Source organism: Larus michahellis, chromosome 3 (genome assembly GCF_964199755.1).
Source record: "Larus michahellis chromosome 3, bLarMic1.1, whole genome shotgun sequence".
Taxonomy (NCBI): domain Eukaryota; kingdom Metazoa; phylum Chordata; class Aves; order Charadriiformes; family Laridae; genus Larus; species Larus michahellis.
Window position 1 is genome coordinate 81321365 of NC_133898.1, and position 103774 is coordinate 81425138.

Here is a 103774-nt window from a genome sequence, read left to right on the forward strand (position 1 = left end):
GTAGTGGCCTTCCAGTATCTGAAGGGGGCCTATAGGAGAGATGGGGAGGGACTCTTTATGAGGGAGTGGAGCGATAGGACAAGGGGTAATGGTTTTAAATTGAAAGAGGGTAGATTTAGATTAGATATTAGGAAGAAATTCTTTACTGTCAGGGTGGTGGGGCACTGGAACAAGTTGCCCAGAGAAGCTGTGGATGCCCCATCCCTGGAGGTGTTCAAGACCAGGCTGGATGGGGCTTTGAGCAGCCTGGTCTAGTGGGAGGTGTCCCTGCCCATGGCAGGGGGGGTGGAACTGGGTGATCTTTAAGGTCCCTTCCAACCCAAACCATTCTGTGATTCTCTGATTCACATTTATACTTCTTCAGATCCAAGTTCAAGTCTCTGTTGTTCACCTGTGTAGAAAGCATGGTGTTAGTTTCAATCAGAACAGACTGAAAGCAGACTTCCTAAGTTTAGAAACAAATTCAGTTCAAATACATGCAGATAATCAGGGTCTAAGAGCTGGGTTTGGTCCAAAATTTCTGTACTTGGAGCATAAACACACAGGCAAAAATGATTGATTCATGACAGCCTGACAAAAGAGTAGCTATTAACAGAGTCTAGTAATGGACCACCTCCATGCTCTTCACTTAACCAATGTCCCAGATAGAATGCAATAATTTGAGACATCTTCAGCAAGCTTAACCAGGATATTATCCTTGTGTTCAGTTACTGAGACACATATGTATTTCCTTACTTTAAACAAATGTTCTTTCAAGTCACCATTATTTTTAGTGGAGCCAAAATTTTTCTTCAGATCAATCATATTGTCAGCTCCTTCTCTTCTCACTTCACTGATGATTTCAAACACTCGTTGCTCAATGCTAAGGCGATAGACATCCAACTTTCCCTGCAGTTACAAACAGAACCCATAAGAGATGGAGTGTGCACATATGGGGTGACAACGTTCATATTTCAGAAGTCTTTCAACTACAACCAGATGGTCTTTCTTCATAATTATTTCCCAAGATTCGATGTATCGGGAAGTTAGAGCAATATTCTTCTTGCATCCAGGCACTACTAGAAGTGGAATTTCAGTTGCATCATTTGCAGGCAACTTATTGACAATCCTGGGATGTATGTATCTAATGGAAGCAGCAGCACCATGGTGAAAAAAAAGGCTTTCAGTTGAAAACTGGACTCACCCTCAGGATTGGAAAAGATATCACAGTATTCGTCAAGTAACTATTGCTCTGGCCACAGACATTAATGGGCTTGTGGACCATCAATCAAAACCTTGGGGATCCAATGCAGGTAGTTGCTCTATAATACACGTGGTCACAATCAGCTCAGTTTTTTTTCAGGCTAGGTTGGGGTATCTTATTTTTGTAAGTAATGAAATATGTCACCCAAAAGAAATCAGTGGACTACTTGAAAACAAAGGCATTGTTAGAGTGAGCAATACAATTACACAGTGGACATAAAGTTTCCAAGAAAAATAATGCAGAATATTACAAACTGAAGTATTATATCCAAAAAGTTCCCTCCACTGTAACTAAAAAGAGCTTCCATCACTCTCTCTAATGTGGTAGCTGTTCCATAGAGAATACGCCTCCTCTCTTGGAAAAGGTACACTATTTTTCTACCAGACATTTTTACAAGATGCTTCTAGCAGCAGGAGATAAATGATTCACTCATTCATCCACCTGGCACACTGCAGCAATTTATTCCTTTGAGTGCTACTCTTGTTGGCAAATTATACAGCAGCACAAAAGAGACCGATCAAGTACCCCCTCTTATTCTGTACCTACTTTTAGACGGACACAAGTCACAAATAGGTTCCGCGCTAATGATTCATATTCATCCTGTACTTATTTTCCAATCTTCTCTTTGAGACCAAGATTTTCTTCCTCTAAGTCAGCGAGCTGGGATCTGAGAGCAGTTATTTCCATAATCATCCCATGGCACTGCCCCACAATCTGTCACAGCAGAGAAAGTGAATGAGCAAAGCTAGGGACGAGCAAACACCATAGCCTAGGAGCAAATGATCCAGAGCTCTGAATATGTTGCATGATACCTAATTATACAGAGCAAGAATATCTTCCTAACTGAGTGGCCTGATGAAAATAATCCATTGATGATAGGGAATAATTCACTTTGTACATCTCTGTTGGTTTTAGAAACACTTGTTCCCTGGAAACACTAGGAACAATTGTGGCAGTTCACAACCAATATTTGAAAGTTTCATATATGACCTTAAACAGACTGGTTTTGGTCATCAGGAAAGAAACATCTTCTCACCAGTAGGTGTGAGAACTGACAGAAGGAAGTACGTGCAGAGGGCAGAGGAGCAGAAGGATTAGGGAGCAGGATTAGGGAATCTGATTTTAGGAGAAGATCCCGTGCATGGCTCTGCTATGTCGGTGAGCCTGACACAGCATGATCTCCCCTGCCTCCAGAGAGAAAGTCAGAAGAATCGTGACCAGGCTTTGTTCAGTAAGCTGTGAGGTAATGCATTTATCAGAGCAAATATGCTGTCCGCTGATAAGGTTGTACATACAGACCATTTAATATATGATAAAAACAATTATATGTTCCATTTCTTGATATTTGACAATTAACATACCCTCAGAAAGGGCACGCAGGTTAGCACAAACAGGAAGGTATATGGTAGAAGTTAAAAAGATTTAAATGACAGAATTTAAATTTCACATAGGTAGGTCATTGCTAGATATAAATGTTTGGTCATTTTCATACCACTAAACAGCATTTGCAACGAGATGAACACAACGGAGAAAAGCTAAAAATCATTCTCCGCGTATTACGTTATTCAGAGAAGAAATAGGCACAACTGCAGACTGTAGGCACAGCCAACAGCACAATCTGCTTTCAAGGTTGCCTCGCACCTCCGCATGCCAGATCCAAGTAGTAAATGCTAATAATGTCAATGGATTCTTGCTTAAATTTTCAGTGTCAATTTTTTTTTTTCTTACAGCAAACATTACTGAGACGCTTCTGAAAATGAATGCTGGGGAAAAACACATGTATTTTAGCCCTGCTGAAAAATTCTGGTGATATTCATTCAGAGAAGTACTAGTTTTCCTCTGTTTTGTGTGTCTTTTTAGTAAAATCAGCAAAAAGTTTGTCAAATCCTAAGACTTCATTGGAGAAAAAGAAACATCATTCATGTACATTCCTTACAGACCTTTTCGTTTTCAAACTACCTGCCATCCCATTTTGGTTGATCATGCCTGAACCTTTCCCATGGTTTCTAACACCTCCACTGAGCAACTGAGCTTGCTCTTCAGACTTGCAGTAGCCTCTGTTAATTGCTTTAGGCCAGTGAGAAGTGGAACTGGGAGGAACTTCTGAGGTTAAAGCAGAGCCCAGAGACAGCAGGCAGCTGCCTGGGGTGGTTGATCACAAGGGATGAGCTCTGTTGTACTCAAGGGAAGTGGCAGAAGAGACAGGGATTTGGTGGCAATGGGCTAGCAAGGTGGAGGTGGGGAGAGACTCCACTGCCCATAGGCTCCAGGAAAGTCCTACTGACTCCTCCTGTATCTTTCCACACAGCTGAAACCTTACACGTGTTTCTCATTGTCTCTCTTACTCCAGTCTTCCCAAACATATGGACAGGACAGTGAAATCAGGGAAGAAGGGAGGTTCCTGACAAGACACTGTACAGAAAAGGATATAGGGGCAAAAAAATGGAGAGAGCATGAGAAAGTGGGGCAAGAAACTGATAAGAAGCCCAGAGAAGAACTCAAATCTTGTAGTCAGTGATGAGGACAGATGAGAAAGGGAGCTCAGGAATGAAATCCAAAATGCAGGTGTTCCAACACTGCTATACAAACATCCCTGAAACCCAAGCAGTCTTCTCCGTAGTGTGGGTTTCTGTAGAAGCTGACAAGCCTCTAGCAGTGGAGTTTGTGTTGATGGTGCCAAGCCTTCAAGTCAGCTGATAGATGACATGGATATCACATGATTTCACAAGATGGCATTTCTGATTTATTGGCTGGGTTTACTTCTTTAAAAAATTCCACCCACACATACCAGCTATCCTAAAGAACGCAGCGGAAGCTGCAAAGTCAAATACTCAGAACTTAAGAAGAGTTGGTTATGCAGCCACGACGTAGCATAGCTGGTACCTACATGGCAGTATGGCCTCCATGCCTGACGCACTTCTATTTCCTATCTCAATGGTTGAATTGCCCTGGGAAAATGTCGTGTAGGAGGAGAGATCCATCAGTAGGAGTTTAAGTTAGAAAGTTACCAGTACGTCATCCATTGTGAACATGAACCACAGAACAGCAGGCCGCTACATTTGCCTTCAGGTTATCTTTGTTTTACAAGTCCTTCTGGCATGACTCCTGGCATTGAGTGCAGAAACAACAGCCCCAGAGCCACCCTGCCTTTCTTCTCAAAGACTATCACCATGTGTCTGCACAGTGGGACTCTGTCCCAAATGAGACCACTAAGTACTACCAATCGATAGACCCTCATCACCAACCTGTGTCAGGGCCACATCGCTTTGGTTGCCACCTCCTTCCACTGCGCGCAGCTCCTGAAGCAAAGCACAAAGATGCACGGTGACTATGCTTGTGTAGCCCAACTCTACTTCAACAACTTCCCAGCCTGACAGCTTGACTTTATTTTTCATTTAGCAACTGCCTCCCATCCAGAGAAACCACCTTCCCCTCTTCTTGAAGAGCAGAATCAACGTTCTGAGCATACTTGTTCTTTTTGGTAAAGTAGACGGTGCTGTTGGCGCAGGATATTTACATAAAACATGGAGCAGGTCTCAAAGTTGCTGCGCTCTCTGGCAAAGATGTCACAGCCCGGTATGGTGAGACAATGTTGTAAATGGCTTTTTTTAAAAGTAACCTAGAAAAAAAAACAAAATAAAAAACTTTGCAGGTCGCCTGAGTCATAACCGCTGCTATATACAGCATACATCAAAATGAAACATGGTCACCTTATTGTAAATTAAATACTTCTGCAATTTCAAAATGAAGCAAAACCAAAATTATTCAATGTAACCGTTTTTGCCCAATCTGCAGTTTCACTGAACTGATGGAAAACAGATTTGTCATTTTTTTGACTGGTTCTAGCTGCAACTACATAAAGTACTTTTTTTCCATCTGAAGCTGAAAGAGAATTTTCAGCAGAGAAATGAAATCACCAGCTCAGCAACTGCCTGGATTGCAGTTGGGCCCCAACATCTCTTCTCTCAAAAAAACATGTTTTGTGTTTTTTAACCAGAAGTGGTCATATTTTCATAAATATTTTCTTTAAATTTCAGTGGAAAAAAAAGCCCTAAAAGTACTTCCTAACATGGTGGTGGACATTTGATTTAGCAATGACTCAGGAAGAAGAGCTCCCACTCCTGAATCCGTGAATAAAGTCCTGCAATCCTGCATTGCAGTTGCAGGTAAACCTCCCGCCCTAACTCATCTTCGCATTATTACAGTCCTGAGAGCTGACATAAACCTGTCAGAAGGCAGTAGGGCAATACACAAGTTTGCTGCCAACACTGCTGTTACAAACCAACATAATCTGAATCTAAGCTCTAAGCTTAAGAAATGTGTTTCTCTTTCAGGTCACTGATTAACAAGAGCCTTAATAAATAAAGCTGTAAACATGATTTAGCTGTTGCTTAGATAGAAATGCAGAATATCTACCTCTGTATCTGATTCTTGGTAGTTTTCCATCAGCCTTTGAACAAATATTTCAACTATCTGTGGTCGTACAACTGAGAAATTTTCTTGCATTACCCTGTGTTTTCAGAGCTCTGCAGGAACAGAGGGAGGAAAAAAAAGGGGGAAAAAAAAACCCAACAGAATAAAACCACACATCAGTGGGTATCGCTGCCACAAAATATTGATCCTTCAGCAATCCCTGGCATTTGACACTGGGTATGCTTTATAGCTTAGGGTTTCTCAGCTTTCCTAAAATGTTTACAACAAAAAGTAAATGTCACTGCAAATAGACTGCAAAGCCTGTGTTGAGCAGCAATATCAAATTCGTTCTGGTATCAAAACCAAAATGCAATTTCATTACAGACCAGTTCTGTCAATAATGACCTGGCCCACAATTGTGTATTAGAGTTTTCTGTAAATAATGAGTAAAGAATATGGCTTTTGTGTGAAATTTAACATTTCTGTGCATTAATTATTGCTGCCTGCAACCACAACCAGTGGCAGAAGGGCACATTTTTCTTCCCTTTTATTTCCACTTTTTCTTTGTTTTACTATTTGTGCCTGTGAATACCCAAATTGCCCAGATCCGTGCAGTAATTGTACCAAGTAACATCTAACATAGTAAAAAGTCTGACATTTAAATTGCACTGCTAGGCCTAAAATATTAACACTGCAACACAGAGGAGCAGAGAAGTAATTTCCTATAGTTTTTTTCAGGCTGGCTGAAAACTCCAGAATAATTAGTGTTCACCCTTGTTTGCACAATTGTTTTTGCAATGATTATGGCTAAACACTCACTTTGTAAAGAGAAAGGGAACTCTTAGATTTAGGGAATTTGAATCTGTTGAACAGACGGAATAAACAGGTCAATGCAGGAAGGCATATGGAGTGTCGGGACACAATTCTTCACGGCTTCCAGCTAGGTGTATTTCTGGAATTTCTCACAATGGGGTCTCCAAAGCAGATGAGAGTTTCCCGAGGGTAAGCTATTTTTCATCAGTGACACCTTCCCCACGATTCAGCTGATCCCTGGCCTCCAAAAGGATGCACAGGGCAGTGGGGAGCTGAGGGCAAATGTGCTGTCCTCTTCACATGCAGGACAAGTCTTTGCTGCCTTTAGGCACCGAGGCTACTTTTCCCACTCAAGACTGGGGCTCCCATATTTCTCAGGAAGGGTATTTTAATTCTCCTTACCAGTAGGGAGACTGCTCTCTTGTCTGGCTCTTTCTGATGTCACTAGAGTCGTCTCCTGGTTAATTTTCTTCTGCACATCATGGATCATGTGAATTTCTAGGCTTTCCAGAAGCTTTTGAAGCTAGAATCAAGTTTAATACTCAGCTCTTACTAAATCTCTATACTGCTTATAAAGCAACTCGCCAAATAGCAAAAGCTAGCAGACTAAACCAAAGCAATTCTCTTTCCCTTCTTCCCTAAAATACAGCACTTTTAGATACAGTACCAAGGTTAATATCATTTGGGGGTGACTGTGAGCCAAGTGCTGTGCCACAAATAGTCCGGATAGAAGCAGGTTCCCTTGCTGCTTTGGGCTGTCCCAGGACCCAAGCCGGCTCCACGCAGCAGAGGTGCCACTGCAGAGCCTCACAGGTCACCCACATCTGCCCAACTTCCCCCCACAACAGCCCCCACAAGCCTCCGCTGGGACTTCTTTTATCAGAAATTGCAGGAAAAAAAGACATTGTGTGGTCCCCCGCAAGGCCCCATAATTGGCCTCTCCTTACATGCTCCTCTGGGGGGGAGTACATGCCGAGTGCTCTAACGGGCTCTCCAAACTCCTCCTCTGTGCCCGCTTGTCTGACTATGGCTTTCATGGCTGGGTACAGGATATCTGCACTAGAATCACCAAGACATGGGTATTTCAGACATTCTCTCACAAAATCACTGTGTTTGCATTCGCTGACCTTGGACCTTAACTTTCCTTTTTCTTTTTCTTCCCCTGCCCCTGTTCCTAACTCATGTAGAATATGATTAAGTCTCAGCTCATTGCATCAGCTGCACTTGACCTATAAGCGGGGCAGGGCAGTCTCTTCTTCACTGGTCCTGCCTTGTTACATAGTTCGGTAATTTCTCCAAGTTCATAATAATATAGAACTAAAACCGAGGGGAAGGAACAAGGGGTTGACCAGACAAAGCAGGGAAATCTGGTCACTGGAAAGAACTTGTCTATGACAGTCACTCATAGACAATAGACCAAGAAACTCTCTCCACCTCCTCCCTCCGCTCTCCTTCCTATCTGATCATGGGTTTGCTAAGTGCCTCTGAGTGCTAAGTGCCAAGGCAGACACGCACTTTGCTCTTAGAAGCAGAGGAGCCATTAGCAAAGCTTATATACCTCGTTACATTTTATTGCTTTAATCACGCTGCCTTTTAAACCCTTGGTGGTGTGACACAAAGGTTAGGACAGAGCTCAGAGAGGGAAGCAGGGAGCTCTCAGCTGTGGAAGGGGAAGGGTGGAGATGTGGGAGAGGGAGACACGGTGGGATTTTTGGGTACGGTACGTCCCAGGTGCTTTAAAACAGCCCCCTCCTTACTGCAGGCAGATCTCCTGCTACGAAAGAGCTGTTACAGGTGCCACTAGAGAATCTTCTCCCGCTCAAAGGCCAGAGTAAGCAAAGCCAGGGAGCTCACCTCTCCTCCCAGGAAGCAGTAACTGCTAAGCCCGATCTCAGGCACCACCACAAGAAAGCTCGGGGTGCAGAAGGGCCGGGAGATGCTGAGGCCAGGGATCTCCAGCAGCTGCCCAGCCCCGTGGGTAGAAGCACAAGCTGTTGTTCGCTCTGCACAGAGAACTTGCGCCCCTGGCTCCCAGCCCTCCTGCAACCCAGTCCTGCTCTGCCCCGGGGCTGCTCCTTCGGCAGAGTTTATAAATTAGTTAGAGGCAAAGACAGTGTGCCCCCAGCATTGGACTGTGCCCCTTCCCTATCTGGTGGTAATGCATGGGAGGTAACACTGGATGGATAAATGGAGACCAGAATGGAGTAAATCTGATACCAACTCTTTACACACACATAAATTTTCTGTGATGGACTCCGATTTGTCGATCTAAAATGCCTTGGCCTTGTAGGGACAGGCCCACTGAGCAATTGCTCCCTCCGCACTCCATTGCACAACAGTGTTTTCCAGTGCCTTCATGCACGGATTTCACCCTTACTGCATCATCTTGCTCCTTTCACTTCCTTTCTTGTGGTTTCCGGGGACAAGGCTTTTTAAAAAGCGATGTTCCATTTTCTGCTTTCAGAAGGGCCTCTCTGATGGAAATCTTCCAATATTTTATTCTTGACTGCTCAAAGTTGAGCCAAGTAGGAGGGTTAGGAAGAATTCTGCTACAATTCATCTAACAGGCTTCCAAAATTTCCATTTATTCAAGTACCGTATTTAACATTGTTTATGGAGCCTGAAATACAGAGGAAGGTCACACGACTGAGAAGAATGCACTTGGAAAACATCATCAGCAAACAGTCTGAATAGAAATCGAAAGAGGGGAAAAAAAAACTGTACTGAAACAAAGAAGCAAAAGGTAGCTCTCAAGCCGTTCGAGAAAAGCAAAAATGCTAGGTTAATTATAAGCAAAAATAAAGAAAGGTAGAAATTAAAAAAAAAAAAAAGGAAAGTGAAAGAGGGGGACAGGAGGAAAATGGATGGAGAAGGCAGAGACTTTTCTAATTTTTCCTCTTTTCAGTTACTCTGAGTATTCTTGCATCCAAGGTAACTTACCCATATTGCTCACAAAACTCTTTGTAGAGAGGAACTGTATTGATATCCTCAGTCCTCAGTTTGAGATGGCCCCATTCTGCCTTTAATATTTCTAGTTGCTTACATGGTATCAGAAAAGATCTCAGCAAGTTATGTGATATGACTGGATCATGATGCCTTAGCAAAAGTTTGCACATCTTTTTGCTGTTCTGCAACCAGTTAGCACTTGAGTCGACCATTTCTGCCAAATTCTGCTGGAGGTCACAGGGAAATGTTTTGCTTCAAAAAGCTATGACAAGCTTTTCACATGCTTTTCTTTGCTTAATTCAATATACAGTGGGACAAGACGCGTGACAGGCTATTGCACAATCAGAACTTGCAATGGGTCCTTACACCAGTGTTCTTCAGAGCATGGTGCAGGGAAACCCTGGGCTAGTTTTTGATTGCGGTGAGTACTCGCACACAGCAGAGATGGGGATAAAATCACACAGAAGTTAAATCCCTTTTTTTTTGTTGCTGCTTTCCTCAAGTGAATCGCTTTCAACAGCAACACACGCTGCTTGGTCTCTAACTAAAGTACTGTTACAGAAATCAAACCCTCAACTCAGATCTTGAGGGAAGCAGACCTTAAAATTACTAAATTTGTCCTTTCCATCCATTTGACCTTGCAAATCAATCAGTGTATCTGTTTTCCATCACAAACAGTTTGAAACTCTCCCCATTCCTTGAACCAAATCTTTGTGTAGTTTCTGGCAGGCTTTAGGAGCCCCCAGCAACCATTCCACACAAACACAGCCACAATGCAAGTACTTGGAGAAGTACAGCCTGGAAGTACCTTGCCTCTCCTTGACTAGATTCAGTTTTAGACAGTGGCCAGGCTGTTCCTTTCCCCTTTGTACTGAGGAGCTCTTGATAAAGGAAGAGCTGGACGTTCAGTGGGGTGTAGGGAGACGTCAGGACAGTCTCTGTTTTCTCCAGAAGTCTGGTGCACAGGCCCACAAGGGGCATCACTCTCTAGGGATCTTGGGATCTATCTAGGGCTTCTCTCAAGAGCACACAGGATTTATAGGAGATGTTTTCCCCTTTGCTTCTCACCAGATGGACAGGAGTAGGTGAGGTTATTACAGCGTACCTCAGGTCTAGGTTGCTTATATGCACAGAGATTTGGTTGCAAAAACTAACGGGAGTCCTACACAGAAGCCAGTACAGTCCCAAACAAACTGAGTCGTCAGCGGTACCTGCTTGCTCTTAGCTAACGAAGCTTGACAGTCAGCGTGATCTTCCACAGCAGAGCTGTAGCTGCTCTGCCGTACATCCTCCATTAGAAACTGCATTGCCACCAGCTCCCCATGCGTAACTCTTCAGTCTGCATCACTCAGGCTGCACAGGCACAGCTGGAGAGGGAGGGAGAGTCTCTGAAGGTCTGCTGCGCGGAGCTCAACCAGTAACAGCAAATCTCAGATGACTGTCAGCACAGGGGGGTTTGTGTCATAAACACAAATAGATTTCAAACTTTTAGCACCATGGTCCTAAAGCACATATGCCCGTGCATAAAAATTATTTGATTCTCTAGTTCTAGCACACTAGGAAAATGATAAGCTTAGGTTCATTATCAATAAAAATGCTCTGCTCTCCTTGAAGAAAGATCAAATGTGAATTAATTGGTAAAATGGGCTTTTGGACAGAAAAGGGGAAGATGTTTTTTTTTCAATTCTATTCTTTACAAAACAAAGACAGGAAACAAGATAGTATTTGTTTTCCTCCTGCATCACAGATTCATCTTGTCTTTATTTCTTTGGACATAAGCACAAGGCTGCTGTCTCACTGTACCTGCATGTTGTAATTTATATTAATTGTGTTGTTGATAGTGACTGGAAACAATCCTCCATCCATTAGGAATGTCCTCCAAGGAAAATGCATGAGTGTCTGAAAGAATAGAGATGACTGTTCATAAATAAGAACAACATTCAATTAGTTATGAGAGTCCCATCTAATTTGATCAGGAAAAGGCAACTCAGAGGCCAAGCTGCTATTTGATATGTGATACACTCGGCTCTGACTTTGAAAATAGGCCGTGTGCTGGAAAAGAGAGAAGCATCTATTATCACTCCTTGGGAAAGAAGCAATAAGTTTCATTCCAGAATACATTTCCCACAAAGATGCTCTGCTACTTCTGCCTCCACAGAATAGCTCCCACGTCCTTACCTACTTACTGTCAGTCATTTATTGCTGGTCCTATCTCAGAGGCATCAGGACATCTTATTCATCAAAGACATCTAGATTTTGCGTGCCAGTACAAATCCTGTTTCTCAGTTATGCTAAGGAGGTCCTATGTGTCGTTGTCACCTAAATCAAGGCAGGGGGAGCAAAAAATTGTATTCCTGTAACTCATTGCTTGGGAAAGGCATTATTAAAGGTGAAACAGTAGTATCTGATATTGGATAATTAGCAGGATGGAAGAAAATGAGCAAACATGAAGTTAGAATGATTATTTTAAACTGCTTATTACCTTGGAATATGCTAATATCATCAGCAAGACTCATCTTTACTTCCTTTACCATTACGCCAGCTTTCTTTGCCCGCGTCATTCAAGGTGCCTCTTTAGCACATGTGTATCTCATTCGACATTATTTAGCTCCATGTGACCCTATAGCTAAGAAACCACTAGACCTAAATATCATGCACACAACCATGACAGACACCTTGGGCAACTAAAACTGCTGCCAGGTGATGAGAGAACTCAGAAGGGTAATTGCCAAAACTGAAAGTTAGTAGAAACAGCAACATCTGTTATACAGAAGAATTCCATTTTGGTGACATGAGTGTGATTACATTCCATCTCAAATTTTTATTACTCACTCCTGTAGAGAACGTTTTGTAGAATTCCTAATGGTGAATCAAGTTAATAAGCTGTGATCATGGGATTCTTTTTTTAATTAGCTATTAGTGGTTCTTTACACTATGGTAGGGAAGGAGTAAGCACACCAGCAAGAACCACAGAGGACTTTGTTCTCCAAGGAGCTTGGTGCAAACAGAGGAAGAGTGCCTCGGGGGGGTGAGCTTTACTCACCCGGCAGCTTTGCCGGTCCAGAAGCTGTGGGAGCCTTAGCTGTGAAGCAAATGCACTCTGAATCGTAGAGTTACTCAACGGAGGCAGCGCATGGTGTATCCTGTCTGTAACACTCTGGTAGGCTGAAACATTCCCCGAGGACAAAAATCTCTCTCTGTAAAGGCAAAAAAAAATGTTTGTATTAAAAAAAAAGTAAGATGACTTCAAAATTCCCCAAATGGTTGATAACAAAATTAACTGCTCCTCATTATAATCCAACATGGGAGCGAGTGATAAGGATAGCAGCAGATATGGCAATTAAAACAAACAGACACAGGTGCATCTGACGGGGGACGTTTACAGCAAAACATATGCCTGTGCTAATGGAGAGGGATGCTCAGGTCGCTAATAGACTGGATAGTAATCCAGGAGCTCTGCTACTTCCTATTCCAGATATTAGGATAATTTCCTATACAAAGTGGGAGAACCACTAAAGATTTTCCAAGTTTTCAAAAGTGCTTGTGAAGCTTTGGAACCTAAATTACAGGATGCTTGAAGTCCAGAGCTAGGTCTAGCAACAACGCTCCCCGCTGATTTTCATGAGACCTGTTCTCACCCAGCGAAGGCTGGGCCACACAGACACACCAGAGCCCGGCTGAGCAGCAGGAGCTGCTAAACCAGCAGAGTGCTCTTCCAACCAGAGGTGTATGGCGCTTCTGGGGCCCAGCTGGCTCCTCACGCTTGGATTGCATTATGCTCTGCAACCCCACACATAAAACTACTTTTACTGCACTGTATTCATCATGTAAATACGTTACTCAACCAAGCTTAGCTATGACTTTGTCATTTCATTGCAGTCTCTTTTTCACCCTCCATTCTCCTGTACTTCATTCACATGCTTTTAAAACAAAGAGCCCCTGATCAACTGGTTCTTGCAATATAAGAAGCAATCTAGGCTGCAGCTCTTTCTGTAGTTGAATGGCAACTCAAAGGCGGGGATCTTGTTCTTTTGTTTTCGTCAAACACTCACAAGCACTTCAAAAAATGACGCGCGGGTTCTGTTGGTTGCAGGACTAACAAAGGGATTACAGGGACAAATAACAGCTTCTGGGATCAAACTTGGCAGAGAAGTTCAGAAGAGATTAAATGTGATTTAGTGTCACAGTGGAAGCCCTGGTGTGGAGAAAATGGAAACTAATTGCACTGGCAATAAGGAAAAAGAAAGATGAAGATGAAAGAAAGATGAAAGATACAGCATTTCTCCTTACTTCCTGTTAACGCACAATTCCTTATCTGAGGAAAAATTTGCCCTCGCCAGTTGTCCCTATAGTATTTTAATCATGAAAACACAGAAATAAAAGCACAAGGTAGTTTGATCTTCTTGCGAGTCTCCAGAAGAATCTTCAGTCTACAAATCTGTACAATCACAGCTCCACTGGGTAGCCCAAGAGTGGTCATACTGGGTCAGGGCAAAGGTCCATCCAGCTCAGAGTCCTGTCTCCCACAGTGACCAAAAGTGGATTCATTAGAAGATTACAAAAATCTCCAGAACAAGCATGTGCTGATATTTCCCACAGATATTCTCATGGCCTCCAAGAATTTGTAGCTCAGGAATTTGCTCAGCCAGAGGTGATTGTAAATGTTTAATAATCCTTGGTAGATTTGTCTGCCACGAGCCTGTGCAGTCTCCCTCTGAGTCCTATGAACTTCTACCACACACCACATCCCTCAGCAAGAAATCCCACAGCCTAATTACAAACCATGTGCAAGAATGCAAGAACAACCTTTTTTCTTTTTTGTTCAGAGATGGCTCCCTGCTGTTCACCTGGGATGCACCTTGTGCTCAAAAAAAACACGAGAAGACACTCCTTGTTTATCCCCTGCCGCTGACTGATGGTTTTACAGAGCTCTTCCCCAGCTGTTCCACCCAGCAGCCTTTCATCATCCCTGTGACTCCTTTGGGAACCTTTCTGAGTTCTGTCCTTTCTCAGCTGGGGACCAGAACACAGATTTATTCAGCAGTGTAGTAGTGGTTTTATTTTTGTTCTCCTAAAAGGAATCAATTTGAGTTTTTTTTTTTTTTATTTTTTATCTCTACTGAGCTGAAATTTTGACAGAATTATCAGTCATAACTCTGATATTTCATTACTGCATGGTAATGGTGAAGTCAAAGGCTGTCATTTTATACATTGGGATTGGTTTTTTTTTACCAACACAGTGAACTCCATCTGCTGTTTTATTTTGCAGTCACTCTGTTTTGTAAGGTCCTTCTCCAGCCAGCCCCATCCTTGGTATGCCCACACCCTGGGTGTCTCAGTATCACGTACACACTGTACCGCCTCAGCTTCAGTCCCTTTTCAATGTCACCTATGAGCACCTGAACAGCCCAGGAGAAAGTTCAAACTTTTGTGAGAAGCCACCGGTAACCTCCCTTATCCACCACAAAAGCTGCCCATTTACAGTCTTCTCCTTCCTAAATTATTTACAAATGTGACCACCTCCTCGCATATCCAGCGGCTGCTCAGACTCCTTAAGTGCCTCTGTTGCAGCTATTAAAGCTTTCAGGGAATCCAGACAAACTGTATCAACCCCTTACCCATGTTTGTTAACACCTTCAGAGAACCCCAATATCTATGTAAGGCATGACTGCACTTCCCAAAGGCAGTGTTGACTCTTCCCAAATACATCACGTTTGTCCGTGCATCCACTTCACTGCAGTTTCTGCTAATTTGAACACTATGGATATCGGGTTAATCAACGTGTGATTAGCCAGATCACCCTTGCGGTCCTTTTTAACAACTGCAACACATCAGACACTTCCAGTCTTCAGGTATCAAGGTTAAGCAAGAAGCTTAACCTTGCTTCCGTTGAGCAAGAAACTACACACCATAGCTAATGCTTTGGCTTTTTTGCAGAAAAAAAAAATAATTAAAAATTCTTGAGTTCTCACAGAATTCTTGAACATTGTCTGGTCTTGACAACTTGTTCATCTTCGTTTCAGTCTGCTTGTCCCATCACTTTCCCTGGCAACACTTCCACTTGCAGCAGCTCCTCTGATTCATCTCCCATAAAGAAACGTTTTGGTGTGGGAACCTCCTCAAGTTTTTCCACAGGGAATGAAGAAACAAACAGATCACTTTTAAAAACGTGTGCTGTCAACTTACCTTCACTGAACGCTCCTGATCACCTACTGGCCCTACGGACTCTCTGGCAGGTTTCCTGCTCCTGGTATATTTGAAACAAGTTTTATGATTAGTGTTGATGCCTTCAGCAAAATTGTTCCTCAAAATATTTGCTGGGCTGTCTTGAATCCTTTTACATTTATCCTGTCACGGTTCATGGTCTTTTCTATTTTCTTCATTTGCATGAATGTTCAGCTTTTTGAAGGATGCCTTCTTGCTTTAATAATCTGTTTAATCCTGCTGTTTATCCATGCCAGCAACCTCTTACCCTTTCTTAAGTCTTTCTTCACATGTGGTATGAATTTCTTGAGTGCCTCCAGTATGTCCCCAAAGAGTCTCTATGCCATCTGCAAGGATTTAACTCCCCTAGCTAATCCTTCTAGTTTGTTTTCAGTAAGTATTCTCATTTTTATGTAGTTTCCCATTTTGAAGCTGAGCTCAGCTATGGTGATATTTACTCGGCTTTCACTGTTCCTTCAAGGATGTTTTATGCAAGCACATCATGGCTGCTTTTAGATAACAGCTCTTTAACTGCAGCATTTTGAACTTGGTCCTGAGTGTTACTCAAAAGCAAGTCCAGGAGTTGTCTCTCTTCTGGTGAGGCATCTACAGAGAGGGGGAGAGTCGAAATTTACTTTACTTTTGCATGTCCTGCCCTTGTTTTGGTTCTGCCAAGGTTATTCCACTGGGTACATTCAAACCATGCTGTGACTACTATTGACAGACAACATATGGGAGAAGATGGGGAGAAAAGGGAGACAGTTATTTTTCAGAAAGTCCTGAAAAGTAGATCTTAGTTGGTTTTCTGTGGTGGGGTAAACAACATTTTACAGGAGGGTAAACCTAGTAAGTCCTGTACCTGCTTATTAAATAGTCTTTGATAGAGGAAAATATAAAATTAAATGTAGATCCTTCAGGAAAATAAGAACATGAACTTCTAAGTCTACCTCTGTAGCAGCTACCAGCCTCCCTGATTTAGTAAACTACGAATCACAATAAAAGGGTGATATAATGCTCAGATAATAGGACAGCTGTACTCTGACATGATGTGTTGAGATCCCTCAATGAAGCATGTAAGGACTCTCACCACTTTTAGGTAAAGGAAAATTGGTACTTTTTTAGTGAAAGGAAAATTTCTACACTTATAGGACACATTTCATGGTCTTGGAACAGATACCATAGACAAAATTTAAATTAATCTTTCTTACATTTTTTTCTGTTTTTTTGAATAAAAAAGCCTCTTTATGAATAAAAAAAAAGCCTCTTTATAAAAAAAGATGCCAGCCCCATCCCTAAAAGGCTCTAATTCCTACCGTAGTTGATGTCTGATTGCTGCATCAAACTGTAGAAAGATCACTTCTCTATGAGCAGCTAGCAGCTGGCTACTTCACTGGGATCCAGTGGATTATGGAGGCTGTCAATCATTTTCTGTATCTCTTGAAGTTCAGTCCCTGGAGTCCCAAGAACAGTAAGTTTATCAGACAAGGTTTCAGGAGATACACATAAAAATCTCTCAGTTCAGTAAACTCTTTTTTCCTCCAAGAGTTTTGTACTTCATGACTTTCTTCATTTTTCCTCTTTCCCCTCGGAGGCAGAAGAAGAATGCATTTATATCCCCTTCAACACTACAAAAACAGGCTTTAAGAAAAGAGATTACAGCAGGTGGGGAATTATGAGGATGCAGTAAGGTCAGGGAGGAAAAGGCATAGGAATGAAAAGTTACAAGCATTTCAAAAGAATGGTTCTTTTATTATCCTTTCCCATTAAAATATCAATTATTATAAAAGATGAACAAGGACTGTCTTTCCATTATCATATCTGGTTGGACTAGATGATCGTTGTAGGTCCCTTCCAACTGAAAATATAGAGATTAAATTTGTGAGACAGGAGCAGAATCAGGTCCTGAGATGGCATTGTACTTACTTCAAAGACCTAAACTAGTTATTGCGTGGTAGGGAATGACAGGGACAACTTAATCATAAAATGTGTTGGGTTGGAAGGGACCTTTAAAGGTCACCTAGTCCAACCCCCCTGCAGTAAGCAGGGACATCTTCAACTAGATCAGGTTGCTCAGAGCCTCATCCAGCCTGGCCATGAATGTCTCCAGGGATGGGGCCTCCACCACCACTCTGGGCAACACATTCCATTGTTTCACCACCCTCATTGTAAAGAACTTCTTCCTTAATGCCTAATGTAAACCTGCCGTGCTCTAGTTTAAAACCATTGCCCCTTGTCCTATCGCTACATGCCCTTGCAAACAGCCCCTCCCCATCTCTCCTGTAGGCCCCCTTCAGGTACTGGAAGGCCGCTATAAGGTCTCCCTGGAGCCTTCTCTTCTCCAGGCTGAACAACCCCAGCTCTCTCAGCCTGTCTTCACAGGAGAGGTGCTTCAGCCCTCTGATCATCTTTGGGGCCCTCGTCTGGACCTGCTCCAACAGGTCCATGTCCTTCTTACACTGAGGGCTCCAGAGGGCTCCAGAGCTGGACACTTCTCCAACTGCTTTCAATAAAATACTACTGGGGGTCGATTTTGCAAGTTAATGGATGTTTTTCTGCAGAAGCCCTAAAGTTTTTTTATTCCCTTTAAGCCTAGCCAAAAACTTCCTGGAGCAATGGGTCCCTACAAGTCATTACCCTTACAAAAGCACCTGCTCTTACTTGGTGTTTGTAGGAAATGCATGCACAGGGCTTGACTGCCTCCCAGGGCATGGCCACTGCAGACGTGATTTAACTTGAAAGCACCTGTTATAGAAACCCAATGTTCTCTCTGTCAGGCTGCAGGGGCTGCCATCTTTTAAGGAAGTTAAATGGTCTGATGTGGGGGAGAAGGAAATTATTCCACGTCAGCAGCAACAAAAATGATCCTTTGGTCAGGAGCAATGGTGTTAAAATGTCTGTGCAAAATGCGTTACAGAGGCAGCAGAGTACTGAGGACTCCATCTTGTTTTATTTTCTGTTTTAAAAGCGTGGTAGCCAGGCACACATTAGACATGTCTGAAATTGAAATACATCGTACATAATATTCCTCCTACATCTGGTTATGTGGATTCTCACTGATCACTGAGCTGAGTCTTCTTGATTGTTTCAAAGCTCATTAAACATGCTAATCTACATGGGCTTTCTCAGCCATATACAAATGAAGTTACTAATATGCACTACAATGAGCGCGTACCACAGAACAGGGAGTGCCTTTTGTTAGAGAAAATAAGCCCACTTCAAAATCAAACGTTCACAAGCACAGTATTAAAATAAAAGCTATAACAAGTATTTATGATTCACTGAGTCCTTTCTTCCCTTCCAAAATTAAATTTCAAGAAGATAAATTCAGAACCAACAATAAAAATCTTACTCACATAAAAAGAAAAATACATAAGGGATAAAATCTGGAGACATTAAAAGACAAAGCTAGTCTTTTATATATTTTTCTCAATTCTTGAAGAATTTAATATTTTTATGCAATTGTCATAATCAATTTTTCATTTTTAAGAGATGCCAGGACAGAAGTGAAGCTGTGCAGGTAAAGTTTTTACTCCTGAGTTGCGTCTGAGCAGTGCCAAATGTACAGATATAGAATCATAGAATAGTTCGGGTTGGAAGGGACCTTAAAGATCACACAGTTCCAACCCCCCTGCCATGGGCAGGGACACCTCCCACTAGATCAGGTTGCTCAAAGCCCCATCCAGCCTGGCCTTGAACACTGACAGGGATGGGGCTTCCACCACCTCTCTGGGCAACCTGTTCCAGTGCCTCACCACCCTCATGGTGAAGAACTTCTTCCTAACATCCAGTCTGAATCGTCCCATCTCTAGTTTTGATCCATTCCCTCTAGTCCTACCATTACCCAACATCCTAAAAAGTCCCTCACCGGCTTTCTTGTAGGCCCCCTTAAGATGCTGGTAGGCCAATATATAAACGTGGGCATGAGAACAGTCCAGCCATGCAGCACATACCTCCACAGAGGAGAACGTGTGCATAACATGCCAAGTTTTGAAACCCCAGCTCACTATACTGTGGGAATAATCCAGTGGCTGAAAAGCCAAATGCCAAGAACACTTCAACACTTGGGACAGGATTAGCTCATCTGACTTTAGTTGCCTAATTATCAGGCGCTAAGGTTAATTGTGCTCCTGCAATCTTGGGCACCTCTAAAGAGGGTTTCATCCCACTTTGAACACATTTTAGCTTGGGATGAGCAGCTCCTCTGGAGATGTCTTTGTAACGGTGTCCAGAGAAGGCATCCAGTCACAGCAGAGGTACCTACCCAGTTGTTAGATACCAGTAGCTATGTACCTAACTGGTAGCCACTACAGGTAGACACATCCCACTCCTGCAGTACAGTTTAACATTAACATTAACATTAACATTAACAGCAGGTCAAAGCCATTAGGCGAACCAGTACCATTTCTGTAAAAATACATGTTCATGCAGGATGACACACACCTCAGCTATTTGATCCTTTGGAAAGAGAACCAAGCAACAGATTTACTAGAGGAACCAAAGCCTGCCTTTTTTAATCTTCTGGCAAAGACAAAATCATCATGGGCTGACAGATGGCTTAACAGACACTTGCTAGATGCGGAAGAGCAATTTTTGGACTATGTTCTCTGTTCTCTGCCAGAGCAGACCTCCCGAGCCTTGTAGGTATGTTGCTTTTCTGTGAGTTTGTGACAGATCTGTGATGCTGTGGACATGCTACCAAAACCCAACAGTCTTCCAACAACAGAATGGAGCAGGAAAAAGAAAAAAATAAGACTGGAATTTAATCTTGATTTTATTCTTCAGTTAACATCAATCGCATGTTCATGCTCCTTTTGTCCCTTTCTCACCATCAGCATTTCATACTTTTTTGCACCTGGAACCATCTATCTTAAGCACACAGTACTTGTTATGTACCAATCCTGTCAGTCCCTCCCCAGTCTGGGGTCAGAGGCTCTGGGTTTAAGGCACAAAAGCAGTTTGGGGAATTTCCTAACTGAGCAAAAGCCAGGAAATACGAAACCACATCATGAAATGCGCCAACAATTTCTAGGCTTAGGTGGAGAGCTCTGAGATCAGTCTGCAGACAAGACAAATGCACAAAGTAAACGATCCAGATGCTCGTCTCTAAGCAAACACGCCAAAGTAGCAAATACTTTTGCTTCCCGGGCCACAACCACTCCTGGGCACCAAATGAGACCTCCCTGGGATGCCACCAGGGCTCCCAGAGCAAGGTCAAGCCCTGGATTTTGTTCAGGCTCAGCATATCACTCCCAGCTGTCACCATCCCACCTGGTGTTACAGCTTCTGGTTCAGAAACTGCTTCCCCAGTGTCTCCTACAACCCCTTTTTTCAGTGTTTATATCTACCCAAATAGATAGTCATGGCCAGGCAGTCCTTCCCCCCTGCGCTGCAACACCTCCAGCTCCTGCACCGCCAGGGCCGGCCCAGGTACCTCCTCCCTCCTGTCTCCTCTCCTTATTTCAGCAGAAATAAGTCAGAGGACATAAAGGTCCCAGCCTGCCACTTCTGTGTACGCGGGGACAGGGACAAACCTTGATAAACTGGTGGGATGGGGAATGCTTTCACAAATAGGAAGAGGCAGCACAAATGGCTGGGTTTTAATTACTTTTGATCATTAAAGACCTTTAGATATTTAACTAGAGGATCCTTCCTTTGCTTTTACTGTTGTTTCTACCTCTGAACCCAGAGGACCAAAGGTCTCTCCTCCCTGACAGACACTCCGCCACCACCCTTCATCAGTGGCAAATGCTAGCTGCATCCAGATTAAAATCACTGATGTTTATTTCTGCATCTCCAATGACAAGAAAAACTGTAATGTACATGAAAAAATGTGCGTGGCCTGCCACCCAGAACAAAATCTCTTTTAGCATTAGCAAATACTGACCTTCTCTGGAAGCATTTTGAACATGATCAGCACTTCAGTGGGCTGAGGGATGAACCACAAGTTCAGGAAGGTGTGTCCATCTGGAGACAGCAAAGAGCGTGGTTGAGGATGGAAGGATCTGAATTATTGCAAAAAAGTGAGAGGTGTTTAGCATTTTGAGGATTCCTTCTGCCTGTCACTTCCCAGAAATATATATGTTTTTAAGTTTGATAAAACTGTTCCTTGGACATAAGATTCGCCTTTATGATTTGGAGCAAGTGTATTTTAGACCTAACGTGATTTAGCTTTGATGTGTAGAATACCGGGTAAAGGTTTGACCTCCAAAACCTGCTGAATGTGAGAGAAATTTGAAAGAAACTTTCTTAAAGCACCTGATCTATAAAGCAGGGATGTGAGCTGCTGTGCTGAGGGCATTCAGCGTCCCTTCCTCTGGGAATACGCTTTTGCTGGCTAGAACAGGAGACAGGCAGGGCAAAGCAGCAGGCAGGTATTAAAAATCTATACCATTATTTTAAAATAGGATATGCAATTACTAGTAGGCAGCCCACTTTTTTTTTGCCAGAAGATATGAAAATACAACATTTATTACATGAATAATGTATTTTCCTGTTTTTATATACAATGTGCCATTTCTTGTCTTCACATACATGAAGATGAAGTATAATACGCAGCTAGTACATTCTGAAATAAAAGATAAATATTCAGCTTGGAGATTAAGTTCAGCTCTTTCTGAAGTAAGTTTTGCAGGGCTTTTAATTTATTTTTTTTTCCTTTTGTCTGAAAAAAATCCCCACAAGGCTGAATGCAAAAAATAGACCTTTGGTTTGGGTGGGATGGAGTAATGAAAGGTTAAATACTCTGTGTTGTATGCACGGAAATTATATTTGGGCAGGGTTTGTTTAACCAGCTGTGCCCTACTAACTTTTGCACTAGAATGATAAGCACTAATTGTACCTAAAGAAACCATATAAGTGACGCTTTTTCAGGGTGAGATTAGTATTCACACTCTCCATTTCCTCCCCTTTACATCACAGTTCGTAAACAATACCAGCGGGGAGAGAGCAACCAGGGTTTCCTCCAAAGGCAGAAGCACACACACTTTCCAGATGTGCTTCATCTTTACAGGCTTCAGCGGAAGAGGACTGTGGGCAGCCTGCCACAGAGGCTCTATTTCCCCACCTCACCACAGGACGTTAAGGGTGGCTTCTCCGTAGCTGCGTTTGCGAAGGAGTCACACGCTGTGTCACCCTGCTATGATGTGGCACCTACCTTCTTCGGCCAGAAAATGAGGACAGTCCACTGCATCCAGATAAGCTGCTGCCTACCCTGGCAACACATGAACGATTTGCAGTGCCGTCTCCCAAGAAAACACAGTTTAATCCCAAATAAAACAGATTTTCTACATTGTGTAAAAAAAAAAAACCTAAACCCCCCCCAAACATCCCAGAGATGCTATGTCATGCCCACAGAGTGACTGCTGCTTTTAAAACATGTATGGCTAAGAGCTATGACCTAGTTTCATACGCCAAGTCCAGGAACAAAGAAAAAGGCTGGGGGAAGGGAAGAACAGGATGGCACCACCACACAGAAACCACAGCCCTACATTTTCCTTTCTTCCTGCTTCTAACATTTACTTTTAAGACAGCAGTCACTGCAGGAATCTTTTATACTGCTACGGCTTAGGTAAGGCAGCAAGGGTGGGTGCAGGGTTTGTATCCACAGCCTTTCCTGCTGCAGCTGGACTCTATATAACATAAAGACAGCAAAATGAGGAAGGGCAGGGGGTTCGTCTGACAAAATGCGGATGTTGACAATACGAGCACCCCCCTTGAGTTGCCAGAGAGAGAAAGAGGCACTTCCAGGACACGACCCATCTCATCCTAAAGCAGGAGTCTGAAATGGGTCATTCCTTTGAAGCACCTGCTGATTATCAGGGGAGCCTAGTCAGATACAGGCATCTCAAGTTAGGTGGGCTGTTCTCAAACTTTTCCCATCGATGTTAATGAATTATAGGCTTATGGAAATACATACATATATTTGCAGAAAGCTCTTCATTATAACTATTCCAATTATCGTTTCTTCCACTCCTCCCCAAGAGTCTCTTCTTTCCTTTCTTCCTTTCTTCTTTATTCCATTTGTTTTTTCTCTTTTTCCCCCTCTTCACTCCAAACTATCTTTTTCCCTCCCTGTATTTCCTCTGCTGTAACCAGCCACCTTTCCCCCCCACACGCACTGTTTGTTCCAGCCAGATGCAGGTCCTTCTCAGAGGAAGAGAGAGGGAAAGCAGGACCTGCTCACCCCCGAAACCCTTGGCAGCCACAAATGCGTACTACAAGATTAGTTCAGAAGATAAGAAAGCAATTGAATTAGTGTCCCGCTACAACCCTCTAAATGCAGGCAAGATGGAAGCTAAATTTCTGCTTTCATCATAACTAATTGACAGTTGCTGTCTACAAGGTGCTTCTTAGCTTCAATTGAACAACAACAGAAAATGAAACATTAACTGGTAATAACTGATAAAGCGGGGACAAAAAAAGGGCATAGGGGCTGAAAGGGCAGGGGCCATTTTTAATTAAAGCCTTTTCTCCAGCTCCCTGCAGCTCCCTTTCTGGCGTGAACGTCAAGGGGCAGGTCGATGCAGGTGCAAAGGGCGTGCTGCAGCCATCCCCACAGTTGCTGCTGGCCGGACACCTTCACGTCTGCCTCCCTCCGTCAGATAAGGATTTGCTCCTGGTTTCCTTTCTACATCAAATGCAGAAAAGCAGCATGGTATAGTGAGTGATATGAGTGTGGATGGGCCGCAAGCTGCTGGACACAGGCAAGTGGTGAAGCACAGAAGGAGAAAAGGCAACCTCAGAAAATTCGGGGCTACTTAAAGAACAAAAGGGCATATATTTTCTAGGCTGTTTCATTGTTTCAGATGTTCCATTTTAAAGAGTAAAAGGACAACCTGTAACTGCTTATAAGTTACTATGCTTATATTAGCATTTTGGAAGTGTAATAGTATAACCCTATACAGTATTATAGGGTATTGAAATATTTTCTTGCTGTTGAAAAGTTACAGGTCCAAAAGGCACGAACCAATATCTGATTAGGGTGCACAATGCTAGGACTTGCTGCTTTCTGTGTTGAACGTTCCAACAGAGGCAATGCTCTTCAAGACCTTCTCTGTCACAAGATGGATGCTCCTGAAACACACCACGGCTTTATTCTTTGCTTGACGTCCCCATGACACCAAGAGTAGGAGGTAGCGCATAGCATGAACTGCAGAAGCATAGGTTCTGCAGCTGAACTCAGTTTCTCTGGGCAAATAAATCATATTTGACCTAGTCCTTGCTAACAAGCTAGGATGGCAACCAAAGCAGTTGCTATGACATGTAACCATGCTTGGTCCTAACTCCCAAATGAGTTCAGGGCAGAAGATGGACACTGTGTGACCCACAAACCCCCAGACTGAAACAATCTGGCATGGGGGGTAGCTTCAGCTTGAAACCTAAGTATACTAAAACATTTTGCTCTAGGATTACTAGTATCTCTTCTGTTACTGTGTCCAGAGAAGGCTCCTTCTAAAGCAAAGAGCAAATGTGTTATGTATGGCCTGTGTACAACTTTTTATGATAATATGCAAAATACTATAGAACTAAAGCATCTCAGGGCATCCGAGACAGCAGTACCTTAGACAACATCCAATAAAAGCAGGTAGATAAAGGAAGAAAAATGGCCCATGCCATGGGCCTGTGATGGGGTAACTCCCCAGCAATTACTAGCAAGACAAAAGGTAGCCCAAGACTGGCGTAGCTCCACAGGCCTGCAGCTGGCATGCAGTTAAAAAACAGGGAAGGGGTGATGATGATAACCTGCTCAAGTATCTTGTTGAGTCACATTTTATGACTTGTTGTGCTTGTAACTACGCTCCCAACCTTTGTAATCGGAACTAAAGCTTTTGACTGAACTTTAACAAGTGGGGGCTTTTATGTTTACCTCTGAGCCTCTCTGTTGCTGGGAACAAGGTGACCAAGAGCAAAACCAGTGTCCTGGGTGACTGCTTTCACATCTAAAACCATCTGCCTGCTGGTGCTAACATGGGGAGTCCAGACGCTTATGGAGAGTCAGCAGAAGGGCTCACCTTCCTAGTCACAAGTTTTGAGGAAGGAGATCCTTGTGACATGGCCAAAAAAATGTCCCTTCTGAAAGGAGAAGATGACACAGGGTCATCCCCTAGTCTGTCGTGTGCTCTTCCTCTCCTTTCTTAACTTCTGACAAGTCACAACCCTACAACTTATTAGCAGGTTTTGTTTAAATCTTAAATAAATAAAATTTAAGGGTAAGACAACCCTCACTGCCTAGGCTGTTATTAAAGCAGAAGATTTACATCCTGAAAATGAGATTATCCATTTCTTTCCCCCTTACATGCGGTGTTGGGAGTAGAAGCAAGCACACTTCTAAAGTTTTCCTTCTTTGTATGCCAGCTTTTGCAGGCAGCTCTGACTATGCACATTCTACATCCACCAGCATTGCCTGAAAAATGGCAGAACACACTGCTCGGGGCACTTTCAGACTATCATTCCCCTTACAAACATGTATTCACCTTTGCTTCGTAATACACTCTGACTGAAGATGCTGGCCCCCAGGAACACGCTTGCAAACATGAAACAAACCTGGGATCAGGTGCAAGGTTTTTCTTTAAATCTTGCTCCTCTTTTTTTCCTTGAGGTAGTCTAATTATGAAGTACTTGTCTCTGATGACAGGGAAATCACCTAAAAGGCTTCTTAGGCTATTGTAGTACCCAATGAGCTGAGCTCTCAGGGCATGCTGGGACACACGCTGATTCAGCCTGAAAAAGAATAATTAAAATCTGTAGTGTTGTGCAGAGCGTCATCTGTCCAGATACACTCTACCTTTGTTGAGGTTAATCTCCTTCTGTATGGACAACTTTGGCACCTTCTACAGCAAAATTTACAAGCTACGATTCTTCTGTAGCGTGACAACCAGCAGGATAAAAATCATGAAAGTGGCATTTAAGAACCAAGGTAAACTTTAGATTTAGTGCTTTTCATCACACAGATGTCTTTACAATGCCTTGGAAATATCTGCAAGCTAATACAGCAGCCGCTTTGTGGGAGCTGTTGATGCTTACGTTATGATAAGGAAGCAGAAGCAGGAAGGAGGTAAGTGAGATCATGAGTTAACTGCAGAACTGGTAATGAGACGGTGTGACCCTGAGTCAGATTCCATCGTCACTGAGCTGCACTGAAACTCTGCTCCAGCCCCTGGCCGCAAGCTGCCTCCAGACCCATGGGTCTGGCCTTACCTACTCACTTGATAAGCTGTACCTGGGCTGAACGCAGTCTCCATCTGCAGCGTGACACAAATCTACGTCATTTGTGAAACATGGCTTACTGAAACAGCCGCCCTACTTGCAGCTTGCTCCTTGCCACGCTCTTTCCCAAGGCTGCTCGAAGGCACCTCTGCACAGCTGGGCATACGAGGAGAAGACAGACCTGGATGCTGGCCACGTGCCAGGTTTTCGTCCAGGCTTTCGACAGAGTGGATTTAGAACATCCAGCTCTTAGGTGGCTTCAGAACAGGCTACACACTCCAGTAGAAAGGTAACACATAAACCAGTCTAGTGCGACATACCAAGTACGGTCTGTTTCTCAGTGAAAGCAGACAAGAAATAGCTCATTTCCCCTTTTTTTTTTTTCTTTCTTTATTGGCACATGTGCCCAATCTCAATATATTGTGTGCAAGACAAAGGTCCCAGAAACGTAAACTTACCTGGGAATAAAAACCGTAAAATACTGGACAATGACATAGGAACACAGGATTAAAAAAAAAAAAAAATCAACTCCCCCTCTGTTTGAACTTCTCTTTTTTCCCAAGTTGTCGTACAAACTAGATGGAATTCACAGGCTAGTACATCCCACTCGTTCATTCTCTGATCTACTGCACGTTATTTCCACTGCAATTTATCACTCATGTCAACGATGTTTATCTGGTATTTCTGATGAAATACCAAAAAAGCATTGGTGTTGTGCGCCTTTACTTAGCATCCCATCATCAATCCTTTCTCCTCATAAAGAAACCAAATAGTTTCTTTGTGGTTTTACTCATCCAGCAACATGGTTTGTACTGCCTGTAATGTTATCGTGCTAAACCACTGAAAATGTTTTTCTTTTCTCAGCTTGCAAAATGGCTTACAGGTATAGTCATAATATTCTGAATAAGGAAGTACGTAAATTCATGTTATCAACATGAAAAAGATGCCCTCAGAACAAGAGTCATGTTTAAAACATGATGTGCTTGTATGGAAATGTCTACACTAGATCTATATTAAACATCTATTAGACATACAGTAAATGTCTATGTCAGATATACTTACTTATGGCAATATTCAACAATAACATCTCTTTTCAGTTTCAGCACTTCATCCTATAATGAGACAATATTTTCTTCTTATTATCATGCATATAGGACTTATATGTACTGTGAATCTAACAAAACCAAAACACTTGTAACATTTCCTATTAATATAATTTTAAAAACCCTACAAGATTATGTATAGTATTACAGACATCTAAACTATGAAATTCCAAAACTTGAAGGAGGATAAACATCAAAGATTTCAACGAGTATGTCAGACCCAGTAGACAGTTAATGCAATCTTGTAAATAAATTCAGAATTATTTTATTCAAGTATGGTTGATGTAATTTTGTTCACAAATTCTGTAATATTTCCTAAAAGAGTCTGCAGCTAGGAGTTATTCCTTCATACACTCAGCCTACTGAGCTGTCAAGAAGCTTATGAGTACATTAAACTAAATAATTTATGCTATTTCAAAAAGAGAATAGCCATTAAGGATTTGTGTAGAAAGAGTTTGATTTTACGACCTGGTAAATTCTTGAAGGCCATGCCTAACCTATAATGTATTCAGCATAAGATACAGAAGTTTAATACAGGATCCATGTTCTGACCTTTAGGCACTGGATAAAGAGGAATTTGCAAAAGGCAAAATTTATACCCATCATGGTATCTTTACAATTATTACCTTTTAAAATTAAAAAAGTAATAAAACTGCTGGAAATGTTTATTAAAGGAGCCAGCCTTCCTCATATAGTGTCCATCTCTAGCTACCACCACTGTTGGATGCTTCATATGTAAAAGCCCAGAACAGTTCTGCACCTATCAGCGTAACTATAGCCAGAATTTACCTCCTTACCTAGGCTGGAAACGGTTTAGGATGCCCGTTAGCATCCACAACCTTTACTTAGCCACATGTCTGCAGATTGCTGCTGCTTTCCATGCACTTCAGGGCCACGAGCCTTGCACATGGGGGATGGCGCAACGGGAGAAGGTTCCCTTGAGTCTCCTACTGCTGCTGGTGGAGCTGGGCCACCATCTGCGGCCCCGCGCCTGACCTGCACGCCCTGGCCACGTCCCAGCCTCCTTCCCTCCACCAAGGTTTCCACACCTGCCACCAGCTTACCTTTCTCCCTAAAGTAACCACAGAGTAACTACAATGCTAACTTAAAGCTACCACTTCGCCTGTGTGCCAAAACCCAACAGTCTCTCTTGAAAAGGCTAAGGAGCCTCCTGACGTACTTACAGGGCTTTGCAGCCCGCTGCCCAGTGCTTCTCTCTTTTGAGTGAAAGTGTTCAGCATCCTGTCTCGGGGTCCCCGTTTCTCCAGCTGAACGGAAATGAAAGCTTCTGGAGGCCTAATGAGGGAAAAAAAGCATGGAAGCTAGGAAGAGTCACCTCTGAAGAGGTAAGCTGATAACTTCCTTCTGAGCCACTCAAATAACGTCTTTAGATTAGACATACCCTCTGCAACAATGTTCATTTTACTCATTCCTTATCTACAACAGGTAAAAATACGCTGGATCTTGTGGATCAGCTACCAGAGATGAGGTGAGCTCTGGGCAAAGTCTCCCAGTCTCCATATTTTTAATTTCAGTGGAAGCAAAATAAATGATGAAAGAAATAGTGACAAATTAAAAAAAATTAAAATGTACCTCCTCATACTGGCATTAAGGTAGTAACAGGAATGGTGAGGCTGCCTGGGCTAAGCTGGACATGTTGAATGCCTTTTTATTTATACTTTCAAATCGCAGGTTTTTCAATTGTCACAGAGTTTTCAGTGCTCGTATTCCAGCTGATCAGCACTGAATAATATACAAAATTGCTCTAACTGCGCCTTGCCAGTACCTGGCTAGTACACAGTACCCCATGTAAAAGCCAGGAAATCAGGCTGGGGAGATAGTAAGTGGGCGTACAAGCACTGAGATCAAGTTTTGTTCTACAGGAAGAGCAAAGTCATATTTAATGGCCTTATCCTGGCCTACTTGTTATTCGTTAGAATTTTGCAATGTTTTCAACTGTAAACTCACTGATACTTAGAAAGTGCTATGAGGTATCTGGATTTCCTCCTTTAATGAACAGGTTATCTCCATGGGGTTTGATGGGAAGCCAGAGTCCCATCGACAGGGTACGGCGAGACAACCCTAGAGCTCAGACCACCAGTTCACACTGAGAAACAGGGCATCTGGGAACATGCCCTTAGGATCGAGACCCCATCACTATGGTTTTTCAATGCACAATGTAAAGCAGGTAGTGCTCGGGATTTGCACGTGCACCAGACTGACCCCTACCCAGTGGAGGGGGCTTGGCCAGTCTGTAATAAATACTTTTTGATGGTACAGAGTAAACCTGGAGAACGTCCAGGAGAAAATGAAGCGGCCGGTGTGGTTGGTTGCAGCAGCTGGTCCTCTGTTTCACTCCCCCAACACTGAATTTCTTCCACTTGCTGAACCGCTCTGACTTGTTAGACTTGCATTTCCTTCCTAAAATATCATGAATATCAATTCTGTGCTTGCTCTCATAAAGACTGGCAGCTCTTCCTACTAAATCAGTGCAGATTTGCAATTCTGTGTGCTTTCATTTACCCTAGCTTTATGATATAATAATTCACTGGGATCATTGAAAGTCACAGAAAAAAAACATTTCTCATTGAGCACAGGCATAATGAAACTGTAGCAGCAGCAGAGTCAGACAACATTCTCGACATTCAATCATCTGCAAATAAAATATGAATATTCCCAGATATTCACACTTTCAAATATGTATAAATAATTGTATATCTAGATCACTTGTCTGGAAAATCAGTTTTCTTCCCCACAAACACAGAATACTACACTCGTGCCTCCACGTTGCCTATTTAAGTGGCTCCTGGTATGAAGGAACCTCAGAAATTTCTGCATATTGATATAAAAATTATCCTAATTTCCAAGTAGGAACAAACGGTTCTTTTCCAAGTTCTTGAAGTCATATTTCAAAAGTGGCACAGGCACTTTGAAGGCCAGAGGAGCTAAAAAAGCGTACTAATTCCCCTGCAAATCAAGGAGAGCTACTGTCCTTTGCATATAGTCGGAAAGAGAAAGACTAAAATGGGAAAAAAAAGTCAAGTTTTGAGAGCTGAGTTCCTTCCCAAGTACTAGCTTCGCTTGAGTTTAATGCCACCTTGCAGATCTATCTACCGAAAAACACCTTTCCTCTGTTGTAGTGGAAAATGGACTTCTTGCCCGGAGAACGATTCTTCCTGCTCAGCTGAGCACAGGGAACATAACAACATGCATTAAAAAACAGTGGTCACCAACTGCCTTAGAAGTAAACGGGCAGACATGAGCAGTGTCTTTGTTCCTGAGAAATGTTTCAGCCTATAAACAAAGTCAGTATAGAAAGGTTGGGCACTGAGGTTACAAATACATGGGAGTTTGCCATTCTGAAGGTCCTAGACCGGTATCAAACAGGATGGTCTGCATGAGGGCTCATTGCATGGTGAGACTGGGTTGGTTAAGCCTGTGCCCTTCATGGCACAGCCCACGGGTCTTGGCTATCAACCAACCAGACCATGGCGAGTGTTGCAGAGCATACAGCTCCCTTGGCATCACGCAACCAGCTCTCCTCCACATGGGGTGAAGGGAGATGCCACAGGCCTTGGCCTGTGTCGGGTGGGCAACCATACCACCCACAGCACTTATGAGTCCCTCAGTACAGACACAGTCTGTGACATCCTGCAACCATCTCCCTTTCCTGTGTAAGGAGGTAAGATTTTTTCCAATTTTATATGTTAATCTGGAATAACCACATGCATAACCTCCTTATCACGGCCTCTGTTGGTTGTATTAATGGTCCTCTGTGTGTGAATTTGATTAGTTAGCTAATACCCACTGGCTGTAAATCAGCAAAAACTGATCCAGAATGGATGCAGCAGCCATTAAATGATTAACAGAGCAGAGGAGACATCTGAAAATGAAAAATACAGTTGCTGCCATTCTGTGGAAAAGAAACCATTCAGCATATAGACAGTAGAAGAAATTCAAATGTTTGGAAGATCAATCCTTTTCAACTGGGGGATGAAGAGCTATTTCCAGAGTAAGACTACTCATGGTTATCAGCAGAGACACACAACTGCAGCACTTTGTATGGCAGCGCAGAGGATCAGTTTGGGAAAGATACAGAGGTTGCTCAGTTCCACTGATTTCAGCGCTGCAGGATCTGATTAGAAATGAAGACGGGGAATCTCAGACTTCTCTGTGACAGGGAATGGAAACCAGCCTCTGGGATGCACTAAACCAGCTCTGGGAGGCTGCACAGCTGGCCATCCAGCTGCCAACACCTGGGTGCCCACCAAGTGGATGCCGAGTGCAGCAGCTCCCTGGGACACGGCCCGTGTGCTGCCAAAAGTCGCATGAGATCAGTGCTGCGAAGGACTCCTGCTCAGCAGCAAGCAGACAGCTCTGACCGCACAGTACTAAGCCTTTTTTCTGGTGGGCCATCAGGATATCAGTTTGTTTGGGCCAATGGATCTCAGCTGTACAGTGCAGATTCACTGTCCTGCTCATGTTGGGACAGGATGCAAAGCATGCAGTGGTGAAGCAAGCTTGTTCTGGTGCAGCTGGCAGTCTCTAAGGTGAGTGTTGGCCCTAGGACCTCCCTTACATTCACCTCTGGTGTAAGGAAAGAGAGCGTATAGGACACTGCTCTAGGAACGGCAATTCATGCTCAGAAGCTTGAATTGCATAAGGCGTCTTTCCCTCTCCTCCTCACACTGCAGCTCTGAGTGACCCAAAATGAGACAACGGGGAGTCATGACAACATCTATTTTTCATTTTTAAACTCAGAAAGAAAATTGGTGTCACACAGGAAACGTTTCAGTCTCATTCCCTTACCTGGTTCAACCCATCTCTAACAACTTTTGAACCCTCTGACTAATTTTAAATACATTTGACGTAAGAACAGAGGTCTCAAGGGTAAAAAGCTCCTTCTGTTTTTGCAAAATCAGCATCCAGCTAGTGAGGAGAACCCCCTGCTCAGGGAAAAGGCAAGGAGAGTTGACCCCTAGCCATTTTGCTTGGCTTGCTTAGCTCCCAGGAGGCAGTGGCCAGCTGGGTTCCCAGCGTGACAGCCAGGCAGTCAGCACGCACAGGGCTATGAACCGGCCGCAAAACCGAGTGCTTCTTGCCCAGCCAGACAGCAAAACACAGGCACTTCCCACACTCAGGAATGAGGTGAGGATACTGCCTGGTGGCAAGGGACTGAGCGTGGGGAGCATCAGGGATGCAAGAGGGGCTGAGGGGGGATGGATGTGGTGTGCTAAGGAACATGGAAAGAGATGTCAATATAAGCACAGAGAAGGCAAGACAAGCCCTAAAGAGTCTCTATTTGCTTATAAATTCAAAATCGCTTACGAGGTCACTTAGCTCATTACTGTAGTGCAGCTGTCTCTGGAAGAGACACAACAGCTGCATAAGAAAATGCAATATGGAGCCCTACAACAATTTAGCATATATGAAGCAAGGGCAGCTCCTGAGCACCATATCTTAAACACAGGATGAAGAAAAAAAAAAAAAAAAGGCCAAATATAAGATGAGGAACAGTAATGGCTTGGTGACCAAGCCGGTAGCTTTTGGACCAACACTGTGGCATCAGGCTAACATGAATGTTTCCCATTGGAAATAGTGTTGACCTTACTTCTGTTTTCAGAAGACAGGGCAAATGAAAGCAGCAGGAACTGATGGTTTCGCCATCCCAGAAGAATGCATGTTTCAAGGTCAGGTTGTGATTGCTAGCCTTACTGCATACCACAGGCTATAAGATTTCACCCATGCCTTTTGAATCCAATTCATCTCCAACCTCCTTCAGTCCTGTCTTGAGGTATATTTTTAGCTATGTTTCATCACTTACACAACTAACAGACTTTAAATAAATCACCGATGTGACACCATTTATTTTTATGTCATATGCTAATACACAATCACTGCAGTTCCTGCAGTCATCGGTGATGCTGTTCCAAGTGTTGCGCAGGACTGCCATCCAATTGATTATAAGCAGAATTAACAGATGCCCTCTTTGGGCTAAGTCTGACAAAACCCATTATTACTAGTGCAATGTGAGGAAGAAGATGCTGCTAACCTTCATGCCCAGGGTATGGGGAGGCTGGACCAAGTAACAAAAGGAGGCCTGCTGAACAGCCGCCAAAAGAGCATTTTTCTGAACGACCTGACAGGCCAGGATAAGTTGCACGTTCCTTATTCCAGACCGACACAAGAGCTAAGAAGAGGGAAAACAATGTGTTAGGCATTTCCCCTGCCATTTAAAAGACGGGTTACTTCACAGACATTGCTCTCTGTCTTGTAGCACTTCCACAGCTTAATTTAATGAAGGGGAGAGTATTCCATTATATTTGTACACGTTGTTATCATCGAAACATGACTAAATGTAGAGATCAAGGAAACATTTAATTAATTTGTATTTAGTGAGTTGTATTCTCAGCTCTACTCTGTAGAGCAGGACGGTGCCAGCCCGTGCAGCCAAGTGCAAACAGGCTGGGAAAAGAGTAGACACCAAATAAAACATATTCGTTTCCCCTTGGCAAATTTTTAATTACGTGCCACCCTGCTGCAGAATACAGGTTATGACTGAGTTAATGGCAAGAAGGAGACTTTGTGGAGAGCTTTAAAGAAGGAATCTTCATGGCCTGGCAGTTTATGGTACTGTTTTTATACACTTGTACAAAGAAGAAAGGACTAAGTATGCAAAATAGCATTGAAGACTAAGGTTGTTTTCTTTCATTAGAGAACTCTCTACGCCAAATGTTGTTACTATGTGTGAATACAGCCACACACAGGCATCCTGCTTTATTTAACAAAGTTCCTCAGACTAAACTCTGCTGACTTAAAGGGTTTCACCCCAGTAAGGATTCCTGGATTAGGCCACATTAGCAATCAAATTTTCAGTGCAATTTTATGAAGTTAATTATAAAACAGTAGACTAAATCATATTAACACTCAGAGAAAGACAAACAGTAGAGAAGTTTATAGCACCCAGCAAACACATGACTGATGCCCTTACATACTCTGGCAAATAAATAATAACGTAATACACAGTTTTTGCTTATTCTGCAAATTAAATCATTCACCTAGATAACACCATCTCTTGTATGGAAACTAAACTTTCCAACATGACTGTCGATTTCTTGAATGCTTAATGTAAGCTAGATGGAATATATCTGCAATAAAAGCAAAATTATCTATAAACATGGAGTATGACACAGAAATAAGCCAAACTGAGGATGAAAGGAAAATAGTGATAAATTCAGAAATATTTCTCGTTTCTTTCCACCTTTAAATGTAGAACACATAATTCAAGTCCCTAATTTAGTGATATTAGGATGTTGCTTTAGTTTTCAGAAGTAGTTTTGTAAGAAAAAAAATATATTCCGTGATGTTTTGTGGCTGACTTCACAATGACTCATTAGCTCCTCCTAGATGAGCTTGGTCTCATCAGTGAAAAATCTGCTTGTTCGGTTTAATCATGCCTTGTTTCAAGTATTGGTTCCTAATTTGCTTTTATTTGTGCTGCTGGACTGTCTTCTGGGCTTTGATATCCATCATTGCCCTGATTAAATTAGGAGCTGAAGTTTCATTCCAGGTTGCTTGCAATTGCTAAACTTGTTTGGAACAGCCCAATTTTCACATCAGGCTAGAACGTATGCAAGGGAATAGGAAGCAAACAACAGCATGGGACTGCAGATGGTATATGTACAAGTCGGACGGGAGCCCTACCACCTGTGTTAGCCATAGGGAGCGACTGACAGGATGCCCTCCCTGAATATAGTAGGATAATTCACAGGTTATTTCCTTTCTTCCTCCTACACCTTAATCTAAACTACGCACAAACACACACACAAAGTGGTGTATTTAGGAGTGTGTACGTATACGCACATATTTACCAACTCTTAAAAGAGTAAATCAAGACAACTGTAAAATCTACTTGTTCCAGACATTTTGCCCAGGGGAAAAGGGAAGATCATAAATAGCCTTTTCCTTGTGCAGAGATTAGGTCTAGTAGTCAATGAGTTGAAAAAAAATAGACCACAGATGTCCCTTCATGAAGTGCAGTGTAACTCTAGGAGAATAAGCTTTCTTCTTGTTCAGAATAAGGACTTTATTCACAACAGTTTTTGAGGTCCTGTTTTGCAACCTATGGGGTTTGGGACAATCACTTTCAGGCCAGCCCTGTTAGGCAACCCTCACTTTGAAAGAAAATGCACTTTAGCTCCAAAATTGCCCGTGTTCCACACAAGTTTGGTGTCTCCTCACTTTCACTGCTCAACAGCTTTAAATTAGCATTATTCAATCCCAGGCTCTACACAAAATCATGCAGAATTTCACATTTTCTGCCTGAATAATTTTATGTATTTTACGCACTGAAGTTTTTGTGGCTTCTATGTGAGCCTAAGCAGACGAAAGGCTTGATCCCATCCAATCTAAAGAGATTATGCCCCGTGAAACTCAAAAAAAGTTCATTCTACCTTTCAACACAGCTGTCATCTTCCAGGAGAGATGTAATGAATAGTGGTGGGAGGTGATCTGCTTTCTCCTTGTGAGATGCAGATTCAAAGAGCACGGGCTTCAGGTACAAATGGAACTCCCCAAATCCTGCTTCCATTGCAAAAGCCTTATATAACCTAGAAACAAAAACACAGGGATGCATTTGAAAAATTAACTTTCTTCCTGCTGTAAGCAATGCAGAAACCCACATCCATCAGGTTGATTTCAATGAGACATCTGCATTCAACTTAAAGCACTTCTTGGCATCTGAAATAGTATGATGGATATGAAGCAAACAAGTATTGTACCCAGATAGCTGATGGTTGCTCAGTATCACCCATCTGATTGACACAGGCAGCACTTACAAACAAAGGACAATAAGTTGTGAGTCTACAATGTCATAAGGGCAAATCAAGCAAAATATGTTAACTGTTCCTATTTAGAAAGGACTGCATTTGGCAGAGACATGAAGAGTATTATTTTAGACTAGAAATTGGGAAGAGGACTGACTGCCAGAGAGAAAGCTTCAATAGATAAGCAGAGCTCATACACATTATTAATATTAAAATGATGAGTTGATAGCTTAAGAAACATTTATTCTAGAAGCCCCCAGTATGACACAACCCCAGTACAACCCCCCTAATATAACAAATTATGAGGGCAGTCCATCAGCAGACAGTAAACACATGGTCTAGATGCAACCACTAGCTCAGGAAATCTTTAAAGCACCTAGTGTCAGAAGTTGGGCACTATCCTGCTTTTTGTATTCCCTCCCTATGCATCCATCCCTGCACTCCTTCAAATGCACGACCACAGAAACACTGATCTGGCCTGCGATGCCTCTTCTCATGTAGTATAAGAAGATAGTAAAAAGAAAGACTTTGACTTTTTGATACTGACTGCAAAGGAATAAGATACTCCCTTGCTTCCACCTAATATCTAAGGCAGGTGTTTTATCAGTCAAGAAATCAGTCAAGGTCACAGAGAAGCCATGTTGTGAGAATGTGATAAAGACACAAATAGGACCTAAAAGACTTAGTTCTTTAAAATCAGGGAGCGTTCCCTGCCTGTGAAGTAAGGGAAAGAAAAGGGGAGGAGACAAAATAATATATGACAGACACCGTGAGCATCAATCAATAATCATATGGAACACAGCCAAAATCAACTCTAAGGTCTTAAAACAAAGAGCTCTGGGTAATTATTATAAATGTTGCTCTGTTAGTTGACCGGTACAGACATATGAATAGTCTGTACAGAACAAACATCAGCAAACAAATCAGCTTATTAGTACTGTGCAAAGGGGAAAAAATAGAGAAAAAGGAAAGATATTTAAAAGGTGACTATGTCAAACAAAAACAGAAAGAGGCAAAATTCATACTAAAGCTGCACTGTCTAGCTCTACTATTCTACCAAAGGATGTCCCTTTTCATGAGATGGTAGAAGACAAACACTGAGGAACAAAGACAAGCAACAAGGGCTGTGAGGAACAGTACACACAACATAATTGTGGACTGTTAGATGTAAATGGCCTGTCACCCTGGGAATGGAGAGATAGGCAAGCAGTGAGAATAATTCTGGCAGGTCTCCCCCAAAAGTCTGATAGAAGCTACGGTATCAGGTAGAGGAATCCTCAAAAGTAGTTGCACTCACTCCATTTTACTCTGCATAGCAGGAGAAAAGATTACTAACCTTTCTGATGTTTCAGTCTGAATCTGAGTCTCTAACAGTTCATGAACTTTGAACTTCATCACATCTAAAGAAGATAGATATAAAAATAGCCCCTCAAAATGTCACATTGAATAAACTATATATGTTTATACTGGTATTTAGACTGACTTAACCATCTTCTATTAAATGAAGATAATGTTATGGCGAATGGCCTTATACACATATCATGAAGTCTTACTTTATGTCATCACTTTCCTCAGAATTCCCATCCTTTACTGGAAAAATGACAATTTATTGTTACTTTTCAGGGATTTCTAAGTACGTCACCTCAGATGAGTATGTCCTTTTAGCCGTGTTCCCAAAAGAAATGCAACCATGTGACCATCTGGTCTGCTCAGCTGTCTCCTCTGGGTAACTTTTAAATCAGTTGGTGAAAATTAATGAAATCTGACACAGAGACAGGACTTTCAAGATACTAAGTTCCTACAGGTTTCATGAAAAACGCTGATTGGATATTGATTTTTCAGCTAAGTGAAAAGTTGCAGTGTAACCTTTCTCCTTATAAATTACTAGAAAAATGTATGTGCATGTATGTATGTATGTGTATGAGTGAAGGAATACAGAGATAATTCAAACAGCAGAAAAAGTTTAACTAGGATCTGTATTTCAGTAGAGAGCTGAGTATCCAAACAAGGAACACAAATTGCCAAGAAATAAGACCTCCTTGCTTCCTGGAATTGCTTGGGTTGAAATAAATTAACTTCTCTGTTAGTTTGCCCAAGAAAGTTCCAGATGTCAAATTATAGCTGTTCAAGAAGTTCTTCTTTTAATGGAAAAGAGTTGTGACAGAAAATTAGGTTTTCCACCAAACTCAGTTTGAATGGTCCTAGCTCACGTATCTTAAAGGCGGCTAGGTTTACAGCTGCTGAAAATAAATGCTGCTGACTTTTTGATACGGAGTCTCAATTTTCAAGAAGAAAGCTAGAGAAAGGGTTAAGAAGAAGAAAAAATAACCACGACTGGAATGTCATCTATCCAGCACACACAACTTTGCTATTGCAAGCAATCACGTCCCACATATCCTTTTCATAAATGAATCAAGCTCCATTTTTAAACTTAGTTTTCTACCCTTTGCTCTTTCCCTTCCAGAACTTTGTTGTCTGATTCTTAGAAACCCCCTTTTAATTTCCAGCTTAAACTTATTCACAGTGATTAGATCCATTTGTTCTGCTGCCAAAATTGGCCTTTAGCTTAAATAGCTCCTCTCCATTCCCAGTCCTTATCTTCCTGCTGTATTTATAGAGAACAATCTTATCTTCTCCCAGCCTTCATTTTGCTAGGATAAACAAGCCAAGATATTTCATTTGCTTTTGTAAAATGCATTCTCTATTTCCCCTCAGCATGCTATTAGATCATCTTTGCTCCCATTCCAATCTGAATTTATCTTGCCTGAACACAAATCTCTAAATTATACTTAATAATCCAGGTGAGGCCTCACCAGAATCATGTACACGGCATCAATACTCCCTCTCTTTCTACTGTTAATAAAACTCTTTGCCTGATTCAGAGTGAGATACTACAGCTTTTCCCCCCAACGGTTACAATATGTTGGCAGCTTACAATCATCCAATGCCCAGCTATACACCCAGTTCTTTCTCCTCCTCTGTTGCTTCCAACTAATAAGCTCAAAGTTCACAGGAGAATTTCCTATTATTATGTGTAACCTTAAGCTTTGTGTTATTGATGCTTATCTCCTTTCTACTACTCCAGTCCTTAGAAACGTGAGGTCTTCCTGTAAGATATTCCATTTATTTTCCATATCAGTTTTATCTGCCAGCATTACAATGTCCTGAATTTAATAACACCCTCTTATGTTTTTTACTCAGATCATTAATAAAAACGTCAAGTAATATGCAGCTGAACAATAGGAACTTCACCAATAACCTGCCTCCAAGCCAGCAGTTCAACACTATCCTTTGTAGTTTCCCCATTAGCTCAGTCCTTATCTTCTTCGTCTTCCTGTACAGATTGTCATGTTCTCCAGCTGATAACTCCCTAAATGCATGACACTGACTTCCTTTGTGTAGATTATTTCATTATCATTGTAAGGATCAGCATAGCCAGAACAATTTTTATGCTTTCCTACCTCTGGTGGTGAACAAAGCTTGTACTTCTTATGTGCCTTTTCTTATATTCCACTAACCTTCATAAGAAGGCAGTTAAAATAATCGTCTGTGTAAAACTCTGCAGAAGGCGGCATCTTTGTGTTCTTTTGATCAGTGAACTCCTCCTGCTCCTCCTCCATTTGACAAAATTTCACTATTTTCACTGGGCCTCTCCTGTTAAGCGTTGAGGACCAGCGTGGCCTCAACTTTCGAAGCTAAAGAACATCTGAAACCCCAGGTAGACTCCATCTCCACATAACCAGAAAACATATCTCCCACAACAAAAATGGAGGCATTCTTCCTCTCTCTGTGTTTTTTTTTCACCTATAGTAGGTGGTCGATTAAAAAGAAGTTACTTTTTCCCTACAAACCACACCTCTCTGAGGTCACCATCGCTAAACCAGCAGTACTGACCCACTAACCTGGCTAACCGCGCACTCTCTGTCGCCACCTCTATCAGCCGATGGTGGAGCGTGGCAAGCTCCAGGAACGTGGAGAAGGAATCCAGGATAAAGAGCTGGTTTTCTCTGACTATCTTTTTTTCTTCATCTGCGCCCACCTCTAATTGTGACAGAGCAATCTCTTGCACCAGCACAGGGTCTTCTATCAGTACCTCGGCAAATAACTGCAAGGAAAGGGGAAAAAAATTAAAAAGGAAACGCAGAATCATTTATTTATCAATGACAAAGGTTCTTTAAAGACTTTAGGAGGCCATTCTCCTTTTTGTTTTTCTGGAATAAATCATGACTGGAGTTGCTTCTGACTTCTAACCCATGCAAAGTCAGAATTGTGCCCACCCTGACCTATTCGTTTTGCCCGTTGCTTCAAAGGTAAAGACACTGAATCTATAAACCTGGATTTACTCAACAAAGTTTATTTTATTTATTTTTGATATCTAACACAAGATATTCACCTTTTTTATTATAATCAAAATTCAGAAGGCTTTTGGATGTATACACCTCTCTAAAGCAGGGGCTCTGTAACTTGCTTCACTTATTACTAGCTGAGGCCATTCCTCCTCTAAAGAGCGTGCAGATCCCAGCACACGTGCCACTATACATATGATGCTTCCAAAATGGGGACAGCAAACTCATGTGGTCACCTAACTCAGCAGAACTGGACCCCTTTTCTACTGGGATGGTGGAAGCCTCCAAAAAAGCAGATATCCCACGAAAGGAAAATGATCAAAAGCTGCAGCTTGGTAACATGGAGAGCTGGAAAGACTACAGTCCGTTGACTGTTGTGCTGTGGAAGTGGTGGCAGGGACAGTTCCTGGATCTGTGTGCAGGAGAAGATGCTCCTTGTCTCTAGCTGTCACAACTTGTACAACTGTGCCACCCTGCTCGTGTCAGATGGGATAGATGTGGCCACTGCTGTAGCTGTGAAGCTGACTGACTGGCTTCACACTTCACTGCTTATGACCAATGAGACACAGATCATGAGGGTCATGATTTCAACACTTGCTATTTGCTACACCTTCACAGCTACACTGAAAAAAAAAATTTGAAAAGACAACACCCCAAAGTTAAGTGTCAGAAGTTGTGCAACTTTATTTTGTCCCTCTTCCCCAAAGTTTTACAATGTGCTTTTGTAATTCTATGACTCTGAATGGGTGGGACAGGACAACCCATCTTTATGTGCTTCTTCACAGAGCTGCTACAAGGAGAATAGCACCTTCCCTGTTTCCAAAGAGGGCAAGAAAAGAGGTAATAAGCTTAGACTGTAGCAAGGTATATCTGTGCTAGACTTTAAGGAGAACTTGCTAAAGGTGAAGCTGGTGAAGCTGGTGAAGCACTACAACAGACTGCTTGAAAAAGTCTATCACATGATAAGTTTAAGAACAGGACAGCTATTTATCTTACGGGAATAACATAAGTATAGCTGATCCTAGCTTGGGGTCAGCAAGAAAGATCTCACATTTTCCCAGAGATCATTTAGTTTTGTAATCCCAGAACTCACTTTTCTTTTTATACGGCCTCTCTGATATTTCTACATAGGAAAAGCACCTGTTCCCAGGCTGGCAGCATCTGTATCTCACCCCTGGGTAATTTTTTTATTACGAAGATGAAAGATGCTTAGGAAGTCAGATGAGGAATAAAAATCAGATCTTGTAAAACCATCCTTAGTGAAGGGTCGGAAAAACATGAAAGAATGGGGTCCTGGGTCACAAAAGAAGCAGTCCGGGAAGGACAGAAATGTTGATTTTAGCACACCAAGTCATAACAAAAAACAATATGTGATCATGTAAAGACTGCATCATCATGCCTATGCAAAAGGAAACCAAATTAAATCTGCTTTGTCAAAGGCAAATTTCCTAAAATTTAAATGCTAGACTTTTATAGCCTTAGTGTCTTCTAAACATTGCCTGCTTGCATGTGTTTGTCTCATTTGCAGTTTCTGTTGGAGGAAGAGGAATCCCCTGAGATCTGCTCAAGCAGCTTCCTCTGCTGCCTCCAGTGAAGGCAACACGAGTGACAGTGCAGGCTAACTGCTCCTCGTACTCACTTTCAATGCTCACACCCAAATCAAACATAGATCACCTAGACCAGAGATGTTATTGCAGGGACAGTGGGAAGTCCTAATTTTCCTCAGGTTATAGATATACCAGGACACACAGAAACTTCAGATAATGCCTTCCTACTGAACATAGAATCATAGAATTATTTAGGTTGGAAAAGACCTTTAAGACCATCAAGTCCAACCGTTAACCTAACACTGCCAAGTCCACCATCAAACCGTGTCCCTAAGCACCACACCAAACATTTTTTAAATACCTGCAATAACTTAGTTTATATTAGTCTACGCTGGCCAAACTTGTCAGGAAAGCATAGCGTATCACTACCTAATGAATGTTCCCAAACTTGAAATGTATGCTCTAAAGCATAGCTGTAACACAATCTTGTAGAGAAAACAGATAAATCTTTTCTTTTCCATTTCTTGCTCTCAGCAACAACTAAGCTGACTAATTAAAAAAAAAATCAACCTAATAGAGATATCCAGCAACAATAATTTCATTCACAATAATTAGCATTTATCAAAATTATAACCAACTAAATTCAGAGTCCTACACCAGGAAATTGTGGACATTAGAGTCCATATTGTGGACATAGAGTAATAACCGGCTCCACTTATAACAATATTTGCTTCAATTTCCAGTCTTCTCTTTTTTGCAGATTGTACACACACACAAACACAAAATCTGGAGACTCACTATGATTTCATGGCAGTTTAAGTCTGTATGTTTTCCTTCTCATTAAGCTGATTGTTCCTACTTTATGAGATCAAGAGTTCTATCTTTCTGTGATCATTTACAGAAAAAAATCTCGTTTTAAAGGTGGATGGAATGCATCTTCATCAATCATAAGCAAAGAATTGCATCAAGAATCACATAGCTAGAAAGTTATCCAGCAAGTATAAATGAACGAGCAAGATGACATTCTTGGGCATTCTGCTTTAAAGAGTCATTACAAACATAAAAATGGAACTTACATCCTTTTGAATCTGAGAGTTGTAAAAAGTTTCTGGGTTTTCCATAGTTAGCCACTCATCAACTACTGGCTGAAGTACTCATTTTTCTAGATTACTTGCTTTACTGGCTGGTTTTGGTCTGCAGATGCTGTAGAATTCCTGGTAGATATGCTCAAGGGCTTTGGGGATCAAGCACACCAGACCAAGAGAAGGTTGAAACTCCAGCAGATAAATGTTCTTCGAAGTAGAACTTAAAAACAACAAAGAAAGAACAAATAGCTCTCAAATAAGGCTTTTATAAATTGTGTGTATGAAGAAACCTTGCAATTCCTTAATTTGCAAGAATAAATTGCAATGGCTTTAGTGCACATCAGAAATCAATCATCAAATCTGAAAATAGAACTGAAGCCTTAATAAACGTAATTATGTTGGAACACATCTAAGAAGTCTCATTTGCTAATGAAAACAGAAGATGTTTAAAATTATCTTTCATTATCTGACATGTCTTATTAACTGAATTTTCATGCCTATTATGCCCGCCCATTAAAACTGCACTTGAAAATAAGCCCTCAGATAACCAACACAAAATCAGAATGTGTGTCGGGTTAGGAACATAAACCCTTGGCATAACCCGCAGTGCCGCACAGCTGCAGGATGGGGAACATGTGGCAGGTCTGTACTGCAGGTAATATGTGGATTCCACGTGTGAACACAGAGCACAGGTGCATCCAACCTGACAGTTGTGCTGTAAAGAGTAATCGGCTGTGGCCAAAGGGCAGTGAAAGTTGTGAAGCCAGGTCAGGCTACTGATGCAGCGAGTCTAAAGCGAGGCTAACCTCAGCACCCACTTTCATCATGACTGTCACATAAATAATCTGTACCCATGGGAATATTAATATCCCAGTGCACTGCAAGATGTAATTTTCAAATCCATTGTCATGAAAGGGCAGTGTAAAGGCGGTGGAGGAGGAATCAGTTTTCTTCTTTAAATGTTTTTCTGGCTAGCTAAATAGCATGAGACTAAATAACACGAGGCACTCATCTATTGCTTGATTCACCTTACGACTGTCATTTTTTCAAATAGTCTTATTTTCAGGTGCTGAGTCCCAAATTTTTACAATCAATCACAGAAACTAGAACAGAAAGAGGTACTCTCCAGAAAAATAAAACTGTACAATTACTCACCGGCTAGTGATAAGAGAGATAAGCTGCTTAGTAACTACATTATAAGGAAGTCCAGATTCACTGATGCCACCTCTCTGACCTTCCCGCCAAATCTTGTGGATGTATTCCCTCTGGGCATCTATCTAAAAGTCAGCAATAAACACAAGTGACATTAGACAATAAAATTCACACATATCCAGAAATCAAGGCAAAACCAACTATTCTTCATCTAAATATGAGCTGCAAAATTTTCCATTTTTATATATATAAAAATTTTCAAGTCAATTATATATGTACCCACTCTAGATTAATTATTCCTGCTAAAAGGATTCTGAATCTTTTATATTCCTTCAGAGCTATATTTAAACTCCAGTGGTGCTGACAAGGCTCTGTTTTTATTGCTAGCAATATGGCAACATTAGTGGCAAGAGCAGCACAGCAGTAGCCTCTTGTACCAAAACCCAAACTTCCATTTGTGGACTAAAAGAAAAGTTACAAAGGTTAGCTAATCAAACTTCCCAACTTGCAGCCTGTGAAATAAAAGCTCAGAGAAAGGAAATAGCTTGTGGTGGAGGAAAGATGAGGCAGATTTTTAAAAAATTTTTTGAAATGTGAGAATTTCAAATGTAGGGCTTTAATTATTAGCACAGGAATTCACCGCTATCTAGCTGAAGTATACTGCTTTTCAAAGTGCACTTCAGAGTACAAGCTTTATTTATATTCTTTTTAAAGTATCTTCTCTCTTACTATAAACAGAACTAGTTCCTTATCCACTGCATTACAGAACAAATATAGATTATAATTTTATTTAGCTCCCACACCTCTCAACTACTATTTTTAATTGTCTCAAATGGTAGCAGAGGTGGCTTTAACATGACATATGTTTCCAGCAATCTTTCCAAGATTTTCTTTCTGACATTGATGAAATGATCACGGAATCATGCAATCACGGAATTTTTCAGAGTTGGAAGGGACCTCTAGAGATCGTCTGGTCCAACTCCCCTGCCAAAGTAGGATTGCCTAGCGCACATTACTCGGGACTGCATCCAGGCAGGTCTTGAAAGTCTCCAGAGAAGGGGACTCCACAGCCTCCCTGGGCAGCCTGTTCCAGTGCTCTGTCACCCTCACTGTAAAGAAGTTTCTCCGTGTATTTGAACGGAACTTCCTATGTTCTAGCTTGTGCCCATTACCCATCGTCCTGTTACTGGGAACCACTGAAAAGAGTCTGGCTCCATCCTCCTTCAACCCACCCTTTAGATACTTGTAAACATTAATAAGGTCTCCCCTCAGCCTTCTCTTCTCCAGGCTAAAGAGTCCCAGCTCTCTCAGCCTTTCCTCATAATGGAGATGCTCCAGTCCCTCAATCATCTTTGTTGCCCTTCGCTGGACTCGCTCCAGCAGTTCCCAGTCTCTCTTGAACTGGGGAGCCCAGAGCTGGACACAGTATTCCAGTTGTGGCCTCACCAGTGCAGAGTAGAGGGGGAGAATGACCCCCCTTGACCTGCTGGCCACACTCTTCCCTATGCAGCCCAGGATGCCATTGGCCTTCTTGGCAACAAGGGCACATTGCTTGCTCATGGATAATTTACTGTCTACCAAGATCCCCAGATCCTTTTCTTCAGAGCTGCTTTCCAGCAGGTCCACCTCTAACCTATACTGGTGCCTGACATTCTTCCTCCCCAGGTGCGAGACCCTACACTTGTCCTTGTTGAACCTCATTATGTTCTTCTCTGCCCAGCTCTCCAGCCTGCCTAGGTCATGCTGGATGGCAGCACAGCCCTCTGGGGTGTCAGCCACCCCACCCAGTTTGGTATCATCAGCGAACTTGCTGAGCATACACTCTGTCCCCTCATCCAGGTCATTGAATACGTTAAACAATACTGGTCCAAGTATTGACCCCTGGGGGACACCACTGGTTACAGGCCTCCAACTCGACCCTGCTCCATTAATCACAACCCTCTGAGTCCTGTCACACAGCCAGCTCTCAATCCACCTCACTGTCTCCTCGTCTAGTCCACACTTCCTCAGTTTCCTAAGGAGGATGTTATGAGAGACAGTGTCAAAAGCCTTGATAAAGTCAAGGTAGATGACATCTGCTGCTCTGCCCTCATCTAGCCAACCAGTTATAACATCATAGAAGGCTATGAGATTGGTCAAGCATGATTTACCCTTGGTAAATCCATGTTGACCACTTCCAATAACTTCCTGCTCCTGAACGTGCTTGCATATGACATCCAGAACGAGTCGCTCCGTTACCTTCCCAGGGACGGAGGAGAGACTAACTGGTCTGTAGTTCGCTGGGTCCTCCTTCCTGCCCTTTTTGAAGACTGCAGTGATATTGGCCTTCCTCCAGTCCTCAGGCACCTCTCCTGTCCTCCATGACCTTTCAAAGATGATGGAGAGTAGCCAAGCAATAACATCTGCCAGCTCTCTCAGCACTTGTGGGTGCATCTTGTCAGGGCCCATGGACTTATGGATGTCCAGTTTGGCCAAGTGGTCTCTAACCTGAACTTCCTCTACTGGGGAAAACTCTTCCTCTCTCCAGACCTTCCCCCTTGCCTCCAGGGCCTGGTATTCATGAGGGACAGCTTTAACAGTGAAGACTGAAGCAAAGAAGGTATTCAGTAGTTCTCCCTTCTCTGTGTCTTCCACCACTACGGCGCCCGTCTCATTCGTTAGTGGGCCTACATTTTCCCTAGTCTTCCTTTTTCTATTGATATACTGAAAGAACCTCTTTGTGTTATCTTTAACCATGGTGGCCAAGATGAGTTCTGCTTGAGCTTTGGCCCTTCTAATTTTCGCTCTGCATAGCTTCGCTACATCTTGGTATTTTTCATAAGTAGCCAACGCCCTTTTCCAAAGATCATAAACTTTCTTTTTATTCCTGAGGCTTTTTTTTTCCTGATAGCTTTCTGTTCTTGTGCTTCAGGCCTTCAATTTACACAGCATCCATAGACTTCATTGTTAAATTAGTATTGACCCATTTTAACACTTTAAACCCATGCAGGCTATAATCAAAGCTTCCCATTCTGAATTTCACTTCTTACTTTCCCAAGATGGATATACTGTAAATTCAACGTACTTGTTGGTTTACTATGTCCCTCAGCAGTTGGAGATGAAGTTGTAAACAGATGCATTCATCTTTGTAGGTGTTGACAAAATATTCAAGCTTGAGATCAAACTGTGGATGTTTATGCATGATGTCAATTATTGCTTGAGCCAAAGCAAATCTTTCCTCTGGGTCCAGAGCATGTTGGTAAGCTTCAAAGTAAACATCTAGAAGCTGAAGAGATATTCAGAGATTTAGAAATGTTTATTCACCCAAATATTCATTCTTTGTTGGGGAGAGATTTCTGCACACAGAGTTTGCCACCTGTATCAAACCAACAGTGACCCTGGATGGCATCTTATTTCTGCCACAGGATATTACTCAGCACTTCATCAGAAGGCTCAAGAACAGAACATAGAATAAACTGGCCATACAAGAAATTTCTTCCAAATCTTGCATAGTTAACATGTTTGGTCTTTTCCACTGGAGCATGAGGATTTTTATTCTGCGCATTTTTCCCTTCAAAAAGTAACAAGACAATGTATTTACTGCTTTAAAAACACCTACTTCTTTCCACTCTAATCCGTTCTCTGTTTCTTTTCCAGCACACACACTGGTTTTGTATCTTTGAAAAACTCAATTTCCCCCAACCTGAAACCTGCAGACTCATCCAAGACTCTCTGTTATCTCATTTGGCAATGACTGTCAGAGTTACTTTATATTTTTTGGAGAAACTCCAAATTAATTGAAGATGTAATTAAAGATGTACAAAGGTGCATGCCCTCTTCAGGCTCCTCCACTGAGAATAGCTGTAAAGTTTTATTTAAATAAAAATTTTCATTACACATACCCACAGCTTAGGACAGAAAAAGAAATGTGCCAAGCATGACAGCACGTGAACTCTTGAGATGACATTGTAGTACTTTTTGGTCAGACGGCAATCAGGGGATTGAAAATATGAACATCCAGTGCTCTTGCTTCTGGACAAATCGGTCATGTTAATGGTTATGTCAATATGAAATGATCTAGATCTGGCTGTTTTGCATTGACATGGAAGTAGAAAAGCATCCATGTTACTTTCCATACTGAGACCAGAAGACTGTGAAGAAGAAGATGTAGAAGGGCTTAGAGATTCAGATTTCAATGGAAACAGTCAAGTTCTCTGATTTACACCTGCCTGACCTGAACTGTCCTGGAGGAAGCTAAAACAGTGCTTGTGCAACAAGCCATAAGCAAATTTTATATTGGCTAAGCTAAGCTGTATCAGCTGCTGGACAAAGGGCTACTATTTTCTCATTCAGAAAGAACTCTGTCCCAGCTGGAAATAAAGCTAGTGAGACCCGCTTCCATTTCATTTCAGCTAAAAGCAAAAGACCTCCAGCAGCAGCACATCTGTACATCTAATCCTGCCTAGAGTGTTGGGTTGTAAGAGTGGTTCAAGAGTATATTCTTTGATGGTTTTGGAAGAGAATTAGTGCATTGTTGCTGTAGAGGTTTCATTCTTCTCTACTGGGAGTTTTTATTCCAAAAAGAAAGCAATTTTCCTTAAATGGAAGGCCCGTGATAAAAATAAAAGGTAGATTCACAGAGGTAGCATGACAGTACAGTAATGGAAAGCAAAGTGTATTGGGATGAGAACAGAAACTTAGTGAACTAGGCAATTAGAGAGTATTTTATATAGCTCTGTAACACAAAGCCCCTCTATGAAAACGGGAGAGTGGCCTTAGGAGATTTCCTAAACTACATACAACTATTTTAGTTTAAAAGGTTTTCTATTTAAAGCCTCTTCAGTGGTACACAGGAGATGCCCTAACACCCTCCAGCATTCCTATTTTGAGACCTGCCCTGTGTTACTCCAGGACTGAGAACAAAACATTTCAAGTGTGTGAAGGTGACCTCAGTTAGTGCCATTTCTCCCTGCTTCTGAAGTGGACTATCTGCTCCTTTCCATTTCCTGACACTTATAGCATTGGCCTTGGGACTGGTGAGTCCCATAGGCAGAAATACGCCTCCAAGCTCCTCTGGGTCCCTTCCTTCTGGGTCCCTTCCTCTGGGTCGTCTGCTCTTCACCATTCAAGACTGAAGTCTTTGAGCAGAAAGCCTGTATACTTTCATGTCCCAAGGCAAAATAAAGACATACGACTGGATTCAGAGAGAAGAAGGAGAAAGCCCACCAGATATGTGGCAGCCCTTATGAATGGCAAAGCTAAGGATCTTATAATACGCATTGTTAGTGTTGGGTTTTATTAACTCCATGCTAAATCATGGATTTTTTTGCTCAAATAGAACCATTTGGGTTGGAAGGGACGTTAAGGATCATCTAGTTCCAAACCCCCTGTCATGGGCAGGGACACCTTCCACTAGACCAGGCTGCTCAGAGCCCCATCCAAGCCGGCCTTGAACATCTCCAGGGATGGGGCATTCACAGCTTCTCTGGGCAACCTGTTCCAGTGTCTCACCACCCTCACACTAAAGAATTTCTTCCTAATAGCTAATCTAAATCTACCCTCTTTCAGTTTGAAGCCATTACCCCTTGTCCTATCACTATAATCCCTGATAAAGAGTCCCTCCCCATCTTTCCTGTAGGCCCCATTTAGGTACTGGAAGTCTGCTTAAGGTCTCCATGGAGCCTTCTCTTCTCCAGGCTGAACAACCCCAACTCTCTCAGTCTGTCTCCACAGGAGAGGTGCCTCCAGCCCTCTGATCATCTTTGTGGCCCTCCTCTGGACTCACTCCAACAGGTCCATGTCCTTCTTATGTTGGGGGCCCTAGAGCTGGATGCAGTTCTCCAGGCGGGGTCTCACAAGAGTGGAGTAGAGTTAAACAGATTAACTAACAAGGAAGAAATAAATTTATCACAGAATCATAGAATTGTCTAGGTTGGAAGGGACCTTTCAGATCATTGAGTCCAACCATCAACCTAACACTGACAAAACCACCAGTAAACCATCTTGCTTAGCACCATGTCTACCTGTCTTTTAAATACCTCCAGGGATGGCAATTCCACCAGTTCCCTGGGCAGCCTGTTCCAATGTTTGATAACCCTTTCGGTGCAGAAATTTTTCCAAATACAGAGTCACATATATAGGTTTTATTAATAAATGGATTATTTTTTTATGCTGTAACATACAAAATATCACTCTGGTTCCCTCTGAGAAAGGATAATCCAAATGATGGGCCTAGCCAGCTGCAGACTGAGTCTCTCCTCCCTGGGCTTCACAAAGATGCAATGATTACAATTCTAGTGACAGCCATAAAAAGCTCCCTGCACCAGCCCCAGAAAGCAGGGGCAGCCAGGACTGCAGGGAAATTTTGCATCTTGGACTTCCTGGTGGCCCAGGCTCCTCCGGGTTGGACCTTGTTCTTCCTAGTCTGCATGTGCTCCATTCCCTGGCACGCAAGCAGGGGCAAAAAACGCTCTGCAGTTTTGCTTTGGAGATGGCCTTGTCCTTCCCAATTATCTTTTCCAGTGGTGGATGGCTCTCCCTAAGGCCTTGCAGAAGTGCTTCCAGCAGCTACAGCGGCTGCTGTCTGACAGTAAGAACATGGCTCTCCCCTGTTGCAAAAGCCATTACATGCGGTCCTTTAGACCCAACTCACAGTACCCAGCAGCTCCAACCCCCTGCACCCAGCCCAGCACCAGGCTCACAAAGCTTCTGAAACCCACACCACCACCCACGGCTGCTGGGCTCTGGCATCCATGTGTATACACAATGGGAAATGCAGTTGAAAGGGAACCTTACACAACCTGAAGTGAACTGATTGCAAATCACTGTTTTCAAGACCAAGAAAAGTTTCTGTACCTGGCATTTTTTTTCCCAGAGAGCAGTTTCACAGGTCCAGAGGTCAAGCAGTGCAGCACATCGATCCACGGAGGCGTGCGCCCAGCCAAGGATGTCCCTGCCAGTGAATTGCTCACAACTTACATTGCCTAAGACAAAAAAAAAAAAGTAGAAAACAAGCAGATGCCAATCAGAGGAATTTCCACATGCCTAGAGTCCCAGAGCTTGCGGTAATTCTTTTTATTTACAGCACAGGGTTCCGTTTTTTGCTTGCCAGGGAACCCCAGGCCAGGAAAAGATTTCAAGTCCCTTAAGCTTTGGAGGGCCCAGAGTATTCTGCAAGGCAAAGAACAAGCGCACCAGGCATTTGGTTTAAACACATCTCTTCCATCATCTTTTAACAAAGATTGCTTGAGAGGCTGGAGTTCAAAAGGCCCACATCGAGAGATAAAGCCAGAGAAAGCACAAGAAAACTAGGGGACGTAAGTAAAGAGAAGCTTAATTTTTCACAGCACCAAATTGTGTTGGGATCATCTTCACCTCCTCACCTTCACTCTCAGATCAAAGGAAAGCAGCACAGACTACTCAAAGATAAATTTTTACAAAGAGGTGTAGTAGAGCAGAGCGCTGACCCAGGGGAGGGCTTTCTTTTCAAATGGCTTGCTATTAGAAAAGACAGTCTTCATACTTCAAAAATGACTTTGAAGGAAGGAAAAAAAAAATCACTACAAATGTTTCTATACTAGCAACCCATTAGAAACCCTTAAAGAAATGATGCTTTTGGTTTCTTGGTTGTGATGCTATCTAAATTAGAGCTAATTTTGACAATGAATGATAAATCAAGTGGAGTGAGTCTGAATTGTTTAGAGCTGCAGAGTTAAAAATCAGCCACGGGGTAAATAGGAGAGGCTTCAGCAGCTACTTTTCAGCTCCAGACTTTAAGTGTATTATTTTTCAAAAGCTGAACAAAAGAGTTATTTGAAGTCCACAATCACTGGAGAAGTCAGCATTAAAAGTGTTTGGGTCCATCACACACAGAAAGAGACCATAACAAGAAGGAGCATAAGGAACTAGGACAGGTTGTACATGATCAGTCCTCAAGTGCTGTGTGAGGGTGATAAGTGATCTTCATTATCTAAATGAAGATATCTAAATGATCGAAACATAAGAACTGCTATACCAGACTCATTCAGTAGTCTGCCTCCTGTAATGACAACATCACAGTATGGCTGAGGTTGAAAGGGATCTCTGGAGGTCATCTAGCCAAACCTCCTGCTCCCAAGCAGGGTCACATAGGGTGGGCTGCCCAGGACTGTGTCCAGTCAGATTTTTATTATCTCCACAGACCTCTCAGCAACCTGTGCCAGTGTTTGACCACCTTCACAGTAAAAAAAGTGTTTTCTTGTGTTCAGATGGAATTTCATGTGTTTCAACTTGTGCCCAGTGCCTCTGGTCCTGTCAGCAGGGACCGCTGAGAAGAGTCTGTCTCCCTCTTCTTCGTTCCCTCCCACAAGGTATTTATACACACTGATTAGGTCCTTCCTGAGCCTTCTCCAGGCAGAACAGTCACAGCTCTCTCAGCCTCTACTCATATGAAAGATGCCACAGAAAAAGGTCCACAATGAAGACCTTCAGGTGACTTCAAAGGAGGTCCTAGCAGGCATTTAGGCATTCACAAGTTTGTAAAGGTTTTTGGTCATCTTAATCCTCCTCTCTGCCCTGCATTCTGTATCAGAACGTTAAATTTTAGGGAAGCACACTAAACATCAAAAATATCCTATCAATACAGAAAGTAGTTCCAGTGATTTAAGAGATATTTTGTGCAATTTTCTGAATATCATATGTGTTTGTGCCATTTACTCACTGTTTTCTAAGGGCCCCCCCCCGTACTTTTTACAATTACAAGCTGCTTCTTCCTCACTATTCCAGAAGTACAGCTGCTCTTTTTAGAAATCTGCCTCGACTCAGTTCTTACTATAAAAAAAGGAGCAGAAAAAAAGGAAGTCTAGAATATCGAATACTTTGCAACTTATTTACAACTGAGAAAAGTTTAGAAGTGGTGGGAGGTAAATCTAGTTCTGCAGAAAAGCAATCTAATACATTAATTAAAAGACGTTCAGAAACAATTAACATTTTTCTTTTCTGACTCTCTCTCTCCGTGCCTTGAAGATGTGCTTGCTCATTATATTACTTAACTATATCAGTAAACGTCCCTTCTGTGTTATTTTCCCCTCCAGGATGACTTTGATGTCTATGACCCTGAATAAGTGCAAAACTGTGACATTAACAACATATGACAAGCAATTCCACATGCCCAGTTAGGTCTGTGTAACACATTCATCACTTAGCTAACTAGGAGGATAAAGAAAGGTCCAAAAAATCCAGTCAGCACTTGGTCTTGCAGAAGTACAGCAATGATTCAAGAAGTCATAGGATCAGCCTACCTTGAAAATGGCAAACCAAATTATCACAGGTCTTTTGGACCTGTAGACAGACCTGTAGATATCTTACTTCTATCTTTCTCAATGTACCGGCTGGCCACAAGCAGCAGCTGGTTCTCAAGCTCCTTCAGGTCCTCTAAAGCCACATCATATACTATGTAAACCCCTCGCTTGTCCTGTGTGTGAATATAACCTTCTTCACTACTGTGAAAGTCGTCATGGTTTTCCACCTCTGCAAATTCCATGAACTGAGCCCTGTGGACCTATGCCATGAAAAAGAGACACAGAGATACAAGCAGTCAGGTCTGCAAGGATCGCAATTCTGTATAATCAATATACCTAAGGGTGGACCTGGCCAAGGAACGTGGTATTTTGGTACAAGCAAAGAACAATATAATAAAATATTGCCAAAATATTATTTTTTACAGGTAACACCTACACTGTGGCTTCATTTATAATATCATGGAGTAAGACAAACTGTATGAAATTACTATTGTGCCTCGTTTTTCCTTCAGGCATATAAATTCACAAAAGGCACCAAGAAGCATCAAAATGAGAAGATTGGCTCTTGAACTAAGGTAAAACTTTTTTCCCTGTTTCCAATTTAGCTCAAATTCTGATATTCAAATATGAAGTCAACATTTTTTAAAAACTTCTTGGGTAAGTTACACTTGCAAGATTTGGAGATAAGTTCGCACACACAAAGACTTTAGCACTAATTAAAAGGAACGCCTATTGACTGATGTCCCAAATTGCTGTGACATCAGCACTTGTTCAATAGAATAGTTTAACAATTACCTTATCTTTCTAAAAAAACATCAGCATCTATAAAAGAGAATCATCTACCTTGGCAGTGAGTCACTAGTTAACACCCCAGGCAAGAATCCAGTACCGCAGTCAGCAGAATTTTCCTTAGCTTTCAAAATATTCTGTTTCTTGACTAGGGGTGTCACAAAGGGAATTACGTACATCCATCTCTTGGTGTATAATTACAGAAGTTAATCTCCCAGTGTAAATAAGTACTTGGTACAGGGGTATAGCCATAGAAGCCTTTAAAAATGGTTCTTCTTGTAAGAAGCTAGCAAGCAAATACAAGCTCCTCATTTTCCACTGTTTGTTTTTACTATTTCCTGGTATGCAATGCACCTTTGTTCTCACTTCAGTGCCAAATAATGATGCACAAGGTGTTGGGACTTCCTCCTTTCACTTGCTCTTCTAATATCTGCCTTTACAAGATGACTTCACCACACTAGGTAGAAAGGGGGTTTAGTTCTGTTTTTTAAAAATCCTTACAGAGAACATTCATTGAAATATCTCCACTTTCAAGCTCTTGATTTTTTTCAGGTGATTTCTGGTCTGTCCCACTCCTAAAAATCTCAGTCAAGACTCCTGCATTGTGCAGAAGGGGCATGTGACTACAAAACAAAACCAAAAGAAATTAAGACTTTCTCCTTGTTGTGTTTGTTTTGGGAGTCATATTTTAAAGAGACTGCCCAAGCCTTCTAAACACTACTTATGCCTATAAAAAACATTAATACCCAGTTATATGTCTATAGCAACAAATCAAGTAACTGCATATTTATGCGTGATGGTTTTTGCCTGCAGGTTTTGTATTTCCTCTTCTAGCTCTGCTCAGGTTTACTGGGGCTTAACAAATTCCTTTTGGGTTATAAAGCAAAATTTATTCACCTACATATATTCTATTTACTTTCTTCCAAGCTGAATCTCAACAGGGGACAGAAAAGAGTTTTATTTAATTCTTTCCTTTGAGGGTGGCAGAGCACTGGAACAGGCTGCCCAGAGAGGTGGTGGAGTCTCCGTCTCTGGAGACATTCCAAACCCGCCTGGACGCGTTCCTGTGCAACCTGCTCTGGGTGACCCTGCTCTGGCAGGGGGGTTGGACTAGATGATCTCCAGAGGTCCCTTCCAACCCCTACCATTCTGTGATTCTGTGATTCTGTGATGTAATGCATTGTTTTGCAGGGCCTTCTGTTATTGGAACTCACGCCTCTGATGATCTCCATCCCAAGCAGTCTGCTAGGGAGAGTGCAACGCTGCCTCAGAATCTCAGTTTCAGATACATGGTGAGCTGAGCCTTCACACGGGCTCACAGCTTACAATGTGGAGAGATTCATAACATGGGTACACCTCCAATTTTGGGCATAGATTGGATGCTAAAAGTATTTTTTTAAAAATGCCATATGCTTTGGGTTTATAGCACTAGCCAGAGAGTATGTTAGATAGGTCTCAATTAGTTTGCCAGTAAAATGGCTTTATTATTGTTTCAGTTCTTGAGAGACAGTCTGTGCAATATATTAAAAAAAAAACCACCACCACATTAGAAATTGTTGTTAAGGAAATACTGTTGCCCCTACTCCTAAATTTCTTGCCAATTAAACTGTAATGGGATTAGTAAATATTTATCTAAGCTTTAGTTGAAGTTCAAGTGTATATATCCATGTCCATGTATTAGTCCAGGGGAAGGAGTGGCCACTGTTAAATAGCATCTCTCTCATTGCTTAGGGGTCTCTGAAGTATTTCACAGTTAATCGTCAGAACAGAGAGTGCTTAGATGGAAGGTCAGGATTGATCTTTGCATCATTTCTTCTACAACAGAAAAAAAGGGAATGAAAATAAATGTATATTTTGCATAGTTCAGAAAGAGAGTTCGTCACAATGCCTGCTTGCTGCAAAACTGACGCCTCCCATTGGAAAACATAAGCTTTTAAATTACTTTTTCTGACTTAAAAATTTGAAGATGCTGGACCACTCAGTTCCACATCTCTTAAGTGGAAAAATCACAGTTTTCTAGTTCCAAGTAGATTTTCATTTTGGAATTTTAATTGATTAGATTTTTAAAGGATAAATGTGTCCATATCAGAAATAAAAGTAAAGATACCTTAAAAATATCATCAACTCCGTGTCCTCCCCACACATTTCACATTTCAAAGAGGTTTAGATTTTTTTATGTTTAGAGACATAAAAATTTTTTCTGGTTTTGGTTTTTTTTTGGGGGGGGAGGAGTTGAAATCTTCACATAAGCAACAAATGGGGGCAGGAAGCCTACTTCCTTTTTGGTTCTAGCAACAAGTCTTCCATGAAGTGGCTTCCGCGTTTGGTTCTGTACTTTTTTTCAGAAAAAGAAACACCAAACAAACAAGTTTTTAGTAAATGACAAATAAATGTGAACTCAAAATGTCAGAAAAACTATTAAAATACTATCGTGCTTCTTCAGGCTTTCTACATGAGAACTTTGAGATGAGTGTTAGGTAGCAGAACTGCAAGGAAATTCTACAGCTCAAAAGACAAAATGCTATATAATATCAAACCACTAATCTCAGCCTGATGTATTGATTCTGTTCAGTATTTTTTACCAAAAAAAAAGTTGGGGAAACCAAAGTTTGATAGGCCTTAGGAATTTAATTTGAATTATTATTTTTCCAATCTGTGAACTTAAGCGTAATAATTATACCACTTCAGACACATGCCCTCATACAAGGTCAAAAACCAGTAAGTCCTAAACTAAATCTAAATAATACATTTTAGAATTCATTAGTCGTTACTTAAACAAGAATTTTCATAAATTGCAAAATGCCTCAGATATCTCAGGAACATCTACTCTGTGTGATAACCCTACACTTACAAAGGTCCTAGTTTAAGCACAGCCAGCAGCATCAGTCTAAGTAAATGTTTATCTGGCAGGCAGTATTGACATTATACTTCTATGTGTCTGAAGTTTCTCAGAGGTTTGCTACAGACGACTGGTAAACACAGGTATTTCGTCTGTTAAGGTGAGACACGTGGTTCTCTGGGGTTCCTCAGAGACATCTGAGGAACAAGCTACACTGAATCCCTCAGATGATTCAGCAATTGATCACAACATAGCTTGCATGGAAGAGAGAACTGGAGTAGGTAGTCCTGTCGAAGCACACATTTTGGGAGACTAAAGGCTGGGTGGTACCTCACCTTGTAGACCGCTGGCGTGTAGTGAATATACAGCTGTGAACTCAAGCCACCAAAAGCACCAGTTCCTCCTTTGGCAGCACTGACCCAGGAGGTGTCTTCTGCACTGGGAATTAGGTGGCCAGCCTTGAAGGAGAGGCCGGCGGTACTGATGGTCAGGCTTCTCTCCGCAGACCTGAAGTAGTTAAGGATTTCCAGGCACACTTGCTGAAACAAACCGGAGCAAATGCACAGTTGCGTTTTCAGTTGGATGACAGCTCCCCTCTTAAAAAAAAAATGAACTGTCATCTCTGCAGATTTTACGTTGAGGTTTTTTACCTTTAGCTCACGGAGTCCCAGGTGACGTAAGAAAAGAAGGGACAAGTAGGCTCCTCTCCTCACCACGTGCTCCTGATAGGCAGTCGATACGCCCTCTTCTAATCCTAGCAGCTGCAAGCTGCCCGTATAACTATACCTGTTTTCCAGACAGGAAAAATGTAATCAGATTTTTGCAACTCAAGGAGATTTCTAAACCTTTCCAAAGTAGGCAGTTCTGCTATGTCTGTTGTCTAAGAGAAGGCTGCTGCTGCCTATGGGACTGACTGTCATGGAAACCTGTGGTATGGAATAATGAAAAAGGATAGTGCTACTGCTTCTGTCAGAGAGAAACAGTAGCTTGATATGATTATTCTTCCTTCTTTCAGGTTTTATTAAATATATACATACATATATATACATATAAACAATTTTTTACCCGCTTTCATTCTTCTTTCTGAAGGATGCCAGAGGCTTACTGGAGCTGAGATTTCCTACATCCTCCCCATTGTAAGCCACAGCTGTGTTATTATCCTCGGTAGTTAGTTCCTATTTCCAACACACATAGTTAAAAATTGGTGTGGTAAGTATGCACACGATTCTTATTTGACAGCTTTATGCATAGGCTTTATCAAAAGAAAAGGAAAAGAAAAAGAAAGGAAGTGCCATACTGGATGAGATTCATAATCCAGCCAGCAGTGAAATTATCATGGCATATAGCTCCACAGTATTTGATTGCTTCCAGTCTTTAGTGTTTTATCCTCATAGAGTGAGTCCCTGTGCTGTATGAAAGAGCTATCCCCATTCCAAAGACAAGACCGCAGCAAGGGTCAAATCAAGGAATTTTCCAAAGAAATTCAGAACACCTGGTTCATCAGAACTTGAACCCAGCTATGGCTAGTGACATGTCTGACCTCCTAGTCCATCCTTTTTCCTCCTGCCACAAAAGAAAAACTGATTTCTGGGCTCTGGCAGCTCATAGGCTAAGCATGGGGCAAAATCATAGTGTGGCAACAAAGAAGTAACATCAGGCTAGGCTGCAGAAAAATTTTACTGTGATGTATACACAACACCCCCAACACAAGCATATATTAAATGGTTTAGCTAACATTCTGTAAATTAAATTCAATTATTAAATTCAATACCTGTTTTTTTTTTTCCTCACTTCTTTCCAGCACACTCATCAATGTATTACGAAGAGTAGCAGAAGAGTAGCAAGCAGGAAAACAGCTCTACCTGCCTTGTTATCAGCTCCATCGAGGCCTTCTCATGTGCATCAGGAGTTAGTCCAACAACATCAGTGAAATTAAACTCGCATTAGTACCAGCGTAAATGAGAGGATCACTATGAGTCACACAGTATTTATTAATTGTGGAACATCATGGACAGTGATTTACCAGGCGTTATCCAATTAATTTCCTCAGACAATCAAGTACATAAGAAAAATTTGCCCTCTTAACCCACTTCTCTATCCCAATTGATTTTAACACTTCATTTGAACTTGGATGGTGTAAGTTGTAACCCTTTTCAGTGTGTTAAGGGGTTTATAGCATTGATTTTGGCATAGTTTTTTCTGATTAGAGAAAATTGTATAAATGTATCTTCACAAATTGGTGCTTGTCAAATTCACCCTGCTCAACATAAGACATCCTAACAAAGTTATTCATAGAAGTGACACAGATAACCTCAGGACTACATTGGCTATTCTATAAATTTGCAATTTGACCTGAGTGTTGTTGTCTCCAAAAATTCCTTCAAGACGTACAAACCTTGATATCAAACTGTCAAACAAGGAATTTTTTACATAATTGTTGCAATGATAGATTGTATGTGTTAACTGATTTCTCTATCCTTACTAAGCATGATGGTCCTCACTCCTCCTGCCCTCATTGACTCCAAAGGTCTAATTTCTAATATTTTAGGAAAGCTAGGTCCTTCAATCTCTATTACTTAAAATAATGTGAGGTCAAATAGAATGAAGATATATTTTCCTGAATCAACAGCATTTGTTGTACATCTCTTAAATATCACAATACTTATATGGACTAAGCATGGGATGAAGCATTTCCACTAAAAATTTCCACTTTAAAAAGCTACAGACAATGCTGTCTGAAAAATGCCAGCAAAATGAGAGAAAAAGGTAGCAACTGAATTTTTATTTTAAAAACACAGGGATTTCTTTTGTGAAGGATCTAATTCTAGCTTTGTTATACCATCATGACTAGACTGTTTCAAATTTAGGTTTTTAATTAACCTAATGCTGCTGAGATCAGTCATGTCCCTTGCCTTGCCCCCAGACAGGTAGTCTTTCCCAACCTGGTCGTGGACTTAGTGCACTTGAGAGAAGATGTAGAGTGCAATCATGTTTTCTTTCCTTTTTTTCATTAATCATCATGTAGCTTGCATGAGTCAACCCAATGGTTTTTTTTCCTGAAGTTTTCATTAAGTAATCAAATATTTCCTGGGCAGTGTCAGCCTGAGGCAGGAAGAACTGTATGTTTTCACACGTGGGAGCTTTTCCTGACAGAAAAATGTGGGTTTATTTTTGAACACGGAGTTGGTATCAGCCTTGGGGCCAATTAATCAGCAGGAAAGAGGGAATGGGGAGAGACTAAATGCTGTCCCTCTCCCTCTGTTCCCTTTCCCCTGCTCCTTTATCACTCGCTGCCCTGCTTGGTCCTGGCCAAGAGCAGGGGTGCAAGAACTTCTCATTAACATTGGGGCTGCACCCAGCTCCACTAGCTGAGGCCTTTCCCCTTTAAAAAAACAACAGCGGGGCAAGGACATTGTTGAGTCCTTTCTTAACTTGCCACCAGGGCCCACTGCTGCGGTCGGGCAGGCAGGCAGGCAGCGGTAGAGTGAACCAAATGAAACACGGGGCTGCAGATACAGGAACTTCTGGGATGTAACAGTTCTGTGTGTAATGCTTTTATACTTGTGAAAGCAGCAGCTGTGAACAACTTCTGAGTCAGAAGGCCAATAAAGAACTAGGGAATCAAAGCCATCTTCCTCAAAGGGATACCTTCAAATTCAGAGGATTAGTCACAGAGCTCGCCACATAAGGCACAGCACAGTTACTACAAATTCCCCAGATACCAGCGAGGCAGGTCCTATTTCTCATTCACTACCTTGCCAGTTAGGCCATTTGTGTTTGGTTTTTTTTCTCCTCTACAAAACTTGAAGATCTCTCACAGCTTCTGCTCTCACAGCTTCTGAACATCCGTGAGGCCATGCCCACAAATGCCGCTTCCTCCCCGAGAGGAGGAACTTGCTATCACACCTGCCCCTGCACAGAGCAGGCATCTGCTGTCAGGTCCACAGGTGTTCGGCTGCTGGACAGCCTCCAATAACCAAGACATGCCACCGACCTTCCTCCCCTGTCCTCCATACCCACATGCTAACCCATTCCCTAATACCACACTCTCCAGTAAACATTTGGGCGCGCTTCTATCTCTTGTGGCCAAATTTGCACCCCAGCTCTGCTACAAGCACATACGCATGTTATTTTTAGGTCGGTGCAACCTCACGCTGCTTGTGCTATGACTGGACTGGTGGCTGCACAGCAGCTAGTGAGCCCCAAGCAGGAGAAGACATCATGTATGCAGCTTGGGCATGCAACCGTACGTTGCAGCTGGGCAGGTCCTGCAGCAGCAGCAGGAGACTGAATTGTGAAAAAGGGGAACGTTGGTATCCAAACTGAAATCTGTTAGAGGAGCCCTCTGTCAGAGCTGACAATGGTCTGCTAGACATGTGAATTCACTTTTGTTCATCATTTCCCCTTCTAAGTACCTGGTGGAGCTTATAGATCTCCTTCCAGACGTGATTGTAGCTCTGCTGTCCTGAAGCATGAGTAGAAACATCAGAACTTGACCGCGCAGGATGTGGTTTGAACAACACTGCCACGTGTTCCTGCAGACCCTCCATCACCCTCTCCATGTCAGAGACCTTGTTTCAAACCACACGAAATACAGACAAAAGATTCACAAGGCAAATGAGTCAGCGTGCCAGCCCCCATCCCGCAGGGAGTCTGGGTCAATTCAGGGCACCTAGTGAGGGAGCCTCTGCAGCACCACTCGTTACTGCTTCTCCTTTATTTGGGAAAGTTGTCTGCTGCACCTTCTCCAAGGTGAAAATGCAGAAACAGATTTGCCTGTCACAGCATATGGAGGGAATGCACCAGGTAAGAAAGAACGCAAAAGAAGTTTTTTTCTAACTGAGATTTATGGAGGGGAGGGACTACTGGATAATCCCTCTTTCCTTTCCTGTTACCCTTCACCCTTAAGGAGGTGTACATGTTTCTTGACCAAAACCCAAACATATCATATTTGGTGAGCAAGCCACTATGGATAAAACAAGGGGAATTATCTTTTCTTCATTGTCTCAGTGAGCTGCAGAGCCATTTTTACTTTCGTTAGCGGTGATGACAGCTTTTGCTCGAGCTTTCCAGAAAAATTACATGCTGTGGCAAGATTTGAAAGAATGGTTTCTTTGTGAAATATCTGGCATGGGTAAAAGTTCTGAAAACAGGGATCATAAAAGAAAGCTTATTTCAGTCCTAAATAAAAAAAGGAGACTGTAAATGGCAAACCTCTCTACGAGTATCCTCAAAATCAAATCCATTCAATTATTTAAAATATTGTAAAGCCAACTTCCACTGCAAAGTCTACAAATCCACTTTCTGGTTTCTGCAATTTAAAACAGTTCTCTCTCCAATGCTTTGTGAGATCCATGAAAGTAAATAATGAATGTTAAATGGGAACCAGGGAGACCAAATATATACAGACTACTATACAAATATATACAGCCAAAAAACCAGGTTAAACGAAATTATTAGTAGTAAAAAAGTAATTTTAAAAATACATATCTAATGTTGCAGTACTTTTTTTAATTGCCACTTGTATCAGAAGTAGAATTTGAAGAACATGGTCATGCTTTAGCAATTATTGGCATCAGTAAAATTCCGTTGCTATGAATTCTAGCAAAGCATTGACAGGAATTCTAAGGGGATTAAAATCAGGAGCTTTATAGGACTCATCTTTATCATCTTTTTTGAACAAAGATGCTGAAAAGTCAAAACAAATGGACCCTTGCTTAACACAGGAGGAAAAAAAAAAACCATTAAAAGGGGAGCAGGGGCAGGGAGAAAGCAGCCTTTAATAAAAATGTAAATTAAATATAAAACCCTATTGAAATTATTTTTCTATTCATTTCCCAAGCATTTCCTTCATTCACTTTCTTACTGGATGGATGTCAACGCCTTCTGATCCGCTACTGCTTCTCTACTAAACACCATTACCATCCCGTGTTCCATTGCCAAGCACCTTTGTTCCCTTAGAGTTAAATTTCTTTTCAGGCTTGTTAGATACTGAAACACAAAATCAGAAGCCAGGCAGTGGGAAGAGGCTTGGAGAAGGCTTGAGCAGGTTGGGAAGCCAGGAGCCTCCATTTTCCCTTTCCCAAGCCACAGGGCAGTTTGCTCCAGCACAGCCTTATCATCTTCCTGCCTTCAGCCCAACAGAAGCTGCTTACTAGGGCTCCCTGTCGCCGTTTCACACAGGTCGGCTTCAAGTGTAGGCAAAGCAAGTAGCCACCTAAAGAGTATACAGGAGGCTGATGGGATCCTAAGCAATCCTGGGACAGCTGGAGAGAAGAGCAGCCACCATCCCCACATGCAGTCCATGGCTACAACAGAGCACCGAGGGCTCTACCCTGCTGAACTGGCACTGTCTGCTTCTGCCTGTTTCTGGGTGATTTCATGTTGTTTTGGTTGCTTTTTTAACACCCTCCCCCCTGTTCTGCCCCATGCCATCCACAGTCCCCATGCAGATGGAAAGCCTCCTCCTACCCTCTCCAGCTAGCATCCCCGAGGAAGGCAGCAGCCCCCACAAGGCTGTCAAATCAAGGCTTTCCCACAACTTGAGCCATACACATCATCATTTGGGGCTCTGCGACAGCCCATTACCCGCTTTCTAGACAGCAGGGGACCTCCAAGCCTAAGGACACTGCTATTTGGATGGACTGCAGCAGTGGTTCCTTGGTGAGAGAAGACCAAGGAACCTGGTGACACATAAGCTGGACACATGGCTTAGGCTGCTCTGGTGTACCCAACACCACTCGGTACTAAAGGAAGAAAGAGACAGCTCACCAAGGACTTTCCATTTGGCAGGAATGAGATTATTGACAGAAGAGGGCACATAGGGGTACGACGACTCCATAGCTTCAGAGAAGGGAATTATTTTCTGGATCCTGCGTAAAACTGGGAGCTGAACTACAAAGTGTCCTTATTGTTCATAGTGCTTCAGGCTCTGCTGGGGGATAAGAGGCAGCAATCTCACCCTCTGATAACCAGAGCAGTTTTGGTGTCTGAGATACTTACACAGATCCAGTCCTATAGGAGCAGTTCACCATCTCAATTAGTTGCATTAGTTCTCCTCATCCTTGAGAAGCAGAGAACTGTTAGACCAGTTTTACAGATGAGGATACCAGACCTGCTAAAATTTCACTGGAAAAATGTGGCAAGACCCCAGTACACCTGACCAGCCTATCATGCCCTGCAGCTCATCCACACATTTGCAGGTGGCATGAATGAGCAGAGCTTACTGGGAATACGCAAGTCAGACCTGCAAAGTACATTCAGTGAATGAGATGCAATTAGGACAAAGGAATACTACTCTTCACAGATGACCACTATTTGCAAGACAATGATGTGAGGACTTAGGGGTGCCTCAGGCTCATTGTGGATGCAAAGCAGGCCTGATCTGTGAATGCACGTTGCCATTTCTCCAGGGAGGCTGGATGGCAGAGTTTCTCCTGCAGGACATCCTCAAAACGGCCAAAAATGGCAATGTATCACCAGAATCAAGAGAACCTGTGAAGCTAGAACCAAAATAGAGAAATATTCAGTAACCTCACACTGGGGCACAGACAGTCTGTACATTGTGCCCTAGCAAGTTTGAGACTTGTACTTCTCTATAGGAGTCTTTTGACTTGGTTTTTGAGCACAGGTCTGAACCTTGGTCACATTAAAAGAAAGCTGTTCTGAGCAATCCCTTTGACACAAATTCCAGGGCTGATTTTGACCTGACTTAGGTGAACTTCAGAGCTTTTGAATATTTATGCAAGTGTTCAAGCTGCCTTTTGAAACCACTGAACTGAAAAAGAGGTGGAAAAATATTTCTATCGCACCTTAGTAATGAGTCTTTAATGAATTCTGGCATATACACATGATACATAAACCTGAAGCAACCTTTCTCTAGACATTTCAATTTCCCTGGAAGTGTCCGATAAAGAAATTAAAATCCTTTAAATTAATTAACTTTAAATTATATTACCTTTACACATTTTAAATGAAGGTCCATCAGTTTATCCACTTTTTTCCATTGTTTCAGTTTTATCAAAAGCTTTTGCTGCCAGGGATCCACTTTAGGCTTAATCTGGTCAACATAAAAGTAACCACAAAATTTATGAATGCTTTTGGTATAGAAGGCAATATTTAGTAAGAAAAGTGCAATACATTCACTTTTTATTTTCAACAGATACGAAAAGGTGCTCTTGACTATACAGAAATATAGTAGTTTGATAAGGCCTGAATTATGAAAAAAAATCACCCCTCTATTTGTCAAAAGAAACATTTTAGACTTTAATTGCTGAAATGTATCCTGCTACATCCTGAAGACTGGTAGGACTAACAGAAGTGAAAAAGCAAAGTTCCTCATAATTACCTTTAAAAAAGGGATCCAGTTGGCTCTTTTTTTCAAAGCCCTGGCCAAATCTAGCATGCCCCAGTTCTCTGACCTAGAAACCTCTGCGTCATAAACTGGAAACGTTCTCATTGTCTGCTCTTTGCAGAAGACGCTTCTAAATTTTCGGACAACCTAAAGCATAAGAGGAGATGGTGCTGTTATAAATTGCCCAAGCTGGATATTAAATCCTACAGCAAGGTAATACTGCATATTATCACCCAAAATAAATAAATAAATGGGGTGATAAAGTGGCAAAGGAGACATTCTGATCCTGTGTTTTCTGTCCTTTCCAACAGCCACAATGAAACTCTCTGCTGTTAACTCTGGAGCCTCCAAAAAGAAGACCAGGATTTTCAAAAGCACTTACTGTCTTTCAGTCAAAATCAATGGCAAATTTATTATCACTGGCTTCAGTAGGAATAGCATTAGCCTAGAAGGTGTACTTTGAAAATCCTGTTCAAAAATGAGTAAGCTACTGGCAGCCTACAATGAAGGTAATTTACATCATTGCCTAGTTGTGTAAACATGTCTGCTTGTGCTTATCTCGGATATTTCAGTGAGTTCAGCTGGACTAGTCAAATGTTAATTTGATGAGAGACTTACAGACCAGTTTATGCAACCCAACCTTTGTCCTTTTCAGCTATACCACCTGTTCTCATACAAGGTGCCATTTGTAAGGCAAGCCATGTATTTAAAAGCAGTATGTTATTTCTGTTTAACAGCTATGCAGCTCTTTTTGACCTTGGACACATGGTGGAGATTTTCATTTGGTTTTGCCTTTTCAATGTCAGAAAAGACGAAAACCAGCGTTTTTCTGCTGGTAACCCCTGAGCTGGGGAGGCTCGGTGAGGTCCTGGGTGATGGTGTGTCACAGCCGACCTCTAGTGGAAGTACCACAGCTCGGGGAGGCACCAAACAAGGGCAGGAAAACTCGAGGAAAACGCACAAAAAGCACGAGCGAGAGTTGGGAGAAAAAAGGTATGGACTCGGGGCCATGATACTGAAAACAGAAATGTCAGCAATTACTATAGCTTAGTGAGAGTGAGCCGGGCCTTCCTGCTGCTTCCTGTCAAGATCAAAAACACCCACAATCTTTTTTTTCCGTGATGCAAAACACTGACTTATAATAAATGGAACTTCCTTCCACACTTTAAAAGACTCTTTTTTTTTTTTTTTTAATATTTAGAAGTACGTTTCGGTTACCAGGGAAAAGAGTTCCATCTCATCAGTGGAGTTCTTGAGATCCTTAAGGTTGTAGCCAATACCAAATTGAGAAAGTAGAAGCTGGAGCTGAGGTTTCAGCTCCTCGGTTTTAGTGCTGTGCTGGGGCAAAGTGAATCCACTGTCCTTGTGGCAGGATTCTGCAAAAAGCCATAATCAGACCAGCTGGAGAACATCAACACTTAAAGTGACATGACTGTAAGATGACTGTAAGCAATGCTGTCCATGTCCTTTGCTTTGCATCCACACAATGATGTAATTCCCCTTTTTTTTGTCCTGAATCAGAAATACGTCAGAAAATGGAATGTGGTGGGAGGGGGGAATCCACACCTTACAGATTTTTATTATTTTCATTTTTCTTTTAAGAAAAGGCCTTCTGCCAGATGCGGAAAGACTAACAGCTATTGCAGGTCAGAGTACCTCCATGGTCCTTGGAGGAGTGCCTATCTTCTAGCATGAACAGGATGCCAACTAACAAATCCTACTGCCTGAACAGAGTCCTGGTTCAGGGGTGTACAACATTCTTCTCACACACACTCCTCCCAAATCTTCACATGCCACAAGAACTTCGAGTATGTTACTATTTCAGGGTTATCACTCCTCCAGTATCTGATTCTGGCCTGATGCTGCTATCACAAACTTCTGAAACAAGGGTGTATTGGGAATGGCTGATTTTGGCCTGGTAGCAGTGTTGAGCAACATAGTGCCCATTTTTAGAAGAACTGAAATGTTTTCTCCTCCTTCTTTACCTCATCTCAAGCTTGCTCAAGGCTTTGAAGGATATCAGTATTCCTTCATCCTTGAAGAGCCAAAACTACTGTGTTCCTGTAAGTTTTGTTATATTTTCTTCTCTTTTTTCAGCTCTTTGACAGATATATTTAACACTGGGGGTTTGTTTGTTTGGTTGGTTCGTTTTTGCCTTAGGCCAAGCCATAACAAACATCAGCACTTTTTCTGCTACTACTTTCCCAAAGTGTCAACTGATTCTCCTTTACCCAGTACTGGTGGGTACTGCTGATACACACAAATATCCTAATAGGCAAGTTACAGGTTGCTAAAGTTCAGCAGAACTCTTGGGGTTTAGTGGAACTACATCTAATCTAATTTATTATCTCACTGTCTCAGCAATAAAGGGCCATCTGCGTCTCTATTCCATGCTTTACTTCAGCTTTGGTTTTAATGTCTTGTTTAATCATTCTGTTTTTTCATCTATGATCTAGACAGCAGATGAATGAAGCTTATGATGGTAATATGATACTGTTCCTCAAATATTAGATAACTAGATATTGAAGATCAAAACGAGCTAGAGCACTTCTGAGTTGCTTTTTAATACCAATAAGTGTCTACCACATGGCAAAATGAATGGCTCAGGTGAACTCTATAACATATTGGGGGTCTTGTGCCCTTCTCCATACATTATTAGTCCACTGTATGGGAGATCATGGATCATTCCTCCTTCTCCTATCCCACTCATGTGAGAGAAACATGGCCTGCTCAAGGGGCTCCATTTGGAGAGAAGAGTTTAACCCTCCTCTCCCCACTCCTTAACACTGGTAGTGTTGTACTCCTGGGGCAAGTCTGACACGCCTCCCCGCCATGGGACCCCTATGGGCCTACAGAGTGAAAGAGGGCTGCACCAACACAGCCAGTTAGACCAGTCAGAGCTTAGTTAGACCACTAAGGGCTAAAGGCCCCTTACCTGTCCCAGGTAAATCCGCACTTTCCATAGCACTCTTCTCCATCAGTTGCCACTGGTTGAACAGTGCTACTCCAGGCCAGGGCTGTGCCCTGCTCCCCTGTGCAGACCCACAGGTACACCGCTTGTGGTAGAGGTCTTCAGTGGAGAAAGAAGATGTGGAGGACAAGTCACAGCCCCTTTTCGTTCCTCCACCCTGGCCAGCCCATTTCCCGACTGCAAGGAGAAGGCGTACACCCTGCCTTGTCCCCAGGAGAGAGGGGTTGTGCTTTTCCAGAGACAATCCTGTGAACTCCCCCAGTTCCACACTGTTCCCACTCTGTCTGTAAAAGCATGGGTTAAATCACGGGGTTTAAACACTCTTGGAGAGGAATGCTGCCTTGCTTGCTAAGTACCATTCACATAGGTAACTCTACATAAGCAACATCACTCCCTCCCTTGCTTCAAAAGGAAAGAGAACTTGAAAACAACCACAAGGACATTTCTTTAGAGATACTCCAGTATTAGTCTTAAAACAATAGCTTTCTTCTCTTAGTTTCTCCAGAAACAGGCCACCCACAGAAATATTTTAAGTAATATTTTTGGAGAAAGTTGGAAGGGTGAGTTTCAGGGTTTGGCATAATTGGGACAAAATCCTGGATTCTCCACTGAGTTGATCCCACAAGGATCCTTCTGAACCGCCTGTTTCTGCAGCCCGGGGCACAGTAAGGCCAGAGGACTGACCAACACAGATTCAGGGCTCCACACTCTGGAATTTGGACACCAGATTTCCAGGATTTTTGCTGACTTTAAAAGCCACACTCGGAATTTTTCAAGCATACAAACCAAGGATGTCAACATTTGCACTGCTGACCTTTCTCAAAGAATATATACATCAACAAATGCATTATGGCCTTGTGGTTTTAAAGGAAAGCCAATAATTTCTCACCATTTTTTCTTAAAACTCTTGAACAGGGAAACACATCAATATTAAAAATATCTGAATTCTTGTCAAAAGGACTTCTTAATTTGTCCCATTTGTCTTAGACCACATCAGGACATTTCTTGTCAGCCACATTTATTCTGTGGGAAAGAGGCAAATGCTGGAGAACCTAGAGATAAAAACATATCTGTTGTTATTCTCAGTCACTTAGAAAGCATACAAACTATTCAGTTGCAAATTTAGTAATAAAATACAAAAGATAAAAAACAAACCATAGTTATCCGTTGTGTATAATTCCAGAAATTTATTCACTGTCAATGACTTATAGCACTTATATAATAAAATCATTAAAGAAACAAGATAAAACAAGGAAGTATTCAGATCTGTTTTCAAAAGGTGACAAACAAAAAAATGCTCCCCAAGTCTAGACTATTCACTGAGATGACTCAGCCCCTTGATAATGTCTGCTCTATTAAAATATCATCACAGTAATAATACAGAAAAAAAGGCTCTCCAAGCTTTCTCTTTCTCATCCCGGATCTCCTCAAATCCAAGCAGCCCAACACTATCTACACTGCACCCAGGGAGCTCATTATTCCACTTACCTAAATTTGGCTTTAGCGTTGTACTATTTCCTTTCTAATAAAATCAGTCTGCTAAAAGAATTGAAAGTCATTTGTATGCAGTCTAGCTCATTATCTACAAACCTCTAAATTCCTTTTATATTGAATTTGATCTTCCTCAGTTTACTTTCTTATCCAAGTCTTGAATGTTTCATAATCGTATTTCACTGTTCAAAAAAATGCTCATCTTACCTGGAGAAAACGGTGAATGCCCTTCAGAGAGTGTAGGTGACACACTAATCACTGGGTGTAAATCATCAGATCTTCCTGTGTCACTACATTCACTGGATTTGTCTTTCCTGTCAGGAAACTTTCCTTTGCCACTGAAAGTCTTGCAGCCCTCTGAACTGCATCATTGTACTCCTCCATGATGTGACTAATTCGCTTCTGTTTACGTATATAAAACAGACACTGTCATTTTTGCATTTCTGCATCTTTTACTCCCATTAGCTAGAAGGCCATTGCATTTCCACTGAATAAGCAATTCTAGTTTGAGAGTAATCTTAAAGGTTTGTTTCCTCCTAAATGCTTACGAATGGTATTTCCAACCCAATGAGGAAAAGGGAATTTCAGTCCAAATAGTGCATCTCTCTGAGCAGCTCATACTGACCATTAGCAGATAGCTTAGACTGAATGCCCAGAGGCAAATTACAGAGATAAATTACCCTTAAGGTTAATAGCTTTTTATTATGGGTGGGAAAAAAAAAAAAGCCATTGTTAACACTTCGATTTTCATGAATGGCTACCGTGCTAGACATATACATGCTAGATCCTAAGTTTTGGTTCCTACCTGATAGAGAGGATAAAGCTGCTCAATAACACTGCTGTGTGTACAAAATCTCTTCCATCTAAGCATGTGCAAATATTTACTCTGGACTAGCTGAGTAATTCTGTCTGTAAAAAACTAGAATAAAATCAGAATTAACCGACAAATCACGCATTTGTAAACAACGGCAGCTTAACATTATAGGAAACTTAAGCAGTGTATACATCTTCATTAGCATCAGAGAATAACATCAAAACAACCACTAATCAGTCATCAAAGACCACTGTGCTGTTATATTTATCCATGAAGGGTACTCCCCCTAAGTTGTCCCAGTGGAAGTATTATAGTGGGAATGAAAAAAAGGAGTTAATTGAAGGGAAATGACATAATTCAGTCCACTGGACCTAGAAATTTGAACACCACTTTAAAAATGAAAATAAAAATAACCCACAACACAGACATACTGGAACAGCACAAAAGCACCAGGAAACTGGGAAAACTTTGTCCCAAGCCCATCTGACCTGGCTTAGATTCCTGCCCTTTAAAGAAACAGAAGAGGAAATTTTCACATCGTACAAGGAAACTGCCAGCACTAACATTTTCGTGCCAGTTTTCAGGAGGGAGTTTTTATTTTTTCAAATGTGCACAGTGCAACCTGCTGGGCCAGAGGAAAGCTCCTGGCTCTTGGCAGCAAGCGGGAGCCCCACCTGGTGCAGCAGCAGAGGCAAGTTTGCTGCTGTGTGCTCCCTTCTCCAGCAGCTCTCGAACTCCCTCTGCATGGCATCAGCCGGAATAACAAGAGGTTTTGCTTCTGCCACCTGCAAAAGGAGCACAAGGTGAATAGATCTCTTTTTCAGGATACTAAAAAAAAAAAACCCAACAAAAAACCACAACAAAAAAAAGTGGTAAATACATAAAAATGTTTAGGCTTTGAATCTAATTGGTATTTGTCCCATAAACAAATGCTGCAGAGCCAGGTCCACATTATTAGTCAAATAAAAGAAAGGTTAATGTGCAAACAACATTACAACCCTTCCCATTCTGTCTTTACAGGCCCAGGTTCCAGAAAACATATCCCTTTCTCTGATTTTAATTTTCAGTTACTACTTGGTAAAGAGCAAAGAGATTTTCTTTCAAGGCAGTGTATATTATAGCTACCTACCTGTAAGCCTTTCTTTAGTATTACCTCCCTTTCTTTTCTGAAATAAGATGCATCTTTTGGAATTGGAACAGAACTGCAGAAAAAAAAAAAAGCTCAACAGGATGTTACATACCAGCTGGTATAAACCAAACGTTTTTCAGGCACAACACGACTCAGATGGTGAAGTTAACGGTAAGCAAATTTAATGGTATGAGAACCCTACATTAAAGGAACGGAATTTATTTAATTTGCAGACATTTTTTGGAAAACTGTTTTCTTCCACCTCCATTTTTTGGTCAAAGCCCTTAAAAAGTCCATCTGGATGCTTGTCAGTTCTATGGGCACATATTTCAATTCACAAGTACGCATTGGAGCTCCGTGACAAGCATCCTTGACAGTTTAGACAACTCCTTTCCTAGTATGTCCATATCACAGAAGGAGGGGTTGAGAAAACCTCTGGAGGAGAACTATTTTTTAATTCTCATGCATCCATATACTAACAGCAAGCACACATTACAAAATTCTTATTTAACTGAATAAAATGAATGCATGCAAATTAAAAAAATAGGTGACAACTGGACCACTAAAAAAAAAAGGCTCCCAAGTCTTGTCCAAAAGCAATACACAGGAAACTCTGATGGAACACTTTAGAGCCCTAAAGAGGTAGGAGCGGGAGAGGTTTTGTGATCGCCTACCACTTCCACTGCTCTAAGGCAAGGAAAAGTAAATCTGTTTCCTAAAGACGTTTGTCTATCCTCTTCTTAAGGACGTCCAATCCAGGATGGTCAGCAACCTCCTAGTCCAGATACTAGTGTTGAATTAACACAATCGCTGGAAAGTTTGAATTTTAGCCCATGATTTTCTGTCCTATTCATAAGTGAAAACAGAAGTTTATTCCCTTTGTCTTTACAGCAATCTCCCATGTGTCTGAAGACTTACAACTTAGAGAAAATGGAGCGGAGATGTAAGTCCAGTTCCTTTTTGTCTCAAGTGTCCTAGTCAAGTCTTCTTGACCCCTGTTTTCCTCCAAATATTCTCCAGGTGGTCTAAAGCTTCCTTGAAACATAATGCCAAACCTGGGTGCATTGCCATAGCTTGCATCTCCTCATCACTGAGGAAAGTAAGAGCAGCTGTTTTATATGTGGCCATTATTCTGTTTATACATCCCAGCATTACGTTTGAAGCTACTTCCTCTTCACTGTAAGAGAGAAATACTTGACATGCTAGGGAGATTTAAAGTTTTGTTTGTGATACATACATGAAATCAATTTAGTTTATGTTTCAACATTCTTTTTCATTTCAACCATAATTCTGTGGTAGACACACAATGAAAAAGCTGCTATTCCTGGCTCCCATGAGTGTATTCAGGTCTCGAAATCGAACAGTTATATAGACACATGACTTTTGTATCACGACCAAAAAAGAAAAAACCCAAAAAGATACGATGCATTACTATAATCTCACTCTCTCCCTCATTCCCCAGGAAATTCTTGTTACCTGTATGCCTTACTCGGTATTCCCTGGAGTATCCTGTCGTCTTCAATTTCTGCCTTCAGCTCTGCCAGCTGTGCTGCTAGTTCTTGTTCCAGCTGCTGGACCTTCTCAGAAGAAGAGATATGGTATACTTCATCCATTTTGCCTATTTCACTTTGGCAGACCAAAAGACAAAGACATCGAGAAGAAGCTCCTTTCTCAAGAGCAAATCATTTGTGAACTCTGGACCAGAAAAAGTGTCCATCTAAAAACCCACAAATTCCCATTCCTATATAGACAATATATAATATGTAGCAACTTATCAGAGAATTGTTTATTCATCATCTCCTTTAACAAGAAGACTTTTCTTTTAATATCAGAAACAGAACTGGGTGAATGTGATTTTTCCCATTTTGATTGCCAGGCTAAGGAAAATAAGAGAAAAAGTGGTTTGGGTCAAAAATTTTCAAGTATCCTCCTGCACCCCACTAACAAAAGCCATCTTCTCCCTCCTTCACCCAGTTTCTTTCGGACACTTCAGAAATTTTACATAATTAAACATTAAATGTGATGTGCTGAAGAAAACATTTTACATAAGGACAATTGAAACTTTTTCTTTCATTTTTTCCAAAACAAAATACACTGACATTCAAAATCTATTTTCTCCCCATTTTTCTCACTTGAAACTATTACTTGGAGTTGACTAGAATACAAGGAATGAAAGAATTTGCAAGAAATGCCACTTTTTTGACAAATGTACTGTCTGCAAATAATCCACTAATACCAAACTCACTCCATTCTAATGGGAAATACTTGCTTTGTGAGAATTTCTAAAGTAGCCGTGCTCTCTTCCCAACATCTGGAATTACAATTATTCTATTCACTTGTCAGTGAGGGGCATAATGAATTAGAAAGCAAAGAAAAAAAAAGAGGAAATTGTCTTTCTAAGGATGAAGCAAGTCATTGCAGAAAGATTTGGGGTTTCTTTCTTGGGGACAAGACAGAGGTGACCTCATTTGTAATCAATGACAGAGCAACCATCTGTAGCATCTGTTTCTCAGTGCTTTGCAGAATCTGTTTGGCTGCTCTGGGAACATAGTTTCTCCTTTTTTCTTTCATGAGAGACCATTGAAACATAACAGCTGTTGGTCCAGCCACAGGTCTGACTTGACAAACACAGGACATGGTCAAGAGGCTGAATACAGCAGTGCAGGACGTACCTTACGGGGGCTCGTCTTAGTTGATGGTATCCCAAGGTCTTGGGCAAATCCTTGTCTCTTGTTATGGTACGGCCCTTGCTGATAATAAGAGCTGAAAAGAAAGCAACTGTGGGAAGGAATCAGAGAGCTTGTATCTCTGCAGCTGAATTTCGCAGCTGAGAAAAGAGGAAATTCAAGTAAAAGAAAATAAAGTAAATTAAAGTAAAAGAAACACCAGGGGTCAGGAAGACTAAAATTAGAAAGGAAATGTTACCTAAAAAATCAGACTAAAAGATTTTACCAAACCCAGCCAGGGATCTGGGTGAAATCAATGAAGAGCAGCCAGTATATTCATACGCTACAAACAGATGCCTAGGTTAGACTTTGAACTAGTGACGCAAGATATGAAACCTGACGCTATAAGCATAATATAAACAAGGTAGAATAGCAACCACACCTTGACAGCAGGGTATGAGATGCTTTGGAAAGACTGAATTTATGGTAAAGGTGATGGGATAGTCTGGTATTTTAATGGATTGGCATTTATGAATGGCTAGCACAGGTAAAAGGTCAAAGGGAATCTATTTACATTAGATTTACTTACTTTGGGGAATGAAGATAAAGATTTTTATTAGATTAGTACTAAAAAACCCTAAACCTGCCATGCTCTACACATGTCTTCAATTACTGACTGAACCGAGATGGTATTTCAGACAGTTGTGGTAAGTGGTGAGAACATTAGAGAAGTGATCATGATCTGGGTTAGAATGGAAGAATAAAAACAGACATGTATGCAAAGTGTTACAGTCCAAAAGAGCTAATTTAGAGAAATTACTAAAAGTAATTAGAAAACTCATGCAACTAATGCCTCAAGGATTTTAACATTGAAGAAGCTGGAGAATCTTTAAAGCAATGGTAAAAAGCTAACTGGAACTTGCCTGCAAAATAAAAACAGGGGGAATACTTTGTAAGTAAGGATAGTGGAGCCCACCAAAAAGTCACCAAGAGTAGGCACAGAGGGGAAAAAAAAATTTAAAAATCAGAGGACTGGAAAGTCTAGATCTAAAGCAAGCAATACCAGTTACATTAAAAATTGTTAAGGAAAATAAAGAGTAGGCAGTTCTTTAGCTATATGAGTAGGGAGGAACCAAGAGAAAAGAAAAGATGCCACTATGCAGGCAGTGGAGTTCAGATAAAAATAATTCAGGTATGGCTGTAAAACTAATGGGAATTATTTAGCTCAGGTTTTTGAGAACATGGAAGTAAAGTTAGGGTAGCAGAGTGACACCATGGGAATATGAATTACCATTTCCAGGTATAAAGCAAAATTTTTGGCGAAATAGTAAAGCTGCCCGTAAATAAACTCAGGTTGCAAAAAGAAGTCATCTTAAGTACCAGCAAAACAAAACTCTATAGTAGTCTGTCTTCTTGAAGCACAGAGCACTGAGCCCCGCTCTTCCTAGTTTGGGATCAGGGAGGCTACTCATCATGGGGAAGTTACGGTAAGCGTGTTCTCAGGACAGGCACCCACATTTAGGCCAATGCACAAGAGGCTGACACAAAACCAGGAGTTAAAATGGTTGTATGCAGGACAATGCACAGGATTCCCAGGCTGTCAGCAGCCCAGGACTTACCCCGTACTTTTGAAGATTTTGAAGAGCTAACCGAGGATCCCCAGGAATCCAAGGCAAGAGCTCCACATTTCATCAGCATTTATCTGGCCAAACTCTTTGTACAGGATAAATAGCTCCATTTAAGCTCACCGATCACACCAGACTCCCTTTGTAATCAGTAGAGAGAACCAGGAATTTGGGATAAGATTCATCTGACTTGTTTAAGCTGTTACCTTAGGGTAACACTTTCAGAAACACATGCTTCTCTCTGCTGATGGAAGAGAGACTATGGGACCCACACAGGGAGCCCGTGGAGACCTTCAGGTAAGCACCAGAGCCACAACCCACGCGACGTGCAGAACCTTCAACAGGCCCCAGCAGAGGATACGGCAGAGGTAGCCTTGCCCACCTCAGTGCAGGCAAGCTGAGGAAACCAGAAAATCCTTCATCAGAAATAAAAGCATATGCTTTATTATCCCCACTTCCCTGCTTTTTTTCTGCTATACAAATCATCGTGTGTTTGTACGGTATTCTTATTCTGGGAATGTCTTTTGGTCCACATAACCATCTGCACTTAGTTACATTAGCCAGTATCCAAATCCCAGTGAGATCCTGCCCTGATTATTTTGCTGGGAGTGTTTTTGCCAGCTTCTATTCCCAGAACACACTGGATTTATAGCTATGTCCAACCTCCAGCTTTGCTGGTTAGAGGATTGTAACACACATGCTCTAACTGAATGCCTTTTGTACTAGGACAAAGTCTTTCCAGCAGGCTTAAGTAACAAGCCATTAATTTGTACTAGCATATTTCATTAGCAGCAGGAAAGTGAGCTATTGTTGGATACAATTTGATGGTCTGTATTTTTAATTATACTGTTTGACCTACATCTTTTGTCCAATTTCCTTAATGTCTAGCCATAAAATATGACCCTAGATTCAAATACTAACAAAACCTGTTGTGGCAATTTTGCATAACTCAGCGTAAAAGAACCCAGATTTTGAGTAAATAAGCCAATTACTCTTTTTTTTGGATCACTGAGTGGTTTTATCTGCTGTCCTTTATAGCTAGATTCAAAACATTCATAAAAAAAAAATACAGTTTTGTCTGAGAAGACAAACAAAAACATCTAAGATATAAATCAAAACAAGGATCTGTAAAAGAGTAGAGCAAGCACTTATTCAGCCAAAACATATTGTTCTTGTGAAGAAGCCTGCTCTGACCACTGCGCTTTCTCCAAACGTACATTTATGGAGTTCAAAGCCAGAACTCTTTTGGAGCGTAAAGACGTGAAGCATTCAGATCCCAGCAAAACTCACTGTGATCTGCGTGCCCAATTCTTGCAGAGCTGAACCTCGCCAGCTTTTGTGCACAAGGCTAACTTCACCACTGCGATTTCTACAGAATTATTCATCGCTGCATATTTATTTGAAGTCTTATGTGATTGACAATTGCCTCAAACTGTGAATGTGCCAATCAATAAATGCATAAGCTGATCTCCTATCCTACAGACACCCCCCCCCCAAAGATACAATCTGAAAACAAATTTTCTGTGTTTCTTCAAGTGAGAAAACTTGTTTGGGATACACTTCCTTTGTATCTGGTTTGACTCCCTCAGCCCATGCTGAAGTGCATCTGCTTTGCTTTAGTGTGTGAAAACACATGCATTAGAGAAATAAAAGCTCCAGAAAAAAAGCAGCACAAAAAAATTATTAAAATACAATGAAATCTTCCAAGTTAAAATACAAGTGATACAGAAGTTAACTAATGTCAGCTCGAATACCACCCGTTCATATTTTCCCTTCTCAAATCCCAGCTTGAGGCTGGGAGAGCAAGGCAGCTTTTCCAGCTCCCCATCCTGCTCCAAAGCAGGCAGAGATACAAAACGCCTGGTTGGCAGGAGGACCGGGTTCAGCAGTCTTCCCTTTCCCTCCAGCCACTCGCCCCACAGAAAGGCAAACACAGAAGCTTTACTCCGGACAGCCCCTGTCAGCACGTGCATTTTGAAGACTGACTATTCAATGCTTCCATTGTCTAAGCACTAACCCATCCAGTACCTGGTTGACCGACCCAAAGCTGCCGCCCTCCACCACAGCCCCTTGTCCGAGAGAGGAGCCGGAGCCCTCCTTCTCCAGCTCCAGCACCAAAATGGCCCCTTCTCTCTGGGTTTCTATAGTCAACAAAAACACCAGGTCAAGGCACAGAGGGAGCAGGTGATTGATGTGCCAGCTCCCTGCCCAGGCAGGCCCAGCTGTCCCTATAGAAACCCCAAACTATAGGAGCTTCGATGTCCTCTCAGCTCCCAGCTGCAAGCCTTTGGCGCTTCTTGCTCTAACTCCTGCCCCTGCCACTGTTCAAAGCCATTCTATCAGTTTTTATGCATTTGGGGCAAATTGCTGACAATTTTTCTCTCTCAATCCAACAGCTGATGGTTTTTGTCTAGGGCTTGGTAAGGCCTTTCTTGCTTGCTCTCTCACACACAGATACAGAGCTTCAGAGATTAACTGCCCCTAGGAATGGCAAAGGCTTATCTCATGGCAGCACAATACCTACAATCTGAAAATGTTAATAGCAGAAATGCTTACTTTTCCTTTTGTCTCCAGTATCAGCAATCCCAGTGTCCAGAAATGCGTAAAACTACATCAGAAGCATATCTGTACCAGGAAAATAACATGTTTAGAACCGTGTTTACATGTTTTTAAACATACAACGTGCCTTTCTAAGTCAGAGTTAACCCGTAAGTAAGATGGGTAAGAACCCATACAATTTAACAGTGGAGGAAACCTATCCCCACATATCAGCTGAACAACCTGGTCCTCCACAGTCCCAATAAAGATGTTGAGGCCATATAAACTCTGCCCCACTCCGACCCCTAAAAGCTCACACACACAATTGCTGTCAAAGATTGTTAACGGTCTATTCTAAATTTAAATCAACTGTCTGAAATTTTTCCTAATCCTTTGTCTTGAAGGGTGCCAGAGAAAAATTATTGATCCAAAGACCCAACTTTCCATTAGGACCATACATTGTTACTAGCCTTTATTCAAAACCCTTGACAACACAGCTGGCCTCCAACTTTTATTCTTAGCTGCAAAGGGGCTTAAGAAAACCACTGCATTGTCTGTATATCAGAGATCTGCAGCAGAACTTCACTGATACATCCCAAGGAAGATATTTTTTCCTGATATGTGCAAACACCTAGGAAAACCAGAATCAGTCAGTAACCTCAAGACAAAAATTTATCGCAACTAAACAACCAGTGTTGATTAGAAGTCACTGTTATGTTTTTTACCATATGTACACAGTTGGGGTTGGAAAACAGCATACTCACCATTAGCATAAAGACCCATTTTGCAATGTATGGAAAACCGACTACACACGAAAACTGTACAGCTCTGGTAGAAGAGATCACAAATTCCTCAACATGTACTGGTATGCAGTTCAAAGTCTCCTCTATAACAGCTCAATTATTTTATACTGTGGTAGAAGCAGGTTCTGTTGATGAGAAAACAAGCACCTAGGCTTTTGGTAGTAGCCCCTTCCCTGCACTTATCAAGAATACTCTCATGCTGTCATGGTTTAACCAAGTCATGGGTTGTGCTTCTAATCCCTAGCTGTCCCTAATACGGTCAATAAAACTTATAGAGTAATAGTATTAATAATAATGAAAATGTATATAATAAGAGACAATACCTCCTTTTCTCCCTCAGTTGCAATGATCTGAATCTTCAGTTATTAGAGAAAAGGAAAACCACTGTTTTTGTCTGAACAGAAGCACTAGCCCAAGTCATTCTGGAAAAGCAAGCCCTAAGTATCTCCTTGGCAGCGGGGAGAACAGGACACCAAAGACTGCATACTATTTAAAGTGTAAAAAAGGTATAAAATTTTATTTGACAAGTTAACAAGTAAGCATTTCATTAATCCATTAAAACACTTTATTACAAGTCAGCGTAGTTGAATTATAGCTACCCTACATTAAAGTTAATTCTGAGGTGAACAAACTGACCTACTAGTGAGTAGGCAGTTTAGAATGTATATCTATATCTATGCTATATCTATTTTATTTTTTAAAAGTACTTTGTAAAATTAAAAATTTACTAGCTGTCAGACAACTTCAAAAACTTCTAACACAGTGAACTTCAGAACTATTGTTCCCACATGATACCATCTTTTTTCAGTGTTGACTGAAGTTTCTGCACATATTTTAGCAGCTGAAGAGAGCTTCTGCTTTTCTGCCCAGGACAAGATTTAGAAAAACTTTTCCTTACAGTGACTGCAATTTCCTTTGCTTCCTTTTTGTCACCACACTTCAGTTCGACATGAGCTGCCCCTTGCTTCAATTTCTGAGTTTTTCTCTTTAATTTCTGCACCTAGGAAGAAAGTTTGCTAATTAGAATGTTACACACTTGGAAGACGTACAGCTGTGGAGCTTAACTGGACTTCTACCAAACTCCAAACTAAAGATGTCTAAGGGACATTAAAAAAAAAAAAAGTTAAAACCTACTAATCTTGCATATAGTTGTCTCGCTGTAACACAAAGCACCACAGAAAACTAACCTCGCCCACACAGAAAGCATTACAGAAAACTGACCTCACCCACGCTCAATAGGTTGTTGAACCCCATTACTCCCTAAGGTAAAAATGCTTGCCTGAGAGAGACAGAATATCATCTGTTACCAATTTATATTTATGATGGTCTTTTTCCCTTTCAGATTGTACTACCCTAACCAAAAAAAAAAGCACCCAACAAACGTATAAAATGTATACTGTTACTGTATCTAAGCAGTTCACTTTGAAGCCTCACAGCAAAATTAGAAAACAGAATAAATAGGGTTGATTGCTAAAGAATGTTTTTTAATAAGTCAAATAACAAGTCTTGACTTGCACTTGGCATGAAAAGGTCACTCCCAAAGATAAAATTAGGCTGGAAGCGTTCCATATGCCAATTTAGGCTTTTAGTCCATTTCTAAAAATAATTAACTTTAATTGCATTCTAGAACATATTATTAACTGTGAAACAAAGAGATGATAACAGTATTTTTAGTGTGACAGGTTCTAAAAGCAGAAATATGCATCAGAAATATTAAGATTGGTCTGTACAAAATACAAACAGAAATGCGTGGGTGCAAAAGCACCAGAAAAAACGATATAGGCCAAGGGTTACAGGAGTGGCCTGTATTGATAACCAGGACATGATGGACAGTAATCAAACAGACAAACACGAAGAATGTGCCATTTACATCATGACCCTACGGCGTGTGCTCTGATAAGGCTGTACCAGAGCCCAGATAACTTGCCAGTAGATCTGCACCCTGATAATAGGCAAGGGTGACAACAAGGTTGCACCACACTGTATCTGCTATTCCTCTTCTCCTTGTCCCAAAATGAAGGCAGACTGTAGTCTTAAAGATATGCAAAAGGAAGAAACAAAAGCACAGTTGTTGTCCATTGTCTCAGGTTCCTGGAAAATGAAGTCAGCAAGATTCTGAGGCAAGGACTAACACAGTAATTGTTGCCTCCTCCAGAATATAAGAAATTTATCCAAAAAACAGTTGACATCGTTGCCAAGAGAGGCAGTGAGGACTCAACAGTCAATGTCCTTTGTCCATATTGCTAACATGCAACCCTGAAAAGACTACTTTGACATAAGCACCTTTGTGCTTGCAATTATGCGGACAATAAAAGGTTTGAGTGAGTAAAATCTATCAAAGAATGAATGTGAATAAAATTGGTCAGATTTAAATTAACCATCCCTCCCCCTTTCACAAGGTCTCACACTGAGTTTCATTTTGTTTCCTATATGAGCGAAGTTCTTAGGTAATTCTATTTATCCTGAAAGAAAAGATGGAAGAAGAGAAAACTATCAGACAGAACTATGGATTGCAATTTTTATCATATGTTCCAAACCAAATTGCTACAAAGAGGTTAAGCTGTTCATCTACAGAAGAGTAATCTTACATGGGCATGTATGAAAAGCTGTTTTCTATGCCTCTACAACAAATACTGACAGAATGTGTACAAGTTAGGGGTTAAACAAAACTGAAAGGCTGTCTGGATGACTTTGGAGAAGCCGTGGTCAACAGACTATTTGGTTAATAAAAAGCTTCAATATTTCAGTAATATAAAAGACATTTAATCCAATCTGTGCAGGAATTATAGCTTCTTTCTCATTCCCCAGAGGGACAGGGCACAAAGGAGTGAAATCTCAACAGTTTGTCTTAATGTGGTGAGCAGAAGTGACAGACTGAGCAACGCAGCTCTGTATTGCAGAACTGCCACAGGGCAGGAAGTTTTCGCACTAGCATAGACACCTAGCTGCCAGCTGCAAGCACTTTTTCTTGATCAAAAGAAGGAATTGGAGGTACAAGAACACCGAGGTAGCAGCCTAATTGTAATCACCCATAATCCTGGTTTAAGCACTCCAGTGACATTCTAGTTAATGACAACAGGAGGCAGAGTTGTGGCAGCCTTCAACTAGAGAGTTTACATCTTGTTCTTACAGTAGCCTGATGCTTTTTCAGCTTGGATATTTGTTCTCCTTTAATCTCCATTTGTTTTACAAGGCAATCCAGCTCCCCTTCTAGGCCTTCACAAACTCTGGAGTCTTCAATCTCCTGTATCTTCTTCAGAAGTTCTTGATGCTTGCTGTTAAAGACAAAAATGGCACACTAAGTATTCATGATATAGTCTCTAAGATTACTTCGAATACTTTCAGTGTATTGCAGGAGTTGCTACCTGTTTTGTCCACAGTACAGCAACTTAGCACTATTTACCCCCTCACACAATACACATTAATCTGAAATATACTCATCCTAGAAAAGAAAAAGTTTTTCCAGTGGGTCTGATTTTCTTATTCCAAATTTGCAGCTGATGTGCATCTTATTCCTCCCCCTTCCCACAATCATAACAACTACATGTGTAATGTAATAGTGTGCAAAATAAGAATTTAGAAAGTGAACAGCAGCTATGCAGCGTGGTATTTTCACTTCCTGCCCAATTTAGTGCAGACTTTGAAAGCTTAGTTTAATTCAGAAAAATATTGTTTAAACTAGTATATTTAATTTATAGTTTTTCTGACAGACAATTCAAATTAAAATATTCTACTCAAAAAGATCTGCAGTGAGGTGTGCTGGTTAATCAAATTAACCAATTAACCAGCTAAATTAAAAGAAATTAATTGTGTAGAATCATAGAATCATTTAGGTTGGAAAAGACCCTTGGGATCATCGAGTCCAACCATCAACTCCACTCTACAAAGTTCTCCCCTACACCATATCCCTTAACACCACATCTAAACGAGTCTTAAACACATTCAGGGATGGTGACTCCACCACCTCCCTGGGCAGCCTGTTCCAGTGTCTGACCACTCTTTCTGTGAAGAATTTTTTCCTAATGTCCAGCCTAAACCTACCCTGCTGCAGCTTGAACCCATTCCCTCTTGTTCTATCACTAATTGCCTGTGAGAAGAGACCAGCACCAGCCTCTCTACAATGTCCTTTCAAGTAGTTGTAGAGAGTGATGAGGTCTCCCCTCAGCCTCCTCTTCCTCAAACTAAACAGCCCCAGCTCCTTCAATCGCTCCTCAATGTAGATCTACTCAGTGTAGATCTACTCAGTGTAGATCTACTTGACCCCTAGATATCTGAACTAGTCGAAAACAGAGACCCTCTCTTAGATAAATAATCTCTTTACAAAGGTCACAGCTTCTTATTGACTTCTGAGTAACTGCTGCTGCTTGACAGTTTAATTGAAGCAACTGGATATTGCTATTAAAAAAAAAGTCTTGAATTGCCGTAAGTAAGCCAAAGCTTTTTGAAGAAGAGATTGGTTGCCAGTTTAAATTTTGCCACCAGTGTCAAACCAGTGTCAACATCCTAACTGGTTTAACCAACACATCCTCCTCTGTTCAAACCACAGCTCATTATGTTGACATGTCTAGTATGACCAGCTAGATAGCTTTGGCCCACAATTCTACAACCTTGCATTTATGGCAAGATGCCTAAGAACACAACAAGTTGTAATCCACATTCACTTGCATGGCTAGAAAGATACATACACTCCCATCTAATGCGTTAGCTTCTTCCACACCCTGCCCATTTTCTGGTAGGAGACCATCCCTCTTTCACAACCCTCTTACAGGACTGGCAAGTTCTCCTGCTACCAACACAGAAAAGGAATGAATTCCACACTGTCTTAGTACAATGACCCATCAGGTATGCAGGTACGGAGAAAACACCGAAAGAGTGAGGACAAAGTAATAGGCTAGATGTTGTGACAGGACTATTCCTGACCCAGCTGTACTAACCTATTCTACCACCCAAACTGACTGCATGCTGCAGGCTTGCTCAACATTAATACCACCTTTGCAGCCTTCTCCAGGAGAACATTCTTGGTGTAGTCAGTAGATCTCAGACTATGTTTGAAACTTCTAAAAAGTACAGGGCTTTTTGAAATGAAAAATTTTTCATTTGCTGCAGCTGTTGCTTCAGTAGCAGCTTGGTTACGCACAGGATATGGAAGCAAAAAAAAAAACAGCTGAAGAGTATGTTGCTTGCTCACAAGATGAGTTAAACACCAGGACAGAAAGAATTTTTTGAATGAGAAAAATCCTACCAGTCAGGCCTGCTCCGGCCATTCTGTCAACAAGTAGTCCTACACTTAAAACAGGCTAGGTTTGACTACAGCACACCCGTAGCTACCACTGAAGTCACTTTTACTCATAACACAAGGGATGAGTACTCACAAGCTCATTTGGCCCAGCTCATCTTGTATGGCCAACAGAAGGTCCGAAAGATTTCTGGTGGCAGTAGGTGATGTGGAACAAGACGATACAGGTTTTGAAAGTGCACTGTGTGCTGAAATCCCAGATGAAGCTCCTCCTTGGCTTCGTGGTGAGATACGTGGATTGCGATGCTTCATAATATGCAACACACTTTGTACATTTGCACTAACAGAATGGCTGGAGCTGACAGACTTAAAGTAAAATTATTAAGTGGTTTACAGAAGTGATTAACAATTACAGTAAAGAGACTTATTAAAACTGTAGATGCCAGTTCAGCGGGAACATTTCACTCACCTTCCCAGCCACAAAAGGTAGTTCACCAGCCTTTACATGTAATTGTGAAAGGTGCATTTTCTTCATTGTAGGATTTCTCTGCCATAAGATAGACAGAAAAAGTAAGACAAGAAATTCCAATCCACTGAAACAACAGCACAATCTTAAACTTTTTTTTTTAATAAGTAAAATTCATATAAAGAAGCAGCGAAGCCTCGGTTTCCCTCTGGTTAAAAAAAAAAATATTCCCTCCTGTATGAGGAAGGAGTAGGACTTTCCAAGAGCTGAGAAAAGTAAATTTTATTCCAGATGCGTTTAGCAGATAGTTTGACAATTAGGTTGACATTAAAGAAATTGAACATTGCTTACTTAAGTTTGCAAAACAACAGTTGCAAAATTTTGACTGACCTGTAACATGTGTTGCAAAATGAATTCTCTCGATTTCAGCAATGCCTTCAAAACACACCATCTTAAGATGCTTAGTTAAAATTGCTTTGGAAACTAATTTTGCCAGATAAACTGAAAGGCAGCAAAGACAGGACATGGGGGATGGCAGTAACACTGTAACAGAGGTTATTTTCCTGCTAGTAATTGAAAGTTTTCCAGTGAGGTGCTACTAGCCCTAGCACCATTTTAACTACCAAAGGAAAAGAAAAAAGAAGTATTCAGCACTGTTCGTCACTTTGGAAATGGAGTAAAGTGCAGCAGACAAATCAAGTGCCTTTTACATCATCGTTTTTCACAAATTCCAATCTCTGTGCAAGTCAGATGCTATCAGCAACAGTATGCCAATAAAAACTTTCATGTTACCTTCTTAGTTTTTTTCTTCTTCCCGTTTTCCTTTTTAGGTTCATTTTGAGATGTTACCAAAGACATCAAAATTCTGTTGATCTCAAATCCTGTTTGAAGCTGTGGGAATAAGCAAAAAAAAGAAAACAACCACTTAATGTCCTATTAGGAGTATGAAATCACATCGTTTAATTAATTCCCTCTTTCATGCATGGATAAGATCCAATTAAGGGCACTATTAACTGTCCTGCTTGGAAGGCATAAACTACACTTAAAAACCGAACAGATTACTAGGATGACAGAGTACCAGGCAGATCTTGCAGCTCTGTCTTAGAAGTCCTCATTTTCATATTCAGCTGCAGCAGCTGTATTTTTCCATTGTGACAACCAGCAACTGAGATGAGCTAATTCTGCTGCGTGCTGGGGATCTGATCATAAAATCCAAAGAATATGAACATTTGGATCTTACAGTCTGGGGACAGAGAGAACTGAGCCCGTCTGTGTAACACTGAGGTCAAACCTGCTGGACAATCTTCAGATTGCTCTGTAGTTCAAAGTTGATATAAAGGCCCATGATAAACAGGATAATAGCCATTCCCAATTAAACACAGGACAAGGACTTTGTTTTGGCACATGTATCAGTTCCAGCTAAACAACACCGGAGGTCCATCACAAAAGTGAGATTATTTTGGCTTTTCTGTCATCAAAAGGAAGTGAACCACCCCACACCCTGTGTTTCCCAACCCAGATCCAACAGACCTAAATCCATCCTGCAGTGAACTAAGGATGATATTAATACTAGTTTAAGACTCAGTTTACTACGCTCAAGTCCTTTCTTGAGCAAATGTCTATACTACTGCTAAAGTAAGACTATCTGCTCTGGGAAAGTCATTCTTACTATGTTTCTCAGAAGATAAAATCTCCATAGTAGGCCTTCTGCTCTGCACCAGCAAGCAGTTTAAGCAAGAAACCCCAAAACTAGCAAGTTTTCAACTGTGTCATTCTGCTGGATTCTGGAGGTGGTCAGATACCTGGACTACAATCTGCATGTTATTTCAAGCTTCCTGGACTGATGAAATGATATCATCCTTGCATGAGGTATAAAAACTGACAGCAAGTGATGAATTAATTTAAGCTGTCAGCTTTGCTTATGGCTAGGTTCTTTCACTATTATTCTTCAGCTCTGCATCCCCTCACCTTGCCCCAAGGGAATGCCACCACAACTGCTCTCTTTCAAAATGGCTACTACTTCTATGGGTACCTTGCTCCTTTAACAAAAGGTTTCTTTGATTTTGCTCTCTGGCAAATATTCCTCTCTCAGATGGACAGTGGCCCAACAAACTGATTATGGCTTCACAGAATAACAAATTATGCAAGCTCTCAGTTAATGAACAATGTAACAGTATCACTGATTAAAGACTTTTCCAAGTATGGTCCAGTATATTAGATTTCAGCAGATCTTAACAAAAAGAGGAAAACAAACAGAATAACCAACCTTACTTGGGGAATAATGTTTCTTACATGACCACTTTCTAGTTACTGTAAGTTACGGTTATTTGATTTAGTTGCAGGTTCTCTATAAATTCATTTTCTACCCAGATCACTTACAGCAGCTTTGAGGCTGATGAACTGTATAACTAATACAAAACCAAGTAGAATCCTCCTTGACTGAGATATGCAACACACCTGGCAAGCATTCTACTATGTAGTTTGTAACTGGTCTGGGTAGTATTCCAGGAGTTCTCCCTGGGTAATAATCATGTGGACTTTAATTGTAATAATAAAAAAAAAAAAGAGTATTTTGGACAGAGAGAATAGCTTTCTTCAGTCATAAAAAATAAGATAAAATAAAATCTTTTCAGTCTACCTGAGCAGTTTTGTCTTGTATTAGCTTACGCTGATGCTCTTCTTTACAAAGCTTTTCTTCTAAGTGTTTGATCTTGTCCTGAATTTGAAGGCAAGAATGATTAGTCACGCTCAGTTTGCCATGCTGAATCAGAAGTCTGAAGTAGCTTGCAATTGTAATCTGGGATAAAATAGGACTGTAGGAATTTTTAAAGCCCAGAATGATAAAAAGATTAATGAAAATTAAGCCAAGGTGGCATTCAGTCAGGTATGCTTTATGATCTTAGCTTTAATAGAGGAAACTGTTGCAAAACTTAGTACTATTAACAGTATGCCATACAAATGATATAAAATGAATGACTTTCAGGCTGTCATTCCATGCATCCTTACTTCTGCAATTCTCTGAGTAGCAGTAAGTTTAAAACACTCTTCTTCTAGCATTTCAAGCTTTTCAAGTTTTGCGTGCAGTTCTAACCGCTTCTGATCTTCCTCTTTCTGAAACTGGGCCTGGAAAAAAGTAAGCAAGAACGGAGTTGGCAGCTGACTGAAATTGTTTCTGACAGCAAAAAACCAAGCACACTACAGTAAAGGTGTTTAACTAGTTTAAGTTTCATATTTTTTAAATTGCAAAGTGATGAAAAATAGCAGGCAGACAAAGAAGACTTAAGTTTCCAGCAGCCAAACGTGCAAGTATTAGCATGGTTTTGCTCATTAAGAGTTCCACCTAGGGAGTCTTTTCATACAATTCATTGAACAGTTGTCATCAGTCAGTCAGACAGTAAACTGCTTCCGTTTGCTACCACCCTGAGAAGAGCTTAGGAAGAATGATGGCCATAAAAAAGTTCCAATCTTACATATTTCTATACGTTTTAACAATATCGCTGCTTTGTTAGTATGCTAAAAGGCTTCACCTGTTGTTCTAAAATAATTTTCTTTTCCAGTTCCGCACTGGAAACCATTTTCCTCATGTAATCCAGCTGTTTCTCCAGCAGGGAGCAGCGGGATTGTGCTGCATTTAACTGCACACTTATACCTACAGAGAGAAACAAAGACATTCAGTACAGCAAGAGGAGTTACAAATTTAGACAGTCTGTCATCTCATTGAGGAATTCTCTGTCTTCAAAACATGCAAGAAAAGTTTTGTTAGTCCAAACAAGTCATGTGGTTAAAATATATTTTATATATAAGACATGAGAATCAAAATGTTTTTCCAGACCTAGTCCCTAATTTGAATTCCAAAGGTGTGAGCATTGCAGTAACTTTGATTTATATCAGCAGATATCTAACCAGAATCTGGTTTCTTCCCTTCTCCTGACTTTCTCAAGTTAGCAGTGTTATACACGTAAGCAGCTGCTTGCTTATTGTAGGAGTTAAACATACCACCTGAAATCTGCTTGTTCTTTAAAATAGCTTCCTGGGTTATGCAATACTTGTTTAATGTATGTAAAAAAAGATCTCAACTTGATCCACAGTTATCCTGCCCCTCCCCAATCCTGAAGCAAAGAAGAAAGGGGAGTGCATTAATTATCAGTTTGTCAAAACAAACACTCCCTGGGTTATGCAGTCTTGGAGTTGCTGTGGCTATACCTTATCATTCAAGAGAAATACCTTTCCTCTGTTGCATCAGTTCTTGATGTACTGTGTCCCTCTTGTAGGATTCATGCTTTAAGGCCTTCCTATACTGAGCAGCTGCTATGGAGAGGCTGCGCAGATTATCTTCAACCTGTGACTTCTCCAACTCTAGATGGTGAATCTTTTCTTGAAGAGTTTTCAGGGCTGCCACCAGAGCTAGCAAACAATGCAACAGTTACACCTTAAGTAACGGTTCCTACTATTATTATTATTATTATTATTATTATTATTATTATTATTATTATTATTACAAAACACTTCAAACAGCAAAATACTATGTAAATTTTCTTCCCAGGATCACTCCTAAAATGAATTATGTTCCCCAGCAGTACCCTACCACACGCACAACGTATCTGGGAGAAAATGGACATGCTTACTGCATAACTGAGCTATAGAGCACAGGTCCTATGAGCAAAACTATTTTCACTCCAACAGGTAGCAAGCATAAAGAAATCGAAGCAAATTGAGTATAACGAATATAATGAACCCTAGGACTTCTGTTTACACAGAAGCAGAGAACACAGGTATCCAAGTATGTCACAAGTTTTGGTGTAATGCAGCTGGTGCGGACAGATTAAAAAACAAAACAAGACTCAGGTTTTGGGAGGGGGGGAAATCAGATACAAGGGGATATTTTAGTAGTGGATGCATTTTAAAAATGTTATTGTTTTAAAAGGTAATGATTTCATGCCCAGTTTCTTGTATTTGATGATTCTTTAAACCATAGAAACAATTCTGCAAGATTTTGCTTTTAGCATCAAATCAGTATGTGTCAAAATCATGCCAAAAATAAAAGCTGCAATTTGAGCTACAAGGAAAATTCTACTAGCTCTCCAAAAAACATACACATCTGTGGAAGTTTAAGACGTTCTGTAGCAAGTCAAGCTTCTTTTCTGACGTTTTATAAGCCTTGATAGTTTCCCTATACCAATTTTCTCAGCAGAGGAATACCCAGCAAATATTGCTGGCTCCTTAAGAACTCTCATTAGGTTACCACAGCCCCATCAGAATAAAACTTTTTTTTTAAAAAAAAAAAAAAAAAAAAAAGAAAAGAAAAAAGCAGATACCAGAGAGCAGAAAGATGAAGTAGATGAAGGGGGACCACTTCTTCCATCTTTGTATTGGCATGCCAAACATTTCCTTACTTAAACATTTAGCTGCATAACATTAAACTGAACATTTTAATCCAAAAAAGCCCGAATTCTGTAGGACAAACGATTACTACAGAAGTTATAGATTCTTCAAATGAAAGAACAATGATCACACACATAGACTATGTTTGTGCAATATTGCAAAGTTGTCCGTGATAGTAAATCCACGTATGGTATCCTTGTGATTCACTGAGCTCTCCAGATATGCCACCGACCATTTTTCCTGTGAGCTCGAGGGAGTAATTATCAATTAAGGCACCGGACAATCATAGTGGACCCATATTTCATACAGACTAACTTTCACGCTGCTAACCTTCCTGAGAGTCTGCATTAATCAAAAGTTCTTCCAAGGAATCATATCACACAAAAAACCTTAGAAGTGATTTTAAGCTAGAGGGAGTCGAATAGCACTACACAAAGCTAATTTCAAGTCAGCGTACGATACTAATGGTCTTTTTTTGCTGTATTAAAGTCATGAACTGCTTCTGCTGAGTTTGAAGCATTCTCCTTTGCTTTTAGAGGAAGTCTGATGATTTTAAGTTAAACAATTTTCAAAGCCAAAGTTTATAAGGATGTTAGAAGACTTGCAGCAGTTTCCATTCCAGACATATGACTTCAGGGAGACTACTCCCTCAGGACACATATACATCCTGTCTCAATGTCAGTCTATAATCACAGCAAGTCATTGAACTGAGTAAAACAGAACGGGGAGTTTGCTCAAGAAATTTCACATGGAACAATTAAAAAGACCACTTTAAGGACATATTTTGGTTTTACCTTGGTTATTGGGGATAGATGGCCTGTCACCACCAACAGCTGCCAACTTCTTTGATTCTACATAAGCAAAGGCTGCAGGAAGCATCTTATCTGGTGGCTGAAGAAAGCTTCCTACGAAACTGTTCTTTGATTGAGAATCCATAGCCTGTAAAAAGAGAGCTATTTAATGCCATTAGCTCTTTAATGGACTATGTAACTTTTCAAAGTATGTCATTGTGCTGTCCCTGGCTCTGTTTTATATCAAACCAGGTCATGTGCACCAAAATAATAATTAAAAAAAAAAAAAACCACACGCCCCCAGATGAATCCTGTATTTTAATGCAATTCCAAAACAATGCCTTTCCTAACACTAAACATAGCTCTCCTCCACTATCCAATTTTTTTTTATGTTTCCTGGTGCTTTCTAATAACTTTTGCTGATTTTTTTCCTTTTAAAAGACAAGGATTAACACCATTTTATATTATCTATTTTACAGACTTCAGTGTCTGCCTCTCAGTACACCCTGCAGAGCAAGCATTCCAAACTTTACAGCCTGTTTTCATTTGCAGCCTCCCTAGTGCTCTAACACCTAGCTTTTTCCATATGGCTTTATTACATAATAAAGACATGGTTCTCCACATTTAGTGTTGAGATAACAAAAGGATATTTAACATGCAACATTCCCAGCATTATCCCCATTATTAAGCATATGTATTAAGTCATGTTTCTCCACTCTCTTTCTGCCCTACCCTTTCACGTTCTTTATTTTATCAGAAGCACATTTGAAGACAGTCTACATCCCACCAAATAGCAATTTTCCTTGATACCTAAGACATGGACAGTGAAACTTGCAGAAAATGCTTTATGCAACCTCTAGGAGAGCAGACCCTTAAAGATACGCCCATATGCACTCTATGAGAAGTCATTCAAGCCTCATTTGGTTGTTTACATTGGTAATGCCACAACAACCAAGCATAGGCCATAGGTCATCTGAAAGAGGGCTACAGGCCATCTGAAGGAAAAAGGTGGTAAAATAACTAACATTAAAGAGCTAACATTAACATAAGAAGGACACAGAGTTGTTGGAGTGAGTCCAGAGGAGGGCCAGAAAGATGATCAGACGGCTGGAGCACCTCTCCTGTGGAGACAGCTGAGAGAGCTGGGGTTGTTCAGCCTGAACAAGGCTTCAGGGAGACCTTATAGCGGCCTTCCAGTATCTGAAGGGGGCCTACAGGAAAGATGAAGAGGGAGTCTTTATCAGGGAGTGTAGTGATAGGAGGAGGGGTAATGGTTTTAAACTGGAAGAGGGTAGATTTAGATTAGATATTAGGAAGAAATTCTTTACTGTCAGGGTGGTGAGGCACTGGCGCATGTTGCCCAGGGAAGTTGTGGATGCCCCATCCCTGGAAGTGTTCAAGGCCAGGCTGGATGGGACTTTGAGCAACCTGGTCTAGTGGAAGGTGTCCCTGCCCATGGCAGGGGGGTTGGAACTAGATGACCTTTAAGGTCCCTTCCAACTCTAACCATTCTATGTTTCTATTCTATGATTAAAGAGGTCTTTAATAACTTTGGACTTACTGGTACTGTAAAAATAGTGTTTGTTAAGCTTTTTCATTGTACTTTCTGCTCTTCTACTCATCTACTGGTCTTACATAAGCAGGAACAGCAGAGACTATGCTGCCCTCAAAAGTACACACTTTGGTCCATCTTAATAAGGGTCCTATTAACTTACACTTCAAAAATTGAGAGTTCCTCACTTCTGAAAGCTGTTAGCAGGTTTTGCTAGTGTAAACACCATACCAAGAGAAAGAAGTTAAAAGCAAGTTTTAAATCACACTGCAGCTGCCCAGCAAAGTAGTACCAAGCATCTTACTTGATACAGTGTAAGAACTACAGGGTATATACAGCTTCAGTTAATAGAAAAGCAGCTTATTTGAAGGTTCAATGATACACAGTTATGGTATCACCCGAGTTTAAAATACAGGGCATGCAACTGGAACAGGCTTCCCGCTTGGACAGTGCTATTTACAGATGTAGTTCCCAGGAAAGTCACACAAAGGAGGTATGTAGTAACAGGAGGAAGGAAACCAAACGAAGATTGGAACCTGCTGATGAAGCACACCCAGGAAAAGCCATTCATACCAGGTGGGCAGGGAAGAAAGTTTTCAATGAAGGAAAAGATTTCCAAGAACAGCTCTTCCAGCACTCTTTCAGAGGCTGTATAAAATAGAAAAATCAGCATCCATCCACACTGCCTCTTTAAAATATGCACTAAACCAAAGGCACACAGAAATACTTCTTTCCTCCTCCAAGTTGTCATCACAGTCTCATCAACACGAGCATCTCTCCACCAGGGCTTGCTTGACATTGCTTCCCAGACACCCCTGCTTTCATATGCTAGCACCCCCAGGGCAGATCCCACACTGCATGACCCCCCGACTGGCACCAGCACAGCCTCCCCAGACCCACAAGGGAGGAGCTACCCAGGCTACCCTTGAACCACAGACCTTTCCCAGAGAGTTCCCCGCAGGGAAGACTTACCAATTTTCCCATTGCTTCTCAACCCCAACACATTGGTGATGAAAAAGACTAGCAAAAAAGGTCCATAAAAACACAGATGTGTGCATGCAACAGGCTTCCTACTGCTGTTGTGAACAGGGCAAGGCAACTTTGGAAACTCCAGAGGATGAACATGGGTTTTGCTCATGCCATCTAACCTTTTGGCATAAGAGGAGATTCACTTTTCCAACGTCCTCCAGTGGAACATGGCTCCCTCGCACGCCTGTAGCTGCTACGCATCAATTAGTTTCCTTATTACTGTCACATAAACAAGTCCTGCTGTTTCCAAGGAGATGGGTCTGTGGACAGTTGTAAGGAGGATGGTGATCTGAAGCAAATAATGAATAACAGAGAGAGGGAATAAAGCACCAGAAAAATTGAGAGTTTGTGGTCAAGCTCAGTAACACAAAGGTGGGGGGACACAGGGGACACCTATTCTGGAAAAAGGTAAGTAAAAACCCTTTAGTTCTGCAAGTGAAGCCAAAGGAAAGTGAAAGAGAAGAAGCCAGCTCACCAGCCCAGTGATGGTGATCCAGCTAATCCAGTGTGGGCTTCATCATGAAAACCCACAATTTTGCCAGCACAGCAGAGGATAATACACTCTGCAGCTGGAGGGGGGAGCTCCCCAAGCTACTCGTACGAGCACAGGCTCAGCAAAGGGTGTGAAGGAATACAATACCACACAACTGAGACACCTGTGTTTGCAGAACCCCTGCTGTGGACATGGTTACAGACGCCTTGCTTTGCCACAGCTTTCTCAGACGCAGAGGCTGCGTGGAGCAGGCTGAGGTAATGGTTGCCATAGTGCTCGGAGGCTCTGTTAGCGTAATTACTCTAGTAGAGGTGCTCTGGTGTAGACGAGTCCTTTAATATCTTAGCAGGTAAATATAGTTTATAACAGCCATGCTGCACAGGAGCAATGTCTACAACACTGCAGACCTCAGGCAAGGACATGGGCCAGGAAAAGGACCAAGTCACTCTACAGTAGCAAGACACCACCAAACATCCTGACCACTTTCAGCCCTCTAGGACAAGAAACGTATCAGGAAATAATTAACTAGCTTGACGTATGTTTGGACGTCAGCTGTCCTACCATCCACTTTTTCCCCTGCAAGTATTTGAGTTTCTATAAAACCATCACAGACAGGTTTGCTTTTTAAAAAGGGTTACACAGCCCACACGGCAAGCTTAACCTACTGCTCTTATTCTGTGCTACTGTAGACGCTGGTACACAGCCCTAGAGCAGTGCTTTAAAGCAGATATTGCTTCCTGAATGGCGATGTTTGTACTAATGTAACTCCATGAGGCTTAGGGGGATTTAGCACTTGAACAACGCTTGTTAAAGCAGCCAAAACACCGTTGTTTAGACAAGCCCTTCGTTGAAGAAATTAGTGCACTCCTTCGAGTTTGGGGAACAGCCAAAGGTGAAGTATGCGTATTGAATGGAGGCTGACAAAACACCCCGGTTACAGGCAGAGGGAAGGGGAGGGGGAGGGAAGGAGGCAGAGATGCCTCGCTGCTGCCCCAGCTGCCTGTGCCATGGCAGGGAGGAGTGTTGTGTTATGTCAGTCGCATCCAGACTCCCTGCCAGCCCTTTGGGTTTTTTAACCAGAACTGACCCAGCCTGCACTAGTGGATGCAGTGGCGATGCTCAGGTGCCCGGTGTTATTTTACACATGAAGACACAAAGAAAGCCAGTTCTTACATACCCTGCATCAAGACACGGGGCTATTCAGTGCTGCCTATGGGCCTGCTGTTAACCGTCAGCCTGGCCTTGCCACCTATGTTGTCCCCAAGCTGGAGCCAGGAGGCTCCCAGAGTGCAGTGCCATGCAGTCACAACCCTTTGCATGGTGCGTGGTGCCAGGCAGAGCAAATTAGCTGTGTGGCAGCACTGCACGAATGCAATTACACCGCCTACCTCTTTCCTACCTTGCTGCAGTTGGCGTGCTACCCCGGGGGTGTGAGGATGAGCAGTGGTACCCGCTTCTGCCTGTTGGGCTCACCGTCACATGCAGGCCAGGACCGAGCTTGCACAAAGGCTGTTGGAGAGCAATCCCACCATCAGGTCCATCTGTACCTCTATATGTGGCTTTGACACCTCAGATGACAGCAAGCAAGCTGGAGTTTGGTACCTTGAGACAAACAGGGAATTTCCCATTTTATCATGTGATTTACATTTACCTTTACACTGTTTATTTTTGCTGAATGTGGCCTGCATTGAGTGCCAGAGTACTGGATTGGGTTGCTGTAAAAATCGATTGACATTTGAGTTACTGCTGTCTAGCACAAGTAAGCATGCCAACAGTGGAGAGCTACTGAACACCACTGAAATCCTAAATGTTACAGAAAGACCAGGTATGACTTCCTCATCCTCCTCCTGCCCTCTTCTCTGTTCCTCCCCTCCATTTCTAGCCACATCATAAAAAAAGTTTCAGAAAAAATTCTTCTGAAGTTAAAAGTCCAAAAACATTTTGCCACATATACAATTCTGTCCCATACTGTAAAAGCAGCATATGGAAAAGCTTTTTCCACACGTGAGCTATAGCAGATTCGGGGAATAATGCTGGCTTAGCAGTTTCCCAAAAGATATACAGTAAAGGAATAATGTAATAATTGCTGTGATAATGTAAGGGGTGCTTCCACTAAATTCTCCGATGCTTGTTATCTCACAGAGATCCTGGTTCATTCAAATCACTGTGAGGGCAACCTTTTAGAACCAAAGAAAGTGGTGCTGTCAGAACACCTTCAAAGAGGAAAGAGAAAAAACAGATCAAAGCATTTTTCAGAAAGAAATACACAGATACCTATCTTCTGACCTGACCTACTGGGCATGCACAATTTATAGTGTTTTTTTTCATAACTGAAAACAAAGTCTCAAATGAATCAAGGAATGATTCACTGTTTATCACACATAAGAGAAATTTTAAAGAATTGCCCCAACGCAGGCTATACCAAGAAACTCCCACATCGCTGGCTGCTGCCTTGTCTATTTGAGCCAAGCCTTGCTGGCGAAAGGTTATGTGAGAGGCCATTTTAGTGACACAATCCGAATTGGTCTATTTTTCTCCCGTTTCACTTTCCTTCAAGAACCAGGGAAAAGCTTGGTCAGCTGTATTAGCTATGCTGCAACGCTCTTTCAGCCTTATTCCCGACGGACAAAGAACAGCCCTTCCACTGACAAAAAGAAATAAATAATGTCATAGGCAAGCTGCATTGTTGTTTTGGGAACACCCGGTCTCTAGCATCCTGACACAACCGCTTTAATCAGCCTGAAACATATGACCTTGCTCAGAACTTATCTAAGTAACTGGTACTCATGTGCCTTCTTTAATCTAAGTGGGTTAGAAATGAAGTGGTGACAGCTGCAAAACTAATAGGAAGTGAAACCTCACTGAATGTTTTTAAGTAATGTCGAGTCCCACTTTAAATGAATTTAGAACAAACAACTAAAAATTGTTAGAGCAATTAAGGAACTTGGCAGTTTTTTGAAAAACTGACACAGGCAAATCCATGGGAGCAAGCTTGTTGTACAAACGGTCAGTCTCATCACTGGATATATAAAGGTTAAGTGCCCGGTTTCTTCTTTGATACTACAGTAGCAAAACCTATTCATTCATTAATTTCAAGTCTTATGCAGAACTTCCGTCCAATAATTTTTTTTCAGTCTTGGAAGAAAAGGAAAAGAAATTCTGTGTTTTCTCATGACACTGTATGTACTGTGATGTATGGTAAAACCTGGTATTTTATTGAAAAAACCCCAAACTTCCTAAGCCCTTTATTTCATTGTGTCAGGCCTTCTAAGCATTCATACTGATACTTCTATAGTTCCTGTTTGCTAGAGATAAAAGACAGAGAAGTAAAAGAGGAAGAAAGAAAATGGAATGAGTTACATAAGCACTTTGGGAACAAGGTAAAGAAATAACCAGGTGGGGAAAAAACAGAGATTTTTTTTTAAAAGAATTTTTTTTTAGGAATGGGTTCTAACCTGAGAGTGTATCAAGCAAACTTGGGTCATAATGTCATTAGAGTTTTGCTGTTTTCTTCAATGAGCACAGCAAACCCAATTCCTCATTAAACTAGGCCTTCATTCATAAGTGCATGAAAAAATCATATCCAATAGTTTGTGGGGAAATTGAGTTGGTGCAAACTGCTTTAACCTGTATGAGCAGAGGATAACTGAACTTAACATTCAGAGGAGCAAGACTGCAAATTCCTATCTAGTAACAATTGCTATGTTAGCATGAAAGCATCTGGCCTGGAATATAGTGTTGCCAAAATAATTACATTTCTAAGTCTTTTAATTAGTCCGAAGTAATTAAATATAACCTTTTTCTAATAAGTGTCAAACACAAAACCAAATAATATAAATGGTCACTAATATACTTCCTCACTTCCCTCGTAGTTCTGTCCCTCTGATCTTCTTTCATCCACCTCCACGTTATAATTGCTTTTTCTCCCTTATCTCCTCTCTCTTCCTTGTATTTACTTCATCCTATAGCTTTGTTCCTTGTTCTTTTCTCTTCGTTCTTCTTTTTCTCCAGCTCCCTCTTCTAGCATAAAAAGTTAGGGTTTTTTACAAAGTAAAAAGAGCCATTTTTTCCCACATAAGAATAACTATCAAATTTCTTCCCTTCACACTTAGGATGCAGTTCCAACAGATGCTGTTTGCTCTTAGTACGCTGACTGATGTGGAAATTCAAGGTGCTCTCCTCACCTCGGTACTCTACATGAAGAATGTAAAAAGCTACTTTTTCTCCTCACTGTTATTTTCTGCTGCTGATGCTATCACACTGTCTTCCATATGTAGTTTGCTTAGCTTGGTCACTTCTTGTTACCCTCAAAAATCTGCTTTTACTCTTTAGATTGGAAGCAGCTCTCACAGCTTTCTCAAGAGCAGAGCACCTGTGTCCCGATAGAGGGGAAGGCAGGAGGAAATTACTGGCTCTGGCTATTGGCCCTTGATTAAAAAGAGGGAGACTTTGGGAGACTTTGCTTTTGTGGAAAGGGAAGGCTTTCAAGGGCAACTGTCTTCTGTACAGAAGACTGCGTATCTGTGCACAGGCAGAATAATTAGAGACTAGAAAGGCAAATGCAGAATGGAAAAGACATATTAGGGTAGGTTGGGGCACATGTAAGAGTGGGTTGACATGGCAATCATAGTGAAGAAATATAATGAGCTACGGGATAGTTATTGCAGGTACTGACTCATTCACAGTAAACACTTTTACTGCATGATAATTTTCATCTTTTATGTCTCAAATATTTAATGGGATCACTGAAAGATGGTTCTGAACGTTGCAACTTGCCCTCTAGGCAGATGAAACACACAGATTGTGTCCCCACCATTGCCTTGGAATTTATTTTCAAAGTAAACTTCTGTTTTCACCAATTCTTTTTCTCAGGGAAAGTGTCGGTCTCTTCATCCGACATCCTTTAACCTAGCATGGAGATGAAGTAGGAGGTTGATTTTTATCCAGATTAACTAAAAGACCACGACATGGATGAGCAGAGAAACACAAAGAGGGTAATTGTTCATAGGATTTGTCTCCTTTTACCTACTACCACCCCTATGGGTTTTTTTTTTTCACATATTCCTGTGCTGCTGATAACTAGGCACCTGGCAGGGAACAAGAACTTCATTATTCATTTGTACATCAGGCAACCTAACAAAAAGAACAAAAAAAAAAACCCCAAAACATAACAAGGAAAAGATAAGTTTCACTCCTAGCAAGAAGTGATTCTCAAAGTCATCTTTTGACAGGAACAATTGTCTTTAAAGATGCAGAAAAATTGCAAGCAGGTCCGACTCAGAGCAACTCCTCTGTCTTGTTTTGGAGACCTATTTTGCTGAAGAATAATTTTAAATTATATCATCTGCTTACAGGACTCAGAATGTTCACAGCAACTCCAACACATCTATATTGCGCATCTTGAACAGACACAAGATCGTAAATATTAATGCCAAAATGCTTGTAGATAATATAGTATAATGAGTATTCAAAAATGCAAAAATGGTCTATCACTACTTCTGGCCTGAGTTGTCTGAGAAAACTTAGAACATTCAAAGCCATGCAACAGAATGCTTGTTTCATACAATTTGTATATTTAAACTTGCATGATTTCAAGATGCAGGAAAAATCTGAGTAAGATGCTACAAAATCCTGCACAATGTGGCATACATAAAACTAACTTCAATTGATTATAAATTATTTAAGAGACATTTCTCCCCTATTAACTAGATGCACAGCTTCTGACTGCAAGGTAGTTTAGTGGATCTCTAAGGACGTGTCTTAAATTCTTGCTATTCTGTGTGACCTTAATAAATCACAGAGGGATGGTACTGATAAGAGACTGATGCTCCAGCATACATGAGCCTTCGAGCCTTAGGGCTGAATCACGAGTTTGGTAATGATAGGCTTATATTCCCTGCACGTAAAAGAAGTGCAGGTATACAGTCAAAACAAGCAGCATGCTCAGTGAGGAGCTAATAAAAGCTGTGTGCGGGGAAACTCCATGAACATAGATTTGTGTGAAGTCCCACCCTGGTGCTTGGCACCTTTGTCCTCTCGGGACTCAGAATTTGGAGTCCTCTTCTGGCGGTGAGTGCCAAAATCTGTTCTTTAAAACAATGAATAAAGAGTCCCTGTCGCTCCTCTGGTCTGTGACTTCATTTCATATGGCTGCTGGCCACCGCATTTTTCTGTGTGTTATTACTGGAAAACACCAAGGTCTGTGTTAACAGACAGCCTGCCAAAGGTGTTTAAAAGGCCTATTGGGCTGTCAGCAGATAAAAAATTCCCAATAAGCAATGCTCATTTTCTTTTAATTGTAGCTGGAGGAAATAGTGTCTATCTTCTCTGTGCTGTTACCCAGTGGTTAGAGCATTGGTCGGGAAGTGGGAGTTCCTGGGGAGCATTCATGCCACATCCCTGACCATCACGCTCGACTGGCAGGAGGAAGAGCAGGAAGGAAACAGGGAGTCGCCACCTTTTCGTTTGAAGTTATGACCCTGTTCAGACAGGCATGTAGGAGTCTAGGACAAGGAGAAGGCAGCAGCTGAGGTAAAAGACAGAGTAAAACAAGGATGTGTCTCTCATCTAGTTTAATCGTTGGATTGGTCCTGGGTTTTACTTCTGCATTTTGCAATAAATAGTCCCTGGATAAAAAACTGGCTTGGGAATAGCTACCAGAAACCAGGAGTAGGGCCGTACAGCTCTCTGTGTCTCCTTCCTTCTAGTTCACACCAGAGTGACATGTTTGTCGACCTCTCCAACTTCAACAGGTGAGGTGATGAATGCTTCACTTCCACTTTGCAGTCCTTTTGAGCACCTGGGACACTCTCCCAGGAGTTAACAGATGTTGACATAAATCCCTTTGAGCTAAAAGCCAATTCTCTCATCACTGGGTTACTGCACTGAAGGTGAGCACTCTACCAAATGCGGCTGGGCACTGAAGCCAGCTGTGGCTATAACAGAAGAACCTGACCTGTTGGGCTCGGAGAGTTTCCTCTCAGCTGAACCTCTCTTGGAGCTGCTCTACCTACCTCCTAGACCACGAGTAAGCACAAAGGGGAGAGAGGTGCCAAGATGCCCAGCTTGGGGCCATTCTGGATATTTCTATCCAGAAAGAGACTAACAGCATTCAAGTGGCTGCCAGTGGAGTTTTGGGGATCTGACTGTTTAGTTTACCCATGCCCTTTTCCAGGGTCTAGTCTTTCAGGCCCTTAGTCTTTCAGGGCACATTTATACTGTTAAATGGAGTATAGTCAGAGAGTTGGCAAAGTACAGCACGACTTTAAGTGGCCTGTAGTTCTGGTGTGTCATAGCCCACCTCTTCTCAAAGAAACCCATGCTTCATCGTAAAACTATTCCATAGTCTTTCTGCCCGAAAGATTTGGTCTCTTAAGAAGAAGTCAGTGGCTAACTTTCCCATCCCTGCTTCATTTGTGACCTCTACAGAGGCAGGGTGGCAGAGTTTGGTGCAAAGGCACACAGACAACCCACAGCAGGCCAGAACCCATGGCAGATGTACCAACACGCGCTCAGAAACAAAACAAGGCCACGTTTTCTCCCACATCTTACACTGCAGCTTGCTCCATCATTAAGGCCAGTCTGTTGGCGTGATACATGAGTCTGGGCTTGACACCAAGCTTGGGCCTGGGTTCAAAGGGAGTAAAGGAGTAGCCTCTGGATTTCTGGTGTCTCTCTGTAAAACATGAGTCACAGAGCTTTGCTTCCTCGGAGGGCTGCTCTGAAGAAAACCGCATTAAATACTGTGTAGTGCCCATTTATTGCTCCAACATGCCAAAACCCAGACCTAAAAGGGGAGGGTGAACTTTAAGAAGTAGTGATCCCATCCTAGGTATTTACTAGTTGGAATGAAATAAGCCTCAACAAAACCAGGTGTAAATAAAAGCAGTTGAAGGAATCTAATTTAAAAAGCAGTTTCCTCTAAGTTGCACAAGTTTTACTGTGGTACTACTAGTTCTCCAGTAACTAAGTGTATGCTGCAGTAAAGTGCTCTTTTGTGACATACAGAAACTGGAAAACACTTTTAAAGGTAAACATAATATAATTTAGATCTTATATCTTAGAAAGGACATGAATACAACTACTATACATTGTCTTTCAAAAAATAATTCTGCTGTTGGATATCATTTGCATATGGCTATAGAAGTCCTTATCTAGTTACAAAAAGAGGGAAGTATATAAATCATCAAGGAAGGAAATACTGAGGTTTAAAACAGCCACAAATTTGTTTTTCTTCAGCTTATCATTTTAAAAACTCAAATGCTGCAATTCTGGATGAGTTGCCAGATTGTTTCCTTCATAATTCTGCCTTTCTCTTATCCATTCTTTAGGGATCAAAAACAAGCATATTAACTTCAGCCACTGAACACGCAAATCAGACAAACACATTCCCCTAACTTCAGGCTCTGATTAATTCCACTGGTAGCCTTTGACCTTGATTTCCACAATGTCTTGCAGTACATGCAGAAACTTGACCCAGTATCGGAAAACTGCAGAGATTTGGTTTGGAAAAAATAAAACCACCTTCATCTCCATTACCAAAGTGCTACATTAAAATCTATAAAACAAAGGGCTGAAAATCTGAAGTTTAGGCCTTGGAGCCAGTTTCACAATCTGTTTCCTGTAGCCAGAGTTCATTTGCAGCCAGTGGAAAAAACAACTTCTAAAA

At 41.5% G+C, this 103774-nt stretch overlaps 2 protein-coding genes across 2 annotated transcripts; both read right to left on the bottom strand.

Moving 5' to 3' along the window:
* Positions 1 to 350: 350 nt before the first annotated feature.
* On the bottom strand, positions 351 to 74138 carry LOC141740544 (uncharacterized). The gene is given in 17 exon segments (XM_074579370.1): positions 351 to 391; positions 762 to 888; positions 976 to 1123; positions 26162 to 26338; positions 27887 to 27936; positions 29112 to 29223; positions 36381 to 36536; positions 38089 to 38152; positions 40647 to 40857; positions 43722 to 43950; positions 44886 to 45007; positions 47947 to 48147; positions 51717 to 51844; positions 54207 to 54399; positions 58103 to 58306; positions 58418 to 58553; positions 74002 to 74138. Coding segments are annotated over 17 exon segments (2436 nt in total).
* Positions 74139 to 80642: 6504 nt separating this feature from the next.
* On the bottom strand, positions 80643 to 95333 carry CEP57L1 (centrosomal protein 57 like 1). Its single transcript, XM_074578329.1, has 12 exons — positions 95089 to 95333; positions 94557 to 94902; positions 92036 to 92180; positions 90084 to 90263; positions 89387 to 89508; positions 88866 to 88982; positions 88498 to 88575; positions 86652 to 86750; positions 85863 to 85940; positions 85530 to 85759; positions 83288 to 83432; positions 80643 to 81157 (listed from the first exon to the last, which is right to left on the bottom strand). The coding sequence occupies exons 2-12, from the start codon at positions 94566 to 94568 to the stop codon at positions 80933 to 80935; spliced, it is 1431 nt and encodes a 476-aa protein (XP_074434430.1). The 5' UTR covers positions 94569 to 94902; positions 95089 to 95333; the 3' UTR covers positions 80643 to 80932.
* Between the last annotated feature and the right edge of the window lie 8441 nt (positions 95334 to 103774).

What these genes read in the sequence shown, in the direction of transcription:
- CEP57L1 (XM_074578329.1), bottom strand. An exon ending in ACTGATGCAACAGAGGAAAG is followed by an intron (nt 89,509 to 90,083) that starts GTATTTCTCTTG and finishes TTCTCTCTGTAG; the next exon opens with GTATAAGTGTGCAGTTAAAT. An exon ending in CTACTCAGAGAATTGCAGAA is followed by an intron (nt 88,576 to 88,865) that starts GTAAGGATGCAT and finishes CTTCAAATTCAG; the next exon opens with GACAAGATCAAACACTTAGA.